General features: G+C 48.2%; 3 protein-coding genes across 8 annotated transcripts in view; 2 read left to right on the plus strand and 1 right to left on the minus strand.

The window, feature by feature from the left end:
* The first annotated feature begins 10,654 nt into the window (after positions 1-10,654).
* Positions 10,655-66,362, plus strand: Cacng4 (calcium voltage-gated channel auxiliary subunit gamma 4). The gene is made up of 4 exons (XM_047547344.1): positions 10,655-11,092; positions 58,115-58,198; positions 62,544-62,684; positions 63,455-66,362. The coding sequence occupies exons 1-4, from the start codon at positions 10,873-10,875 to the stop codon at positions 63,991-63,993; spliced, it is 984 nt and encodes a 327-aa protein (XP_047403300.1). The 5' UTR covers positions 10,655-10,872; the 3' UTR covers positions 63,994-66,362.
* An 11,187-nt stretch (positions 66,363-77,549) lies between these two features.
* On the plus strand, positions 77,550-89,421 carry Cacng1 (calcium voltage-gated channel auxiliary subunit gamma 1). The gene is made up of 4 exons (XM_047546033.1): positions 77,550-77,918; positions 86,319-86,393; positions 88,146-88,283; positions 88,722-89,421. Exons 1-4 carry the CDS (start codon positions 77,684-77,686, stop codon positions 88,946-88,948), a joined length of 675 nt encoding a protein of 224 aa, XP_047401989.1. The 5' UTR covers positions 77,550-77,683; the 3' UTR covers positions 88,949-89,421.
* A 10,845-nt stretch (positions 89,422-100,266) lies between these two features.
* The window catches only part of Helz (helicase with zinc finger), a 151,555-nt gene continuing 108,574 nt past the window's right edge, over positions 100,267-143,247 (minus strand). For all 6 annotated transcript variants that reach the window (XM_047544352.1, XM_047544357.1, XM_047544356.1 and 3 more), the window contains 9 exons: positions 142,253-142,304; positions 141,188-141,378; positions 139,163-139,370; positions 133,820-133,899; positions 130,159-130,729; positions 129,373-129,607; positions 128,066-128,582; positions 109,805-110,057; positions 100,267-106,310 (listed from right to left, as the gene is read on the minus strand). In XM_047544352.1, coding sequence (XP_047400308.1) covers positions 105,976-106,310; positions 109,805-110,057; positions 128,066-128,582; positions 129,373-129,607; positions 130,159-130,729; positions 133,820-133,899; positions 139,163-139,370; positions 141,188-141,378; positions 142,253-142,304 — 2,442 coding nt within the window. In that variant the 3' untranslated portion in view covers positions 100,267-105,975. The remainder of the gene's footprint in view (positions 106,311-109,804; positions 110,058-128,065; positions 128,583-129,372; positions 129,608-130,158; positions 130,730-133,819; positions 133,900-139,162; positions 139,371-141,187; positions 141,379-142,252; positions 142,305-143,247) is intronic.

Here is a 143,247-nt window from a genome sequence, read left to right on the forward strand (position 1 = left end):
GTCGAGAATAAGAGTAGAAGGAAGAACTTTCTAGAAGGAGCCAGACCCACATTGTGACTCCTCTGAGCTGTGAAAGAGCTTGGTAGGTCGAGGAAGGGAAGGTGGCCAGTATCTGTGGGCAGGTGGCTTCTGGGGCAGAGGGAACCTGTGAGGTAGGGTGGCAAGCAGGGGCTGCCCCACCTGGGGCGGCCAGGCGGGCATTGGTATGGATGCTCGGGCCACAGGAAGCTCTGACGTGGTTCTCAGCAGAGAAGTCAAGTAACTGACATTTGCGCAGATCCTCTGGCTGCCTAGGGGAGAATTCATTAGAAAGAATGTAGGTGGCGAGCATGAACCAAAGGATAAATTAGCTAGAGGGGGCTTTCAGTCATCAGGAGGAGAGGCGATGCTGGCCAGGCCAGCAGAAGGCAGCAGACAGAGGGACATAGGCTGGTTCAAAATGCACCTTGGACATGAGACCAGCAGAATTCAATGGGGGCTGATTGTGTGGGGGCGTGTGAAAGGTGACTGTCAGGCTTATGGGCCAATGGCAGAACACACTGGAGAAGGAGAGGCTGGAGATGGAGTAGTTTAGGAGGAGAAAAACAGGTTCCATGGCGCCTGCGTTCTTCCTACAGCCTCATCACACTATCCCTCTTTCCAATCTCGCCCTCTAAACCAGAGTTCCAGAAGCACAGGGGTCACACCTACTCGGTTCACTGCTCTCTTCTGACTGGGGAAGCCGTGTCCAGCACCCAAAGGTGCCCAAATGTCGACTGCATTAGTTCCCCAGCTCTGCCGTGACAAACAACCTCAAATGGAACGTCTTGGAACAACCATCAAATTTTACTTCCTCATTGTTCTGGAAGTCAAAACTCTGAAATGAAGGTGTGGATGGGGCTGGCTCCTCCTGGAAGCTCTGGGAGAACCCCTTTCACATCTGTCCCCGGCTCTGGTGGCCGTGGTTCTCCTTGGCAATCCTCAGCTTGGCGATGCATGGCTCCCGTCTCTGCCTCTGCCTTCCTATCACCTCCCCCTTTGCATCTCCTCCCTCCTCAGGACGATCTCTCTATAATCCTAACTTCATCACATCCACAAAGGCCTTTATCCGAAGGGGGTTCACATTTGCAGGTTCTGGGGGTTCCGACACAAGGCTGGTGTTGGGGGGGATGCAATTCAACCCATCAATTGACAAAATAGGCAAATCACATCTACTTCATAATCACTTGTCAGAGAGACGGGACTAGCCAGGGCCAGGCCCCCGTACACTCCAGATGACCTTACCGGTCAACGGAAGGACGAAGCCTGACTCCAGTGCTTTTTGAAAGCCAACCCTCAGCTTTTCAACCAACTCTCTTAGGGAGCATTTGTGTGCATCCTCAGTTTCTCTAAGTTCATTATTTAGAAATGTGTCCAGAGCACAGCCTCTCAGGTAGAACTGACTCACAGTCGATCAACTGGAAAGACTCAGTCACAGTTAAAAGAAGTTTTAACATGTCAAAGGTGAACTTGGTGCCCTTGTGGTTGGAGCTGATTTTGTGCCTCTTCCTGCCAGGATGGAAAAGGCAAAGGGTACCATCTCTGAGTTGGGGCCTCACAGCACCCACCCCCACCCTGGGCCCTCTCCCCCCTCAGGCCTCCTGCTTGGCCATCTCTTCTCCAATTCCCAACTGGGAAGCAGCAGGTGTGTGAGAAATACTGCTTGAAATGTCTTCATCAAGGTGCCTGGACCTCCCACCCTGTGCTGGGGACAGAGAGCCCTTCACACACACCTTAGTTCCTGGGCAGCCTCCTCTCTACAAAGCCCACCTGTGCTGATGGTCCCCTTCCATCATGAGGCCACTGATTCTGGAAATAAATGCATATGAGCTGCTGCAGAGTGGGAGGGGAGCCTGGGAGCCCACTTTTGGGCAGAGAGGCCTCTGAGCAGAGGGGGGCCTTCTTGGGGTACAAGCTGGTCTTTCCAAGTTACTCTTAGATTCGGGAACCCAACTCCTCCCTACCTGAGACAGTCCTCCCCAGGGTTCTACTTTCTAGAAACCCTGCCCCACCTCAGGCCAGGCCTCCTCCACCAGCCTCACTTCAACACAAAGGGGTTGGTATCCCCTGACTCACGACCAGTAGGGACCAGGTCCCCAGTGAGGCAGAGAACATTGCAGGTAGACAGCAGGGAGGCATGTGAGGGACCCAGAGGTGAACACTCATGGGCGGCGGGGTAGGAGGGGTGCGGCAGCTCAGGGTCTGCATAGGGGTGTGGCTGAAACTGCCATACCACAAGTAAGGCCAAAGTGACTCCGTGGGTGACCAGACCCAAGAAATGTCCCTTTCACTGGGGCTCCCAGCCTCCGAGTGCCCTGTCTCCCCTAACTGAACCCTCCAGGACGGGGTATCCCACACCGCAGACCACCCAGCCTGGGCGTGCTGCTCTTCTAAGCATGTGGCCGCCAGCGCTGTCCTGCTAGCTGCTCCACCCAAGGCCTCTTTCCTCGCCTCCCAGGGGCTCCCCTAAAAGCCACTTCAGTCTGTGCCCACTTGTCACAAAGTCCCAAGACAGCTGGGTTTCAGTGATGCATCATGAATAAAGGGCCCGCTTGGCATCTGCGCCCGCTCTATGGCTCCACGGCGGGTCCTGGGAGGCCTGTCCTCCGCCCAGGGCCCACAGGGCAAACCCAGTCGCCCCTCTGCAGTCCTGAAACTGAGCCCCGGGGTGCCTGGCTGCAGCAGCAGAAAGGCACTCTTGCTGGAATCCCTCGACGAACCGATGAACGGCAGCGACCCGCTTCCTCCATCTGTTAGCAGCCATCGCTAAGATGCTCTGGAACGCTGGGAGTTGGGGGTTAGCCCTTTCCTTTTTCTTTTTGCCTTTTTTCAAATATTTACGAAGAGACTTCCCATGTATCCTGGCACGTCTTCTCCACCGTGGGTGTCAGCTGGGAGGGCTCACACAACAAACTCCAGAAGGTATTTTCCCCAAAGCAGCATCTGGTTCCGTTGGCAAGTGCAGTAGGCCCTTCGCAGGGAATTGGCCGGAGCAGAGCGGGGAGGAGCTGCAGGCTGGCAGCCACACGGCTCCAACCCCCCAACCCAGCTCTGGCTCTGGGATGCCTCAGTGGATGGAGCCGGGACATCCCCAGAGAGCAGGGTACACGTCTGCCACTTGACATCCCACAGCCCAAGGCCCTGTGCGAGCCGGGACCCAGAACCCCACTTGATTCTTGCTGCCCTTCAAGCTCTCTGGTCTGATGCCAAAGCTCCCCCATTCTCCCAAGTAAACCCCTGGGTGGTGACCAGTTCCCTATGGCCCACTCCAAGGGTCTTCTTTGGTGACCATTCCCAGTAAGGAAGATTGGTGAAGAAATGCTAGCTCAGTCCCTGAGTCCCCAAGCTCGCCCTTCCCAGGGGGCCTTTCGGAAGCAGGGCTGGAGCCCTCCCTGTTTCTCCCAGATGGGACTTTCCCACCTGCAGGGTGAGAAGGCAGAAAAATGGTAGATCAGCATGACCCACAGGAGGCATAGAGAGAACCAGTTAGGTAGCAGAGCTAGAGGTGACAAGGACAGTCTTGCAGAATCTCTCAGATCACCTCAGCCTAACAGCCACCTCCCACACTCATCTGGGGGCACATCCAGTCAAGCTGATGCCAGGAGCCCCCAGCCCCTGTTAGTTACCCAGACCCTAAGCCGGGCTGTATCTGTTGGTAAAGATTCAGTTGAAAATCGAACACTTTCCAAGAGAACGTGGGTCCAAAGGCATCACGGCCTTGTGCTCTGGGTTGCCCGTTAGGGATCACTTGACAGCTATAAAACATATTGTCGTCTACCTCAGATGCTTAGAATATCTGGGAGTGGAACATATATTTCAAAATTTCCCAAGCCATTATCAAAGGCACACAGAGTGGAAAACCATTGAACTACAGAAAGAATATATTCCCTGAAGACAGACAGTCCTAGAATGGGATCCTAGCTCTTTTGTTTACAAGCTGTGACCTGGAATAAATAACTTACCTTCTGGAAGCCTCAGCTGCATCATCTATAATGCGAGGCTAACATCACCTTTCTTGTTAAACGAAGCCCAGCACATAGAACCAAATGACAAATTAATCCCATTCCATCACAATTCCATTTTCTGGGACAAGAGATTGTTGATGTTGGGCATGCAGAGCATCCTGCAAGGCAGCCGAGGAGGCTGCTGGGAACAGCCGCACCTGGTTCCGGGGGTGCGTGGAACTGTCACTGCAGACCTGTTGCCTCCCGTACTGCAGAACAGTTACAGGGTACACGCCTGGGTGCAGAGGCTGCCAGAGGGCAGTGCAGTCTCTGAGCAGTATGTCGGCCAGTGACCACTCCCCAGATACAGCACCAGAGAATGTTTCTCCTGAAATTTTAGAGGTCCTAGAACAACTAAAATATCAACTCTAAGAAGTCAATTTGTCTTCCACCTTGTTTGAGTGGAAATGAGTCAATGTCAGCTGATGGATCTGAGAATTCACTCTGCCTGGTGCCGTGGGTCAGGATCGGGGGGAGAAAACATGAGACGCACAGTGGTCATGTCAGGGAGCAGGTGCTTCTGGACAGACACACCTTGACACAGACTTGCCCTCAGTGATTCTGAAGGTCAGCTAAAGAGAACCCCCCCACCCTAGTCCTTGGTGCATGCCTTGGCACTCATAGACGTTACTTCTTACGTTATGTTATATGAATCTACTGGGGACATCTGCTGATGGGTTTGTATCACAAAGGGGGCTTGAGTCTGGTGACGCTGGTAATTGTTGGTAGATTAAAATATCAAATAACTTAAACCTAATTGTCAGGGAGTATTAACAAACAAGATAAAAAAAGCTATCACGTATTTAGCATATACTTAAATAAAATGATAAGCATGGGTGCGAGAGCCAGGCTGCTGAGTCTCAGCACCATGAAACCCTTAGCTTTCTTCACCTCTTTAGTAAAATCAGACTAGTACCTATCTCAAAGAATTTTGGGGAAAAAAAAATCAAATGAGTTCACGTATGGTAAAACATTTAGAATGAAGCCTGGAACATAGGACGTGCTAAATAAAGACTATTAGCCTTTCTGTGTCAATGCTTTCCTTGGGTTTCTTTATTCTGTACCATCACCCACGAGGCAGGTGCTTGGTTGCCCATTTTACCAGGGCCCAGAGTAGTTCAGTTACTAGCTGCAGGTGACAAAGCAGGACTGGAAAGAAAGGTCAGCCTGAATCTGATGACCTTCCATCTTCCAAAGGCCTTGGGGAGAAAAGCAATGAAAACCCAGAACTCTTCAATGACCCAGTGAGCAGGAAGAGCTGACAGAGGAAGCAGAGTGCTCATGTTCAATTGATATCGGTGATTCAGAAAGACACCTGCAGCGTAAAGCAAGCCCTCCCACCCTGCCGCAAGCACAGCGCCAAGGGGGTTGAGCAGCCCACCTTCAGCAGGCAGCTGAGAGCTGTAGGAGGCAGGGGACAAAAAGGACGGCGTGATACCCGGACCTTCCCCAAACCACACCTTGCATTTCGCAACCAGGCACTTGGCAGAAAAGTTGCACACAAAAACACTCGCCCTTTCTTCCGGCTGCAGCACAAGGCTGGTATATTTTAGGAATGAAAAGCTTTGCTTTGGTAAAAGCACAAATGGCACATGTTGGTGAAAGAATGTGCTGTCACTGACCATCTTCCCACCCCCGTTTTCAAAGGTTCCAGCCTCCTGGCCCTGACCATTTCTTCCTTGGAGTCCTCAATGCTTTGAGAGTCGGCTCAGTTTCAGAGGCTGGCTGAGGACAAAGAAACCTCTAGGCCTGTTTGTCCTGTAGAGTGTTTTGAAAAGAATGTTCTCAGAATAACCAGCTAACTCTCAAGCGTGCTGGGCTGGGAGCTCTGGTCAAGCCAGGCTGCCAATATCAATATGCTCATCAATGGAGCTGGTTCCTGAGCAACTTCTAGCTGGGAGCCCGCCCAGCACAGCCGCCCAGCACAGCCCCTAAACTGAGCTGGTCTGAAAGCACACAGGTCTTGAATAAGCCCACGCAGACTTCACGCTCAGTCCCCTGTTTTGTTTGCTATTTAACACTGACAGCAGGGTGCCAGGTTTTCCTCTTATGGACAGTAAACAGAAAACGGCCAGGAAACTGTAGCAGCCAGAAGCCACAGCTGACTCAGAGGAGCCATGGGGCACCTGGGTTAGGGGCTGGGCACCAGGGCAGGAGTTGGGGTAGAAGCCAAGAGGGGAGGGCGAGTTCCTAAGGCCAGTGGCTAGAATTCTGGCACTTGCCATCAGCTTACCCGACCTGCTCGGAAAATGAACGAGCCGCCTAGCTTTGTCTAACCTCTCCACCTCCATGTGACTTTGATAGTCATTTGAACTTGATTTCATCTGGATAAATTAGAGGCAGAGGAGTGCAGGAGGAAGCAGGGCAGGCAGAGGGGCCTTGGCGCCCTCTGAGGGGCAGGCAGTGGGACACAGCACAGTAGTTGACAGAACCCAGCTGCAATCCAGGCAGGGCTGTGTTCAAGTCCCAGCTCCGGTTTTTTCTATTTAGCTGCAAACTCACCATTTACAAAATGTGGGTAAAGGTGTTCACCCTCTAGAAAAGTGGTCATGATGAACGGAAATGAGGCCACAAAGTGACCATCAGCCGGGAGACACTCACTAAATGCTGCTTCCCCTCTCTCTGCATTTCCAGGGGCTGCTCCCCATACTTGTAGAGATGTGCCCCCCTTTTATTGTGGCAGAGCTGAGCAAGAACACTGTGTATCCAGCTCAAAAGGGCTATCAGCGATAAGCAAATGAAATGGAATAAACCTGAACACACAAAGCCAAGGAGCATTTTCTGATCTGTGCTCTCCCTCAAAGGAACCTACTGAAATTGTGAAGGGGAAAAATAAAAAGTCATTCTTGCCCTGTGCATAATCTGATGGAGGGAGAGGCTTTCAGTACCAGGATCACAAGACATTCTTCTAGGATTCGGAGTAGCCTGGATGGGTTGCAGATAAGCTTCTCCCCTGAGCCAAGCCACGGAACCTTCTGAGACTCATCCCCAACCCTAGGCTACAGAAGCCTGAAATCACTCTTTCTATTCACTCAGGATATCTCCCAGTCTCCTCAAATCCCCCCCAGCTAAGCCTCCTGAAATCTCGGGAACCATCTGCTTTGGGCATAGAAATGAGATATTATAAAAAGTTGCCACACAAAGGTCACTTCTGAAGGACAAAAGGGGGAAAACAAAGGCTTTAATAAAGGCGTTCGGAACTGCAGCTCACAGGCTGCGTGCCCCTGGCTGGTAGAGGGCTGCTCCCTGCTCCAGGACTGCAGATGCAGCCAGCTCGGGTGGTTTTGACGTGCACGTTATGCAGCGTGAGCAGCCTAATACTGTATTCCTCTCCCTCAGCTGCCGCCCGCTTCCCCGCTTCACCCTGAACTTGGAATTGCTGAAGGTTCTGAGCTCATTACAGCTCTGTCTTCACAGCCTAAGTAAAGCAAAGAATTGAGATAATTGCATGAATGATCCAGTGAAGGGGGATGAAACCACCTTGTGTTGAAAAAGGTGGTTTGGAAGGGCAAGTCCAAAGGATGGTCAAGCGCCTCAGCGTCACGGCTGTCCAGAGAAGGAATATATGTGAGTACTCATTCCCTCCCCAGCAGTACAATATACACAGGGTGGCTCTCTGGGGGACGATGCCAAGTGTCTGGTCTCTCTGGAGCAAGACCAGTCCCGTGCCTTCTCCTAAGCAAGAGGTGGACTCATCCCTCTCGCTGATCTGGAAGTTGCTCATGGGATGCTGGAAGCTCCAGGGTCCTCAGGCAGCAGTGAAATTCTGCCATTTAGAGTTCTCTAATCCAGCTGAGCAGAAATTTCCAGATTTAAATTGAGCTCACTCAGGCATGATGAATGGTCTCAGACAGTCTTGAGTTTGCTCCAGCTCCCTTTGCTGGCGGTCAAGTCCTTATTTGACTCCACAGTGTTACCCTCCCAACTTCAGGACTAGAATATGGCTGCCAGTCAGGAGTTCAATGACAGAAAGGTAAACTGCCAACTCCCTACCAGAGAGTCCCCTGTCATTAACAGGTAATAACATGGCCAAGCAGTACTTGAAAAGGGCAAGGAGGTTGTTTGATATCCTTGAAATCCTGGCTTTGAAGTCACTCAGACCTGAGCCACCCGCCAGTTCCCAGGTGTGAACTTCAGCAAGTTACTCAACATTGCTGCGCCTCAGATTCCCCAGCTGTCCTGAGCTCCATGATGGTGAGAAGTAACAGAAGCTGTAATACACACCCCAGACAGCATTAGGCTGTCTCCAAAAAAAGGTGCAAAAGGCAGCATTTACTGCTGCTAAGAGAATGCAATGTGACAACAAAAGCTAATCCAACGGTGGACCAGAGCAGTGTCTCTCCCATGTGGGTTTGACATGTCCCGATCACCTGCCAGTTAGTCTGGAGTCAGCCTGACATGGTGATCATTCTGGCTCCTGGTCCAGTGCTCCCTGAGCTCTCCCCACCTTCCTTTGCCGGTGGAGAGTTAGAGATGGACGAAATGGTCGAATATGGTTCTGAAGAAGAGTTCTGTTCCATCTCCCGTTGCACTGATTGATGATCACTTGTTTGGTGGAGGGTCCCACAACCCAGGTGTCACTTCCCCTAACTAACAGGAGTTTGGGGGAAGCAATTCTTCTACAGGCCCTGCAGAGCAGATTCATTTATGACACTTCTATTTGTTTCTGTCAAAGCCCCTGAGAAAGGCTGCAAGCAGGACAGGCTGGAGAGGATGTCCCCGTGTAACCCAGCAGCTGACTCAGATGTCAGTTTTCACACCATGTTTCATGGAACCCTAGGCCCACAGGGGTGTCTGGGGGGACTGCAGTTGTGGGTGGACAGACACAGGGACTCTGGGCTCCTCACTGACCCAGAGCAGTCCCAGCTCTGACCTACAAGGCTAGTGGTAGCAGAACAGGATTAATTATGTTGAGTTTCTGTTTAAGATTTACTTTGAAACAAGGATTTGCTTCTGAAAGAAAAACGCTCAAGATTGACCTTTCTCAGAGTTTCTGGGAACACAGACACTTGACTTCATCTCTGAAAATATTAGGGACAGAGACAGACAGCTCCTATCTTCTGGTCCACTTAGATGCACATTGGTCACATGTGGCCAGAACCCCAGACCAGGTGACAATAAAGTAAAAAGTAAAATAGAGGGGATGACCCTTGTCCTTTGAATATTTGGAAGGCAGAAAAGACATCCCAAAGGTAGAAGAGGCCAAAAAACTGCTAATTAATGCAGTCACTTGGGCCCTTGGGGCTATATTACTTTGTAATGTGTTTTCCCTTTTATTTATATCCCCCTCCCTCCAAAAGATAATTTTCCAGGGGATGAGAAACACCTAGCAGCAAATATTCGCTAAGCACTCGACATATATGCCAAACATGGGAAAGACTCACAGTCTTGTGGGAGGGAGATCAGTGGTTCCAGAATGGGGTAATTAATTTTCTCTGGGGCGTGGCCAGAAAGGTGCCATAAATGAGGCAAAATTTAAGCTTTGTCTTGCAAGAATAGCAGCTCTCCAATATCAGTTTCCTGGGGTCCAGAGCAGCATCGGACAGGAGTATAGGCAGGTGTGTGTAAAGAAACACTGGATGTCCTGGTGTTCATTTCTGAGGCTTCCTGGAGGAAAAAGTTGGAGCAGGATGCTGGAGGAGGAGTAGGAACTGGCTCTAGAGAGAAGGGAGAGTGTCCAGCTTGGGACTAGGCCAGCAGTAAAGGCAATTAAGCGAAACCAGCAGGGCTCGGGGTAAGGCTGCCAATAAAGGGGAGATGAGGGAAAGCCAGTTAAGCTCGAGTAGAGCAAAAGATAGAAATAAAGGTATTAAGAAAGAGCTGCGGAGGAAGCGGGCAACGGCTGGGGGCTGGAATAATTGAATCTCATATAGTTGGATATTGGCTTTAGCCAATAATAAGCCATCAGAAATGTGACCATAGAGAAGGACCCATCCTCACTCCACCCAGAGTCCAGGTCCTCTCAGCCCCTTCCAGGGGATCTGGAGGAACTGGCAAGAGTAGAAGCCACCTGGGTTGGGAAGCGGGGTGACCAGAGCCTGGTCATGAATGTGTCTCCCAGCTCTGAGCACATCTGGGGCTTCTGGAAATCTGACATGAACACTCTCACTCCCACACTCATTCCTCTACCTTCATCGAGAGGTAGAAGCACAAACATGCACATGGAGGAAGTAGTGACAGCAGAAAGAGAAGAGAGGAGAGGAAAGGAGAGGAGAGGAGAGACTCTCACGTATTACAGAGTCCCTACGGCGAGGCAGGGTGTCCTGGGTTGGGTAAACGCGGTGGTTGGAGACGCGGCTTCCCTTCCGTCCTCCTGGGGAACCCTTGCCTCGGCTTCCTGAGCTCTAATAATGTGAATGAACCCTGGGAGAGGAAGAGAGCGCGCGAGGGAGGGGAAGGGAAGGGGCACAGGGACTGGAGCGGAGGGGAGGGAAAAGCCGGGCTGGGGGAGACCGAGCGCAGAGGAGCGCCAAGCCGGGCGGGGCCCGGGCGCGAGGGGCGGTGCCGAGGGGCGTGGGGCGCGGGGCGCGGGCCGGGAGCGCGGCGGCAGGCGGAGGCGCGGAGGCGCGGAGGGCGCGGGGCGGAGGCGCGGGCCGAGAGGGAGGAGCCCCCGGCCACCGCCGCCACCGCCAGCCCGCCCGGCGGCCCGCGCAGTCCGCACTCGCCGCGGCGCCTCGGAGTTTGAGCCCCGCGCGGCCGGAGCGCAGGCACGCCCGGGGCGCGGGGTCGGAGCGCGCAGCGCGGCGCCGCCCCCCGGCCCTCGGCCCCCCAGCCCGGGCGCCCCCGGAGCGGCGCGCGGAGGGAGGAGGGCGGGCGGGGCCGGCGGGCGGCGGACTATGAGGCGCCCACCATGGTGCGATGCGACCGCGGGCTGCAGATGCTGCTGACCACGGCCGGAGCCTTCGCCGCCTTCTCACTCATGGCCATCGCCATCGGCACCGACTACTGGCTCTACTCCAGCGCGCACATCTGCAACGGCACCAACCTGACCATGGACGACGGGCCCCCGCCCCGCCGCGCCCGCGGCGACCTCACCCACTCGGGACTGTGGCGGGTGTGTTGCATCGAAGGTAAGGACCCCTCCCCCCAGTGCGCACACACAGGGCGGACACACACTCGCTGCCTGGGGCACCGGCCGAGGGAGGGGGTGGGCGCGGCGCCCGCTCCGCGCGAGACACAAAGGAACCAGAGCGGGTGGGTGGGTCCCCTCGCGGCCAGCTGTGCACCAGCCCAGGTCCTTCCCGGTTAGGGACCTCCCCAATACACCGATCCCACAAACTCTCCACTCGCACGCGCACACCCCCTCGCACACAGACACAATGAAACACACCGAAACTCGCGCGCGCGCGCGCAACCCAAGACCCGAGTGATCCCCAGGGGCCGCGCCGGCGCCCCCGGGGGAGGTGAAGGCTGGCGTGGGGGCGGGAGGAGACTGGGGTTGGGGGGAGCGGACGCAGGAGGAGGGGGATAGGTTGCTTGGCAACCGGTGTCTGTGCGATTGCTATGGGAACTGGCCATCCTGGGGCGGGGCCGGCTGGGGGCGGGGAGCGCTGGGGCCGCCAGGCTTTCGCTCCTGGCCCCCGCGGGTCGGGGGGGGTGGAGTGGGGGCTGGGTCCCGAGCGGGTCTTGGGGAACCAGATTGACCCTGGCTGACGGCCACTTTCTTTTACACCTGCCCATCCCTCCATGCGCGGTGGGGAGGTGGGGGGAGCCGACACCGAGTGTCTCTCAACTGAGGCAGCGAGCCCTGGTGGCGGCCCCTAGGCAGAGAGACTGCGGGAGACCTCCGTGGGAGGGACATTGGCGTGCGCAGGGCCATCCACGGACCTGAGAGGGGCGTGGCCGCCCGGTTGGGGCGGGACGCTGTGACCCCCAAATGCTCCACGCAGTGGAATAGTAGGTGTGGTGAGATTGGAATGCATCTGGGGGCCGGGATTGGGTCCTCCCGGGACTGTGGGGACAGCTGCCCCCAGGGGAGGGACCGACTGGATGCCTCGGATGCCAAAGGGCGCCTACCGGGCATCCTTAAGCCCAGTTGCGGAACTTGAACTAACAGGTGGCAGTGGAGGGGCTGTCTGGTCCGGGCCAGGTTGGTCTTGGCTGCTTGGTCTTGGCTCTCAGATTGGAGATGGGAGCGGGGAGCTGGTAGAGCGGGGAGTTGGTGGAGCGTCGCTTTGCTATTTCAAAGAACAATTGGACAGAGTTTCTTTTTTGTCACCTTTCCCCGTGTGTTCAGGCCGCCCCTCCAGTTTTTTGGAAGTTCTTCCATCCTCACCACCTTTCCCGCAGCTACATCCCCTGCCTCTAGTTCAACATGTGGGGATGTGGCGGAGGCTGGCAGATAGCATTTTCCCAGCAGCATTTGGAGTCATCTGAAAGGAGGCTCTGTAAAGCTGAGGCTGCTTGGAGAAGTGGAACTTGCTCCTTTTGTCCCCTCCAGACCATGCCTGTTCTCCTCTGGAATCCTGCCCACCTCCCCCTCCACACACATCTAAAAAATGGGGCTGCTCTGCCCTTTGCAGTTTGACACTTAATGCCAGGGCTACCGTGGAGGCTTCAATTAGCAGAATGTGCCGTTAACAGTTCGGAAACAGCCACACAAAGGAGCCACTGGGCCCACGATCACACCCTCCTCTTTTCTTTTGAAAAAACATCATTTTGGGTGTGCAGTTGCTCAGATCAGAACACCTACTCCTCTCATCTGGAGAATGTACCCACGTCACTACCTGCCACAGCACCTGAGTTGGATACAGAGCAGGGGCTGCAGTGCCCCCGTGTTCTATCTCATAGGCTCCACTCTGCGTGGTACAGTAAATCATGTGGCCCGTCGCCCCCCTTCCAAGAAATGGGTGGACTTGGGGCCTTCTAGTTTCCCAGCGGAAACTGGAACTAACTCTTCCACCCCGGCACGCCGGGCCTGCACAGGGACTCCAATGCCTTCTTTATTAATTCCTCATCCTAATTAGGATTGATGCTGCACTTAGCATCTTGCCAGCTGCCTCGAGCCGTTTGCACTCGCTGTTCATCAAGACAGCCCAGAGCTGATCTGGGCAGCTGGCTCCGCTGGCAGAGGGAGCCATCTGGGGGACTTCATGGAAAGAACTGGGTTGCCTCTGTCATTTCCCCAAAGCTCGGGGCTCTGAGGGCCAATCTGGCTATACAGCCCAGGGCCAGAACGTCCTCTTGGGACCCAGGGCTAGGAGAGCTGGTTCAGGATTCCTTGATGTGGCTCGAATCATCATGACAATCCCATAAGTGGGTGGGAACTGCCAGCTTATCTCATAAAAACACATCCTGGAAGCCGACAGCTCCCAGAGCTGCTGACACCACTTACGATGCCTGCCAGCAAGTGGCCAGGGCCGAAACCTAGACAGCACATTAACCCCAGGTCACTTGCTGGGGGCCTGGAGAGAGGTACCTCCATGCTGGCTTTTGTGTGTGAAATGCATTATTTCCACCTGTTCTCTTGCAAAATTCCCCCAAAGCATTACATCCAAACCAAAAAGGGGCGTGGGGGAGGAAAGATCAAATATCTGAGCTGAAACTGAAGAAATACTGCAGCGAGCCACTCATGAAGCTCTGGGTGCAGCCGCAGAACTCTGATGGGTCTGCTGGCAACTCGCGGAACAGCCAGTTCAGTTTCCGATTGTTTCTCATAAATGATGTGGCTGGATTAGGAAAGCCCAGCCCTCTGTGTGCTCAAGGTGTCCACGCAATCTGGCAAGGATAATTGCTGCGCCTAGCGTCACCAGGGCTGCCCTTGTCTCAGCCTCGCTGTGCCCCCAAAGCAGCTAACGTCCCCTCCTCATGTGCCTCCCTGGTGGACCCGTGTCAGAATACTCAGTGTGCAGAGCTGTGCATTATCCCACCAGAGAGGCTCACAACAGCCCAGAGAAGAAGGGATGCTGTCTTTACTCCCACCTGCAAACCAAGGAACAAGCCCAGGGAGGTTCAGGACTTGGCCAGCGGCAGCCAGACCAGATTTGAGGCTCTGTCTCACTACAAAGCTCTTCCTACCATGTCATCCTGCCCTTTCACAAACAGCTTCTGGGTTGCCATTAAAAATAGAACTAAGTACTTGACTACCCAGTGGAGCCCTGCTCTGAGGTTGGGCTGCCAGCAGCAAGAAGCATTTGGAAGCAAGAAGGAACAACTGATACACAAATTGCAAAATTCAGACTTCCCTTCCTTCTCCTTCCTTCACTCTCTATGGCTGGCTGTCTTTCTCTCAGTCTCTTGGTGCCTGTCTCTGTCTCTCTCTGTCTCTGACCTTCTCTCCCCCCCCCCCACTGTGTTCTGGACTAGCCTGTCACCACCATAGTCAGTCATCTGCTCACACCCTCCCTGAGATCCTCGCCTCACTCTTCGTATCTTTGGTGACCCCCAGCCCAGGCCGGGGACGTAGGGAAGGGGGACTAAATTTTCTTCCAATCAGAGGTGTCACCAGCCAACATTAACTCCCTCTCAAATACATTTTGGCATGGGGCAGGGTATAGAATGTGAACAGACATGACGGAGTGTGTGCAGGACAGGAGACCTGGTGTAACCATGGAGGGAGCAGGACACTCTGCCCAGGAGCAGCAGCTCCTGCCAAGGCCCCCAGAGGCACCTTGAACTCCCAGGCATTCAGCAGAGCTGCAAGGCCAGGGCCTGTGAGGAGCCCAGTGTCTGTGCTCCCAGGAGAGCTCTGAGCCCAGAACACATGGTCCTGGCAAAGCTGAGCCTCGGGAGCACCCGTCCCCTCCACGTCCTCCAGGTCCCCCGTGATGAGGCTGCATCCAGCATGCTGTTAGAGCCTTTGCAAGACAGCCTGGACTCCAGGGGTGGCCCCTGTGCCTACTTTGTGCCAGCCCTGGGCTGAGCACTAGTGGGAGCAAGTCCTGTAACCTGATGATCTTCTTCCTCGCCTGGGCGGCATCCCTCACACCATCGTCCCCAACCTGTGTTCACACCACGGCCATCAATCACTCACTGAAGACCTTCGTATGACTCACATTGTGGCATGCGATGGCCAACAGCACTTCCGGGTCAGTATTTGTCATCGGGCTTTCAGAGGTGGAGAAGACGAGACTCCAGATGGCGCAGCTTCTGAGTACCAGGCACGCCTTCTGCCCCCAGATCCCGGCTGAGGGTGGAGCACAGCTCAGGATGGAGGGATGAGCTGGCTGTCCATAGCCAGGGGCTATCCTCCTGTAGACCACCCAGGTCAGGGAAGGAGCAGGGAAGGGGGTTGTTTTCATCAGCTCTGGTTGACCACAGAATAGGACCCAGATAGACTGGGCCCTTTAAAGGACAGGCAGTCCCTTCTCACAGTTTTGGATGCTGAGAAAGCAAGATGGAGAGGCCAGCTGTTGGGCTTCTGGTGAGGTGGCCTGCAGGTGACCAGCTGCTCACAAAATAGGGAGCAGGCTGCTGAGTCTCTATTTCTAAGAGCACTCAATCCAGTGTGAGGACCCTTTCCTCATGTTCTCAGCTAAACCTCATCACCTCCCAAAGTTCCCATCTCCACTTATCCTTGTTCATATTGAGAATTAGGGCTTCAGTATATGAATTCAGAAAGCACACAACAACTAGACCATAATAGGCCTTCCGTTCTGTCCCTGCTACATAGCTGCACCCTGGAGGTCCCTTGTTACATCTGTCTTCCGTTAATTCCTTGCTCTGTCTCTTTTTTTTTTTTTGGCGGTGCTGAGGATTGAACCCAGGGCCTCGTGCTTGTGAGGCAAGTACTTTACCAACTGAGCTATATCCCCAGCCCTTGCTCTGTCTCTTTAACCTCCTCTGTTCTTTACGTCTTTCTTCTTGGGAGGGAACACCAACTCTTTTTCACTGGAGTTAGCTGATTTAGTGAAGACGAGCTGGGGATCTTGGTGGAGCCCAGCCTGAGGACTAGCTTAATGGTCCTATCACAGCTGGCTTTGGAGAAGAGGGTTTCAGAAAGGCTCGGTAGGAAATCCAGCAGGGCTGGAAAATAAATCTTCTGTGTCAGTCTCCCCAGACTGAAAACTTCTAAGACATAGTCACATAGGTACCAAGTAGAAGGGGCCTCAGGTGACTGGACCCAGAATGTCAGAGGTGAGGGAGGCAAGGGACCAACCTCAGTGGTGAAGTGTTGGGGAGAAAGCCTGGTGGACTCTTGTCTCCTTATCTGAAAATGGAGTTTGGTGTATCTGGAACATTCATCCTACCTCAGACTTCCTGCCACACAAGGCCCAGAGGGCTGCACCCCTAGCTTCCAGGTTAAGCCTAGTTCCATGTGGGGTCTCTCCAAGGGCTGGTGCAAGGGGAGGCTTCTCCAGCTGAGAAGCCTGGGCGAGTTCAGTGCTTCTCACACTCCCCTGCAACACTCCATGGGGTACGAGGCACCTGGCTGTCAGGCACACTTCCGTTCCTTCATTCATTCTGCACGTGCTCACTGAACACCTGGGTCATGGCTGAGGGCAGGGCTAAGTCCTGATGGTGACGTCATGGCTGATTTGTGTTCTGGTTAGAGCACAGCAGGGGTGTTCTCAGGAGGCTGGGGAGGACTGAGGTCTGTGGAAGCCAAAACCTGAACCACAAAAGGGATGCAGAAGATGACCTTCCAGGGAAAGGAAGAGACCAGCAGGCTCCCTGAGGCAGGACAGCCCACTCAGGGTGGCCGATAGGCATGAGGAGGGCGGGGCGGGCCGGGGGGGCTCAGGCCAAGGTCAAGCACCTGCCTTATTTCACAAGGGGCCACTGCTACTGGAGGGCTGGGCCAGGGGTGTAGAGGGATCTGCTTTCAGAAAGCCCTCCAGCTGCCTGTGGAGAAGGGAGACTCCAGAAGGCAGGAGGCCTTCAAGAGACCCGTCTGCACCTTGTGGCGGTGACCAGAATAGAGACCTGGGGCCAAGTGGCAGCAGCAGAGATGTGAGAGATGGAGGGCGGGTAGAGAGAAGAGGTGACTACCCAGATCTGGGGCACCCGCAGCTGGCCAGCTGGGGGCACCACATCCAAATGGGGAAGATGGAAGGGTAATTGAGGGAAGAGAGTCGAGGACGTGCCCGGGGGCTCCCAGGAGTTTGACAGTACCACCCTGCACCTGCACAGCGAACGGCAGTGCCGGAAAGTTCCATGGAGCACAACTCAGGAGCCCCTGAAAACTCAACAGGCCCAAGGCAGAGTCCGTGGTCAGCTGCCCCTCTCAGCAGGGCTGGCTTTCTCAAGCTGGGCACTGCTCTTTCTGGGCCCTCATTCTTTGCTGGGGTAGAGCAGGTCTGTCCTGTGGCTTTCTCCAACTTTGACCACCAAACAGCTTTTCCAGTGTTGCTGCACATCCCCCAAGAGGCAAAACTGTCCCTGTGGAGACCACCGGTCTAGGGGAAGCATCCTTTCGGTGGGCAGGGGCAGGGGCGGTGGGGGCAGCCTGACTGCTGGTAGCTGTGGGCACTCGGCTCCTTTCTTCCCTTCAAGGAAGCGCCTGCTAGTGGATGACCTGGTGCCTGCGCTAAGTACCCGGCTCCATTCCTTTATCCATAGCAACACTTACCTGCCGGTCACGCCCCACTGAGGGTCCACCTGGGCTGAGACTGCTGGTGGGCCCAGTCCTCACACTGCACATTCAGGAACTCAAGACTGATGAGGCAGAGTGACTTACCCAAGGTCACGTGGCAGTCGTGAAGGTCATTAACAAGGGAACTGAAGTGGGGGGGGGTGCTGCTGGGGCTCTGTCCCCAGCACAACCTTGCTGTGGCAGGTACTGGGCAAAAGGTTGGCCGTGCAGCAGCCACAATGGCATGGAGTAGCCGCAGTCCGGAAGGACCCAGGCAACCTCTTCTGCCGGGTCCCTGCTGCGGGTCCTCAGTCACCTCCATCACAGGTGACCTTTGTGCCCTCCACACAGCAGGGGGCCCCTCCAACAAGGACCATCTCCCAGGCAGGGCTGGCTCTCCTGGGGACAGCTTCAAAAAGGGAACAGTTTCTATCCTCCAGGGCAAGACAGGTAGGGCCTGCCTAGATTTGTCCCCAAATCCCCACAATTCTTGCTTTTCACCGCCCACCCCGCCATGGCATAGGAGGCTTTCTTTTGGTATAGAGATTGAGCCCAGAGGCACCTTATCACTGAGCCACATCCCCATCCCTTTTTGTTTTCAGTTTTTATTTTGAGACAAGTTCTCACTGAGTTGCTGAGGCTGGCTTTGAACTTACCGTCCTCTTGCCTCAGCCTCCTGAGTCGCTGGGATTACAGGTGTGCACCACCGTGCCCAGCTGGAGACCCTCTCTTCTGAACAGAACATGGTATCAGGCAAAGGACAATTTTTTTTTCCTAGTGTGTCGATTTCTTCCTATGAAAAACTTTTCGAAGCTGTGAAAATTACTTCACACGATTTTACTCTGTTGAGTTCTTCCTCCTCCAACCAATAAAGAAAGGACGAGATAAATAATAAAAGAGGCGAGGGACTGGGATGGATATAAATTGAAAGGAGGAAAATCACATAATGGCTGAGTTCAGTTAGCGCATGCCTTGCCTGCCCCTGGTGGTGGGGCTGCTGGAGATAGACCAGTGTGCCTCTGAGCTTCCTGGGGGCCAGGACAAAGAGAAGAACAAAGTTTCCCGGGGTGCATATAATAAGGGGAGATATTTTGTCAAAGAAGCCCAGTTCTTTCTGATCCAGAGTCTTAGAAGAAATCTACTCCATGGCTCTTTATACAGGGGGCTTTCTGTCACATTACTGTGGACTCTGGTGGAGGCCAGAGGTCAGATTTGGAAGTCAGATGCCTTGAGTTCAAGTCCCAGTTGTGCCAGGTCACCGTGTGGCTTTGGGCGGTCAGCTCACCTCGGTGAGTTGTTCACACGTCTGGAAAATGGGATAATGAGCAGAGACTGGGAAAGCAGCCAGCGCACACCTACGGAGAGGTGCTCCCCGCACAGAGTGCTTGTTAGGACGCGTCTGGGTGGAAACGAAACTGTCCCTGGCCCCTGCATTCCGTGAGGCTTCTGGGTGTGAGCCATATGCGTCTAACGGAATGGAGCCAGGTGAGGGACTCGGCTGCCACCCTCCAGCACCCCCTGGGGACCCCCACAATGCCAAGCTGACAGTACTGCCCGTTAAGACACCAGACTCTTGGCTGGCTCCTGGACAGCACAAGATGACCTTATGCCTAACTGTGCTGACCACTGGTGTCTCCACTTCCCTGGAGCCAGACTAGGGGCAGGGGAGCTGCCACATTGGGATCTGGGAGGTGGAGATGTGCTTGGACCAAAAGAGTTATCCCCTAAAACATCAGGACCATTCTGTCCTGATGTCCACCCCCTGTCTGGACGTCTCCATCCTTCAAGCTGGCATCCTCTGTAAAGCCAACCCTACCCGAAATTTCCTTGGGCTTCTCCAGCATGTACCTGTGTGTCGCCAAGCCACAGACGGCTTTACTGTGCATGGACTCCTAAGGGCTTGGGGTCTTACCTGCCGCTGCTGGTGCCCCTCCCCCACGCATCTCACACACGTGCACAGATGTGTGCACACCTCTCCACGGGCTGCAGACCCACAGCAAGCTCTCTACGGTTGCCACATCCAGTCCCTCGGTGGACACGCTTAGCTAATGCTATTTATTGGTCCCTGCTCCAACCCCCACCGATGCCTCATCTCTGAAAGAGCGTGGAAAGGCTGAGGGGGATTTCTTGACTCAGCTCAGCCTCAGAGTCCAAATATGGTCAGTCTCAGGATGGGGTTGTGGCTCCGTGGTAGAGCACCTGAATAGCACGCATGAGGCACTGGATTCAAGCTTCAGCACCACGTAAAAATAAATACATAAAATAATGGTAGTGTGTCCATCTACACCTAATTTTTTTAAAATGATCACTCTCCCTGGCTCACTGCCACCAACCCTGTCACCTCCTGGCCTTGGGGACAGGGGCAGGGTCTCACCCTTTCCTGCCCCCATGAGTTCATATGGAAGCAGCAGCAGCACACAGCTAGCACTAAGTCACAGGGACCTGGGTTTGAGTCCCAACTGTCCTTTGTCAGTGGTGTGTCTCTAAACAAATTGCCTAACCTCTCTGAACTCCAGTTCCTTTATTTATAATAGGGGCCACATAGAATCAAGCCCCGAGGTCACAGTGAAGGTAGGTGAGCAAACTCGCGTCAGTACCCCTCCTCTTGCCTGGCACCTCGTAGATATTGGAAACATCATTGCTTCTCCCCATTTCCATGCTTCCTTGGAAGTTTTCCCTGAAGAAATAAGATATGCAGATTTCCCTGCCACCTGAGCTGGGCCCCTCCGGGGTCTGCAGATGGAAGAACGGAGCCCCCCACCCCCGCCCCAGGGGAGACCGCGGCACTATTTCATCACCTTGCAGAGGCAGAGCCACCCTGAATGGCTCCCTTGAACCATAAAATCAGCGACTGACACCTTTGATTAGGAGCTGAAAGGGTCTGGTACCAAAGTAGTGCCCAGGCAGAGGTGGCGGGCACCTGGGCACATTCTCCGGGTCACGTATGCTCTTGAGGTGAGTTTGCCAAGTGCCCCGCGGCCTGACCTGAGGAGGAAGAGCCGCGAGCCTCCAGGAACCTCGGGGGCAGGAGCTGAATGGGGCTCTGATGCCCAGAAACAGAAAGCACCCGTGAGGGTGTTGGCCCGACCCGCTCGCCCACCAGCACTCGCCCACCAGCACCCGCCCAGCCGCTGCCACCCGCCAGGAGGGGAGCCACGCTCTGCTCAGGCTCAGCCCAGCCACAGGGCTCTGACTGTGAACTCCCAGTGCCAGGGATGGGCGAAGATAAAGGGTGACAGGGTTTGAGGGAGGCAGGGAGGTCTGTGGCCCTTTCCCAAGGCTGCCTCTAGCCATCTGGACAATCTTTGTCTTGTCCCTCCATCTCCTAGAGCCTTCTAGCCTTTCTCAGCTGGCTCCCTAATTGGGAAACATCCTTTCCTGGATCCTTCCTCCACCCACCCCTTTTCCTTCCCTCTTTCCTACCCCTTGACCCTCCCTCTAACCTCCCTTCCCTCCTCCCTCCTTCCTCCCTCCCTCCCTCTGCCCTTCCTCTGTCTCTAGCCCCACCCCCTGTCCACTGCCCGCCCCCAGAGGCCACAGTTGTGTGAATATTCAAGGAGTAGGCACTTGGGAAAGCTCTGTGAAAAGCAAAGTGGCTTTGCTCCGGCAGAGGCACAGCCAAGGGGACAGTGACTAAAGATGGTTTTCTTGGCACACTGCTGACCTGGCGTTTCTCTCTGACACCTTGGCAAGGAGCAGGCTTGCAGGTGGGAGCATCTCACGTGGGACAAGCTGCGGCTGGGGCACCCCCTCCTCTCCCAGCTGCTCTGTCTTCAGTCCTCCATCCAACAAGCTCTAGGTGTCTGTCTGCCTTGTGCCCAGCACAGTGCTGGCCGCTGCAGAGACAAAGTCCCTTCCCTGCCTTGCCCCAGTCCTGCGGGCTCCCTGGCAGAACACACCCGCAGCTTCTCTGTGCCAGTCTCCGCTTGCTCCCGCTCTGGGCCCTCTGCCTGGACGCTCAGAGCCCTGACCCGTCTCCCTGCTCACTCCACACACAGCCACAGGATCTCGTGGAAATGTCAGGCAGACCGTGTCATTCCCCAGCTCAACACCCTTCAAGGAGACCCCACCCCAATTGTGAAAAATTCAGACCCGGTACACTGCCCGATCTCCCAAGCCCCCTTGACTCCATGAGTCCCGTTCAGTCCCCCAACCTCTCCTACCAGGAGCTTCACTGTGCGGAGGGGCAATAAACGCAGTGCCATCTGAATCCTGTCTGTGTGATGGTTAGTGGTCCCAGAGCCAGCAGGGCAGTCAGAGAGACCTGGGTTGAATCCCACTCTATCCTGTGTTAGCTCTGTGACCTCGGACGGATTCCTTGGCTTCTCTGAACCTTAGTTTTCCTATTGGCAAAATGGGGATGTAATGACAGACACCCCCCACCTCAGAGAGTTGTCACAAAGATGGAATGAGATTGTGCCTGGAAAGCCCTGCAGATGGTCCCTGGCACATGGCAGAGCTGTCACTTGGAGAGCCTGCTGTGCTGAAGGGGCAGTTATTAGTTTGGCAAGGCCAGGGAACCAGGGATCAGCAGAAGATGATGCTGGGGAAGGAGCTGGCCTGGGCCCCAAAAGACCTGCCCTGCCAAGCTTGGAGGTGGCTTGATCCTAACCGCAGCGGGCAGCCATCGAGAGTTTATGCAGAGATTCCTCCCATGGAGCAGATGGGTTGGTTCCAAGAGATCCTCCTGGAGGATACTGAGGTTATCCCCGGATAGAAGTAGTGATGATCTGAGCCAAGATGGCCTGCGGGAGGCCAGTAGCTGTCGGATGTCCAGGAGGAACTGATGGATTGCAAAGACATCAGGAGATTCGACTGACTGGTAGAACGTGGGAGGTGGAGCGTTGGGATCCAGGAAGGAGTCCGGAGCTCAGCCTGGGAAATGGGCGGTGCAGCCATTTTCCAAGACAGGAAGCAAGCGGGGACTGGTTCCAGCACTTGGGCAGACTTGAATGTGCCAGGCTGGGGGACCTCCCTTCTGTACGCAGCTGAGGCAGCACTGACCCCGGAATGTGGATGTGGGAGTCACCTGCTGGGTGGATGGAAGCAACTCCCTCTCCTGATGAGATGCCAGCTTGGAAATGCGAACCCCAGTGCTTCGGGTTCCCTGAGGGGACACATGGCACAGTAGCAGCCTTATTTCCTGAACTAAAACTTTGGATAGAAACTAGATGATGTTGTAGGTATAAGTGGCAATACAGGAAATGCTATTGGGACTCTGGAATGTTGGGTTCAGACTTGAGGGAAAGGGGAGGGATGCGGGGGAGATCCAGGAAATTAGAAATCAAGACCACCCTAAAAAAATTCCAGACTCCAGTCGTAGATCATGCACAAAAGGTATAAGATGACTGATGCCGCCAGGGTTGGAGCCACAGGCTGAGACTTGTGCAGTCACTCAGGGCCCTGCACTCAGAAGGGCCTCTGTTCTGTTTCCTATTCTGCAGTTGCCATCTTGAAATTCTTAATCATTTTTTAACAAGACAGCCTGCTTTATTTTCATTTTTGGGACCTGGCAGATCACGTCACTGGTCCTGGTTGTCCTGTTCCACCCTGAGAAGACATTGGTCGGAAGGGTGGGTGGGGAGCTGACCCTGGAGGGGCTACACAGAAATGGCAGCTGGGGGTGGGGAAGCAAAGATGGGGCGGGAGCCAGACCCCTCTTCTCTCCTGCATTTTCCAAGAGCCAAAGCATGTTACTGAAAACTCTGTCATCATGAAACCTTTATGTAGCACCCGCTGAGTGCCTGGCTTTGAGCTGGGCATTGGGGTACAGAAAGCCTGCGGGCATTTCCTCTCGGGTTCTGGAGAGCCTGGGGCACCAGCAGCAGGAAAGACATCACCGGGTGGGTGTGGCCAGAGCATTGAACACACCTGGAAATTAGGGCTCCTCCTGGTGACCCGTCCCACCCATCCCATGGCATTGTCAGGAGGATCCAGTGAAAAATACTGGCAGGGCCCCGTGTACGTGCCTAGAACTGAACCTGAAATAAACCCCAGTGCGCGTGCTTGGCGACTTCGTGGCAGTCAGGGTACCACCGTGCAGCCCAGACCCAGAGGGGGTCAGGGTTGGAACCCAGGCTCTGCCACCTCCTGACTTCTGAGCCCTAAGCCGGTCCTTGCACCTTCTCTGAGCCTCAGTCGCTTTGTCTGCAGAAGGGGTCATTAGCAATACTTAATGCGCAGATATGCTGCTGGGTGTCAAGATGGGCCAGAGCTTGGCTTGGCTGAAATAAAGTGTCCAGCACCATCGTTTTTGAGTTTGCTAACTAAAAGGTGTCACTACACAGGGCGACAGGGAGAAGGACCCAGGAAGGAGGTCTTGGGCTCTTAGTTCCCAAGCCCCTGCCCACCTCACCCCTAGCCCACACACAAACCACACGTAAGGAAAGAACTCGGATCCCCCAAGACTCCCTGAGGACATCTCAGGACACTGAGGCTCCCTTCCAGGGGCTGGATAGCCCGGCCAAAGCCATGTCACCAGCTCATCATTAGCATGTGGTGGGGGGAGGCTGCCCCGCACTTGCTTCCGGCCCTCGCTCTGAAAAGCCCCGATAACAAGTGCACATTGACGGCCCAGGTTCCCCAGGGCGAGCACGCTGTCCCCAGCTCGCATCTGAGCCCTCGCCTGAGACATTTTCTCGCTTCAGCAGTTTGGCATGTCATACAAAGGGGCTCTGATTTTTCCTGATGTCCAACTCCTCTTGCATGAAAAATGGCTTTTGTTGTCTTTCTGCCCACAGATTCCTGCACTGAGTCAAGGCCAGATGGCTGGTGGGCTGAGAGACCCCATTGGCTTAACTGTTTGGAGGGTCCCCCTTTTCCCACCTCAGCGGCCACCTGTGGCCCATAGCCCGTGGCCCTGAGGGTCTGACTCAGGGGGTTGCCTCCCGGCCTCTCCCTGACCTCCACCCTCATACCAGGTCAGCACCTCTTCGCATGTGGTGGTGGTTTTCATGTGTCCTAGGGGCTCCTCTTTGGGTGGCTGCTATTTCTGTAGCCCCATCATATACCTATCTGGCCAGTCCTTGGGTCCCCCTTTTATAAGCATCAATTTGTTTTCCATTCCCCAGCGCCTCCTTCCCTTCTTGTCTTCTCTCTCCTTTCCTTCTTACTTGTATTTCTAATTATTTCCTCCCCTTTTCCTTTTTGGTCTGCCATATTTAAGTCACGCAAGCCCTCTCCTGCTTCCTGTGCAAGGCAATCTTTTGAAAGTTCTTGAAGCATTTCCTAGATAAAAATGTATCATTTTAACTCTGCGATGATTAGGAGGGTTATTAAACATGGAGAGAATTCTATTAAATAGCAAATTGAGTGAGTCAAAAACCCACAGATGTGGAGCCTTTAAAGATCATCGGGTACGAAATAGATGTGACTGTGGCGATGGCTGTTTTATTAGGCTGGAAAAAAATATTGAAAGGAAATTCACCAAAATGTTAACACGGTGGCCGTGTGAACTAGGAGTGATTTATCTTATCTCCTTCCATCTTTCTCAAATGTTCTGTTATGTTGAGTGGCCAAAAATATAAACCTGATGCTCAAATGGAAAGAACACCAGACCCCCCAATCTCCAGGCAGATGGATGGATGTCTGTGTTCCTTTGTCGCTGATGGTGTTTGATCTCTTTATTCTCAAATGCATCCAGGCATCATGCCCAGGACCTCCTGCCAGGGTTTTATTATTGGCCACCCCTGACTTATAACCAAATTGATCCTTGGATCAAAGCCGTGGAGAGCCAGTGGTAGTTGAGTCTGTCTGTCTTGTAAGTTACCGTTTACACATTGGGCTTCCTTCCCTAGAAATCCATCTCTAACAATAAAACTGTCAAAACTGACCACAAAAGTAAGTGAAGAAAAAATAAAACCTTTATATATGCCCTTACAGACTTTTATCACGTATGTAAAACTGAGTACTTACTAGAAAGTACTGTGTTTGTGAGATGTTCCCAAGGGAGGATTTTTCTGCCTGAGCCAGACTGGTCAAGGTTTCTTAAAATATGAATCTGATGAAATTTAGACAGAAGCTGCTTTTTTTCTATTTTTTTTCCATGGGAAATCTCCCCATGGCAAGTTTAAGCATGCTTCGTTGCACCAAAAATCCTAACTCTTTCAAATAAAAGGTTATTCTGTCTCAAAACATCTCTGTTGCCGATTCCATTTGTGTAAATTCTTTCAGAAATCTTTGCATGGTAAGTTCTGTAGGACAGGCTGTTTCCACTGTGATTTATGATAACTGCTGATAGGACACTTGCTCACAGTATCAGTCAGCTGACCCTTCAGTGCCACTGAAGGGTTCTGGTGGCCAGGTCACAGTGCTGTCTCCAGTTGTTAGTCGGAGTCTTGGTTAAGATTACAGTGGGAGTGAACACAAATGGATGGGAACAGTGAGGTCCCACATCCAGCCGTCTGCTGAGGTTTATAGGACTTGAACTAGAAAGCTATTCCTTGATTCTGATCAGGATCGCTGCTCCGGTTTGGATATGAGATGTCCCCCAAAAGCTCATGTGTGAGACAGTGCAAGAATGTTCAGGGTGAAATGATTAAATTATGAGAGTTGTGACCTAATCGGTGGATTAATCCACTTGAATGGATTAACTGGGTGGAAATTGGAGGCAGATGGGGTGTGGCTGGAGGAAGTAGGTCACTGGGGCTGCCTTTGGGGTTATATTTTGTCCTGGCACCTCCTTCTCTCTCAGCTTCCTGGCTGTCATGAGCTGGGCAGCTTTCTTCCACAGTACCCTTCCGCCATGATGTTCAGCCTCACCTGAGGCCCAGAGCTACGGAGTGGGCTGGCCAAAGACCGAACCTCTGAAACCATGACCCAAAATCAACTTCTTCTCCTCCAAGTTGTTCTTGTCAGGTCTCTTGGTCACAACGACGCAAAAGCTGACTAAAAGAGTCACGGTGCCTCCAACAGGGACATCAGGCCTTTTCTTCTTTGGTCTTTCCTGGAGCTGCAAACAAAGCAACCATCTTCAGCCCTTGCAAGCCCTTGGTATTTCTTGGAAGCAGCTCTTGTTTCTCCTTCAGGCCTCCCAGCTCTGGAGGAAAGGAAAGGAAATTTACCTGGATTTTTGTTTTCCCAGTTTTGTTTTTGTTTTTTCCTAAACCTGGTTGCTTTTCCAGATTGTTTCTGGCTTGAAATCAATAAGCTCTTGCAGAGTGTGCAAGACACCTGCAGGAAGGGAGGCCTCCCCCTGAGCAGAGATGGGGTGCAGAGTGGCCCAGGTTGTCCCTGCACAACCCTGAGGGCACCCATGTCCCCTCCACCCTCCTGCGTCTCCACCCCACACTCAGCTCACCTTTCTGTTTAGGATCCATAATTATGAGGAGCTTAAAAAATAAGTAGTTATCTATTGAGTGCTCACTGCGTATTTTGTGTACACAATGTGTCTTATCTCATATTCCAAGCACCTTTCTTACGTTACTTTATTTTATCCTCCTAACAGTGAGGATTTCACGTGGTTTGATTAATTATTGAATTAGCTATGATTCGGTCAGGAGGAGAGCTAGTGCTTACTGCGACACTTGCTAGGTACCAAGAACTGCTCTGAGCATTTTCCATATAGTAACTTGATTAATCCTCCGCTGAGAGGCAGGTATTGTTACTGCTTCCATTGTCTGGCTAGGGAAACCAAGGTCCAGAGAATTTAAGTAACTTGCCCAAGGCCCCAAAGCCAGCAAGTGGTGATGTCCCGGTTAGCTCCAAATTCCTCCATGGGGGTCAGCTCTAGGGCCTCCCAGTGAACCACCTGGTAGCCTCAACTGGTGGAAAGTCTCATCTAGACAGGTGTTTTGCAGAGTTGGTTTCCTCGCAAGGCAGCATGGGGGACACCTCCCCACCGGAGACTAACCAACTGGTGACACAAGCCAGCATTCGCATCCATTCTGAGGTCTTTCTCAGCCCCCTGCTAAAAACTGTCATGTGCCTGCTGCACATCAGAGAAGAGGAGAGGATGTGGGGTGTCTCTGTGTGCTGTAAATACCCCCAAACAGCCCATGGCAACCCCAGGAACCCAGGGCCACAGCGCAGGCCACTGGTGCTGGAGGAGGGAAGCAGGAATGTGTAGAGGGCCACCACAGTGGTTGCACATGCTGGCTGGGGGCCAGGCGGGCTCCTCGGAGGAGTGGGCACAGCGTCGTGACCGGCACGGAGCATGATGCAGGTCCTGGCTCTGACTCATGCAGCCTGGAGAGGAAGGATTCTGCTGTCAGACCGAGGGCGGCTCCGAGGATGGGGTGCTCTCAGCAGGGAAGGGGAAGCCACTCTGCTCAGACAGCTCTTTTAGCAATCGCTCGCTGCGCACCTCACACCCCCAGGGCCCAGGTTTTGCGGGGATGCCGCCTGCCTGCGTTCCACACCCACAGTCCCACGGCTGGCGTTCACGTGCGCGTCCTGGCTGGCACAGAGCCGGTGGGAAAACGTCTGCGCTTACCTTGCGCTGCTGTTGATGTCGTCCAAACTCGGGCGACACTGATCCAGGGTGACGGAAGTCAGCAGAGTGTCTCCCTTGTGGAGTACTGTCGGAGAGGCAGAGAGAGCCTCCAGGGCTGCAGGGCTGCAGGCACGTCCTGAGTCTCTACCCAGGTGGTAGTTACAACGCGTTCATCCAGCTGCACACCTATGATTGCTGTCTGTTGTCCTGAATTAAAATCACCAACAAATATAGGTCCTGGGGGACAAAGACCCCCAGGTGGTCTGCCATCAGCCCTCCCATGCTCCCATCAGTCCCCAATTGCTGACCTGCATTTTCTTGGGTCCCAGTCCATCCAGCAAATACTCGCTACCAATGTGTGCACCTGGCCTTGAGTTCTGGGGACTCAAGGACTCCTGCTCGCGTGCATTCATTCATTCAGGGACTGTTTTCATACCCAGCCCCTTGGGAAAGCTGTGACTGGAAGAAAAAGATATCCCTGCACTGGGGAGTTCAGTGACTGGGAGCTGTTCGGAATGGCGTGGCCTTGCCCTTGTCATAACTCAGGATCTGTGGCCTCTCATGGAATTCTCACAACTCCACGGGAAGGTGGGTTCTGTCGGCCTCAGAAGGCAAAACAGCGGAGGTGGAGTTCGACTTAAACTCACCTGGGCTGAGCACTCCCCAGGGTTGCCCCTGGTCACAGGCCTGGGCATTTGTGCTGGCAACAAGCTGAGTGACCAGCTCCCTTCACAACTACCTCATCCTCAGGGAAATGCCTCCCTAGGCCAGCACACTGCTGAGCAAAGGCCTGGCCAAGGTGGCAGAGGCCTGACATGTGGGTGAAGAGGGTCTGACTCAAGGGCCTATGCTCTCAGCTTGGGCCACTGTGACTGGGAGAGACCGCATGGTCCCCCCCAGCCTGGGGGCCTCCCAGCACCAACCCTCATTCAGCCCCGTCTGTCCCCAACTCCTCCCAAGTATTCTTTCAATCCATTCACATCCAGCAAATACTGAGAATTAAAAAAAAACAGACGCCAAACCGAGTCCTGGGCACCCGGAGACTCATTCATTCACGCAGCAACTGTGGAGTGAATGAGACAGCAGTTCATTTAATGGTGTCATTATGCAGGGAGACGAGCCATAGGCAAGGAAGGTAAGGGGCGTCAGGGTGGGGCTCGGATGCCAGGCGGCTGGGCAAGGCCTCGCCCGCAGGGTGGTTGGAGTCGACCTGGAGGAGGTGAAGAGCGAGCGCTGGTGAAGTCTCAGGGACCATCATCTCAGCATCATGACTCTGTTCAAGCCTGTCTGTCAGTGGTCAAGGACCAAACAGGAGACCAAAGCCGCTGGAGCAGGAAACTTGATGTGGCTCAGAGGTGACCACTGCCGCTGGCAAAGACTCGGCCTTTCACTCTGAGGAAGAAGCTGCTGGAGGGCTTGGAGCAGAGACCTAACATGCTCACCTAGTTCCAGCAGGATCCCTCTGCCACGGTTAATTGGGGGGGCCTGCCCTCGGGTGGCTCCTAAATTGGACGGGGCTGCTAGGATGCTTGGATAGGAGGAATTCGTCATGGTACTCTCCATTCCATAAAGGTGTGGCATGCAGGGTGTGCTCTGGGTCACCTAAGAAACTCAGTGCCATCGTAGCAGGGAGGCTGATAGGAGAGGAGTCGGGAGGAGGCAGAACCACAGCTGGAGGGCCTCCCTCCCTGTCACACCCGGGGGCCTGCGGCTGGCCCTCCAGGCCGAGGCTGCAGCACGAGCCTACTTGTGTCTCCAGCGCTCCCTGGCTCCACCATGCAGGATGAGGTAGAGTCCAGAGGCAGGGAGACCTGTCGGAAGACGCTGGACGAGTCCACAGCAGGGGCGATGAACCTGACTAAGGACAGTGGGGTGGAGCAGGGGGTGGGTTTGAGACCTCTCTTGGGGATACACTATGTTAGGGTTTGGATGTGAGGTGTCCCTCCAAAACTCCTATGAATGCAGGATTACTCAGAGGTGAAATGATTACATTGTGAGGGTTGTGACCTAAGTAGTCCATACTAGTTTGAACGGACTGACTGGGTGGTAACTGTAGGCAGGTGGGGTGTGGCCGGAGGAGGTGGGTCACTGGGGGGTGTGTACCTGCGGCCCTGACCCCACTATGAGCTGAGCAGCTTTCCCTCTCTGTGTCCTTCTCCATGACATGCTGCCTCACCTTGGACCCAAAGCAATGAAATTGGCCATCTATGAACTGAGACCTCTGAAACCATGAGCCCCAAACACTTTCCTTCTTCTAAGTTGTTCGTGTTGAGGATTTTGGTCACAGAAGCAAAAAGCTAACTAAAACAGACTGGATGCAGGGATGTGGGAGGAGACCCACCATAGGTGGCTGGTGTCACTGAGCAAGGCAGGACAGGTGGGAGGAGAGCGGCCACGGGGTCTGGTAGCAGTTGCAGGCGAGGGGAGCAGGGAGCAGCAGGCCTACCTGTCCTGGTCTGGTTAGACCAGACTGTACAAGGCTCCCGTGACTTACGGGTGTCTTCGCTATTTAACTATCCCTGTTTTACAGATGAGGAAACTGAAGCAAAGCAAGCAGCAGGAGCCCTCCCAAGTGGTAGAGCATTTAAGTGTCAGAACCAGGACTGGGATTCGAACCCAGGCAGCCTGACTCCAAAGGCCACATCGCTAAGCAGCACACTGTACTTGCGTCAGGCAGCCCCAGGGAGACCCCCACCTTCTGGATGCAGGCTGATGGTTGTCCCTCAGGAAGGCATAGGATAATTAGCTCTGCACCCCAGGATCCCACAGCCATGACCTTGAGAGAAGAAATGGATCTCCTCACTGAAGCCTGCTTAGCTGTTCAAGGACTATGTGCTGGTGCCTCTGGACCTGGTTACATCTCCTTCCTGTAGAGCCGTAGAGAGAAACTTGCCCCTATACTGTCTCCAGACCGCTGGCCGTCACACCAACTAGGGCTGTGGAACACAGCGCCACAAACTGGCGGCTTCAACAACAGAAACTTATTGTCTGGGTTCTGGGGCTGGAAGTTCAAGGTCAAAATGTTGGCAGAATCAGTTCCTCCTGAGAACTGAGAGAGATCCCAGCTTCTAGTGGTTGCTGGTAGTCCTTGGTGTTCCTTGATTTGTAGAAGCATCACCTTGACCTCTGCCACCGTCTTCCCATGTCACTATCCTTGTGATGTGTGTCCATACCACAATTTCCCCTTTTTGTAAGGATACCAGTCATATTGGAGGTTGGTCTCATCTCATCTACATCTACTATACTGGGGGTCAGAACCTCAAGCCTATAAATTTGGTGGATGAAGGGGAGGCAATTCAACTCTTAACAGCACATATGGTGTGTTTCCATCTATATGAAATATCCAACATATTCATAGGAACAGAAAGCAGATTAGTGATTGTTGGCGGGGAGGAGACACGGTTATTCTTTGGAGTAGTGAAAATATTCTGGAACTGGGAAGTGGACATAGAAAGATGGGGTTAACTGAGGCTACATAGCTGCTAAGTGGTTAAGCAGGGACTTGTTGCAAAGTCTGTGTTATATCCCTTACTACTGGATTAAAGTGGAGGTTGCTGTTGGGACACGTTCTTTGGGTTCTTCCTGAGCCCCACTTTCCTCACCTACAGAATGGAGTCAGTGTCTCTTCCATCCATGAGGATTCAAGGAGATGAAGCATGTAAGAGTTGTTGGTACATTTTAAGTGCTTAATAAATAGTCATTATTAATATGTCAGACAGGGACCTTCCAGGAAAACAAACTGCTTTGTGTCTTTCAGTCAGAGGGAATTGAATAGAGGGAGTCGATAACAGGAGACGGAAGCTGAGAAACCACATGGGGGAGCCACTGGGCACCCAGATGTGAGCAGCTACAGGATCCCCTCCCACCCTGTATTGGAGAGAAACCAGGAGGAGCCGGCCAGAGGCCAGGCTATCCAGGATCATGGAGGAAACAGGGACCACAGAGACAGGGCTTTCTAGAAGCGCTGAAGCCACAGAGGAGACAGCAGGGACCAGAAACACTGTCCTGGGGATAGGGGAGAGTATCCTGACTTTCCCCTTCCTGCCCCCTCTTTTCCTTCACAGCCTCCCATTGGCCAAACCCGCCCAGAGGTCAACAGCAAGGAATCCCAGGAAGTGCGGTTCTCTGGGACACAAGGAGTGGCTCATGGTGTGCTTGGTGGTTGAGCAGTGTTTCCTGTTGGCCTCTGTGCACGACACTGGCATGTCCCAGATTGGACCTGCCCCTGGTGTGTGCACACCGGGGTTGGCACCGAGAAGGGGCAGCCGAGTGGCAGCACCTCTATGTGTGTATGTGGGTTCAGAGCCGCCACCCTGATAGTACCTGGCAGGGTCACATGACTCCCCTGTACACACCTGGGAGCACGTGAGGCCGTCACCTGGCGTCTGAAGCTGCATCTGCCTTTAGTCCTGTTGCTGTGGTGGAAACATCCAGCTGGAGACAGGTCAGGACTCAGAGCTCTCTCCTCTGCGATGCCCTGTGACCCACAGGTCTGGTCACCCCATCATGCAGATGCATCTGCCTCCTCCAAACTGCTCCCCGTGGGAGAGAGGACAGAAGAGCCCAGAGAGAGCAGAAGGCCCTGGAACCTGCAGCGCCAGCTTTTCTTTGAAGCAAGGAAGCAGCTTTTCTGTTTTTTCTTAGAAATCTGGCTCCAGCACCAGGGATGTTGAGCTTCTCTCTGCCTCTTGGCTTTGCAGGAGGCATCCTGTGGAACCAGCCCTCTCCCTCATCACCTGCCTGTCACCTGCCCCTTGCCTGAGTTGTTCACTTGGTCTTTTTACCCCTTAACCTCCAACAGCACCCAGCAGCCCAGGGTCTCTACTGTTCTTCAGAGACTCTTGGAGGACATGGGACATCCCAGAGCACTTCTCTCTCAAGTCAGAACATTCCAGAAATTTCTTGGCAGAGGCTCCTCATTTCTGGTTCTATCACATGAAAGGCATTGAAGGGACAGGAGCACCAGGTGAGCAGAGAAGAGGAGGCTGCCAAGAGCTATTCAGTCTCGTCGTCGTTAATGTTGGGCAGTGCTGTGGATGAGTTGTGTCCCCCCAAAACATATACTGGAGTCCTGACCTGGGTACTTGCGAATGTGACCTTATTTGGAAATAGGGTTTTTCAGAATGATCAAATTAAGATGAGGTCATTCTCAATAAAGGTAGGCCCTAATCCAATATCCTGGGTCCAAATAAGAAGAGAAGAGAGGCCACGGAGGGGAAGCCATATGGAGGTGGAGGCAGAGGCTGAAAGCAGCTGCAGGCCATGGGCCACCAAGGACTGCCGCAGCCACCAGAAGCTGCGGGAGAGGCACAGAACAGATTCTTCCCTCGATCCTTCAGAGAGAGAGAGAGGCTCTGTCGATCCCTCTATGTTCTCCAGAACCTTGAGAGAATAAAGTTCTAGCGTGTGAAGCCACCCAGTTTGTGGAACTTTGTGATGTCCATCTCCAGAAATGGATGCGTGGAGATCCAGCCGGCCTCCCAAAAGCTTTCCCAGGTCAGGCTCCAAGAGTGGGGGACCTCAAACTCCACACAGTCTTGTTAGCCATCGGGTGTGGACAACTCAATACGGAGATCCGCACGATCTTGTTGAACCCTCCCGCCAACCCCATGCCATGAGGACTGTTGGTATCCCTCTTTGTGGTCCAGGAAACTGAGTCTCAGAGAGGCGAAATGATTTTCTCAAGGCAACCTTTGCATATCTTTGCAAAGAGCCAGTGACTCTTTGCAAGGTCACACTGTGCTCCTGAAGACAGGAAGAACTTGTTCGCAGGAAACACAGGTCCCCTCTCTAGGCTTCTCACCGCAGGACCCAAAGCTTAGTGACTTAAAACAGCACAGACTTACCTCAAGTTTCTGTGGACTGGGTTTTGAGGCAAACTCAGCTGGCTCCTCTTCAGGTGTCCTGGGGTTGTAATCAAGGCGTCCGCCAGCCCTCACGCCCTTCTGGAGTTTGGGGTCCTCTTGCAAGTTTGCTGGTTGTTGGCAGGATACAGGGAGTTACAGCTGAACGGCTGAGGCCTGGTTCCCTTGCTTGCCATCAGCCAGGGACCTCAAAGCTCCTGGGGGCTCTGCCAGGGTTCCCTGCCATGGGACCCCACTGGGCAGTTCATTTTAAGACTGTTTGCTGGCTTCCAGGCCAGTTGGGAACGCATTTCTGGCTCCCCGCCCCCAAGGGAGTCAAATTACATAATCTCATCAGCATATTCCCAGGCTCCGCCCACACTCCAGGGGCGGGCATTACACAGGGGTGCACGGCAGCGGGTGGGTGTCTCAGGCCACCTTGGGATTCTGCCTGCCACAGCGGGAAGGGACTTTGGTGCAAAGAGTGTTTTCATGTCATATGAACATAACTTTGAGTTCTGGCTCTGTCCCTGATTAGGAGAGTAATCATGGGGAATTTTCTTCTGCACTCTTTAAATCTGAGCCTCCTTATTTATAAAAGGGGAACGATAATACCAGACTCACGGGGCTGTTGTAAGGATTAGGTGAGCTCAACCATAAAGCACTGTCAGTCGCTGGATGCTTGGTAAATGGCAGCCCCTCCCCGCCGCCTTTGCAAGCAGATCTTCTCACAGAGAAGTACATGGGTGGGTGGTCTGCGTGGCAGGCACGAGGTCCTGGAGCCTGGGCCTCCCGGCTGCAGCCTGATCTCAGTGGTTTCTGCTGCCCCTTCTCCTCTCGGTGGTGGGAATCACAGCCGCTTTGCCTGGTGGGAGACAAAGATGAGTTGAGATAGGGAGGAGGCCCAGCGCCTTTCTTCCCAGGAGCCAAGAAGCCAGACCCAAAGGAGAAGCCCCTCCCTTCCGGGAGACCTTCACTCCCGTGTGGCCACTGGGTTAGCCCATTCTGCAGCCCTGGTGGGTTTTCTTGGCTGTGCCCATTGGTAGCGTCTTCTGCAGACTGGTGATGCCCCTGCTCACATGGGCAAAGATGCCAACTTCTGAGGGTGTGTTTGGGTTGTTCTGCCCCCGTCCTGAAGGAGGACCTCCACGTGGGGCCAGCCCGCCTACTCGGCACCCGGGTATTAGCCCCAGATGTGACTTGATGATGCCCACCCGCACGCTCAGGATTCTTGAGAACAACTGAGGCCTCTCTCCAGCGGATGCCAGAAACATGGTGCATAACCGGCCCCGCGATTGAACATGCAGAACGCAGCGGGAGGCCGCATGGGTCTGCAGGCGAGTTTACTTCCCCACTTCAGAGGAGAATGGTGGCTTGGCTTCTGCTGTCTGGTCTGCGTGTCCAGCCTCACGACCACCGCGCCTGCTGGAACAGATGCTCCCTGGCAGAGCTGCCCACCCAGCCGAAGCTGTCCATCCGCGCTCACCTCGGAATGACCTTCCCCACAGAGCCTTGGCCATTTCCAGTTTCCTCCCTCCAGTGCACTCCTGGAGCCCTGGATTTGTGCCCAGCGCGATGTGTCACAGGGTACCTGGTTGCCCCATCTCACCCATATCAAGCTCCCAGAGGGCAGAGACAGTTGCCTGCACTGGGGCCCTTGGAACACCCTTGTGGGTGGGCTCAGTAAATGTCTGCAGGCTGGATGGATATGTCCAATCTGTTGGGGAGGAGATGGGGACAGGGACCTCTCCCACTCACTCTTCCTCACTGCAAAGTTGTCCCTCAGCACCAGAGAGGATGGGTTCCAGGACCCCCCTCAGATACCCAAATCCAAGTATGCTCGAATTCCTTAGATAAAGTGGATAGCATTTGCATGTAAAGTATACCCTCCTGTGTACTTTTAATCATCTCTAGATGACTTACAATAATTAATGCAATGCATAGCTGTTTACATAGCGGTTATACTGTATTGTTTAGGGAATCATGATAAGGAAAAAATCTGTATTCATACAGATAAAATTGTTTATATATCTCTATCAGTACTGGGAATTGAAGTTGGGGACACTCTTATCACTGAGCTATATTCCCTGTCTTTTTGTTTTGTTTTGTTTTGTTTTGAGACAGTGTCTTGCTAAGTTGTGGAGGCCGGCCTCAAACTTGGGATCCTCAGCCTCAGCCTCTGGAGTCACTAAAATTACAGGCAGGAGCCGCCACCGTGCCTGGCTCTGTGTATATATTTTTTTCAATCAAGAATTGGTTTAACCCACAGATGTGACACCCTCTAATATGGAAAGCTCTCTATACTTCTCTCTTGGGAACCCCACATTAGGTCAATCCAAGAATCCATATGGAAATTTGTGAAGTTTGAGACAAAAAAGCCTGTTGGGGAGGGGCTCCCACTTACTCTCCATCCATCCATGTATTCTTTCAACCCAACACTGGTTCTCCCAAGCGTACAGCAAATGTCACAGAAGGAAGTTGTTCCCACAGCACCAAAAGGGCCCCGCCCTGCCCGCCACACATCTCCTTTCTCAGGAGATTGTGTTTAGACATCTTGGAGCATTACAGTTGGATTTGGGAGGAGTCAATGGGAACCCTCTATGCAGACCCCAGGAGGCATCTGAGTACCTCAGAGCCCTGACTCAGAGGTCGCCTGGCTGTTGGGGGCTTCCAGAGCAGGTGACAGAGTGGGAGGGGCTGTTGTGTGGTGCTCCTTCTCAGACAAGATCAGGCCTGGCCCTGGGGCCTAGCTTGGCTGGTCTATAGGGAGACTCCCCAGACCCTGCCTAGGCCCTGAGTCTAATCTTGTATCTGCCATTGTGTGTTCTTTTTCTTTAAGAAGGCCCGTCTAATGACAAACTTCAGGCCCAGCACAATCTGTTCTTGTTCTCAGCTGGACCATAGAGAGCAACGTCACTGAACAGGACTTCTCAGGAAGGTGGGGCCCCTCTCTGTGGAAGCACTTTAGGAAAGGAGGTGTGGGGGTCCAGAGTGGGGATGGCCACCTTCCTTCATCAGGTCTCCCTTGAGCAAAAGAGGTGGGCATGGGGGCAGTGGATTTTGGACATAAGCAGGGCAGGTCCTCAGGGTTGGAGTCGGGGACCTTCCTGGTTGGAGTGCCTGCTGGCCCTGCCGCCCCACCACCCCGAGACCAGGTCAGGCTCCCACAGTAAGGGCCATGAGTGCGTTTCCTTTTCTTTCCTCCATTCTCCTCTCCCCAGACTGTCAAATCGTGACCTTTTAGACCCTAGCGACTGTAATCCCTGCCAGCAAGGACAGAGCCCTCCCAACCCAGCTGCTTCTGCGCTTCTGGAGGGAACTCCCACAGGGAGCACCAGCCTGTCCCCAGCTGTCCTCCACGTCAACAGCCAGCCTGCTCCGCCCGCCCAGGTGGGAGCTGACTCTAGAGGACCTCGCCCTGGCCCCCAGCAGGCTGCCCCAGGGTGAGTCTGCTCAACGACCCCACACCCTGGGACTCGAGGACCGCCCTGGCTGCAGCCTGTGGGGCCTGCGGGTCACAGTGGGGGCGGCGTGGCAGAGCCTGGCGTTCGCGAGAGGCTTTTCATCATTTATGAATGAGCGCTGGCAGCAGCCCTGCGAATGAGGGCTCAGTGGGAGACCAGGGCTGAGAGCCTGGGCAGGCAGCGCCCGGCTCCCAGGCAGTGTCACTTTGGTGCTGGAAGATGCCGTGTGCTGCTCTTGCTGCCTGTGGGCCGCACCCCACGAGCTCTTCCCAAGGCAAAGAGCACACGTTTGGAGGCAGAGGCCGCTCCCTACCCCCACTGGGGCCAGGATTGTGGGGCCCCACACTCGCCCACCCACCTCTTCACGGTCGCTGTGCCAGCCAGACTCCCTGGTCACCAGCTCACCCACACAGACACAAGTTGGCCCACCTGTCACTCAAGGGCAGAAGCATTTCCACAGTGGGGCTGAAGTGGACGAAGTACCCTCAGGGGCCCTGTAGTTATCCTGGCTATTATGAGCAGGAAAGTGAGTTACAGAGGGTTTATGCACCTGCTGTGGACAGCGCAGAATGGTCTCAGTCAGACCCAGGTGGACCTCTGAGTGGTCCTGTCCTGCCCACAATGAGGACATGTGCAGGGTGCCGTGGAAGAGTGTGCACTTTGGGGCCAGGTCTAATCGTGTGCCGAACCTGGCTGTCTCCACGTGCTCTTTCTGTTACTTCCTGGAGCCTCGGTTTCCTCTTCTGTGAAATGAGAATAGGGGTCCCCACCTCCTGAACCTTCAGAAGCTTCCTTGGCATAGCACTTCCTATCACTGTGCAGGTACAGAGTTGGCACTCAGCTCCTCCTCTGCCCCTTCTTGGAGGCTGGTGGGAGACAGAGGGTGAGGGAGGGCTATTTCTAGGACGAGGGCAGGGTAGTCCTGGGAGCTCCTGGATCCACCTGCCCCCTGGCAGGGGATTATCTGGAATGCCCAGCCTCGGAATGCCAGTGAAGAGAGCCACCTTGCAAAGGACATTAGACTCCATCAAACATCCTTTTTTTCTTTAACAGATTCCCCCCAGGGCCAATTCCAAATCAAGTTTAATCTGGTGTCTAAAGGTATAAAGGCATAAAGCCCATAACTCGAGAGTCATTAGGTGTAACGCATTAGGGCCTCCCTGGACGTGGCTCTGGCTCCCAGCCATGGCACTTGCACCGCTGACCTGGGTCATGGCACCTTGACAAGCTGCATTTTCCAGATGATACCTGAAGCTGGAAATGAGTGACTGGCTTCCGTCTGACAGGGAGAGGTTCTGCCAGAGAACTGAAGATTGCTGTTCACACGTCTGGATCCGAATTTCAACAAGAGGAAAAATGGCTTAATGAATAATGAAAGCTTTGTCGTCACAAGACGCCTTCTCACGGGGCCTGAGAACCTGCCTCTCCACCCCAGCCCAGGAAAGGGGAAACATTGGCAGGGCAGAGTGGAACCTGGCAGGGTGGGGGTCTCGGGGCCCCCTGAGGTTTGCCAGCATCTTCTCAGAGCAAGGCAGTCTTTTTCTTTCTTTCTATTTTTGTGCCAGGGACTGAACCCAGGATGTTTAACCACTGAGCCACATCCCCAGCCCTTTTAGTGCTTATTTTGAGACAAGGTCTCCCCAAATTGCTTAGGGCCTTGCTAAGTTGCTGAGGCCGGCTTTGAACTTGTGATCCTCCTGCCTCAACCCCGAGTCTCTGGGATTATAGGCCTGCGCCATCATGCCTAGCACGAGCCAGCCTTTCTGCAGAAACCTCACAACATTAGGGACTGAGTTCAGTGTGTGTGGTGTTGAACATGGGATGTATGCAGACCTCCGGGTTTTCTTGTGTTTTGTGCTTGTGGCTATCTGTCCAGCCTGTTCACAGAATGGTGATTTCACTTTAGTTTTAGAATTGGTTAAAAGGGACCTTGTCTGACACCTGGTCACTCTGGATCCCACACTGGTCCTCAGGTATTCAACTCTAGAACATTCATATTTATCATATTACAATCACCTCTGGCTTCCAGGAGTGATTTGTTGACTTCAGAGGACTGATGACAAGTCACTCATTCCACCGGCGTTCGGTGGACAGGGGTGTTGACGTCCTGCCTGGGGCCTTGGCTTCCCAGCCGGCTTTCCTGGGGCATTTCACCCACTGGAGGGGAAGAGGAGGGGAGTTCAGAAGGGATGTTGTTCCACCTTTTCCAAGGAGAGGAGGGGAGAGCAGTGCCTTCTGTGTCCTCAGGCCCACAGGGGTTCTCTTTAGAGAAAGAACAAAAGTGAAGTTCAACCACACGAACTGGGCAGAGATTCCAAGATGAATAAGTGTCAGAGATGCCCTCTGAATCGGGGAGGGAGACATAATTTCAATGCAGCGCATGAGGCCGCAGTGATGGGTATTCAAAGAGCACTGTGAATACAGTGGTCCCTTGGTATCCACGGGGACCGATTTCAAGACCTGTGGACACCAAAGTCCAGGATGCCCAATTCCCTTGTATAAAATGGTGTATAGTATTTGCATATAAGCTACACTTATTCCCCTTGTATGCTTTAAATCATCTCCAGATTACTTACAACACCTAATACAATCTGTGAAAATAACTGTGATGCTGTATTGTCTAAGAAATAACAAGAAAAAGACTGTAGGCGTTCAGTACAGATGCATTTTTTCCTGAATATTTTTGATCCACAGTTGATTGACTCCATGGGTGCAGATCCTGTGGATGCAGAGGACTGGCTATATGCAGAAGAGAGGCTGGGTCAGGTCCAGGAGGCTTCTCGGAAGGGGTGGCACCTGATCAGATGAACTTTGAAAGTTCATAGGAGGACAGGAAGGAGGAAAGCTCCTGGCAAAGGGAACAGCCCAAGTCAGAGCACAGTTTAGAAGAGGTTGGTGAAGAGGAACCCAGCAGAGCTCAGTGTGGTTGGAGGACAGGGACAGTCACTCGGCCCAAGAGCAAGCAGTTCACAAAGGCTGCAGGAGGTTTGGACACACAGTGGCCAGTGTCCCATGTCACCAGATCACCCTGGAAGGTTTTGAGGGAGGCAGCAACAAGAGTGCCGGTTGAAAGTTGTACAAATGAAGACCAGGTACTGAGGATGAAGAAGAGGCGTGGATAAGAGGCATCGTCAGGACGTAAGGCTGCAAGATTGGCTGACACATGAACTCTCCAAGAGGGTGAGGAAGAGGGACAGTCAGGGAACCCTCCAGGGAGGACCCCTCGAAGGGTCAGCAAGGCAATTAGAGAGGGTTGTCAAGGGGACAGGATGGTGGCTTAGTCTGGCATCCCTGTTGAATATCCAGGTGGAGATGTCCCCTGGGCAGCTGGGAGGAATCCATGGACCAGGGAGTCAGTTCAAAGAGAGTGGTCACAACCAGGAGGATGCAGAGGTCACCAGCAGGAGCACAAGGCTGGGAAGGGAGGGCAGAGGAGGTGTGTTGGCTGCCCCTGAAGGGAGACCGTGAAAGACTGAGGACCAGTGAGGAAGAGCTTAGGAGCCTGTAGCGACCAAGGCCTTGGGAGCCAGGGAAGTAGGTCCATGTGAGAAGAACTGAAAAGGTCTAGGGAGTTGGGTGGTTTCCCTTGAAATGGCAGGAACACCAGAGCTGTTCTGCTTTTTTACTGACATCTCATCAGTGTGTGTGTGGGCTCCAACGTGATGCTTCCATACATGAACATAATGTGCAGTGTCGGATCAGAGTAATTGGAGAATCCATCCCTTCAACATGCACCAGGCAGCGGGGGAGAATCCAGCCATGGCACAGATTTGAACCCGAAGGAGATGAGGCAGAGGTCTTCATGACGAGGGCTCAGAACCTCCTAAACCTCAGATCAAAACCTGCTGGTGGAAAGTGCTGACCCGAAGGCAGTTCCACTTTCTTCAGGGGTCATCCAGTGGCCTGCGGGTACCCCACCCTGGGCAGGCAGCTCCTTTTCAGCAGGTGTGTGCAGATGAGCCTCCCTCGGCCAGGTCTAGGGCTGTGGGTATGCCCCTGGGCTCCCATCCAATGCCACATTCTGCCCCTTGCTGGGTCCCCAGACATCCTTCCCCCTCACCCTACCTCTGCCTTCCCCCCAGAGTCCTTCCGGGCACATTTCCCAGGAGACATGTGGATGGCCTGATGAAGGGGAAGCACTCCTGAGATGGTCCAGGGACCTTCTAGAACCTTCCATGACCCTAAGCAACTTAACGAGACTCAAAGTAAAAAATAAAAAGGGCTAGGGATGTGGCTCAGTGGTTATATGCTTCTGGGTTCAATTCCCAGTAGCAAAAAAAAAAAAAGAAAGAAAAAGATTCATAAGGCTCCAAGTTCATGCTGGGCGTCCTCCCAGGAGTAGGGCTTTATTTAAACAAATTAGCAAGAGAGCCAATGCCTCCCTCCCCAAATGCCTCTTAGTGACTCTGGGAAGGGGACAGTGAGTAATAGATTAAGAAGGCACCTGGAGAAATCAGTGATGCTCAGACCTCCATCACCTCCTTAGTCAGCTGACCAGTGTGGCTGCCCAGCGCCCCCCCCTCACCTGCCGGGCACAGCCCTGCTTCCTGGTTGGCCCTGCCTCCGCCGCCAGAACCTCATCTTTTTCTCTCTTTGTGTCATTTGTTTGCCAGCATTTCTCTTGCCTAATGGTGGGGAGCTGGAGTACAGCTTCTCATTAACTTTTATCTGCCCCATAAACGGCCCGTTTAACGCACAATGACAGTCGTTCCGCTCTGTTCCCGGGGGGTTGCTCCGCCGTCTGGCTCCCAGCCAGCGAGCCCCCCTGCCTCCTGACCCACCAGAGCATGCCTGCTCACTGGGCTCGCCAGCGGAGGGAAGGAGCTGGCTTTTACATTTTATTTACTTTTTTCTTTTTCAAGCAGCCAAAGCCCCAGACCTTAGTTCTGGACCTCCTGGAGGAAACCCAGACCGAGGGCACCGGGCCTAGGGACTAGAGTCCCCTAGAAGGACCCTGTTCTGGAATCCATCAGCAGGTATCCTGGGGTGGGAGGGACATGGGAGGACTACTGGCTGAGGCTCCCAGGCCTTGACCATGGACACAGCCAGGAGGAAGTGATGAGCGGTCCAGGGAAGGCCACTCTGGGAAGTCACTAGTGTCCCCAAGCCAGGACTGCTTTCCATGGAACAATGGGTGGTTAGTTGAAGATGGACAGTGTTGGAGGGACACATTAGCCTTGGGGAATCCTCTCTCTGCACCAAGTCAGCAGGTGACCTTGAGTGAATCCCTTGTCCTAGAACTTAGATCCTGACTGGTCTTCCTATTTCCACTCTGTCCCCCACCCTGGAGGACAGAAGGTAAATCTGCTCCTGTCACATTACTGATCTAGTACCGTCCACAGCTTCGTGTGACTCCCAGGCCTCCACAGCCTGCCAGCCCGTCTCCTCCTCCTCGGACCTCCTCAGAGGTGCCAGCCTCTTGCCTCTCAGCCTCCAGGGTGCTGTGTGCTGTGTCTGGATCATCCGTCCATCTTCCCCTCAATGAGCCCCCTCCTTCAGGCTCAGCTCGAACATTGATCCTTGATCCCCCTGGGTGGTCTCCCTGACCTGCTGACAGGCTGCCCAGCCCCTGGTGCCGTCCACCATGGCCCAGCGCCCAGCCTGGCGCCGGGCACGTGGGAGGCTCTGGATATGCAGGTGCTGACTAAATCAGGGTTGGACTGGGCGACTGACAGGCGGCTCTTCTGTACTCCAGGGGCCCTCGTGGGCGAGGTGAAATGGACGTTTCTCTCTGGCTCCGCAGAGAATGAATGAGGTCCAAAAATAGTGCCACTTCCTGGGAAGCCTTCGGGGGACTGGGCACGGGCCGGACATTCGGGTGCATGGGGTCTGGGACAAAGGATGTAGACATCAGGTGTGACTGAGCAGCCCAGGCACACCGAATCTTTGTCCAAGCCTAGGGCCTGGTGGCTCCTCACCACAGGACCCAGAAGCACCAGGGTTCTGGCAGGTGATGGGGAATCATCACCTGGCACTCTGGTCCTCAGGTGCAGCCATCTTGATAACTGGGTCTGGCTTTGGTATCTGGATGCACCAGAAGGGCTGCCCCCAGCCCCTGGGGAACTCAGGGAGCAGATGTGTGCTCTCAGCCCTGCCCGGCTGCCAGGCAGGGCTGCTGGGAGGCGTGCGCTCTGTCCTCTCTGTTATCATGTGGATCTGAGATGTCCATCAAAAGCTCATTTGTTGCAGACCTGGTCCCCACTGCAGTGGTATTCAGAGATGGAGCCTTTCGGAGGTGACTGGTCTCTGGCCTCATCAATGGATTGAGTCATTATAACTTCATGGGCTCTTGGAAGGTGGTGGGAACATCAGGAGGTGGGGTCTAGTTAAAGGAAGTAGGTCACTGAGGACGGACCCTTAATGGGTGTATTTTTTCCCCTGGCCCCTTTCCCTGCTGGCTCACTCCCATGTTTCTTTCTCTCTCTCTCTCTCTCTCTCTCTCTCTCTCTCTCTCTCTCTCTCTCTCTCTCTCTCTCTTTCTCTTTCTATCTCTATCTCTCTCTATCTCTCTGCCTCCCCGCCTCTAGGAGGTGAGCAGTCTTCTGTGCCATATGCTCTCCCTGACATCATCTGCCTCACCGTAGGCCCCAAAGTAAGTGAACCACTCATGGACTGAAAACTCTGAAATCATGAGCCAAAATAAACCTTTCCTCCTTTTAGGTTGTTTGTCTCAGGTATTTTGTCACAGCAACAGAAAGCTGACTATCACACTCTCTTTTCCAACTCTCCAATGGAACAGGAAGGCAGGGCAGCACAGGGGCAAGAGCTCAGTTCTAGAGAATCATGGCTTGTCTTCTTGGGGCTCTGCTACCTTGGGCAAGTTATTTGCCTTTGAGCCTTGGCTTCCTCATCTGTTGGAGGGGTTTATAGGAGCTTCTGCTTCATAAGTAATTTTTGAGGCTTAAGTGAGAAAACGGAAAGAGCTTAGCACAGGGCTTTGCAGGGAGTTTAGTGCTCAACTGAAGCCAGCTTTTATTATCCATTAGTAATGGGGCTGAGGGGAAAACAGGGTCACTTTGCTGGTCCTTCTAAGAGTCAGGGAAACTTTGCTCATTTTGAAAGTCACAATATCATGGACACATGAGGACAAGGAGAAGTCATGTGAGTCCCTGTGGGAGGATAATCCTGGCCTGCTTCTTTCTCATAGGGGTACCAACTGCTTCTTTGGCAGAGCAGGCTGATTGTTATAGCAGCCAACAAGTGTGATGTACTGACCACCAGGCACAGTGACCTCTGAAGGCTTCCTTGTTTTCCCCCAAACAGCCCTCTGATTACCCCATTTTTGAACTCCATTTCACAGGTGGGGGGGTAAATGAGGCACAGCGTGGTTAAGTAGGACCCCAAATCTCACAGCTAGTAGGCAACAATAGAGCCAAGACTCCAACGCTGACAGAATAATCTCTGAGCCTTCCACCTTTATGTCCAGCCGCGGGAGGAGCGGGAGGTATCCTCTGGACTAGTCCCTGGGTGGAGTGCTGTGTTGAGAAGGCTTTGGGCTGATGGGGGAGAAGAGTACTGTGATGGATTAGTAATGTCTGCCCTGGACTTGGAAAGAAGGACTCAGCTCTCTGTAGGCTGTTCTTTGCTGGGGAGTGTGGTGGGGCAGTCTTGCTGGGCATTATAGGCTGTTGAGCAGCATCTCTGGCCTCTGCCCAGAAGCAGCTGGAGGTGACATCACCCCTGGTTCAGACCCCCTGCACTAGATCAGGGAGCACTGAACTGAGAGCCCAGAGACCAGCATTCCAGGCTTGGCTCTGCGGCCAGCGGCCCGTCACCATGGAAATAGCTCCTCACCTCTCCAGGCCTCAGGTTCTCAGTGTATGGAGTGAACAGGATGAAATGGATGGTCCCTGGGGTCCTTTCCAGAAGTTTATGATTCTCCCTCCCCCACCCAGCCCTTCAATTAAAACTCAGGTTATTGGAGCGTAACTTTCCAGAGATCTGGAGAGGCAAACCGACGGAAAAGCCTGGAATCTGTGGAGAGCCGTTTGGCCCCTTAGAGCTCCATTTTTGTTCCTCATTAAAAAAAAAAAAAGGTAGGGGGAAAAAAAAAAACACAAAACCTCGGTAGTGAGGTTTCATCCAAGCAGCAGCTATGCAGCAGACAAGTAGAGAAATCAGAGACGACGGGACACCCACTGCCCTGTGCTGGGGGAGAACACAGAAATTGGTTGGGGAAATCTCCCCGGCTCGGTGCAATTAGGAATCTCGGCAGGAAGCCTGGGAAATCCTGGCTGCTTTGGACAAAGCGTTGGAGGAGGCGTGAGGCCAGCGCCCTGGGGTCTTGAGCATCATGAGGGGCCAGGGTGCGTGAGCAGGGGCTTGGGCCTGGGAGCCATCTCCAGGGTCCCCATGGCAGGTGGGCAGTTCCTGAAAAGGCAGCTCTGAGGCAGGAGGGAACCACCAAGGGCTTGCATCACTGACCGACAGAAAGGCTTTTTGAAATCAGGGTAGAAGAGAAACCATTTCTGCTTCCTATGGCAACCGTCTGAGGTTCATAGGTATCCCCACTTTAGAGATGAAGACGCAGAGGTGCAGCTGGCTGGCCCAGAGACTGTTCTCCAAGTCCCTCAGGTGACTGGAAGACAGGTCACATTCCTGTCCCCTAGTGCTGCGTCTTCCTCTCCCCTGAGTTCTGGGGTCCCTTGGGAACATGCTCTCAGAGTCCCCCTGCCTTGTGGAAGCATAGCACACCTGCCCTGGGGAGCAGGCAGGGCCTGGGCTTCTGACACACAGCTGGGTTGGAATCTCCTTCCTCCGGCCATGAAGGTGCTACTGGTTGAAGGTTAGAGGTCTCTGGGTTACAAGCTCAGAAACTAAATTCTGGATCTGTCTCCAAAGAGGACTTCATTGAAAGGATGTGGCAGGGTTCCAAAGGATGGGAAAAGTTTAAGATCCAAGACTGGGGAAGGGAAGAGCCAGATCTCCAGAGCTGACCTCCTGGGCTACTTGAGAACATTCCTTTTGTGACCTACCTAATATCCCTTGACCCCTGGGTCTACTCTGTCTCTGATCCAAAGTCCAAATTCCTAAGGGAGCAATCTAATTGGTGCAGTCTAGGCCAGAGGTGAGCCCCTCTGTGGTTAGGGGGCAAGGCCGTGGAATACTGCTGGGGGGTGGGTAGTTCTGGGTGAGGGGCTCATTTTCAGGCAAAAGGGGTCCCCATGGGCACACTCCAGAGGAATTGCAGAGCCTCGGGATGGACTTAGTGTCTGCAGAAGGTCCACCTTTCCCCTACCTGCTTCTCCTCTGAATCACTGCCTAGCTGCCTACAGCATAAGAGCTTTAGAGTCTAGGACCTAGAGAGATAGCTCAGTTTACCAAACTAAATCTGGTCTCCAGCTCCAAGTTTATAGCGACAGAATTTGGAGGCAGAAATTAATTCTTCCCAAGAACCCCACTTCCTGAGGGAAGGGGCTGAAACCACAATGGTTTCCAGAAAGACCTTGACTCCTAGCTGACTTCACAACAGTCTAGCCCCATTGAAACAGGTGCTTTATTAATCAATTTCCACTATTATAACAAGGTATCTGAGGCTGGGTTACTTTATAAAGAAGAGAGGCTTACTTAGCTCACAGTTTTGGAGGGTCAAAATTTGAAGAGCATAGTGCCAAATCTAGTACCCCGTTGACCACATCACATCGTCATGGTTGGCCTCATGACAGAAGCAGATGTGTAAGGGAGAAAGAACTTGGTGAGACAGGAAGTCAAAGGGTTGCAAGGGTTCCAGGAAAACTGTTAAATCTCAATGGAGGGCACGCCCCCAGTCACCCAAGGACCGCCTACTAGGCCTCACCTCTTAAAGGGCCCCCACCTCTTAACATCACCCACCACCCTGGAGACCAGCACATGATCCTGTGGGGGACAAACCACATCCAAGCCATGGCAAGTGCCTTCTTCCTGGGCCCAAGTTGCTGTAGGGCCTCTTTTCCGTTGCATCTGAAATGGTGCCGTTTAAGACCTAAAGCACCTCAAGACGGCTCTCTGTGGCTGACAGTCCAAGGAGTCCGTACCGTCCCCTCCCCATCCCCCCCACGTCCCCTCCCCACCCCTCTCTCCTGGCAGCAGTGGGCGCTGAGGCTGCCCTGGGCCCTCTGGCAGCTGCAGGAAGCTGCCAACTGGGAGCCAGGGTTGAATGTGTCCCTCCTTACAAGGGGCTCCAATGTGAGGAGAGCGATGAAGAGAGGGCTTGTTAGTCGTGGGCAGGCAGAGCCGCCGTCTCCCGAGCAGCTGGGCTCCTCCCAGCCTAAGGAAGACACCCAAGGGGCCTGGGGTAGGACTCTCAAACCCTAAAGGGCCAAATGACACCCAGACAGGCTGGGAAGAGCATCAGGGACATCCAGTACCTCCAAGAACTAGAGCCCCCTGCACGGTCACGGTGGAGGTGGCTCTCCTGGGACCAGTCATTCCCTGGCCGCCAGTCTCACCAGGTCACCTCTCGCTCACCGTAGCACCTGGGAGCAGATGGCTTTCATCCAGTCCTCTCAGGGAAACCCAGGCCGCCCCACTGACTGCAGCCACCTCCTTCCCCCGAACTTTTCCTGCCTGCTCTCTCCCGGGAGCCTCCAGGCCTCTCTGCCTGGCGGCCACCTGTCCAGTACTGCTCACTCTGTGGCCCTCACAGCTCTCCCAGGCACCAGCACTTACTGCTTCTGCTTTGGAACCCCACAAACCTGCTCCCTCCCTCGTGGCTCCTTTGGTCTCAGGTCAGATGTCCACTCGCCTCCCCATCTGGGGTTCATGTCCCCCCAGGCAGGACTCCCACAAGGCTTGCTGTCAGTGCATGAGCATAGGTGAATGGATGAACCACACCTATGAAGAAAGGAACCCCCCAGATCACAGTGGGACAGCAAGGCAGGCCCCCCAAGGACACTAAGCTAAGGCTGTCAAACAAGAAAGAGCATGTGTGAGACTTTCCACAGGACCAGAGCCACCATTTGTCCATAGATTTCCAGGCTCTGGATCCAAAGCATTTAGCTGTGGCAAGGACATGCTGGTGCTGTGACAGAAACGTGAAAGAATGTGGAATGTCTTAGCATAATGGCCAATTTCCTGTCACAGTAATAGTCGAAAGCAGGTGGTCCTCTTAGTGGACAGCTTTGCTCTACAGTGGGACTCAGGGACCCAGGCCCCTTCCGTCTTGTGGCTCCACCATCCTTCCCTGGAGCTGGTGGGGGAGGGAGTAGAGACAGAGGGGTACACTCCCTGCTCCAGAGCCTGTCCCAGAAATGGCACATGCCACTTCAGCTCATATCTCATTGCACAATTGGGTCACACAGCACAGGGCCACATCTAACTATGGGGACATGGAAATACCTCGTAGCCCTGTGCCCAATGAAAAGAGGAGAGGAGTCTTGTGAGTATTTACTCCGCTACACCTCTGAGGCCCCTACACCCAAACTAGGGGCTCAATAAACATAAATTGGATGAGGGAACCAAAGGCCATGGTGGCATCACAGGGTCTCGCAGAGTCGCTAATCAGCCCCCAGGCCAGGGCTCCCCCGAGGGGTGTGGCCAGCCCACGCTGCCTCTCCGAGCCTGGAGTTCCTCTGTGGGAGCCGGTGGAGAGGTCTCCCGACAGCCCGCCTCGCTGCAGCTGGAGAGAGGCCAGCCCGCGGGAGACCCGAGTGTGCCAATTGGGAAATCACAGTCATTAGGAGAGTTCTCTGGAGATGGGCGTGCAGTGGAGGGGTTCCAAGGAGGACCTCCGTGGGGGGCTTATGGGGAGCAGGAGGCAGGCAGGGCAGAGCCCGGGGGTGGGAGATGCGTGGAGCCTTGGGTTCTCCTGCATGCCTGACTCGGCTCCTGACCCTGCGCTAGGGGTTAAAGGGTGCTCCTCACACCCCCGAAAATCTTATGCTCAAGTCCTCACCCCACTACTCCAGAATGTGGCCTTATTTGGAAACAGGGTCTTTACAGAGGTTATCAAGTTAAAATAGGGCAGCGGCGTGGCCCCTGTCTAGCGTGAGCAACAGGTGACCTTAGAAATGGGGAGTTGGGGTAGAGATACACACACAGAGAGCCCAAGCACGGGGAAAGCAGAGATCGTGGGGGCGCATCTGTAATCCAAGGAAGGCCGAAGGCGACAGCAGCCACCGGAAGCTGGGAGAGGCTGCTAGGAATCTAGAGGCGGGGGAATCTAGGCAGATTCTCCTGCAGAAGGAACCGGACACTTTGAACTCCTGGATGGAGAGGCGGTGTGTTTCTGATGTTTACCCACCCAGTCTCCGTCTCCTCTGCTGGCCTAGGAGCGGGTGAGGCCTGCCTGTGCCTCCTGTGGTCTTGCTGGGGCACCTTCTCACTGCGTCCTCACACGGTGAGGGGTCAAGGAGGTCTCGGGGATCTCTTCTAGGAAGACACTAATTCCACTCCCGAGGGTCCTGTCCTCGTAATTTATCACCCTCCAAAGACCAGCGTCTCCCGATGTCATCTCCGTGGGGGTTAGGATTTCAGCAGAGGGGTTTGGGGAAGACAGCCTCTCAGACCATAGCACGGCCTGTAGTGGAGACCACAGGCCCGAGTCCGGTCCCCCAAGCCTGTCATGCCCACCCCACCCCATCCTAGCACCCTCTGCTCTATTCCCCTGTTGCTTCTCTCCAGCCATGCCAGACCACCTGTGGCTTTCGACCTGTGCCCTGCACCCCGTCTCCTTCGTTGGCGCCCTCCACCTCCTCTGCACACATGCTGACGGGTGGGGGTCCCACATCGCAGCCCCTCCTGCTTGAACACCACCTTCTGGTACGGGATTCCTCCATCCGGAAGCGTCAGTCCAAAAGTCTCGTGGTATGGTGTTGGACACCCATGCTTGCCCATCCCACTGCAACCAGGGCTCCTGCAACTCTGAGAACACACTGCATCCTTCCACCTCCTGTGTGTGTGTGTGTGTGTGTGTGTGTGTGTGTGTGTGTGTGTTACAAGAACACAGACTCCGAGGCCGCGTGGGCTGGGGTGGAATCCCGGCTACTGCACTCGGCACTAAGCGCGTTAGTACTCCTGTCCACCAGGGGTTAGTATGAAGACCCAGTTCATAGATGCCAAGGGCTTATAATCGTGCCTGGCACACAGTGGGTGCTTAGTAAGTGCTTGCTGCTGCTCTCACCATGAGGGGGCACTTCCGCTCCAGCTCCCCACCCATCTGCCACCTTCTCAGGTCTCCACATTTTTGGAGAAGTCCCAGGTCATTGCCAGCATGATTTGGGCCAACCCACTTCCGCCCTGGCCTCGGTCACTTTGGGGTCGGTCTGTATCTTTCTGGAAGTACGCGGCCTCGGGTCCTGCGGGCTGTGCCCTGGGGAATGGGAACAGGGTGGGATGAGATAGAGGCCAGGCTGGTGGGTGAGTAGCTGAGCACAGGGAGGAGCAGCATCCCCCTGTGGAGAAGGACTTGCTCCGTGTGACCCTCGAGTCACTGGACTTGACCCCATTGCACAGTATCCAGCCATAAAAACTGTGTGGACAGTTAGAAGATAGACACTTTAAATTATCATAAAATCCAAACCAAGAACTATTCAGAAATATATTTTACAGGGCGTCAGGGGTTCCAGGAAGCCAGCGGGATGCTCCCCCAGTATGGCTCTTGCCCTCACCTTGTCCTCAGATCTGGACAGTCTCAGTCTGTGCCCTGCCCCTTCCTGGCCACCAGGCCACATTGGGGTTCTGTTTTGTTTTTATATTAATTTTTTTTAACTCTCCTTTTTTTTTTTTTTTTTTTTTGGTGATGCTGGTTGTTGAACTCAGGGCCTCACACATGCTAGGCAAGCGCTTTACCACTGAGCCATAATTTTTTCTTCATTTTTAATTGACATGCAATAGCATGTATTTCTGGGACATGGTGTGATGTTTTGAAACACATGCACTGTGTGCTGATTAAATTTGAGCAATTAGAATCTCCGTCGGCTCACTTCTTTGTGGTAACGTCTGGGGCTCTTTGTCATTCTTCTCAGGTTGGCTGGGATGATGGAGATGGTAGTCTGAGCAGCCCCTGGAGGGGTTCTGTCCCCAGACAGGGGCCCCACAGCGCACCTCCACCTCAGTTCCGATCGGCCTCAGTGTTAGGACAAGAGTCCACAATCGAAAACCCTCAGACCCCTCCCCTGCCACCCAGTTCGTGTCACCGCCTGAAACGATGCAGATTAGCTGTTTATTTTATCTTCTCGAGTCTCAGCTGGCCAGTTCCGGGAAGCTTACCCGGCACCCTTGTCTGCTGTCTGGTTTCAGTCCCTGGTCTGTCCCAGCCAGCCCACGCTGCCTGCAGAGCCCCTTCTGCTTGGAGAGGCAGCAGAGGGCAGGAGTCAAGAGCTGCACGCAGGGGCTGCCACTGTGCCAGGCACACAGCAGGCAGGCCCTGGGCCTCCCTCTGCTCCTCAGCGAATGGGACTAAGAAGACTGCCGTCCACACCGGGTAGATGCTGATGGCTCCGAGCTGGGCCTCTGCGGTGAGGCCTGGGGAAGCAGGTCTGCTCCCATCTCTAAGCCTCCTTCCTCCGTCTTCAAAGGAGCATTACCATGGAGATGAAGGGGGCTGGCGTGTCAGATCTGCCTCAGCACGTCGGCTTTCATCTTAGCCGGAGCCCTGGGTGTGCACGCAGGTGGTGTATCTCAGGTAGCTGTCCCAGGGACCAGGCGTCGGGGAGGGGACAGGCTGGCAGGAGTGTCCTGAGCTGATTGTCACCTGTTCCTGCTGGGACACCCCAACCCCTCCCCGAAGCAATGCAGGGTGGACCTCAGAACTGTCCACCCAAGGGACGGAGTTTGAGAACATCGATCCACTGGCTCCCGTCCCGTGCCCTCCACTCGCTGCTCAAGGTCGTGGGGTGGGTCTTAAACCCTCCACCTTCCAAGTGCAGGAACCTGCAGCGGCTCCGCCTGGGGCAGCCCACCCAGTGCCAGGAGCAAAAAGCAAAAAATAACTGGTGCAGCTGAATCGCGGTCGGCACAGGTGACGACGCCTGCAGGGAGCTGGCTGCTGCGGCAGTGAGCGGCTGGATAGGCGGCCGAGGACACAGGTGACGTGTCCCCTGCTGTGGGTGCTTGTGGCCGTCAGGTGAGGGAAAGCTTCTGGAAACGCCTTGCAGGTGACAAAGGTGACACCTGTCATCCGCAGCTGGCGTTCTTTCTCCAGGATCCCCTTAATCACGACAGGCTTTGGAGGTTCTTGTTATGGAGGTTACAGCAGATGCCAGGATCCGGAAATGGTTCTTGGGGTGATAACACCTTGGTCTTAGTAATGAAAGTGCCTCGAGTCCCTGGGGTTGGTCACCCGGACTGGAGATGGGGACATAATCCCATGACCTTCGCAGAGGTCATGGAGGGAGAGGGGACAAGGAGCCTCACCCAGAGGCTGATGGCAGCCCACGCGCCATCCTGCCACCACTGCCCACCAGCTGCCGCGGCTCAGGGCAGCTGTGGCCATCTCAGACCCACCCACGCATTTTCACTTAGAACGAGAGAGTCCAGCTTCTTTTGACTTTCTCTGAGTGAGCCCTACTGGTTCCTTTGCAAGAGATTGTGGAAAATTCAAAAAGCACAGAAGAATGTAAAGAGGAGTGGAGTTCACTTCTCAACCATCACCCAGAAAGGAAACACTGGACACAGCCGGGGAAATCTCCTTCCAGACCTCCCCAGGCCCTTCAGGGAAGTGGCTCACTGTGGACGCAGGAGGAAGGACAGGTGCACCTGGCACACCCTCTGTACCTCTTCTGCACACGACGCTCACTTGGGCTTTGTAGCTGAGGACATAACTTGTCTGGGGCCACCGGACTAACGAAGTCTTCTCCCACGAGGGCCACTATCTCTGGGAACACAAGCCAGCCACCTCCGGGCATCTCCATTTGCTCGCAGTGGGGCTAGTCTGGGGTCTCAAAATGAACCACCCTATGTATGAATAGGTAACTCAGCCAGCAGTCCGTTCCTAAGAGAGAACTTTGGGGAACTCAACTGGAAATGGCTCTCTCCTGCTTGCATCAGTCATTAATTTTCTCCCTATCAATGTCCCAGGCCAGTGCTAACAAAACTAAATTCCGCAGGGATAAATGCGAAGTTAGGGCGAAACACCATACTCTGAAAAAATAGGTTTGGGGAGGTGTGACTTGTGAAAAGTTCAGAGGAAACAGATAGTGGTAATGCTAGGTCCCATTAACAGAAGCATGAGGTTCAGAGAAGAGGAGGGGGCTGCCCAGCTGTACTCTGGGCTGTTCAGATCCAGCCTGAGTATTGGGATTGGTGATAGGTGCTGTGTGCTTTAGGGCACTGAGATTCCCAAGAGACACGGAGGGTGAAGAAGGCTTTGGGGATCATCAGAAAAAGAAATAGCTGAAGACATTTGATCTAAGAGGACATTCAGGGAAAATATCTCAAATTCTTGGCTCCAGGGGCAGGGAGGAATCTCTCTCAGTGACCTTGAGGCCAAAGACAACTCCCATTTCACAGCCCTGCCCTTCTTCAGACTAAGATGGGTAAGGTTGATGGTGCTGGGGTCTGGCTTCCTGCCTGTTCGTAGGGGAGGGCCTCCCTAATCCAGTGTGAATTTCACCTTACCCTGGATACATCAGTAAGAACTTTTTCCAAATAGTTTAGATCTGGAATGTCCCTCAAAGGCACATGTATCAAAGGCTTGGTCCCTAGCAACAGGACTGATGGACCATAGACTGAAGCTTCTGAAACTGTGAGCCAAAATAAACCTTTCCTCCTTACAATTGGTTTGTGTCAGGTATTATGTCACAGTTACGGAAAACTGACTAACACAGGCCCTTCCCAGATATTGGGGTTAGTAGTACTGCGTATCTTCTGGGAGGACACTGTTCAACCCCCAAAGATGATTTCTTTCATCTGTGCTGAAGAGAGATCTGTGTAAGGAAGAAGGGAGAAGTAAGGAAGGAAGGAAGGAAGTAGGTTAGCGGACGAGCTATTGCAGAGTACATGCTTTCAGTCTCCCTCTGAGTACAATTCCACACCGAAGGATGCACAGTGTGTGGACAGAGCCCCCCAAAAATGGAAATGACCATTTTTATGTCATAGTTGAATTGATGCTTTCATAACTATGGATAGTTATGCAGCCACTAAAAAGAGTGTATTTAGAAATGAGTTGATAGGGCTGAGGTGTAGCTCAGAGGTAAGGAGCTACCCAGTATGCTCAAGGTTTTGTGTTCCATCCCAGCCCTGAAAAAAAAGAGAAAGAAAAGAATAAAAAGTTAATATGTTGGGTTGAACTGTGTGATTTCTATTTACAATTTCTATCAAATATAAAATAACACCCTAAATGTGGAGTGAAAGCAGCAAAATATATTGAAGGAATGTAGGGAGCAAGTGTTTCTGTCTGCGAGCCAAGCTTCCCCGAACTGAGTTTGGTTTTCCAGTTGAATACATAAATATCCTCTATCCTGATTTCTGCCCCAGCGCATTTTTCTTTAGCATTCTGTGTTGGAGAAAGGTGTATGCTCCCCCGATTCCTGTGCTGTTTCCTTTTAGGATTTTTAGCCACTTTGGAGTTGATATTATTTGTTTAATCAGAAAATAAAAAGTTTTCTAGAAACTCAAATTTTACACTGGAGCAATGTTCGTAATTATCATAAAATGAAAAAAAAAAAAAAAAAAGCAGATTCAAGTGTATGGCATGATTGCATTTTAAAAATAGAGGACTGCGGCCATTCTAGAAACCCGTTTGGCTGTCTCTCATAAAACTGAACACGTCTTTGTCATATGATCCAGCAATTGTCCCCTTGGGCATTTATCCCAGAGATGAAGATTTCCATTCCCACAGAAACCTGTCCCTGGGTGTTCACAGCCCATTGTTATTAATAGCTGGAATTAGCAGGTTTCCTTCAGCGGGTGCAGGATTCAACGATGGTGCATCCACTCATGGGCTGTGCTTGGCAGTCAGAGGAACACACTGCTGACACTCACAACAGCCCAGACAAATCCCGAGAGAGCCCAAGTGAAAACCTCCCGTCCCCGAAGGTGACGCGCTGTATGATTCCCTTGGTAGAACGTTCTCAAAATGACAAAATGTCCAAATGGAGAAGATAGTGATGCTGCCTTGGGTGGAGGAGGGACTGTGGCAGGAGGAGGTGGGCGTGGCCAGGAATGGGCAGCAGGAGGGGCTTTTGTGGGGATGGACCCCTCCAGCATCTTGACTCTATCAGTGCCACTGTCCTGGATGTGACATTGTACTACAGTTAAAACGTAACACATTATCATTGGGGGAAACTTGAGTCAAGGGCACTGGATATTTCCAAATTATTTCTTTAGAAACTGCAAGTCAATCTACCATGATTGAAAAATAGGATCTAATATTTTGTTAATATAGGGCCTGGGGCCTGGCTCAGGGACCTATGCCTGTAATCCCAGTGACTCAGGAGGCTGAGACAGGAGGACTACAAGTTTGAGGTCAGCCTTAGCAACTTAGTGAGGCCCTAAGCAATTTAGCAAGACCCTGTCTCAAAATAAACAATAAAAAGGGGTGGGGATGTGGCTCAGTGGTTAAACACGCCTGGGTCAATCCTAAGTGTAGCTTCGTGGCGGATTGTGCGCTTAGCGTGGGCAAGGCTTTGGGTTCAACCCCCAGCACCCTCCCCAAAAGGGGGAGGAACCACATGTGTGTATGTATGTGGGTGTGCACACAAAGCAAGCCGTGGGAAGATACTCAGCAAACCCAACAGGTTTGCTGCTGGAGAACAAACCTACACGGAGAGATCATCTACTTCTTTTTCAACCTCTTATTTACTTGTTCCAACAAGAAGGGGTGACTTGGTGATTTTGTTTAGACCCATGAAGTGAAAAAAAAAAAGTGTGGGGAGGAGGGAGGCAGAGAGCCCTACCCTGCCCCCAATGCACCACCCATTTCTGTGGAAAGTGCCCGTTCTGGGTCTCCATGAACATTTTCCTATCTGCAGTGTAAGAGGCAGGAGGAGTAAGCGTGACTGGGACTGGCCCACTCGGGCATCCGTGACCCCACCTACCCCTGGCCATCCTGAGACCCAGGCGCTCTGCCCTTGTACACTCCAGCAGAGGACAGAACCTCTGCTCCTGCACCAAAGACTTCCCCTGAGCCATCCATCACCAGGGACTCTGAAGTATCATCCTAAGTGCCTCTGAAATATAATCTCCTGTAATTTTCTAAGGTCCCGAGGACAGAGGAGTGTGGTTATCCCTATGTCCAGATGAGGAGACTGAGGGGGGAACTGTGTTCATGCCAGATCCTGCAGAGTAGGCTGTCAGAGTGTCCGTCACTCAGAGCGTCACCGCGGAGACCCTCACTCTGTCTCCACCAACCCTGGCCCATGAGGCCCAGGAGCCTTCTGGAAGCAGGCTTGCTCCTGAACCTTTCAGCTCTTCAGAGGCCACAGTGGAAAGAGCCTGGTAGGGGAAAGGCTTGAGAGGGACAGCTAGTGACCCACTCATTGGTGTCAGGTGGGAGAACAGTGTGCACCCAGCTTGTTAGGGACAGAGAGACAGATGTGTGTCTGCCACAGACCCTGCTTCTAAGACTGTGCTCCCAACTGGCCGTGAGGTCAGCAGGACACTTGGCAGCAGCCGTGGAAAAAGAGCGGCCCCAGTTGGAAACAGCCCCAGCTCAGGCCCGCAGGCGTCAGGAGGCGCCGCTTGCTCGGCACTCACAGGCATGGCAGGCTGACCAGGGAACAAGGCCTTGGCTGGCACATGCAGGGGCCGGTGGAACCCTGTGTGTCCCCCTCTCACCTGGTGTCCAGTTCTGTGGTGGGCACTCCAGGCTGCAGGGCAGCAGGGGACTAGGAGAGTTGGACAGAAGACTCAGGAAGGTAGGACTTGCCTGTCCTGTGGCAGTTACTAAACCCAGGAGTCCTGCCTTCAACCCCGTGAAGGCCACTTCTCAGAGTGGGGAAGGAGAAGGCCAGGCAGGAGATGGTCTCAGCCCTTCCACAAGTTTCTCAGGCACTATGTTCTCTGTCTCCAGCCTCAGTGAGCAAAGGGATTGGCACTGAACCCTGAACAGATGCAGCTGCATGCTGTGTGACTGGAAGGGAGAGGAGGAGCAGACAGACAGGCTTGCCCCCCACCTGGGCCTCCTCTGCCTGGAAGGCCCTCGCCACCCCATTCCCCAGGAACAGGTTCTCTGCCAATTTTCACGCTATGGTTCTAGAGTGCCCTTGGGTACAGGGATCCCACCTGCTGCCTGCCCAGCACAGTCCCTCGCGGCACCTCCGGTCCCAGCAGTTATGTGAGTCTGTTCACTCTCACCGGGGTCCAGACTTGGACCATAGAGGTTATGGTCACCTTTGGGATTTAGATGTGAGGTCTCACCCAAAAGCTCACATGTGAGACGATGCAAAAAATCAGAGGTGAAATGACTGGTTCCAAGAGCTGTAACCTAATCAGTGCATTAATCCACTTGGATGGATTAACTGGGTGCTCCCTGAGGGCAGGTGGAGGAGGTGGGTCACTGGGGCACGCCTTCGGGGTTTATATTTTGTCCCTGGTGAGCAGAACTCCCCCTGCTTCCTGATTATCATGTCCTGAGCTGCTTTCCGCCTCCCCACGCTCTTCTGCCTCATCTTGGGCCCAGAGCAACAAAGTCTGCTGTTTATGGACTGAGACCTCTAAAACCATGGGCACCAAATAAACTTTTCCTCCTCTAACTGTTCCTGTCGGGTCTTTTGGTCACAGCATTGAAAAGCTGGCTGAAACAGGGCCCCGTCTCAGGGCGGGGTGGTTCTCTGTGCGCAACCGCCGAGGCAGCCCTTTTCTCTCTCTCTCCGTCCACAGGGCCTGCGCCGACCGGGTGCGCACGCAGGAACCGCGTGTGAAGGAAGGGCACGCGAAGCCACAGAACACTCACGGTGTTGTTCTCCTCTCCTTCCCTGCAGGGATCTACAAAGGGCACTGCTTCCGGATCAATCACTTCCCCGAGGACAATGACTATGACCACGACAGCTCGGAGTACCTCCTTCGTGAGTGTCAAGGATCCTTGGCTTCCCCTGTGGCGGGTGGACGCGCGGCCACGGTGTGGGGGTAGGTGGTTGGAGGCGAGGTGGACGCCAGGCAAGGCACCTGGAAACTGGACGCCCCCTTCCATTCCATGGGGACTTCAGAGGACGGAGTTTTGTGCAGCGCGGCCCTGGCGGTCTGGGTATCTCGGTGGAGTGCTTGGCTCCTGGGCCCGGGTCCTTGGGAGACTGAGGCCTGAGCAAAGGGAGGCAGCAACCTGGTGCTGCTGGGCGTGGCCAGCTACAGGGAAGCTGATTGGCTAGAGCCGGGAGGCGGGGACAGGGAAGGTTAAAGAGGCAGGCTCTGCCCAGGGGCTGCCTCGCCAAGGGGTGTGGTGACCTGCCCACCCTTCCCCTGCACACTCCCTAATCTGTTCTTGAAAAATCCAACTAAGCAGCACACTCAAGAGCTTCAGGGGTGCCAGGCAGCCTGAGGGAGGTGAGGAAGGGGGGGTAGCTCTGGAGGAGGTGGGTTCTAAGTCCTTTCTGTGAGCCCCACCTCAGCCCTTGGACTGTCCCCCTCCCAGCCCCCTGCCCCCACTTGGGTCGTGTGGCTGCACAAGGACCACACTGGAGCCCGGTGCCACAATACATGCTGAACCCCTGGGACAAACCTAGTTCAGCACCCTAAATCCAGAGCTCATCCCTGGACCTGTGAATACGTCCTGGAAGAAAGAGGAGCTGCAGCCAGGGAAGGAGCCTGGGAGTGGAATAGCAGCCCCTTTCATGTTGTCCAAGACTGGAAGAGCTGTTCACCGCAGCACCCCTGGGGCTCGGCCCCTTTCGTTAATGGAGAATCGATACCAGTGTCCTCAGAAGGGACATAGTTCACTCTGCACCTGCTTATGGATTTTTTTTTTTTTCCCCCTAAAAGAAGGGATTTGGATTCTGAGTCATCCAGTGACATAGAACAGCAAGCGGTTCCCATGGAGCTGAGGCCATGTCAGGTTGCTCCAGCCAGGCCCAGGACCTGAAAAAATTTGGTCAAAGCTCTGCCCACATTTCTCCTCTCTCATTTTCTCCTCCTCCTCCTCCTGCCTGTCCTCTGATTCTGCTTACTGGAGGCCCATACCAAACTGGGAAGATGAATTCCCATAGGGCTGCCAAGGATAATTGTAGAGGTTGCACACTGCACAACTCAAGGATTGTCATTTGCCTATATATGGTATGAATGACATCCTTCAGACTCTGCAGTGTAGGATGGAGAAGAATGAAGCCAGAGCCTGGGGGGCCTGACAGCTACTAGAGTCCCCAAATTCCCCCAGCAGTGTCCTGCAGAGGGCCCAAGGACTGGGAGTGCCCCAGAGAGACAGGCCCACAGCAACTGAAGCTCACTTGGAAAGAATTGTGCACGATGGGGAGACGAGCCAGGTTGTGTAAAAAGCCGGTGATGGCCATGGAGGGTGGACTTGCAGCCGGTGTTCTCCAACTGCTGGCAGAGCCGGGGTCGGAGGGCAGGACTGGCTTCCCGACAGGGAGGTGTGTGTTTCCATTCAGTGGCCTCAGAGACAGGGACTTTGGCCCTGAAAGCTGGGCTCTGATTGTGCTTTTGATCATCCTCTGCCTCCCCAGTGCAGATGAGCTTGGGGCCAGAGGAAAGCAACCTCCTGAGATAGGCCCCCTGGTTCCCAGTATTCCACCTCTGGCCTCTCTCCAGACCGTGGGTCTCCTGTACAGGCGAGAGGTCTCTGGGGGCTGATGTTGGCAGCAGATGAGGAGGTTTCATGAGAATTCATTTATTCACTCATTAAACAAAAGTCGTGTGGGTCTGCTGTGTGTCCAGCACTGTGTTAACCTCCAGGGACACAGCAGTCAGGAAGCAGAGCCCTGGCCCCCGCTACCAGCATGCAGGGGTCTGGGAGAAGGTGACGAAGATTCCATGGCGGGCTGCCTGCTCAGCTTTCTGGGTGCAGACCCGGGAGGCCCAGGGCCATGCTGCCCACATCCAGTCTTGGACCATTCAGAGGGACGTTGACCCCGAGCTGCCTGTTCTGAAGCCAGGCTTGCATTCGGCTTATGCTGATGTCACGGGGCTCCTGACGGTCCCTGAGCTCGGGCAGCGTCCCTGCTGGTGTGCACATCCACCGCCCAGGATCTGAGGGAGACGACACCCCGCAGCCTTCCACGGGCCCTCCTAGCCTAGCCGAGGGTTCCTCCATCTGGGCCTGGGTCTGGCACCCCTGTCTAGGTTTGGCATTTCCTGTTGGGTGGGCTCCCTGCTCCCCAGCCGCTCTGACCTGTCTGCAGGACAAGGACATGGGGAAAGGTTGGTGGCTCTGATTCTCTGGCCAGCACAGCTCAGAGGCACATTTCAGAAGCACACAGGAAACCTCCCCAGCCTGCAGCGGCTCCAAGAAAGCAAAGAGCGACAGGGAGGAGGGGGCTGGAGAGAAGAGCTTCATTGAGTGCCCCCAGACAATCTCTCGCCTGTGCGGCAGGGGCACACACTGGTGACTATACAAAAAGGAGACAAATGGGGCCTTCAGAGGCTGAAAGACCCCAAGCCTGTCAGCTGGCTCAGGAGGGGCATCTGCCCACATTCCCCCTGCCTCACTGTCCCCTGCTGGGGCCGCCAAGCCCACACCACCAAATTCTACTGGGTTGGGAGACCAGTGTGCTCACGGGGAAGGCTGAGCCCTGGGATCCTCCTCATGTCCCTCCTCCCTTCTTCTGACCCCCTCCCACCCCAGACACTAGGGAGGGTCCTTCGTGTTTTCCCGCATAATCCCCTGGAGTGGTATCCACAAGGAAAGGTCACAAGTTATGTGACTTAAAACAATAGAAAATGACTCTTACCGTGTAGTGTTCAGAAATCCACACTCGAGGGGCTGGTCAGATCCTGCCCCCTCTGCAGACTCTGGAGGGCTCTCTCCTGGCCTCTGCCAGCTTCACGGCCTTCCTTGGCCATGACACTCCACTCTCTGCCTGCCTTCTCTGTGTCCCCTCTATGGATAAGAGCCCCATGTCCCCGCTTCTTAGAAGGACACTTGTCTTTGGACCTGGGACCACCAGATCCACCCAGGATGATGTCATCTTGAGACCCTTAATCACATCTGCAAAGGACTTTCTTCCAAATAAGATCACATGTGCAGTCTGAGGTGGTTAGTTAGGGTGTGGATGTGTTTGGGGGGGCCACGCTTCAACCCCTGCGGGTTGGTCTCCCTTCTATCTCTGGGTTATACGAAAGAGCGTGCTCTCAGGTGGTCACCGAGGTTAGCTGCCCCGGGTGCCCCACTGGTCAGTGGCAGAACCAGTGGAGCAGTTCTGCCACAGGGTCCACAGGCATCTCTCTGCACCCGGGGCCTCTTCTGTGGCCTCAGGCAAGTCATGAACTTCCACAGGGGGAGAGGGTGACAACGGTGACGAAGACAAAGAGTCACCTGGGAAGCACATGAAGTGGCGCTCCCATGCTAAGCTCTGACACCGCAGCTGGGTGCCAGGAGGGCCCTCCTGTGTCCTTGGTTTCACCCTCTGAGGTTTTAGCCACTGCAGTTCAAAAATATGAAAGGGGACATCCCAGAAAATATACAATGCATACGTCGCTTTTATGACAGATTGCGAGAGTTGTTTTATTGTTAATTGTCAATCTCTTCCTGTGCCTAATTTGTACATCAAACTTCATCTCAGGCTTGTATGTCTAGGAAAACCAAGAACAATAAGGTTCGGTACCAACCAGGGGCTTCAAAATGTACCCCCTGTGGATCGGGGGTGGCTGTTTACTGAAACATGTTTCACAGGTGAAGTGATGTGGCCAAAGACACACAGCCACTATGTCACAGAGACCCAGCTAACGTGCCAAAGCCTGTGATCTCCAGTCACCAACCAGGGCTGCTTCTTGTGGACACAGCACCCCAGGCTCCCAGAGGCCCCACGGAGACCGTCCAGGAAAGGGCTCAGTGGGGACTTGTGTCCTCTGGAGGCTTGGTGGCCAAGAGGTGTCACATAAATGTGATGCAGTCCAAGGTTTCAGTGGCTGTTCTGTGGCCTCCCCCTTGTCACTGTGGGACCCTGCTCCCTCCTGGCTGACGGGGGTGTGACCCACACCCAGGGGAGGCCCAGCGGGACATGGGCAGAGGCGACTCTGGGTACCACAGGGTCTGGGAGAGCAGAGTGCAGGCCTAGGGTCCTCTCTTGCCTGGGGTCCAGCTGCCCTGGCCCAGCAGGCCTCCTGACCCACTGAGTCCGGGTCCTGATGGGATCTGCAGATCCTGCAGGATGACCCACCGCTGGGCTCCCGGAGGTGTCCGTGCCCGGGGCCAGCGGGGCGGCTGGTCTCACTGCCCTCTCTGCCTTGACCCCGCTGTCGCAGGCATCGTTCGCGCCTCCAGCGTGTTCCCCATCCTCAGCACCATCCTGCTCCTGCTCGGGGGGCTCTGCATCGGCGCCGGGAGGATCTACAGCCGCAGGAACAGCATCGTGCTCAGCGCCGGCGTCCTCTTTGTGGCCGCAGGTGAGCCCGGCCCCCGCCGCCCCCGCCCTCTGCCAGCACTACGGGGGTGGGGGGAGCTGGGGACAGTCGGGAAGACCCTAAGTGAGCTTTTAAAGCCCAGGTGTGCAGGGGCCGGGGAGCAACGGCTCAACCAGGTCCTGTGAGGGTGACAAAATTGTCTTGGAGCTGGTAGAGGTGACAGTGGCCCCCAGGATACCCAATGCACAGCGCTCTGCCCTCCTGAAGGGTAATTTTACAGGGGTGTGACTTTCACGTCATCTACAAAGAAAGTCAGGTGTGCAACGTGCCACCAAGACAGCGCCAGGTGCTTTACAAGCCTCTAAGGAGTCAGGGGGTCAGGGAAGCACCGGGAAGTCTTGGGAAGCCAAAACCTGAAGGCGTTGGCCAGGTTAAGACAGGACAAGTGCCCAGAATGGACATGAGTGGAACAGCAGCTTATGCAGCGTTGCCCCTGTGTTAGTTAGTGTGGCCAGTGATCTACAGCTGACTGGGCCCAGCGGAGGTGTACCCGGGCTACGTGCATGTTCTAAGCTGTGTAGCAATGAACTTGAACATGTGCAGATTTCCTTATCTTCCGAGGGTCCTGAAATGAACCTCCCATGGAGACCAAGGGCTGGCTGTACTTAGAAGAAAAGTTAGTCACTAGAATAAAGGAGCACTCCCCCCGGGGGAGAATGACCAGCCGCCCCTCCGCCGCCACCTGCAGCCACCCGAGGGTCTGATCTCTGCCTCTCTCCCTTCCCCGGTCCCGGCTCCCGCTTCTCTTCCAGGCCTCAGTAACATCATAGGCATCATCGTCTACATTTCCAGCAACACAGGCGACCCTGGTGACAAACGAGACGAGGACAAGAAGAACCATTACAACTACGGCTGGTCCTTCTACTTCGGAGCGCTGTCCTTCATTGTGGCAGAAACCGTGGGCGTCCTGGCTGTGAACATTTACATTGAGAAAAACAAAGAGTTGAGGTTTAAGACCAGACGGGAATTCCTGAAGGCTTCTTCCTCTTCTCCTTACACCAGGATGCCGAGCTACAGGTACCGGCGACGGCGATCCAGGTCCAGCTCCAGGTCCACAGAGGCCTCGCCCTCCAGGGACGCGTCCCCCATGGGCCTGAAGATCGCCGGGGCCATCCCCATGGGCGAGCTGTCCATGTACACACTGTCCAGGGAGCCCCTCAAGGTGACCACAGCTGCCAGCTACAGCCCCGACCAGGAGGCTGGCTTTCTGCAGGTGCAAGACTTCTTCCAGCAGGACCTGAAGGAGGGCTTCCACGTCAGCATGCTGAGCCGGCGGACCACCCCCGTGTGAGCTGTCCACCCCTCCTCTCCTCTCAGCACCGGCCTCTCCCCGGATCAGCTGCTTGTGTCACACAGGAGGGCACGGGATGCTTCAGATGGATGGACGGACAATGAGCTGAAGCCACACGCAACCCTCCCTGGTCTCCGGAAGGTGTCGGGGGCTGGCGTCCAGCAGGGGAAGCCAGGAGACCAGCGTCAGGGCTGGGTCAGAAGCTGAAGGTGGACTTTGTCCCAGAACGGGTGTTTGGCTGCCCCCAGGGTTCCTGAAATCTCCCAGGAGGCCCAAGAGCCTTCCTGAGCTGCACGGGAAAATACAATTGAGCCATTATCTCCTCTTGGAAACAAATCTTGCCAGAAGAATGGAATTTTAGGTCCTTCCTCCCTGCCTGGGCCCTGGGTCCTGGGCTGCCACAGCCTTCTCGGGCACCATGGGGCCTCTGGACTCTCGTCAGTGGCTTTTGAACCAGAAGTCCTTGTGTCTTTGAACCAGAAACCAGGATGACGAAGCTCCCTCCCTCCCTATCTGTCTCTCCCTCTCTCTGTCTCTCTCTGGCACTCTGTTGTTGAAAAACAGTCATTCTGAAGAGCAAGCTCTACAGCCAACTGGTGCTTCAGCCTCATGCTGTCCTGGGGCCGATTTCCCTCCTCCTGAGGAGACCAAGGCTTGGGGAGGAGGCCTGAGGCAAAGGCCGGGCCTCTTGATGACCTCCCTGCCTGCTTCTGGAAGTTTCTGCCTTGCTCAGAATGGGCGGGACACACTGACTGAACTTGAGGGTCTGGAGGAATCCACAGGTCATAGTGGCCTCCTGCTTGACCCTCCCCACTAGCAGGAGGAGCAGCTCTGTCCTCTGAGCAGCAGAGGGTCCCTGGGGGAAGGTTCGGCACAGACCCTCACCCCCCCTACCCCTGCAACTGGCATTTGGCAACAGAAACCTGAACATCTGTGTAAGAAAGAGAGCCCAGAGGGTGAATAGCAACCAAAAAATAAAAATAAATACGTAAACCAGAGAACAAGCATCCATTTCCTAACTGGTTGCCAATCACAATCTGCTGAATCAGAACCAGGAGAGCAAGTTACATTCATTTCCTCATCTTTAAAAGTAGCAGTGACACGACCCCCAACTCTTGGTATTGTAATTTATTCTGCCACCACTGGAAAGGACCCGGTGCAGGAAGTTTGACTGAAGGCAGACCGAGCTGGGCCTGTCCTCCTCCCTTGGAGAGAGAGAGCTCAGCCCTGTGTCTGAGGAAGAGGGTTCTGTGACTCGCAGTGTTTCCGGCCATTGCTCCCCCATCCTGAAGCAAGCCAAGAAGGTGGGAGGTTCGAAGAACACTCTGGAACGTGGAACTTACCCCCTTTTCTATAAAACACGTGCTTTCTAAGGGTAAATCGTTTCTTACTTTTTGAAACTTCTTTTTGAACAGTCACCTGTGATCCCGGTAGCTGTTGCTCTCAGAAGTGACGAGCAAATTCTTACCTCAGCCACCTGCTCACGGAACCCCTGGGCAACCCCCAGCCCTTGACCCGGGTCCATCGGGCCTGGTGACGACCTGCGTCCTTCCCTGCCGCCCTCGGCCCCCAGGAGAGGACATCACATGCCGCAGCTCTTGTGTGCCGGTGAGCTGAGGCCCGCCAAGGCCCCCTGTGCTTGCTCCAAACCCTTTCCTCCCGGCCAGGTTGGCTCTGTACGGTGACGGTGACGTGTCCAAGCATGCACAGCAGTGAGCACCAGTGTCAGGGGCCACCCCGGCCCTGCCTCCCTCCCCCCACCCAGCCCGCACCTTCCTCCACCTCTTCACCGCCACGCCACCGTCTCGCCAGGCTGAAGGAAGCCCTGTCTCCCAGCAAGACCCCAGGACCTGTCTTCTGTCTCCTCCAAAAGCAAGGTCGCCTTGCTGTTGCTTCCACACGAGCCACCACCCCAACCGCTGCCCCAGAAGTGTCCGTGATGCCACAGAGCTCTGTGCCCCGCTGAATCCTACCTCTTGCCCAGCCCCAGGCAGAGAACACAGGGCCCACACTGGGGACCACGGAAGAGCAGAAAGAAGGGGAGGGAGCAACCAGGAGGGACGCAGGGCAGGGAGCAGAGCGCCCCTAGATGCTCCGGCCGTCACACCTCTCCACCCACGGCCTCCCTCCACCCAGGACCCCGGTCTCTGGCTGTCCTCCTGCTGCTGCAGCTTGGCCGGGGCAGCCTTGGACCTGTGCGGTCCCTGGGGGACGTGTGGCCCGAGCCCGCCTCACCGCCTCCTCCCGCCCCAGCCCTCCTTCCCACGTGTGTTTTGCCAGTTAAGCACCTGCAGCCCCATACCCACCACTGGTTTGGGGTTGTTAGTTCTGTCTTTTTTTTAATTAAATAAAAACATTTTTAAAATGTTCTCTTCTTGATGTGGGGAGGTGTGGGAAGAACTCCCCTGAGTCTTTGTGGGCACTTAGCATCCCAGGTCCTGAAGACAATGGACCCTTCAAGAGAAGTGGGAAGCTGGGGGGTGGCTGGATGCTGCCTGGCCACGGTGCTTTCTCTGGCTGGAATCTGGCCCACTGGCCACCTTCCCCACGACGTTGACGACCTTAGACTTCTGGGTGGCGCCTTTGTGGTAACTTTCCATGGATGAGCAGGAGATGGACAGGCTACCCCGCAGTGTGTGGGGGTATCCAGGTGGCTGAGCAAGCCAGGCCTGTCCTTGGAACCTGCAGGTGGGGACCAGCCAGACCAAGCCAGGCCACCAAGGCCCCACGTTACCTGATGGGGTTTGAGAAAGTCCATTAACCAGACTCCATTCCCCTCCAAATTGCAAAGTGATGATAAAAGAGAGAGATGAGCCCAAGAACGGAAATGTAAGCTCTGAGGCCAGCAAAGCTGGGTCAGAGAAAGTAGCTCTTATGTGAGGCCAAATGGGCTTCCTGCTGCTGTTGCCAGGCCAAGCTACCTGATCCCAGGCCAGGCAGGCAACTGCCACTGTCCCCGGCCACAGGGAGGGATGAGCTGAGGGATGGAGAAAGGGGTCACAGTGACCCCCTGGATCCAGGTGCTACCTGACATACCGCACCAGCCCCAGCACCACCTACTGTAAACCACCAGGTTCACCCCAGGGTGTGCCATGGGTGGATGCCAGACTTCCTCTCCTCAGGGGCATGAGAAAGGGTGGCCTTCCCCAGTTCTGCCCACTGCAGCCCGTGACCTTTACGTCCCATTCCGCCTCCCCTCTTGCCGGTCTGTGACCTTGAGTCTTCTCCCTGAGAGCCACAGCTTGTCTGCTCCTCCTGGAACCTAGAGGACTCAACTCTTGAGCCTCTTTCAAAAGAACTTTGTTCCCATGAAGACCTTTCACACCCTGGTCCCAGGGAAGGGAACCAAGGAGGGAAGCTGAGACCCAGGGTCCGCACACCCCTGCCCTTGGGCCTGCAGAGACCGCTCCCTGCGTTTCCCAGCCTTCTGGACTGGCTTTTTCATCCTCTGCTTTTGCCTGAGGGACCCTTGGGAAAACAGCTGTGCTGAGCCACCAGACCCCCAGGGCCAGGGGAGCTGAGGTCTCTGCCAGGTCCCACCAGCTGACCCCGAAGCTGTAGGCTGATTGTGCCACCAGCCTGGAGCCAGTGCTGTCTGGAGCTGGCACCTCGTGCCAGAACCTCTGTGTGCCCTGTTTATTCTTAGAACTGAGGAAACTCTGGCTCAGCACAAGCCTCACAGCCATCCTGGGTGAACTCCCATGCCAGTCTGCATTTGGTGACTCGCTCCCACCTCCCGAGGTCACGTGGTCACCCGGTCACGCGGTCACGCGTTGAGTGCAGCAGAAATCTCCACTCCTTAACTTGCAGTTAGGCCCCCAAGAACTGAGACATGATAGTTAGTTCCCTAATGAAAATGTCACTCAGAGCCCCCCGCCCACTCAGAAGCCCTCCCTCCACCCCCACTTGTACTGCTTAGACTGGCTGCATCATCGACAGTCCCCAAATGGACACTGGACAATCGAAGTTCATTTCTCACTTTTAGAAAGTCCACTCAGTGGAGCCAGAGAGGTGATCCACTCCACCCCGGCATGCAGAGACTTAGAGGCCATACTGTGAGTGTGGACATCCAGTGGGCAGACGGAGAGCAGCTAGAGTGGGTGACCTCGGGGATGGAGGTACTGTGGAAGGTTCTAATGGACCAGAAGGTGTGGCCCCACCCTCTGTCTATGCAGTCCTGGTCAGAGCTCAATCACACGGTGCAAAGGGAAGTGGGAAAGGCAGCCCAGCCAGCAGGGACAGGAAAACAGTCTGGTGAAGAGCCGGCCGGTCTCACGCCCTCGTGGATATCTTTTGGAACCACCTTCCTTCCCTCCTCACCCCCAAACTGTTGGGGAGTACCCACTTCAAAGCGATATCTTCACCAGGCACAGTGCACATGCTTGGAATCCTAGCAACTCTGGAGACTGAGATAGGATCACAAGTGTGAGACCAGCCTCCACAATTGAGACCCTGTCTCAAAATAAAAAATAAAAAGACTGGGGATGTGGCTCAGTGGCTGAATGCCCCTGGATTTCAATCCTTAGTACCATGAAGAAAAAAAAAAATGATACCTTAATCTGGGACCACGTCACTCTCTGTGTCCTGAGCCCCTCCTTCAGCTCCAACATGACCTTTGGTGCAAGCGACATCTACTGGGTGGAACCTCCAGGTCACCCCCTCAGAATGATGTGTTTCCAAATGTCCACAATGCTAAAGCTAAGTGCCCCACACCAGCCTGATTCTATAGTGAGGAAAACCAAGGCACAGAGAGGGAGGTCACTTGTACTCAGTCACACAGCAGGTTGCTGGTGATTGCATCTAAACTGTGAGCCTGTGGGGGAAACTCATCCATTTTTCCCAGCATTGTTTTTCCCAGCAATGTGTTTAGATTTTTGCCTTTTTCTTCTTCACTTTTGAGCCTCCAGTTTCAGAAATAGAAGTTGGGGGATGGAGAAGAAAACGGGAAGATGACCCATCAGAAGTGAAGGGAACGTTCCTGGAAGCCTTTGTCCCTGGGTTTGGGAACAGAATGCCAATGGAATTCAGCATGCCCGGGAGCCTGGCCCAGCCTGACACAGGGACTCCCGGCTCAGTGGTGTCTTCCCACACCCCAGCAGCTGAGTGAGGTGGCCAAAGGCCAGAAAGACAGAGAGCAAGCCCCAGCTCCTCCTCCCCTGCTCCCAGGGTGGCAGTGGGCAAGTTCCGCAGCCCCTGTTCCTGCCAAGGCACCACCTCCCCCCAGCGGGGTTAGGAAAAGGACTTAAACTTAGAAACGTTCATAAATACCCCTGCTCCATCACTGAGTGAGCGCTCAAGGAGCTTCCCACATTGGATTATTCTAGAACAGCCCATGGAGGGGCTGCCCTGAGAGCCAGCCCCACAGGGTGCCCGCGACCACTGCTCTTTGGTCTGGAGAAACCCACATTCCAACAGCGAGGCTGCGCCTGGGCAGTCTTCCTACCGAGATTCTTCTCTTGCTGATGGCCATTTATTCCTGTCTTTGATGTCTCTGGCTGTTGGGAACTGGCAGCTGAGGTCCTTCGTGGCTGCTGCTTTCTCTGCTGGCCCTGGGAGCCCCCACACCCCGCTGGAGTGTTCTTAGTTTCACAAAGGTGAGGGTGGGCTGTAGGAACCCAGTCCTGACCAGCTCCCAGGGACACTGGGAGGTGTCCCTCCCTGGGTCCCAGGTGTGTAGCCACCTGAGCTGGTTCCCAGAGAGTGAGGGAGAGGGAAGGAGGAAGGCAGGGAGCTCAGAGCACCAAGCCACAGGACCTCAGCTCCCTGCACCAGTGCCCCACAGAGACCTGCTGCCCAGCCCCAGGGATGAGGGGAGGAAAGGGAGAAGGGTGGCTCTGGAACCTCCGAATCCAGAGCGGGGACAGGGCAGGGACTCCTGATACAGATATTTTTAAACTTAGCAGCTCTGACAAAATTACGGAGCAACCGCAAGAACAGAAGTCTCACCGCAGCAGGGGAGGGACTGGTGGACCTCCATCCTGACCTTCGTCCCCCGGTGAGCATTTTAGGGGACACAGTAAGCCTTATGAGGAGCCCCAGGACCCAAATTGTTTATTGCAAATTGAACTGCAGTAGCCAGGTTCCGTTTTTAGAAATAACAATATAAATGCTTTCCTAATCGTAAGATTGGTACGTTTTACACGCCGCCTTCCGAAATCCAGAAAAGCGAAAGCAATGCCGGCCAAAGTTCCACTGCCCAGGAGACAGGGGCAGGCGACGACTCGCAGATTGGAAGCGGGCGCTGTGGCTTCAGACCCTCCGCGGGAGGCTCGGTGGCTGGGGACTGGAATCCGACGAGGACCCATTTACTCACACCTGGCGGAGGATGCGGCAAACTCAGGGCCTCTCTGTGGGCGTGGCCTGAGCCACAGTGGCTGGGTCCAAAGTGTCCTGAGATGAGAGAAAGGTGGCCGCCTCAGAAGTCCAGGGCCCCACTTCTGTACTTGAGCACTTCAGCGGCCCGGGAATGAAAAGTCTGCTCGGGCTCAAGGGGTGACTCCAGTTCGTGGGGAGTGACCAGGCTCTAGAAGGAACCTTGGGAAGGGAAATGCCGCCGCGGTCACCTCACAAGGTGACCGAGGTCTGCCCACAAGCCTCTCCACTGCCCGCCCTGGCTCGGCGCTCCTTCTGCGCCACCTGACCCTCCGTTGCATCCTCCAGCTCTGCTGCCCCTTCTTCCCTGCATCTTCTAGTCTCTCACGCAGGTGTCTCTCCACCTCCTGGGATAAATGATCCCAAGCACCCCTCCAAGGGCGCTGCTTCCCTCCGCCCTCCCTGGAGGAAGTTGCCTGTTCTGCCAAGGCCCTCCCGCAGGCCCCAAGAGAGCACCCCCACCCCCCCACCCCACCCCCCGTCAGGAGTTCCCGGCTAGCAAGGGAGAGGGGGGTCTGAAGGAGCTTAGGGGGTGCCCAGGAAGGCTGGAGCAGATGTGCATGCGATGGATCCTTTGGCACCCCCAGAACTGGCAGCCCAGGCAAGGTACTCATTCTATAATGGAGCTGGCCATGAGCTCTGGTCCCTAGACTTGGACTTGCAGGAGGGCGTTGGTGACTCAGGGAGGAAGGAGTCTTCTCTGGGGGCCTGGTAGACCACCCTGAAGGCTCACCCAGCTCTGGCATCGCTGCCCACCACTTCTTGACCACTTCAGCTTAATTAAACCGCAGCCGTGGGCTCTCGCTGGTATAGAGACATATCCTAGGTTGGAGAAATACAGGGTCTGAACCTGAACCCACCTGCCTTTTAAAGCCACTGGGCTCCTCTAGAGCGTCTCTTCCTTCATAGCCTCCTGTCCACCCAGGCCTCCATGTCTGCCGTCCTCACCTCTTCCTCCCACACTGAGTCTCCCACCAAATCCCTTGGGTCTACCACCGGTGGGTCCTCCACCCAGATCCCTTCCTGCTTAGCTCCCCCCACCAACCCTGCCTTGGTCTGGGTGCTGGTGCCTGCAAAGGCCCCTTGTTATCTCAGCCCACCCCCTTCATCCATCACCTGCTTTCCTGCCGACCCAGGTAGGTGTAGACAGGATGCCCTGGTGTCTTGGGAACCAGGCACACTGTATTTTCAAGGTGTGGTTTATGGAGTTCTGTGAGGTCCAATCCCAGCCTGCTTCCTTCCCAGCTTCATGTCCCCTCTGGCCCCTGTTTCTTGAACCTGCCCAGACGGAACCACATATAAAGAGTCCAGGTCCTCCTCGGCTTCACCCCCACCAGTTCCTCTCTCCTTCTCTACCTTAACCCTGTTCATCTCCATCTCCTCCATGAGCTCCCTCTTGGCCCGTGCCCTCCAGCATGGCCACAGCACGTGGGGTACCCCAGGCCCCAGACCACCCTTAGTAATGCTTTAGAAGGACTCAGAGATGCTGTTATATTCACAGTTCTATCTGCTACAGTGAAAGGACAGGATTAAAATCAGTAAAAGGAAAGGGTGCCCAGGCAGAGTTCAGGAGAGCCAGGGGGAGTTGGCAACTGTCCTTTCCCACAGAGTCCAAGCTTAATTCTCCAAGCAATGATGTGTGACGACACCTGCCAACCAGGGAAACTCATCGGAGCTGAGACTTTGTGTTCAGGGAGTTTTACTGAGAGTCATAACTTAGGAACAGAGTGCCTGTGTGAATGGCCCTGGCTACTCAGTGTCCAGACTCCCATCCCAGAAGTTAAGCTATCTGGCATGGTCCAGGACCTCCCATAAACCCCACTGTTCACATAAACAAACTCTCTGGTGTGGCCCAAGGCCCCAGCTATGGAGAAACACTTGTATCAGGCAGCATCTTCCAAGGGTTAGAAATGATCACCTAGACCAAAAAGAAGAAGAGGAAGAGGATGAAGTTTTTACCGAGAGCTGGTTCTTTCTTGGTAATGTGCAGGGTCTGGACAGCCCAGGCCTGCTGAGTTGACGCTTTAGCGAACACCTTGTCCCTTTGCTGAACACCCGTGTCCCTGTCTGCTTTCTGCTTACCTCTCTCAGAGCCTCTGTCATGGTGGACTCTTGAAGGATTGTGTCCAGTTCTCCCACCTGACTCGGCTCCTCCAGGACAGACCTAGTGTCTTCCTGGGGTTATTAGCCCTAAGTCAGGGTTTGATGAACCAATGACCCCATTCATCAGGGACAATAACGGTCGTATTTCCCTGGTTCCTCCCCTGCCCATTCTTCAGGAGTCTCCACCTATGCACCCCCGTACATGTCTACATTATGGCCTGTAATTCTCACCGTGGTCCACGAGGTTATGTGAGCTCGGTGAGCAAGGACACAGGCTCAGGAAGGCGACTCATCTCTCACGAGGCACGTGGTCAATCCACGGCAAAGCTGGCTTCAGGGCTGCAACGAGCTCTTCCAGAAAGCGCGGCACATTCCCAGCAGCGCTGAGCTCCAAGAATCCGCGGCCCCGTGCACAGGCGTGATTCTTGCCGCCTCGTAGGCATCATCTGTACAATTGTTTACTGCATCTTTTTCTTTCAATTGATGCCTTTTCCCCCCTCTCCCTAAAGAAATGCTGTAAAGACATCATAGGTTTGATACTTGTGATCCACATTGTGATCCACTTGTGTCCTTGTGCTGTCCCTCTCCTCGCCCAGGGGCTTAGGGGATGAACTTTGTGAACAGGCCTCAGGCACAGGCCTCCCAAGGGCTCTGTGGAAGCAGGCGCAATACATAAGCATCACGTGGGCCCCATGTCCTACCTGGAGCTTTGCCCCACTACTCTCTGCTCAGGGAGTTCTGTCTGGGAGGACCCCGTCCCTCCGAGGGTAGGCTTGGTTTGATGACTTTTCAAGAGCCAGGGGTCCTGGTGAGGACCTCACCCATTTGGCTCCGACAGGACTTCAGCCCTGGCCCAGCCCGGCCCCAGGGGCAGAACCATCAGAAAAGACTTCCAGGGAGCATAGAAGCTGGGAGAGGAGAATTGGTGACCCCAGGGGATTGGGACATGAGGACATCTCAGGGTGGTCATGAGCTGGGGAGGAGGAGCCCTCCCCAAACTTCCTGAGTCCAATGACTTCATCCCATTTCCGCTCCGTCAAACACAGGCCCTTGTGTTTTATCGCATACGCATCTTCCCTGCGGCTGCTCCACGTGCCTCTGCCTGCCTCTGCAGCAGGCGCTCTGGGAAGGGAAGGGTGACAGGAAGGTGCAGGTGACACACAGACCTGGGTCTCCCTGGGCAGAGGGTTAGAGGACACAACAGGAAATCTCATTTAAGGTGGTAGAAGGGAGAGGAAGGAGTTGGGCGCTTGGGACCAGCTGGGTGGGGCCTCGCTTGTTGGTAGTATTTTAAGATGAAACGCTCAGGGCCACTCCTCAGCCAAATTAAGCCCAAGCTCAAAACCAGATCAGCACATGACCAAGGAATGTTTATTAGGCCTTTGTCCCAAGCTCTAGAATGAAGCCCACCTCCGAGAGATGAGGCTTTCCCTCTCCTAGTCATGTTCTGCTCCTTCTTGGGCAAAGAGCAGCCCTTTAGGACAAATGAAAACTGACTCATCTTGACGTGAGCGGAGTGTGGCCCAACCATTTGAAGACTGTGGGAAGGTTAGCTCTCAGGAGCAGCTTCCTTTTAAACTTGACCTCACAGAGGATGATTGTGTCCTCCTCAGACATTCCTCACCACCTAAAGACGAAAGGTTCAGGGGGTCCCAGATCAGCCTCTGCTGCCATTTCTTCGGTTCCTGTGACCTTAAACATATGGAAATGTCTTTTGGGTCACCTGGCAGCATATTTGAGCTCCCATCTCCTTCTTTTGGTTCATCTATTGATTCATTCATTCATCCATCTATCCACCCAACAGTCATTCGACAAGCATTTATGAAGATTCTACCCTGGGTTCCAACCTGGACTGAGTCCTTGAAGGGGAGCTAGAACAGGTACATAGCAAATTCTCAGTGTCCTTGCCTTCCAGAAGTGTATCACTCATCAGGAAAAAATCCATCTGTAGTCTATAAATACAATAACCAAAACGGCCTTCCTGGATCAATGGCTTGCTCTCTTTGTCAGCTCAGGCTGCCATAACAAAGCACCAGACCGTGTGGCTTCAGCAACAGAAACGTCTTTTCTCCAGGGCGTGGAGGCTGGGGATCCGAGATCAAGGCACCAGCATGGTCAGGTGGGGCTCCCTTCCCGACTTGCACACAGCCTCCTCCTCACTGGGTGCTCCCATGACAGAGACCAAGGCAGCTCTGCGGTCTCTTCTTAAATTCCATCCTGAGGACTCCCCTTCATGACCTCATCTAAACCTAAATACCTTCCAAAGGCTTCATCTCCAGATACTAACAGGGCGAGGGCCAGGGCTTGGACATGTGGATTTCAAGAGGCACCGTTCGATCCATAGCCTCTCTCTTGGGCTAAGCTGCTAAAACGCCTCATCTCTAATCCTCCCACCAGCTCCCTCCAGGCCCATTGCCCTCATTTTACAGAGGAGGAAAGGGCAGCTTAAAGAGCCTCTGGACCTGCTGGAAGCCACACAGCTGGAGAGCAGCCAGCAGGGTTTGATCCTGGGACTGGCTTCATCCCAGGCAGCTTCTGCCCACTCGCCCGCTGCCTCCCTAAGACTCTCTCCTGCCTGACGCTCTGGAAAGTGGAGCATCTGAGAGGAGCATTAGGGTGTGTCCCCGTCCCGGCTCCAAGCAGATGCTGGTGGCCATGGCCATTGACACCCTTCCTGGTCCAGCAAGGCCTGGGGTGCGGGGGGAGGGCAAGAAGACAGCTTGACAGTGGCCCCTTTGAGCAGCAAATGTCTGCTTGAAGAGATTTAGTAAACAGGGAGGGGAAGGGAGGCCTGCCTGCAATTGCCAGGGCTGCAGGCCGAGCAAGCGGTGCGCGTCACACAAAGACGACTTCAAAGAAAGAGGCCATCAATCTTTAATGCGTCCACTCACGCTGGGCTGGAGGACTTGGCACGCACCTGCCCCCCACGGAGGAAGAGCAGGGCAGTGGCTGCTCCGCGGCTGCCCTGGCCGGCAGGGCTTCTTCGATGAGCCCACGATGTCATGGCAGCCAAGGCAGAGTAAGTGCCGGGGGCCATGCCCCATTCGGGGCGTTTTCCAAGACCTCCAGAGGCAGCACGGGAGAGCAGCGGTGCCCTCTGCAGCAGGAAATGCATTTGCCCTTCTTCAATGGACGCCCCCCACTTACTAACATTAAATAGCTTCTTTCTAGATGTTCTGTCTTAAAACACCGGAAGTTTCTGGTTCCCCAGCTGCAGTTGTGCTGGGGTACGTGGCACGCAGTGGATCTGCCAAGGAGACCAGCACCCCAAGAGCCCCAGCTGCTGAAGTTGGGCCTGGGAGGTGGTGAGAGGGACTCTGAGGCTCAGCCACGTCCCAGCTTCCGGAAGTTCTCCATGAAGAGGAGCCACCTGCGTGGAGACAGAGGTCCCTCTGAGCTGAGCAGGGCGGGGCAGGTGTCAGAGGGTCACTGGACCTTAAGGTGACTGTGATGGACCAGTCCTGCTGGAAACACAGGGTTGGGGCTGGGGGTAAGGGGAGCAAAGAGGGAACATGTTTGAGAGAAGCTCTTAGTGGTCATAATCTGGTGGAAGAGGCTGATTTTGTAAAAGTGAAAATTTAGACTGAACTGCCCAAGTGCCGGCTTGAAAGGAGACTCGAGGGGCAGCTTGAGCCTGGTGCCTGGTCCCCCACAAGTCTTAGCTGATCACACCTTTTCTCTGGACTACGGATTTACCGTTGGTCACAGTGGATCTTGAGGTGTCTCCCAGCTCCAACCTGAGTTCAGAGTTTGGTCTTTGAGTTCTGACACTTGACTGCACCATTTCCTGCCTGTGTGAATTGGGATAAGTTATTTCATGTCTCTGAGCCTCTGTGTCCTTATCTGTATAATGGGGACGATAGCTGTTCTCACCCCGTGAATTAGTGGGAAGGTCAACCGTGACATGTACAGCCTTAGCAGAGCGCCTGGTAGGTAGTAAGCACTCGTTATTGTTAGTGTTCTGTGACTCTAAGGCTGGATTCCAGAATGTTTCTCCATACGTTGGAAGAGTCTTTCTGTAAGTCCTGTCAACCTGAGGCCAAGATTTTGAAGCTTGAGGCCCTGCCCAACTCAGGAGTCTATTCCTGGTCATGCATCGGCCTCTTGGATACACCCAAGAAAGCCTGAGTGGAGACAGAAGAGACAACAGAGCCCAGAGGCACATAGGAGCTCAAGGGCCAACCTGGGGGACAGGAGGTGGGCAGAACCCTTGGACTAGTGTCCCTAATCCTCTTATGTTCTCTGGTGTAAATGTGCACCCACTGGCTACAAATCAACCGACTGCCGTTCTTTTTTAAATAAACACTTACTTTATACTTGAAAGCATAACTGGAAAATCTTTATTTTCCACTTATAGAAAGCAAAGTTAAGAACACAGCACTGGAACAGAGCTGCAGCCTCATGCAGCCAGGCTCCGTGTCTTTGGGCTGGTCACTCTTCACTCCAAAGGACAGTTTGCAAGCTTCAGAAAAAACTTACTCCCAATGGAGCTCTTCTTCTGGACCCAGTAGTGGAAAAGAGGATTGGAAAGGAAATGATGTGTTCGCAGTGGGGTGAGAGTTGGGGAAGGCCAGGCCTGGGAACCAGCCGAATCTTCCTGCAGCGTAGGGGACCAGGTGGGCCTGGGAGGTGGCCTCCAGGTCCCTGGGCCTGGGTCTCTGAGGTGATCCGAGGCAGATTCCTGGGTTCCCCAGACCCCCAGGATGAGGACCCACTCTCTCTGCCTTGGTGTCTGCCCTGCCAATTGAGAGCAGGAAGGCAGGCCTCCTGGGTCTCCCTTTCAGCCCAGAGCTGGCGGATTCCACACACCTGGTGAGCAGCGGCCTGCCCTGCGCCGCTGCCCTGCACCCCTCCCCCGCTCCCCTCCCTGGAGGTCTCGAGCCACCATCTAGAGCCTTCTCTCCTTGCCCCACCCCAGGGTATTTCTGGCTTCCAGAGGGGAAGAGGGCCCTGAAACCTGAGCAGAAACCATCCTCAGTGACACGCCCGGGGAGGAGCATTAATAGAAGCCTCCCTCAGGCCCCTGACACGTCTGGGCAGCTGCTCGGCCCTGTCCCGCGTCCCTCAGCCCCAAGGCCAGCCCACTCTGGCTCGGCCAGGCACACTAAAGTTAGCTCCCACCCCTGGCTTGATAACCACTGCCACCACTCTAGCGGGGCTGCCATTTACCCCAGGAGACACTGCTGCCCCCTGTCCCCGCACCTCGGTGACCACCATGTCCCAGACCAAAAAACTGAAGGTTCGAGTGGCCCTCTTCTGCATCCTGGTGGGCATCGTGCTGGCCATGGTGGCCGTGGTGACTGACCACTGGGCCGTGCTGAGCCCCCATATGGAGCTCCACAATGCCACCTGCGAGGCAGCCCACTTCGGCCTCTGGAGGATTTGCACCAAGCGAGTTCCTGTGGACGACATTAAGGACAAGAACTGCGACACCATCACCCTGCTTGGGGGTAACGTACCCACTCTCCGACCCGCTCTCCCCTCCGGCCCTTCCCAGTCTCCCTGATGAGTCGCCACGGGAAGGAAGGCAGGGTTCTCTGCCTGGGGTCGGAGCAGCCACGGAGCCCTTCCTAAGAAGGTTGGATTTGCCTGGTGGCTAGCGCCAGCTTGTAAAATGAGGGTGTTTGTCTCCAGCTCCTTCCGTCTTGCTGAGGTTTGGGGCTTTTTGCCCAGAGCAGACCACAGGCCAGGTGGCACAAGAGGCACCTGGACAGGTCTACCAGCCCAGGGGCTTCTGACCCCAGCAGCAGTCGCCCATTGGTGTCCCAGCTCCATTCTCTCTTTTCAGTGACAGGCAGGTGGCTCTATGTTCTCAGGCTGGAAGGACCCAGGGACTAGTGGGTTCATTCCTCAGCTTCCAAGCAGGAGTGCAGACAGGACAGCTACGGAATTCCTGGGGCCCCACTCAAAATGAACACCCTGGTGCCTTGTTCCTAATTAGTAGGAATTTCAAGTTGAGCATGAAACCAAGCACCGGCCCTTCTGTGTGCAGAGCCAGGGTGCAGGTCTCTGATGCAGGACGTGGTCGGGCGAGAGGCACTTGCTTTGTCAGAACCTGGGTCCTTCTATACATCTGCCTCCCGTTAGACCATTCAGAATCATGCAGCATTTCCTTATGCTAGAATTTAAGAGTATTCCTCCATTTCCTACCATGTGACCCAGCCACGCTGCAGGTAAATTTCCTGTCAAGAATACCTGGTATTCAGAGGCAGGTACGGTGGTGACATCTGTAATCCCAGCAACTCTGACTTCAGTGGGTGAGGCAGGAGGATCACAAGTTTGGGGCCAGCCTCAGCAACTTAGTGAGACCTGTCTCAAAGTAAAAGCCAAAAAGACTGGGGATGTAGCTCAGTGGCAGAGAACCCCTGGGTTCAATCTCCTGTACTGGGGTGGGGGCGGTGGAGGGAAGACCTGGTATTCACCTGAACGGATCCTTATTCTGTGCACATGGAGTTCTCAGGATTCATAGTGACCAGAGCACTTGTTCGAGGAAAGTGTGCTTCCTGGGAAAGGGGCTTGGGCTCTAACCACCACTGCTCACCTCCTGGGTGAGAATGAGGCCCTTCTCAGCCTCTGCTTCATCCTCCATTAAATACAGGACTTGAGCTCAGCAACATAAGTCCCTTCCGGGGCTTACGAACATGTCTCCAAGGTGACAGTGGACCAGGGTAGGGGTGACATCCCTCCTGATGCTCAGAATTATTCCTTTTGTTACCTGACCAGGTATTCCTGGAAACCCTCCCTTCAAGGGAATTGGTGCTGAGACCCTAGCAGGCTGGGTATGGGACAAAGAGCCCAAACTCCACCTCCCACTCCTGACCTTCTTCTTCCTCCTCCCTGCTTGTTTGAGGGAACCCCAGCCTTGCTCATCTCTGAAGAGCACTCAGAGACTTGTAAATACCCAGCTGTCTTGGAAACACTGAGTCCCAGGGCTGAGGGCTTTGACAGGCGTGGGCATGTGCTCAAAGGGTATCGCATAGCCCAGACGCCCACGCCCCTTGGCCACTGCTGCACACTGGTAAACAGATGCATCCTCTAGCCAACTCCCTGGACAGGGCAGGGCAGGGTGAGGCAGCTTCTCCAGGGACCACACATGCAAACGCATGTTGAGGTCCTGTCCACCTGTCCTCGGAGACAGCTGCCTTTTAAAGTCAGAGCAGACGAGCAAACCAGTGAGTAAGATCCATGCAGGGAAGAGACAAACTGGCTAGAGGGCCAGCCTCAGGGACCAGCAGGCATTGCTTGGCCTTGAGCCTGAGCGGTCCATCTCTTTGCCATGAATCATGTTTCCCACATTTGTGACAATAAGTACTACCTCTCCCAAGAATCTTCCAAAGCGTGTTCCTGCCTTTTCCCCCTTTTTCTCTGCAAATGGAGATTCCTTTATTTTTTCATCTGTTCTTCCTGTGCTCTGGGATCACACTTTTTTGGATGAGAGTTTCTTCATGCATGTTCTCATGTTTATTATGAACAATAATTACAATAATGACACACAAATATAGCACTATGTGCCAAACATAGTTGTAGGTACTTATTAATTTGGGGTGATATTAGGGAGAAAAGTGAGAGAATAATAACCCCCCAATCTTCTTCTCCATAAAAGCAGTAAGAAACACTTTTTTTTTTTTTTTTTTTTTTTTTTTTTTGTGGTGCTGGGGATTTGAATCCATGGCCTTGTGCTTGTGAGGCAAGCACTCTACCAACTGAGCTATATCCCCAGCCCAAGAAACACTTTTTTAAAAAAAAGATCAAATCAACGTTTTCAGAATTGTAGAAATCTACCAAATCTTGTAGTAATCCAAAATTGCTTGTTCAAGAAAAGTGGGTGAATCTGAGGATGAACAGTAAGTTTTGTGGTATTTTTACTTTAACGAGGAATTAAAATAGTATGGTCTGTTAATGGGAGAGGGGGTAGAATATAGTCAATAGATCCTAAGGAAGCCTAGGTATTGGACTTATTGAACAACAATCAGCTATTTAAAATATATTTCCCATTCCCCTTTCCTCATCTCTGTTGTAGGTTTGAAAACAAACATCTCACAATCACAGTAAAAATCAGCAGCCTGATAGCCACTTAAAGGGGACAAGAGGAATTGGATCTCTTTCAAAGTCCTATTACCAGATAACTGTCATTATGTGACCTATCTGGTCATTCCCTAGAAGTCTCTACTTGCAAAGCCATCTTTATTTGACCCAACTCTGAGCTCATTCAGTGCAAATAGTCATTTTCTCAGGGGGCATTTGTTGAAAACAATTAGAGATAATTGTTTAATACCATGGCTACCTGAGGCAGTAGGTAACAGTTGGATCACCCAGTAGGCAAAGCAAAGAGCTGGAGAATGAGATGTTCACAGGTAGCTTTGAAGAACTACAACATAATCCTAATAATCTAGAAGGCCAGGTGCATTGTTATATGTATGCCCAGTACAGCTGCTTAGCTGAATGTTTAAGCCATGCCCCAAATGTGCACAGAGCCCCTCCATAAAGAGAGGGAGATACATTTATTCCAAGCATTTTAGGAAAACTCTGTTGACCAACTACTAAGTTAATGGAACAGAGATTTCAGTAGTCACACATGATAAAAAACACATGCTTCACAAAATTAGTTCAGAACAGTTACTAGACAAACAACAATAAACAGTAACAGAAGCAAACCCTCAAAAGAGAATCTGATTTCCAGAGTTGCCTTATTATAATGTTTAAAAAACAAAGACTTAGTCAGGTGCAGTGGCACACACCTATAATCCCAGCAGCTCCAGAGGCTGAGGCAAGAGTATGGCAAATTCAAAACCAGCCTCAGCAACTTAGGAGGCCCTAAGCAACTTATCTAGACCCTGCTTCAAAATTTTAAAAAGTTTAAAGGACTAGGGAGGTGGTTACACACCTCTAAGTTCAATCCTTGGTACAAAAAAAAAAAAAAAAAAAAAAAAAAAAACACAAGATGCACAAGTAACTAAAATGGTATGGCCTGTTTGTGAGGACGAGAAGCAGGAATGAGTTAACAGATCTCTAAGGAAGCCCAGATATTGGACTTACTAGACAAAGATTTCAAATCAGCTATTTAAATGCACTTAGAGAATTCAAAGACTCCATATCTAAAGAATTAAAAATTAGAATGGTGTCTCATGAAATAGAGAATATCAGTAAAGAGATAAATATTATCTTTTAAAGGGCCAAATAGAAATTCTGGAGTTGAAAAGTATAACAACTGAAATTTTTTTAAAAAATGATAATAGAGGATCAGTAGCAGATCTGAGAAGATAGATGAAAAAAAAATAGTGAACTTGAAAATGGGTCAATTGAGATTAGTAAGGAACAGTTAGGGGAAAAAAAATGAAGGATAATGAACAGAGCTTCAGAGAGTTGTGGCACTCCATCCAGGATACCAACATGTGCATACTGAAAGTTCCAGAAGGAAAGGAAGAGAGAGAAAGGGAATGGAACAGAAAGGATATATGAAATATAATGGCCAACACTCCCCAAATCAAATGAAACATTAATTTACAAATCCATGAAGATCCATGAACCCCAAGAAGGATAAACTCAAAAAATCTATACCTGGTCAGCTCATAATCAGGTTGTTGAAAGATAAAGATAGAATCTTGAAAATAGAAAGAAACAACACATCACATACATGGGATCCTTAATAAGATATACAGCTGACTTTCTCCAAAAGCAGGCAGAGACCAGATGACAATGGAATGACATATACATATTAGCTCTGAATTCTCACAGAAACCTCTCTGAGATCCACCATATTATTGTTATCCCATCTTACGGAGAATGAGGCACACCTAGGTTGAGGAAGTTGACCAAGTTCACTCAATTTCTCAGCAGAGCATCCCATATTCACACCCAGACACTGTCCCTAACATTCATTTACCTTCTTAGTCACCACCTTACACTAAGTCCAACAAACCAGCAAGCAGGTTCTCATTCTGTAGGTGTCCTTCACCCCACAGGGAGGAACACTGAGCCTGAGCCCTTTCCAGCCAAACTGACAGGCTGCAGTTCAACACTCAAGTCTTGAATCCCGGGCCTCCTCCTTCTCCAGACCTCTCCCACATCCTCCACTGAACAAACCCAGCTCCTAAATGCTGCTGACCCAAGCTACCACAAGGAGTCCAGCTTACAACATGGCATGGTTTGGGGGCAGTAAGTCCAGTACAAGGAGATTTCTCCAGGCCCTGTTCAGTCATAGAATGCTGGAGGCTCTGAGGACAGGAGCTATCTGATTTTTCCATGACCTTAAAGAGCCTCAGAGGGACTACTGTGTTCAAGATCAAATCTAAGGTCAATTCAAATGTCTTCATAATGACAACAAAGCCTTCCCGGGTTGTCAGAAGACACTATGTGATTGGAGACCCAAGTGAGTCCCCAGAGAGGCCATCTCTGCCCTTGCTTCTTTCGGGCTCTGCTCCTCTAAGGAAAGGCAGCAGCTGCTCCGGTGCCCCAGTTCCCCCATGGGCCAGCTTCTCCTCCAGTCTCCATGCAGATATTGGGGCTCCATGAAAACACATGTTACTGACCCCCATGAATTCCAGGGGCACCTTCACCATGCCCCTGAGCCCAACTGGAGGCCGAGACTACTACTAGACTTCGTCTGTCAAAGAGCAGTGCTCTGAAACTCCGGACTCGGGTCCTGGGATTTCTCCAGTCTATTTTATAAAATTCTTCAGTGGGGCTGGAAGGAGACACAGCACATAGAAGCCAGCACCAGGAACCCATGGGACCATCCTTTACAAAGACAGCGAAGACAACACCGGCAAGAACTTTCCTCCCAATCCCTGGAGCACTCGGTTTTGCTCAAACCAACCAATCATTTTTAGTAGATTAAAGTCTCCATGAACAGGCACTAGCGGCCTGCGTGCATCCTCAGTGATAATCCAGAGTCATCCTGTCACTCACGCTCACCTTGGCGTTAATGTGCCCTCTGTTCTGGTTCTTTGGAGTTGGCACACCAGCTAGGGTTCCGTACAGCCTGTGACTCCCTGAACCAGGATATGTGGCTAGCCAGCGCCCGCCAGCCCCCAGTCGAGACTGACAACTGAGGTCACTGTATTCTTTAAGCAGTAATCCACTGAGTCTTACAGAAATAGAAATGTTAAAATCACCATAAGCTATTTGTAGAGAGACAGGAGGAACCTCAGAAATCCTAACTCATCCTGGATCCTCCTCTTGGTACTGGGCTCTCTGCCCACTTGGTCAGAAGCACCTGCTTCTGTCGAGGCAAAGCTATGAGGCCCGAGCTTTGCTCGGGGTGATAGGGGTCGAGGTAGGGGTGGAGAGAGACGTCTGCAGACAGCATCTGCAGGTGCACTAGACTGTCCCCGTCCCTTTCCCCCAATCCCTTACCTTGACCCAGCGAGCCACTCACAGCCTGCTTCAAATGTCCTTCCTTTTAAAGGTGTTCTCCATGCTCAGTTTCCCCAATACCACTCACCTGCACAAAGGGGCATAGGTGGGAAAAGCAGGTCATAGCTGGGGCCGCCACCTGACAGAACCCAGGACCCTGCTTGAGTGACATGGGCAGCCACCTGACTTGGTTTGTCCCGAGTGAGGCCTGGGTCTGACATGTCCACTGCACCTCTGGGGGGCCATCAGGGACCACAGAGGGGCCTGCGGTCCCCCACAGGCAGCCACATGGTCTTGCAGCAGATGTTCCTCCCTCCCAGGTCCAGGGCAGAGGACACTGGCCTTCCCCATGTGCCAAGTCCCGGACAGGAGATGGACCATGCCATCCACCCTCGGGCCCACAGTTCAGTCACATCAGAGAGAAGCTGAGGCTTCCAGAAGCCCTGAGAGGGGATCCCACCCACTGGGCGCACTGTCCCCTCCTCCCCCTCTGAGGGTATTTAATGGAGGGGAAGAGGGAGAGGAGCAGAGCCCGCGGCCCACCTGAGGAAGAAATCCACAAAATGCTCGGGTCTGACACCCACCGACAGGCCCAGCCCGACAGCGCGGCTGTTTCCATCCCACAGCGCGTCAACCCGGAGTGGCCCGGGGTTCATCGGGTGGGGTTGACACCTGCTTGCTCCCTAGGAAAGTCACCTCAGCAACCCAGAAGGACCAAACAGCTGCACCCGGCCAGGCTCTTGAGGTGGCTTCAGCTCACCGCCCCGCGCGGAGAGAGTAGTCGGAGGGCAGCTGACTGGGAAACGCACTTCAGACCAGCCCGTCCTGCTCAGAGCGCATTCAGTGACAACTGAAATGGGCTCTTCAAGGACAAAACAGAAAGGTTCCTTTGTCCAGGGGGAGACCCAGGGAGACTAGTGACATAGCACGAGCCATTAGGAAGCAGCAATTCCCAAAGATCTACAGCTTATAATCTGACAAACATAAGAGGTTTGCGTCGTGCTTTAAAATAGCAGCGATGCCTGAGGCAGAAAAGAGCAGCATCAGTTCTGACCATCACCGGCCTCAGGAACCCCAGGTAACTCGGTTCAAAAGGAAAATGGTTCAAATATAGAAGCCGGTGGAGAAGGCTGTTGGCTGCCAGGAACATCTGCTGCTAAGCCAGACCCCTCCACAGGGGTCGTCCCCTTCCTCGACCTCAGGAGAGGTTGCAACCCCGACTTTAGAGGACAGGGAAAGGGCAGGAGGACACGGGATTAGGTGGCAGTAAAGCCATGACTTTGGCAGCTTCTGGGACACATTCCTAGAAGAAATAGCATTTGTCTCCTTGTGAGCAATCCAATGTAGCCTGGAGGGGAAGAAATGAATTCACAAACTAGATATTATTTAAACCAAAAACAGAGATGATGTTCAAAGAAGGGCCTCACACAAATAAAAAGCAACCTAATTAAGTTTTTTTTTTTTTTTTTTTTTTTAAAGAAATAGAAAATAATCCAAAAGCATTCATTTATCTACTTCCTAAATCTGGAGTAAAGGCAAGCAATAGGACTATACTCTGATGTCATGGCATATCTAGTTATGACAGAAAGACCGAAAGAGAAAAATAAAAGTGAAATTATAGTTAAAATCAGAGAGGATTTCTTTGTGTTGAACCCCTCTCCCTGCCTCCCTATCAGACTCAGATTTTGGGTGTCCACAGACCTTTTGTGGCTTTGATGACAATGCTCGTAGACCAAGTAACTTGCCAGAACAGGTCTTGTCTGTTCTGCCACACAAGCACAGTTCCTAAAGGCCTAAGGAAATGACATGAAGGTCACATTCAGCTCTCACATGGAAGCTCCCTGCCTGCGTCCAAGTTCATCCTGACAGTCTCTCAGAAAAGCCCTCTGCAGGGCTTTTTAAAGGCCAGAGCAGAGGTTCCTGACCTGGCTGAGCATCAGAATCTCCTGGAGAGTTTTTGAAAAGGTCATTTGCCAGGTACCCCTGTGACTCTGGGAGGGTCTGGACTCGGATAAGAAACCGGGCCCCAGATTTTGAGTGAATACAAGGTTTCCTGGTTATTGATAGTTTGGGCTGGATAATTCTGTGTTGTGGTGGTCTGTCCTGTGCATTGAAGGATGTCCAGCAGCAGCCCTGGCTTCTAGATGCCAGGAGCCACAGTATCTCCAGGCCTTGCCCAGTGTCCCCAGCGAGAGGCGCTGCCTGGCTGAGGACCACTGGCTGACCACAGGCCCTCTTCCCCTGATGAATGACAGACCCAGGTCTCGGCCTGTTAGATCTCAGCAGCTTATGCTCCCTGACCCGTCCACTCCTTTGGCTGTTGCTTCCCCAGGATCTCCCGGCTGCTTATGCAACCCCACTGTCCTGCTGAGATGGTGATCTAAGGGTCGGGGGAACGTTTTGAACCAGCAGAAGGTGCCACGTTCTCTCAGCCAGGCTTCCAGTCCCGCTTCCGGTCCTTCCCCCCAATTCACAGGCGTCTTCCTCCTTTGCAGAGAAGAACTGTTCCTACTTCAGGCATTTCAACCCCGGTGAGAGCTCGGAGATCTTCGAATTCACCACTCAGAAGGGTGAGGCCTTGGGAGCCGGGGCGGGGAGCAGGGAGGCTATGTCACATGTGCTGAGCCAGGTGGCATTTGGCAGAAAACTGCTGATGAAAAGCAGCCCTGGCCTGGCATGTTTGAGTAGCAGCCTGTCGCCGCCCACGCCAGGGAACTGCAAGTGGCAATGTCCCTATCCAGGGGCCCAAGCACATTCGTCAGGGCTGGGGACAGCCGTGGGGAAAGACATTTCCCGGGAGGCTCTAAGTTGCCACAGGGACACACTTTCCAGATGATCCCATAGCTCTGCTGGGACAGAGTAAGGAAACAGAACAGGTGCCCAGAGTCCAGGGAAGCTCTCTGCAGGTGGGGCGTCCCTGGGACACCCCCTGGCTAAGGGACCCCCCAAGGACTGGAAGAAGGTCAGGCCCTGGATCCACGGAGCTCAGAGGCACATACAGCCGGCCTGCAAGTGTGCCCACACAGACACACGACAGATGCCCACACGTGGGGCACACTCACACACACACTGACAGGTCCTCACATGTGGGGCACACTCACACACACTGACAGAGCCTCACACAAGGTGGGCACGCTCACACACACTGACGGGTCCTCACATGTGGGGCACACTCATACACACACTGACAGGTCCTGACACGTGGTGCACACTCGCACACACACTGACAGGTCCTCACACATGGGGCGCACTTGAATACATGTGACAAGTCCTCACATGTGGGGCACACTCACACACACTGATAAGTCCTCACATGTGGGGCACACTCACATGCACACTGACAGAGCCTCACATGAGGTACACACTCACATGCACACTGACAGGTCCTCACATGTGGGGCACACTCATACACACACTGTCAGGTCCTGACACGTGGTGCACACTCGCACACACACTGACAGGTCCTCACACATGGGGCGCACTTGAATACATGTGACAAGTCCTCACATGTGGGGCACACTCACACACACTGATAAGTCCTCACATGTGGGGCACACTCACATGCACACTGACAGATCCTCACACATGGGGCACATTCACACACACACCAACAGAACCTCACACGTGGGGCACACTCACACGCACACTGACAGGTCCTCACACAAGGTGGGCACGCTCACACACACTGACGGGTCCTCACGTGGGGCACACTCATGCATATGACAAGTCCTCACACAAGGTGGGCACACTCACACACTGACAGAACCTCACACCTGGGGCACACTCACACACACTGACAGAGCCTCACACAAGGTGGGCACACACACACACACACAGGTCCTCACACGTGGGGCACACACACACACTGACAGAGCCTCACATGCGGGTGCACTCACATGCACATGCATAGAGCCTCACACTTGTGACACACCTGTACACTGAGAGACCCACGCTCACCCCTAGGCAGCCCCGCCACACCCTCACACACATGCTAGGCCACCCCCACACTGTCCTGTCAGCCTCCAGGCCACCCAGCTCAGCTCCCTCCGCCTGTCACTCAGAGGAAGTCTCTGCTCTGGCGTCTCTGGTCACTGCCTGCTGGCCCCCTAAGAGGCTCAGTCCAGGGGAACCTGGTAACCAGCGCACTGCTAAGACCCGGGGCCGTCCTGCGGCTGAGGGCGCCGCCCACCTCGGGCCCTGCGGGACTGAGCCAGTCCCTCGGCCAGCGGTGGCTCGCAATGGCCACCGACCTGGCTGCAGGTCGCACCCGCCGGGACGCAGCGCCCGGGCGCGGCCTGGTCCTGAGGGCCTCTGTGTTGCAGAGTACAGCATCTCGGCGGCGGCCATCGCCATCTTCAGCCTCGGCTTCGTCATCGTGGGCTCCATCTGCGCACTTCTGTCCTTCCGGAACAAGCGGGACTACCTGCTGAGGCCGGCGTCCATGTTCTACGCCTTTGCAGGTAGACTGGGCTCCCGCCCTGCCGGGGCGACACAGCGCCCCGCTCGGCGCTCCTGAGGTCCCACTGAGGCTGGGGCAGGGACCTTCCCCAGCTCCCCGGCGGAAGCACCTTGGTGGCGGCCTCCGCGCCCCCAGGAGGGTTGGCAGGAGCAGCTGTTTGCTATTTCATCTATTTTTTCACAATAACACTATCCTCAAGACCCTGAGGGGGCTTCCCAGAGAGCCACCACCACAAGAAGGAAGGAAAGTGGTCATCTGGCCAGCCCCCTGAGGGGCCCGGGACTTGCTGGGTGGAGCGTGGCTGGCGGATGGGTCACTTCTGCAGGTTCCCAGTTAGAACTGTCTTGAGATGGTTTCCTCCCCACCCAGGGCAGGTCACCACCTCCCCCCAACACAGTAGGCTGGGTGGCGACCTGAGAGCCCCTGGCTCTGTCCCCAGGGCTCTGCATCTTGGTCTCGGTGGAGGTCATGCGGCAGTCGGTGAAGCGCATGATTGACAGTGAGGACACCGTCTGGATCGAGTACTACTACTCCTGGTCCTTCGCCTGCGCCTGTGCCGCCTTCGTCCTGCTCTTCCTTGGCGGGCTGACCCTCCTGCTCTTCTCCCTACCTCGAATGCCCCAGAACCCCTGGGAGTCCTGCATGGACGCCGAGCCAGAGCACTAGACCTCAGAACGCTGAGACCCAGCCCAGAACCTTCCCGAGAGGAGGTAGAAGTTTCACATCTGCCCTGTTCCCCTCTGCCGATGACTGTCTCCGGCTGCTCCCCCTCTCGGAACTTCTCTCTGGGCTGTGACAAGCTCCTCTGCAAACAGAGCAAATGGACGTGAGTCCGGCCCTGCCCAGGACCAGAGGGGAGCAGAGCCAGCAGGTGCATGGGTGTTTGGTGGGACCCCACCTTCCACCAAAGATCAAGGTCGTCCCACTGTGCCAGTTGTCTTTAAAAACCCTACAAGGCCACCCTGTGCTCATTTACCAGGTCTGAGAGTCCCTGTGTAAAAAGCCAGTCCCTCTCTCCTTGTGACAAAGTATACCCTTTTCAGTGAACCGAACATGCCTCCTTGGCTTCCCGGAGCCCTGACTGGTAGAATCTGACTGTGGTCTGAAATAAACACTCTCAGAAAACTCGCTTTTTCCTTGCACCTTGCATAGCAGTTACTTGGATTCCCAGTCACAGCCAAGGGTCCCGGACCCTGGAGAAGAAAGGATGTTGGGGACACTTGGGAGGAGGGTGGGGAGGAGGGGAAGCCAACCTGATCTGGAGGTTCTGAGTACCACCTTGTCCCTCTGGACTCTGGAATTGCTTGGGAGAAACTGGAAACCCTCTGACTGAGCGAGGGTGTTAAAAATAGGTGGGGTTATTTCTAGAGTCAGGCCTGCCAAGCAGCCAGGGCCACCGTTGGGCTGAAGCAGCACAGTCACAGGCTCTGGTTTTGGATGCCAGATTTTTGTTGCAAAGAACATCAGGAAGCAGGGCTTAGCAGTCGGACACTTAAGGCCACCCGGGGTGCCACCGTTTGCAATCCTCCACCTTCCAAACCCCACTGTACTCACCCAAAAGCTTCAGAAACAGACATCAGACGCGCCTGGCAGACGAGATCTTCCCATGCCTGGCCGGGATCACCAGGGTCCCGTTTGGGCTTGTTCTTCTGTGACCCGGGTTGGCAGACCCCAGCCTGTGGGGCAAACCTGGCTCCCTGTCTCTCGTGTGGTCTGCAAGTTACCAGCAGTTTTTACAGCTTTAGATGACAGAAGAAGGAGGAGGAAGAAGAGGAGGAAGAGGAGGAGGAGGAGAAATCCTAAATATCAACTGTCTCATGACATGTGAAAATTATATGAAATTCAAATTCGTGTCCATAAGTAAAATCGTACACCTGATCCTATGGGCGGGCAACGTGGCTGCTTCTGCACCACAGCAGCCTTGAGTAGGTTCATCAGAGCCGTTTTCCTGCACAACTAAAAATACCTTTATGGGAAATGCTGACCCTTGTTCTGGAGTCACCGTGAACTCCTTAGACCCATCATTGACCCCTCACTGTTCACATCTACAAAAGACACTTGTTGATTCTTTCACTGCACCTCGACCTAGAACAATCTAGAAGGAAGGAACGTGAGTCTGGAAGGCCCCTGGGTGGTGGCCACAGTGGGGCTTACGAAGAGGCCTCTCTGATGCCTCAGGGCCGGGGCGGAGCTTGGAGGGGTGGCCAGGAGCCTGAGGTGGACTGCGGCAGCCCCCCTACTTCAGAGTCAGGGACAGAGCAGAAAGTCTGACCCACAGTTAGGAAATCCGAAAATGTCATCGAAAACTTGGGGCTGCACCGTGCCACGCCAAGAGTCAAAGCCGCGGGCAGGCGGAGGCCACAGCCCCAGCTCTGTCCCACAGCCGACAGCAGGAGACTGCCCCCAAAATGCAAAGATGGTCCAGGTAGAAGAGAAGAACAGGGAAGCGGAAGTCCTGGCCACCCAGGGAGCGGGACACGTGCATGAGCCAGAGGCTAGGCGGCCCACCAAGCGGTTTGGAAGGCCCGTGGTTCTGTTTTAGTCTTATTTTTACTTTTAGCCCAGTCGGACTGGTGTGCTTTTTATATTTCCACGCGGATGCTTGTGGTTCTGACTTCTGAATGGGACATCCACAGAATGGAGACCATCTGGTGCCCAGAGCTTGGCTCCTCTGACAGCGGCTTCTGGGCAACGGAACCACGATGCGGCTGAAGGGCTGGAGGGCAGCTGCCAGCCAGCCAGGCACGGTGGCGCCCGCACCAGCCTCCGTGGGGAAAAAGACAACGCGGCAGCAACTAACCAACCAACCAAACCAGGGAGGGAAGCGCCCCCCACTGCCCAGCACTGCTCGCCAGGGGCATCTGCAGTGGGCAGGTAGCTGGTCTCGGGTCTGGTTAACTGAAGGCCCAGCCAGGCCCCGCTCTGAGGGGCCACGGACAGAACAGAGCAGCAGCTCCAGCACCTGCCGAGCCTCGGAAATCGCCGCCCTCGTTTCTCAGTGGGCGCGTGTGAGCTTAACAGCCACCGAACTTGCTATTCCCTCTCCCTGTCTCAGCATTCCAGCTCCACCATCTTCCTTCCATGAAGTACAGAAGGCAAATGAGCCAAAATGAGCTAGTCAGTCATAGGTGATAAGGGCTATTTTTTTTTTTAATTTCAGATTTTTAAAATTCAATTACAAATTAAATTTTTAAAAATTTTAACAAAATTACTATCTTGACCATTTTTAAGTGTAGGATTCAGTGAAGACCACTCACTTTTTTGTAAAACCATTACCACTATCCATCTTTCCATCTTCCCAAACTAAAACTCTGTACCTGTTAAGCAAGACTTCACCATGCCTGCTCCTCTGGCTCCTGTCACCCACCATCTACACTCCGCCTCTAGGACTTTTCTAGGAATCAGACTATAACTGTCCTTCTGTGTGTCTGGCTTATTTCATTGGGCACAACACGTTCAAGGTTCTACTTGTAGCGTGTGTCAGAATTTCCTTCCTTTTTAGGACTGAATAATATTTCTCTGTGAATCCATATCACATTTTGTTTGTGTGTCCTCCCAACGACGGAGACTCGGGTTGTTTCCAACTTTTAACGATTGTAAATAATACTGCAAAGAGCATGAAAACACCTCTTTGAATCCTCACTTTCCATTCTTTGAGATATACACCAAGGTGACTGATATCTTCCTTTTGTGTCTCACTCCTATGGCTTAGCATGGTCCCAGAAGGCTATTATCCCCATTGTACAGAGGGACACTGAGGATCAGAGAAGGCTTGCTTACTGCCACCAACTGCCAAACAGAAATTAGAACCAACGCTGCAGCATCCCACCTGTCTGAGGACCCCTTACCAATGCTCAGTGGGCCTTTGCCCAGATACTGGGGGTAGGAAAGGGACAGAAGGTGTCTTACTGTCTTTGGCTAACAAATGGTAGGTCCTGCCCAAGTGGCTGGGCTTGAAATTTCAAGGATCTCTGTACCTTTGATTTCAGTTTTTAGCTGCTCCGTCAAGGAGGGTAAAAAACCACCTCTCATTGTGGTATTTCCCTGCCCACGCCACTCATCCGTGTTGACCAGATATTTGATTTACAAATTCATCTCTAATTTATACCCTGCCCGCTTTCAGAACCAGTTAATCCCCACACGGGCCACTGATCCTGCTCCCCCCAGAAAGTTAATTAAGGTAATTGCCATTGTGAGGAACAACACTTTCTGTTCCCTCGACTTTGTCCCCAACGAGAATTTGTGCCTGAGTGTGAAAGAGCTGACGTGTTGGGCGTCTTCATTTTGGGCTCAGGCTTGTCGCTCTCAGCTCACAAAGTGGCCCTGGGTGGGAAATTTGCCTGCACAGCCACCACCTGAGAGCTCTTGCCCAAGCACCGAAGGAGCTCAGAAGCCACGTCGCCGAGTCCCCAACTCGGATTCACAGCACAAATGGGGACCATGAAAACAGGGACACGGCTCACCTGGAAGCGTCCCAGAGGCAGAGACGTGACAACGTGCAACCCTCCCTCGCAGAGCAGGGAGGAGGAAAGGCACCCCGGATCTGAGGCCTGTGCCGTCCACTGGAGGCAGCAGGATGGAGGCCACGGGCACCTGGTCCCTCTGCCATGGAGTTGAGCGTGGGCAGAAGCCAGGGCCCTGCCCCGCCCCCCAGCTCCAGGGCTGTCCTCTGAGCGGAGCCATCTGTGGTCCAGGACCCCAGAGCTGCGGTTCTGCAGGTCCCACGGAAGTGGCCTGCAGCAGAGGGTGTGTCAGGTCTGGTTGAGGGAAGCGCCCACTCCCCAGACCGACTCCGAACAGTAGAAGACACCTTGGGACCAGAAACGGCGCCTTGTGTAGGGCATGAAGGCCCAGCTCTGACCTCAGCTCAGGTCCTGCCTGCTCTCCACAGCACAGGCCCTTGGCACTCTCGTCCTGTGGTGGGTCATTTGCCCTCAGGGTCTGAAGGAAGCAGAGTTTGGGGAGCAGAGGCCACAAGCGGATGCACTGTTGAACCCTGGGGCCAGGCCAGGTGCCATGGGAAACTAAGAGGAAGAAAGGGAAGGAGAGAGGGAAGGAGGAAGAGTAAACCGCTATCAGGGAAGACAGGAGGACTATGAGTCCGGCCCAGGACAACTGGCCACCAGTCTGACATCCCATGAAATCCCTGCGGGCAGGGATCCACAGAAGGCTGCCCCTCAACCACCCACCAGGTCCTGCAGCTGTGGGTGAGGCCTGGTGGTGTAGTGGGCAGCTGTGGAAGGTCTGTGGGCCTCTGTCTCTCACCTGTCAACATGAAACCAGTTCACATGAGACCAGAGCGTGGGTCAGAATGGCTCCCCCAGTTCTGTTCTCCTGATCTTTTTTTGTTTTGTTTTGGTGCTGGGGATTGAACCCAGGGGCACTCGACCACTGAGCCACACCCCAGCCCTATTTTGTGTTTTATTTAGAGACAGGGTCTCACTGAATTGCGTAGTGCCTTGCTTTTGCAAAGGTTGGCTTTGAACTTACGATCCTCCTGCCTCAGCCTCCCGAGCCGCTGGGATTACAGGTGTGTGCCACCGTGCAGGGCTGTTCTCGTGATCTTAACACAAGGAAATACACGCTCTGGCCCTGGGTTTGGGAAACACGACTTTCATAGTTTAAATAAATCACCACACAATCCACTTGCAGGAGTGATAAAGATGACATTGAACCAGAGCCAAGCCCCGGGCAGAGCTCTGGACTTCCTCTCTTCCATCTCACAAGGGCCCTGCATGTTGGTACTCTTATCATCCCCAACTTACAGATGAAGAAACTGAGGTTCACACAGCAAGGGAGGGACCAAGCTAAGAATCAGAATCAGGTTCTTTTCTGCTTCCAGACTGAGCTGTCTGTTCCTCTACTGAGTATTTTGAGTTCAATCTCATTGGATCCCACTTTTCTGGAGACCCCTTTTTCCAAAGTTCCCTTGTGAACTGTGCGATAACTGGGTTCCAGTTTATTGTAAGAAGCACTTACATGTGTTATGTACACCATTTCAGTACTTTAGAGACCTCCAAAGAGCTAAAACTGTACTGGAACTTTCTTTTAAGGAGACCTTTGTGCAGTGCTGGGGATTTGAACCCAGGGCCTTGTGCTTGTGAGGTAAGCACTCTACCAACTGAGCTATAACCCCAGCCCCTAAGGGGACCTTAAAAACAAGTTTCTAGAGTCATTTTCTCTGTGTACATCTCAACTTCTTGTATGTGTTTCATGAATTAGGATTTTAGTTCTGCATCAGGTCTTTGTAAGCTTCAGGCCCAGGCATGTCTGCTCAGATAAAATGGTGCAAGCAATTTATTTTTATGAATCACAGTGCGTTCTTATATTGCCCAACCAAAATAAAGTAAGGTCTGATTCTGATATCAGACGGTATCTATAGTTGCAGTCCATAAATTCCAATGTGAAATGTTTCTGTTGTTGAAAATATCATCATTGCTCTAATGAACTGATTTTTTGCAAATGTAGGTATACTAAATAACAGGTAAGTACAATAGCTGCCTTATACATTTAGGTTCTAACCTAAGACTTTGTTAGCGGAAAAGGATCCTCTTAACATTTGTGGAAGCCATTGAGAATCATCTGAAGTCCTTGGATCCTAGCAACTAGAATCTTCCCCATCCCAATCCTTTTTCCAAGTCCTCCACACAGTGTCCAGCACAGAGTGTCCTTAGGACATTCTGGTATGTTGAATAAGCACATAAACTAGAAAGCTGTTCAAGGGAGAGTGGGCCGGAGGAATTCCAAGGAAGAACGGGAAAGCACATCAAAAGGCCTTTGGAAGCAAGAAAGAATCCATTCCTGATCCATTTCCCAGGCCTCAGGTGTCTGCAGCCAGAATGATTTGTCCCCGCTCATGCCTCAAGTCAGGTTAATGAGATCAAGCCTGCTGCATTTGCTACAGGCCAGCCGGTGGCTGTGTAGCTCTGAAATGAGATGACATTTTAAGCTAGGGCATATCAGATGATGGTCTTAAGTACAGAGAGATTTCTAGAAGGGCTTGACTGGAAAGTACAAAGTCACTTTTAATGACACTAGATCACAACTTCTTTTCTTCTTCTTCAAAACAGTTTATCTTCCACTCTCAACTGAACCAGCTCAGCAGGAACTGCTGTGGTACCAGATGGCATAAAGGGTCACTGTAAAAAATACCTGAGATAAATCAGCTTATCAAGAAGAAAGGTTTATTTTGGCACACAATTTTGAACGTTTCAGTCCACGACTGGTTCTCCCCACACTTTGGGCCTGTGGTAGCACAGCAGCACGTCATGGCAGGAGCACAAGGCAGAGGAAGCCATTCCCTCTTTGCAAGGAAGTAAAAAGAGAAGAAGAGTCTGGTGTGCAACAATCCCCTTCAAAGCCATGTCCCCAATACCTGAAGAGCTGCCAGGAGTTCCCACTTTTCAAGGTCCCACCACCTCCCAATCACACCACAGACTGCAGAACAAACCTTGCCTAACACATGGGTTGTCAGGGTACACTCATCTAAACTCTAGCACCCGGAGAACAAGTTTTGATTCCTTGAGCTTACCCACCTTCTGATCCCCTGCTAATTTTGCCCCAGATTATGGAATTTGCTTTAAACCTGGTCACAAAGCTAAGAAGATGGAATCTGCAAGTATTTCTCTTTGAAAAGACCTCAGCCTAGAGACCCACTTGTGCAAAATAGCAGGTAGATGTGAGAGCCAGGGACAAAGACTAAGCCCACTACTCTGGTGACTTCGAGATTTTTGCATGTAAAGAAACGAAACTCTGAGGACTGATTGGAACATTCTCAAATTTCCTTTGCAAGGTCTCCGACATGTTCAGGCATTCCACCTACGTCCAGGCAGCCTGTCACTCCTGTTTCTGTTCAATTAAGAAGGACAACCATCAAAACTACCTTCTTCTCTGGCTCCCTCTGAGTGGCCAGCCGGCCACGCCCTCCTTCCAGGGTCCAGCGCGGGCTGCTTTGAATCAGCCAAGCACTACCACTCTGTTTTCAGGGATTAGCAGCACAAGTTTCTTGAAACAAGGGTTTAAATCAATTTGCAGAGCATCCGTTTTAATGAGCTAAGAGTGGGATAATACCACATAGGTTTTGCAAGCTGCAGCTTCTATTCAATTTAATTACCTCCCTCTGAGGATTTAACATCAACCAGAGCCTTAGACAAAGGGGGATTTCATCACATTTGCAGAGCTCTGCGTGGTAGGTATATGCCTCACAGACCAGCCTGTGCTAAAGGAGGCAGCATCCATCAGAATTGACATAACCATGGTGAAGCTGTCAAACAAAAGGTTCTAACAGGGGTACCACGGTCACTGTTGAGAGAGTGGGGGGAGGAGGGCAGGCCATGGCTTACCGCTGCTGCCAAGGGCAGCTGCCCCAAGCATGGAAGGCTGTTTTCTGGTGCTAAAGGTTTAGAGATCTGAGGACATGACCCCTGCCACCCAGAAGTTCACAAACTCTTCATTATAATACAAAAACTGTGACAAGGCTTAATTGCAGGCGGAGAGTTGCAGGTTCCCCGGTGAGCACAGGGAGGTGAAGTTTAGTCTTGATTAATAAGTAAAACTCCAGGAAGTACAGCTGGGGCTGGGTTTGAGGGCCAAAGAGCCTGAGCCAAGCAAAATGGAGCAGCAAGACAGTCAAGGCCCTGCGCAGGCAGAATGGGGACTGGTCTGCCACAGCCTGCGACAGCAGTGCTCAGGAAGGAGGCTTGGGATGCCTCCAGTCCCACTAAGAAACTTAGGACGTGGTACAGAGCCACTGATGACCCTCCAGAAGAGTGGCCCAATCAGACCAGCTTCCAGAGAGGTGCCTGGCTGCAGTTGATAGGATGAACAGGAAGTGAGTCACAAGGAGGATTTCCTCTCTTCAGGAACTGACTGGTCAGGACAGAACCCTAACTCAAGCAGCAAGAGTCAGTTTCTGACCCAGAGTTCCTCAGCTACTTAAAACCAACCACAGGACAGGCACCATGGCACAGGCCTGTGGTCCCAGCAGCTCGGGAGGCTGAGGCAGGAGGATCGAAAATTCAAACCCAGTCTCAGGAATTTAGCGAGGCCCTAAGCAAAAAAAAAAAAAAAAAAAAAAATAGAAAAAGGGTTGGGGATGTGACTCAGTGGTTAAGCGCCCCGGGGTTCAATCTCTGGTACCAAAAAATAAAAATAAATCTAAAAAATCAACCATAGGGGCATTTCAGTGTTCCAGATTAACCCAATTTAGGGCAGACCACTTGCCATCCCACCTCCCTCCCACCACTAGCTTCCATCCCCAGGCGTGCCTGCCACACAGATTTCCCACCTTGCAGTTTTGATGGAAGGCAGGGCTTGGTTTTCCTATTGTTTCATGCTTTCACATTAATACCAAAGGACACCCAGGAGGGAGTCATTGGCACTTTTCTGCTGACAATGACTTTGGGTTACTTGTCAGGAGGGGAGAGCAGTACAAGGAGACTTCCAAAGCCATTGGACTTCATATGTAAAGAATTGTTTTTCTTTCCAAAATCCAAAGATTTATGCCATATCAATTTAACTCAAAAGAAAATAAAAGATAACTAGCCTAAAAATGGATTCACTGGGGCAAAGCAGCTCAATGGTAGAGCCCTTGCCTAGCATGTGCAAGGCCCTGGGTTCAATTCCCAGCATGCAACAATGACAAAAAAAAGATTCACTGCAATGATGTGGATTTTAAGCTGTTCTTGTGAAAGGCTAACCATCCTATCTACTTCCATTTATAAACCTTAAGGTATATTCAAGCTAGATTTACAGTGCCACATTAATAGGATGTTAAAAATAAAATAGGCCACACAAAGCATTCCGTGACCTGCTAACGCTTCCTAAAAACCACATCATGGCCAATGCAAACAATTATTTCCAAACAAAAACAAGAAACAAGACCCTGACTCAGGGCAATTTTCTGCACAGACAGCAATTTTTTTTTGACAGATGAATTAACACTTGCCACAAACCAGTGAAGTGCATTATACCTACATATATATTGATGTACATTAGGCTTATGAGTTCTCAAATTCAGGGAACACAAGCCACAGTTAACAACTAAGTGATTTGTTAAGAGTAATTCATGACATTTTTAAACAATTCAGATCTGTATTGAATGACAATTAGAAAAGAGATGATTTTCTCACTGACCACTGGTGATCTCTAAACTTTCAGGTAACACTTTAAAGCCTTATGCTTAGGGATTTAAGTAAAGTCACAAATTTCTGGAAACTAGATTTACAACCTCACAAACTGACAGGGAGTTCTCCATTCCATTAGTTTTACCATTTGAGATGATTAAACTGAACTACTTCATTTCTGGGAGATCTTTGAAATTAGAAGTAAAAGGAAGCAGAGAATTATAGTTCACACACATAAGAACTGAATCTCCGAATTATTAAAAAGGCATTTTATTATAAATACATTTTAGTTGTAGCAGTAAAATACATTTTGTGTTACCATGAATCTTTTAAAACAAAAGAACTTCACTGAGACAATGACCACACTGTAGGAACTGTAGACCCCAAGTTGAAAATTTGTTCCAAGGAACCGAAGTAGCTAAAGTAATTCCAAAAAACTAGGTTAGAAAAGAAGAGACATAGACAAGGAAAGAGGAAAATAAAAACCCTAGAGAGTAGCTTTGGGGTTATTTTATGGTACAAAGTCATTTTTACTTTAAAGAATAAACTCTTCAGGTATCAGAGCCTCTTAGATGAGGTATCATTTACTGCAAAGAAAAATAATAATTTTGCCATAAATTATGCTCAATTCAGTGGCTGTACAACTGGCACTTCAAAGAGATGGAAACTGACCAGTTCAATTTTATATCGCCTTCTTCAGGAAAGCTTTCCAATAAGAACCAGTATGAATTTGCTAAGTTATTGATCCTACAAAGTTAGCTGAACAAGTTAGAGAACTGTATTTTTGAAGCATTAAAAAAAATCCTGTGTCACTGATAACAGGTCCCTTTAATAAAATGCAAAACCCATTACCTTTATAATTTAGAGAAGTATTTTAATCACCATATTTACCTAGGATACAACTACTACATATAACCAGTACCTTCATGGGCTTCAAAGAATCAGGTCAGATGACTGGCACAGAAATCAGATACAGTACATGATGTACATAATGTCATATACATGGATTTATAGGAGCAGGTGTGGTCTGGATAGGAGAAAATCCAGGACCATTCCTCTTAGTGAGAGGTGGGGGTTGCTGAGAAACATCCTCAGGTGTAAGTGACACTTTGGAAAGTTAGCCTGGACAAAAGTGCCCTCTGACCTACTGAAAGATATGAAGAGGTCTTCGCATACAAGGGGTCATGCAAGGCCAAGTGTAAATAAACCAAAGCTCCCCACGAGCTGGGACTGCATAGAGGAACCTGTGCCGAACAGACCACCAACCCTCACCAGAGCTCATCAAGCCTTTCCACTAGGAAGTACTGCTTTAAGAATGCCACAGCCGTGCCTTCCAGAAGATGGTCTTCGTGTACTTCTAGGCCTAAGTCATTCTATACTCTATTACCTTAAAAATAGATTTTATTTTCTTGCTAGTATCTCAGTAAATTCAAAGCCAAACTAAAATCCAGAAGCAGAGCCCAATACCCCCATGGTGCAGTCCAGGGTGGATATTAAAACAACACCACACAAATGTAAAAATATCCAAAGACCTGTCAGATTTATTATGTGACAGGCAGTTTCTTTCTCAAAAATAACTTGCTCATACATGTATATTTATGAATAACTCATGCTGTGTAGGTGGTAGATTCCCCTAAACTGATTTGCAAACAGATTTTTTTAAAGGTAGCAAAGGAATCAGAAACAATTATTTATTTTCTGCCATATACAACACCTCAGGCTCTCCCTAACACCTGCTGGCATGGCAGAGAATCTAAAATAACTTTGTTAACCTGAGAAACACACAATTTGAAAAGCAAATCCTTTGCCCTCACCCTCCCCCCACCCCCCAAAAAAAAAAAAAAAAAAAAAAAACCATAAAAACTACAGAATACATTATTTGGGTATTATCTATCATTTTCAATGCTCCACGTCACTGCCATCTCAGGACAGGGACTCCTGTACTTAGCGCCTCGACAAATGCAAAGTGCATTCTCGTGACATGCTGATGGCTTCTTTCCATAATTCTCGTCTCCACGTGCAGGGATCATCAAGATCAACTCGACTCTAAGCACATCAAACACACACACAGCTTCCAGACCGAAGACCAGGCAGCCGTGTACACAAAACCAACTCACCCCGGAAGTGAAAGAGCTCCTTCACCCTAATGAGGAAGAGCAGCACAGACCCCACTGGGAAGGAGAGAGGGGTGGCGGCCAATCCAAAGGCAGAGTCTTTCTCCATGAATGTGCCACTCATGGCATCAGAATTGTAAAAATGACTCAAAAGATGAGTTTTTTATACTAAGTAAATAAATGTATGGCTGGAAAGACTTTCTCTAGACCAGTGATTCTCAAAGTGTGGTCCCTGGACTGGCAGCATGCGGGGAACTTGTTGCGAAAGCCAGTCAGTGATCAGGCTCCAGCCTACTAGAATCAGACACTCTGGGGTGGGTCCGGCAACCTGTGCTTCAACTAAACCTTGAGGTAAGTCTGATGCTGGCTAAAGTTTGAGAACCACTTCCCCCCCCCCCCATTTATCCTGCCACAATTCTAAAATCTTAAACAGGACAGGGTTGTATATAGATACTACTCTGTTGAAACCTATGTCATTTGCCACCCTTTCCCCCTTATTTCTCAAACGTTAAAGTATTAATGAAAACAATTATTTTGTAAAATCAAAAATTTCTTAAAAGATAATAATATTGATTTCCCCTCCTATATATAGTTCTAAGGCAGGCAATCACATGCTAATATGCAAAATAAAATACAGAAGAGACCTCATACATGAGGTAGAAATAGCTAAAAAGACTCCCCAAGAACATAATGAAAATTTCATAATATTGTTTAATGAACTCATAGAATTATATAAAACTTACTATGCTTTATGCTTAATATTTGTATCAAAATAAAATCTCTCTGTTGAACAAATTCCAAATAAAGTCTGGTCTAAAACTCTGATTACTGAAACTATATGAACATCTCTGGGTTTTCCTAACACTCCAGTTTTAGAAGGTCTAGAACACCACTGTATAACTGGGTCTGGGATTTAACCACAGTTCACATTTGTAAGTCTAGATTCTTCTCTTAGGTACCTCCCTTCAAACAAAATTAGGAGTTCTAATAGCTGTTTCCTTAAAGATCATTCCAAAGTTGATATTTTCAGTAAGTTCAAAATTTTTAAATGTTACATTAAAATTATTTTTTAACCTGTTTAATTCAATATTCTAGTTTAATGTAATAACATAATGCCATTTTCTGAATGTGTTTTATAAGAATGTGAAACGTTTATAAGACTCCATACAGCAACGGTCTTGAGATTGCTAATTAAACAGGGGTGAAAGTGGTAAGTGTAAATTTAGCAGCTTCACAGTAAAGTTTCAGCAAGTAAATGTCCATTCTCAAGTACATGGACAACTCAAGAAGCCTATCCTGCTGGGCACTTTGAAGACTGAGGTGCCACTTACTCTGGCACCTTTACGAAGTGTGACCACCACCACCAGGTGACACTTTGAACAAGGTATTACAGAACATCATCCACGGTTTTCTAGCTTCTAGGCTGTCTGAACATGGATCATGTGATAGAAGAGAAGAGACAATGAGACCCATGACGACATTTGCCTGGGGATTCAGGAAGACGCAGGGGGTGATGGTAGAAACTGAGAACTTTCTTATGTTAAGGAGACTGTTAGTCAGAAATAAGGTCTGGGAGATCAGAAAAGACAAATAACGCCCTCTGAGGAGCTGGAAAGAGGAAAAGGAGATGGCTAGCCTAAATAATAGTCTAAAGCAGCAATTTATCTTTTGATATATTTAAAGTTTTTAACATTGTCTTTTTGTAAATTTTTCTGGGATTCCTTCTTTAAAAAACAACTTCACAGTGGACCAATATGACCACAAGTGTTTCTTTTTAAACGGCTATCTCAGGAAATCTAATTTTCTTAATAACAATTTATCTGGAAATTGTTTTTTACACCCTTTTTGCCAAGATGGCTAGAGATACATTCTTTTATGTGTATAGCTCTGTTCTCGAGGTGAAAAATATTGAAAACATATAAAATCCAACTACACTAGAGCCACACAATACTATATATTAATGATCTCAAAGTTAGCAAATTCAGTTAGCTTCCTCAGCAACTTCAACACCTTCATAAACAAGGAAACTATTTTCATAAATAGGTCTTAGAGGTTGCTGTGTTTAAGTAGGTAATGCTTAGTCAGTGGGAATTCTACTTATTTTACTTATTCTGCAATTCTTTGAACTGAAAAGACCAGTTGATGTTTACACCAAACCTGAACTTCCTCTAGAATCTCTGATGAAAAAAACATCCTGCCAGCAGTATGGTATTTCACATACACAAGATGACCTGGACAAAAAGCAAAGCTGCGTGAAGAAAGGAAAACTGGGGTTATGTTAGTTTAGGTGGTCAATAATTAACTACTGGCTAGTCAAAAACAAAACTCTGCTCTAACAATTTGACAAAGCAAATGCTAAAGAAACAAACAAAACACCAGAAAATATCCATATTATGGCAAATAAGGCTCTTCAAATCTTAACAAAAATGCATTTTTAGATCAGGAAAAAAATATGCATGAATTACTCTACACACAATCACCTAAAAGAATTTAAGATTAAAAAGAAAGAAAATCTCAAGTTGCATTGAAATTAAAAAGTGAAATGAATAAAAAATAGTTCTGGCAAGAACAAGGAAACTTCAGAGCGATACAAAGAACAAAGAAGTAGAAAGAAATCATGTGAACAATTAACCTCTTAGAAGAAATCTGTTCTGGAAGAAAAGGAAGTTGGTAATTGGTATTATTCCACAGTTATCATCAAGTTTTCTTTAAAGTGTCAGGGTGTGTGTGTGTTTTCTTTCTGAGCTCTAAGGTTGAACTTAGGATATGAAATAAGAAAACAAGTTATTTTTATTGTGTGACTTTTGGGTACTTGCAAATCGTACCCAAATGCTGTTAAAGAGCACAGAAGCTAGGCCTCATTTCAATGGAAACTTGCAATGATTCCTGTAGCAAGACTTGCTCAAAACTATTACAAGACACTGTGCACGAAAAAGAGTCTTTAAAGCACAGTTGGAAAGAGTGCATTAAGTAAAGCTGAGAAAGAGGAAGCTTGTTAGGGTTAAAGTGAACACTTGATCCCGAATGTCAAGAGTGTGGGATGGAAGCATTCAAATCCTTGGCTAGCAGTAGAAGAGGCGACAAGGAGTGCCTGGACATTTAGGGCAGTGGACTAACAAATGGCGACGGCTGTTCATTTTAGAAATAACTGCTCAGAAAGAGAGTGGCAAAGCCACTTACCAGCTTCCTTAACCCTCTTCCCTCATCAATATATTCATATGAGGTGGTGTGCACATGACCTCCTTAACTAAACATACATATAAATAATTTAAAACTGATAAGATTCAAGTATGGAAAACAGACAATGAGGCAATAACCTCATGACAAGGGGTCAGCTGAAAGCCCCGACAGCACGATTCTGTCTTCATATCATCAAAATGCTTTGGAACGTTCATCCAGCGTGGGTTGTCCTGCATACTGCATGGGCGCGAGGGGAAATCACCACTGATGGGACAACTATCTTTCACAGACATCTCACACTGGGGTGACCTAATTTCCAATAGAGCTATGCCTTGAGCTTTGAATAGAGTTGGAAATACACAGCAACATCACACAGTTCTTCCTTCCTTTGGCTGAAGTAGGCTAAGCAAAGCTGACACAGCTAAACGTGCGGATGTGGCATCGAACACATAAAGCCAGTGCTGTCGCTCGTTGGCTGCTTTCCACCTGTGATTGACATGTCTGCAGTCTCCAGGTCTACCTCTGCCACCCTGACTGAGACCTGCAGCCCACACCACGAAGCCACCACAGATGAACCACACTCTGGGCAGAAAAGTAGAACTGGCCCGAGGCACGCCTCATTTGTCCTGCAGCTTGCTGTCCTTTAACCAAAGGCACTCTTTCATCCCAAACAGGAGCTGTAGCTGGCCAACAGGAATCAACCTCTTGTCACCTAAGAGATATAAGTAGCTTTCCTTTACCCTTGTCACTTTCAACCCGGTTTTAAAAATGTATTGTGACTACAGGATGGTCTATCAAAAGTAGTCTTCCAAAAAACTATTTTTGAATGGATCATCAGGAAGGTTCAGTCCATATGAAATGTTCCCGGCCTTATCTTATTAAAAAAAAAAAGTTATACTGTAGTTTCAAGAGATCTCTGAAATATAAAAGTATCACTACTAGGTCAAGAAAATGATCAGGACATGCATTGCTTCAAATGTGTAATAGGACCACAAGTTTTAAGAGGGTAAACATTTTCCTTTGAATTTTACCAAAGTTCATTCAAAACAATTGTCAGACTGTAGAATATTTAAGATAGTTATTCAAATTTTATACTTTTATATAAGTTCAATAGGGATATTTTTGAAGAATTGAAAGACATAAAAACAAGAGTAATTTTCTGCCCCAAATTCTGAGGAATTTTGATCAGTTTTTGACAAACATTATACTTTTTCTTTAATAATGTTCCTCAAACAAAACAACTAGCAAAATATTTGAATTGCCATGTATAATGTCACATTTTAATGTAAACATCAAATAAGGTACCAAAATTTTTTTACTGGAGGGGGAAAAAAACCCAAACCTTAAAGCGGCACGATTCTTTTTACCACTGGAGATGGGGAAGCCAGGTTACAGACATGTACACATGCATAGTGAGAAAAAAAGGGTTTTACTAAATTCACGCATTTTTAAAATAGTTATCAAGTCTACTAAGCACCAACAATCCTAAAAATTTTTCAGCTTCATGATTTGTTTAAAAAAAAACACACACTATCAAATTAACATTAAAAACAAGCTTGATGTGTAGCTTGTCCAAAAAAATAACTAAGTATGCCAATGTTTTCCACATTTCAAAAAACAGTGGCACACAAAATACACCTGCAAAGAATGCCTTTAACTCTATCCTACGGTGGATGGAGATTACAACAGCACATCACACATAGTCTAAAACTATAAAAGTTTCAGAATGCAGCATCCTGTCACAAAAAAAAAAAAAAGTTGATAAAACTTAAAAGTATTTAGAAGATGCTGCCCCTTTATTAAAAAAATTTTAAATGAATTTGAGCAAAAATAACATACATTTGTACATCAACTGGCCATTTCTGGTACAGAAACCCAGCATATGGTAATATTATTGAATAAATGTAAATGCTACTTACAATTTTTTTTCTTTTTAAATACATTTTAGACAAACTTTTTTTTTCTTTTTTTTTATAGTTGCACAATTAACCTCTTAGCTGCTAGCTTGATGCAAACATATGTAACAATACACAAATTTAAAAATATCTTTTATTCTACATAAAAGCTGTCAAAATTCTGACTCACATCAAAAATGCAAAATAATGGAATATACTTTTAAAAAATTAGTTGCAAGTCTAGCAGCAAAGCAATTAAGTGAGAACATATTTAATATTAAAACAAAGGGAACTGTGCATCTATAGATGAAGTCCAACTACCTTAATTCTATTGATACAAACAGAAATTAAAACATTCTCCCTTGAGGAAAAAAAAGTGATTATTTAAAATAGGAGTAAAAGCCATTGCTGCCCGAGGAGCTCCCCAAGCTGAGCTCCTGGAACAGAGACAGGGGGTCGCTGCTCTTCTTGGCCTGCTCAGGTGGGGGCCGGGGCTTGGGGGGCGCCCGCAGCGCGCTGGCGTAGGACATGGCTGGCTTGCTGCCTGCCGAGCTCTGCTGGCTGCTGCTGTTGGCCGACTCTGCAATCTGCTTGTTGGGCATGAGGGGCGGGAACTGGCCGAGATGCTGCAGCATGTTATAGTTGAAGGAACTGGACACCTCCAGGTTTTCAGACTTCAGCGGATCCTCGGGGGCTTTGACAGTCTTAGGTGGAGCTAAAAGTAGAGAACAACAACACTGGATTAAGGGCCCGCCAGTGGTGTGCACGCATGTCCCCAGCTCAGAGACTCCGAGCTGGGACTCACCTCCAGGAATGTGGGGAGGAACAGTGAAGCATAAGGTCAGACCTCTGGCACAGAATGCTACAATCACAACACATCTAACCAAACTCTTCTACCTCATGAAAACACAAAACCACCACGTGGACTGGCATAGCTAACCTGTAAACACTAAAGGTCAAATGTGAAGGCTTGCTGAGGAATAAAAAACTAATTTGTACAATTGTATTTTTATATTTATCATACTAGCTGCTCACAGATTGTAAATATGAGTATGTTTCTGTCTAAATAAAAATGAGCTGCATATGCAAACTTCAGATCAAAATAGCTCAGAATACTATCCTAACTAATTAGTGGCATGAATTCCAATTGTTCACAGTGCCACGCTTTCCTGTAATATATATCAGTAAACATGGAATAGGTGCTTAAAAAAAAAAAAAAAAAAAAAAAAGGCAGTTATAAGCTGTCACATTTCCTATCATCTGCCTCACTCTCAAGATCTTCTCTGATTCCATCATTTCTAACCTGTGCTGTTGTCCACAAAACCACAGCTTTTGTTTTTATTCTTTATCAAAATTTAGATAGATAGATAGATACAGACCTATAAGCTCGGTTATGTGGAGCCCACTCAAAGCTACTTAAACACACATGGAGAAGCAGAGCAATCTGAAGACTGATCCACAAAGAAGGGCAGAAGAAAGGAGTAGGTATACAGAGGAAGCCACGGCGCTTGCCCAGGGAGGTCAGGATCATCACATCCAGTATCTGAGTTTTTACTAGAGGCCGGGTACCCTGTGCTGTGTACTTTACATAAATTATGTACATCTCTCAGAAAACCATCCAGGTCTTCTCATGAATCCAGTTGGTCTTCCTGTACCTTAATGCCAATCAAAATCTTTGTACTTGAGCTAGGCCAAGTTGGTTTATTTCCTGAGGATGTAGCTCAACACAATTGCCAAAAGAGGGAGAATGGGTATTTCCCTCTCTGGATCTACAGGTCTACAGATATTTAACAAGGCTGCTCTACCCTTGAATTCAAAATAAGTTCATTAAAAAAAAAGGAAATGAAAAAAGAAACCTCGTTGCCCGGAGTGGTAGCCCTATAGTTCCAACTACCGGGGAGGCTGAGCCAGGAGGATCACTGGAGCACAGGAGTTCAGGGCCAGCCTGGCCACATAGTGAGACCCTCTCAAAACCAACCAACCAATCCTACTAAGACTGTTTTACATATACATACATACATACATATATATATATATATATATATATTTTTTTTTTTTTTAATCAATGGACCTTTATCTATTTATTTATTTATATGTGGTACTGAGATTCAAACCCAGTGCCTCACACATGCTAGGCTTTACCACTGAGCCACAACACAGCCTAAGATTTCTTTTTCAAACCCACGCTACAGGGTTCATTTTTTTCCTGAAACACTAGTAATACTTGATGGACACTACTTCACACCCAACATAACAAAGTTTTAAAAGCATTTTAACATCAGAAACAGTTGCCTGATATAAAACTAGAATTTGGAGTTAAGGTAAACATAATTCATTTTAGTATTTCATTTAGTCAATATACTAACTTAACAGTACTATTTAAAACTTTAAAATTAAAAAAAAAACTGTTCAAGATTATTTTTAAAGGATTTAATATTTTCCTAGAACAGTGATCTCTTTTTAATTTAAAAGCAACATAATATAACTTTCTTCCAGTCCAAGAAACAAATCTCAAAACTCTTATGCGGTGAACATTTTCTGTCCAATGTACCACTACTACATTTCTCTAAAACGAACAAACAAAAAAACCCAAAAAACAAATGAACAAAAACTAATCAACAAAAAGTTGTGCTTCAGAATACTAGCGATTTTGAATTAATTTTTTTCATCTTTAAGTATTACTTTCAGCTAAGAAATATTAAATTTATCTCCCAGTAATAAAAAAAGAAATCATTCTACATTTGCAGAAAAGACACAATAAATAACATGGGTTTCAAGCATCTGTTCAGGAACTTTCTACCCTATCAGCTCAGGTCAAATTTTTAAATGATTTTGGCTAAAAGCTAACCTAAAACTTAGGTGAAAAAAAGAAATGATGTTATTTTTAAATTCGTTATAATAAACAATACAATGAAAAAGTAACAAATTATCATCACTGATTTGTAACATATTTCTAGAAAATTCAAATATACTAACATGAGTGTTATTTATATTGCACCTTAAGAATGACTAAGCAACCCCAGGCGAAATACAGCCGCTTACACATAGAAAGTATTGATGAATGTTGAAAGATTAAGATTAAAATGACAATGTCTCCTGCCAGGAAACAAAAGTAAAATCTTTTACATTTTTGCCCTACCATGACCATTGTTCTAAAAATATGCTTGTATTGCACAAACTCAAAAATGGGTCAGTTACAGAAACAATGGATTCACATTCTAAAGACAAATGAAATTAATTTTGAATACAAAGCTTGATGCTACCAGAGCAGAAATTCACTACACAAAGATCTCAGACTTGTTCACAAAGATCAGTGTCTGCGGCCTACAAAGACAACACTGGAGAACTCGGGTAACAGTGTCTTTATGTTCAATATAATTAAAGGGGGCGGGGACAGGACAGAGGAAAGACGGAACAGCAGTCCTGTTCCAAAGTCAAAGAGGAAGGCTTCAGACCTTCCAGGCAGGGTTCCAGTAGTCAGAACCTTCTCCACTCCGGGCCTCCTGCGTGGATGTGTGGCTCACACACAGGATTTCTAAACCCAGCTGTGGCTACAGCACACTCGCCACACCTTGCTGACAACCAACCCTTAAAACTGCTATCCACCTAGCTGACTGCCACCCTTACACCTGATGGAACAAAACAAAACAAAACTCCCAAAACAGAAAACAGACTTTTCCCAAGCAAAGGTAGTTCTAACTATTCAGAATTACATTTTAAGTTCCTTTGATTCTTTTATTCAATAGCAGGTCAAAATAATTAGTTTCTAAACAAGGTTATATCTGCTAACCTTCCAGACTATAAAAAAAAATGGAATCAATCTATTCCTAAATTAATGTGCATGCCCAGGGCACAAGCTCTGAGCGCTGAGCACTGAATACTGTTCAAAGATAATAATGCACATGGGGTGTGGGTCCCTTCCAGACTCATCTCCTGTGCCTTCATAACTCCTCAGCTTATTTCTCCTTAGACCTGGTAGCAAGCTGTGATTCCTCCTGTGCAGCACAAACCCTCCTAACTGGACCTCACTGCCTTTCTTCTAGTCAATCCACTGGCAGAGAATACAAATTGCTTTCCTCAAAATACTCTTTGTATGTTTGAAACCAGATTGATTTATTAATTTTCTTCTAAGAAAGCAAGCCTTGTAATTACCCAGGCACTGAGGAGTTAAAACCACTGCACTTTGGTGCCCCACCCATTCCACCTTACCTATCAACTCTCTGGGTTGAGCTGTCCTGCTGGATCCATTGCACGGAATGTTCTGGTAGGGGGCTGATGAGGTGGCATTCGCCCAGGACTCCGGGGCTGAGAAGCTGAAAGAAGGTGGGTCGCCGTGGTCCTGCAGCTCTTTACACGGCGCCAGGCTGTCTGGGGGAGCACTTACTTCTTCAGAACAAGGCTGGACTGAGCTAGATGAGATTCTTCTTTGGTACAAGGGCCGACCAGGTCCTCTGGGTTCATACTACTCAAAGAAAAAGGACATTTCATAAGTCAGCACACCTCATTTCACACCCCCTTCCTGTTTCAGGCCCACAGCAACCTTGCTTTAAGCAGAAAGTCTCAAGAATGTTCGCTTCTTGACCAAAAAAAAGGGGAGTCTGAATGCTGGACATGGTGTCAGCAGACCTGGGTTCAAAACTCAGCTCTGTCCTGTGAGGCAGTCCTGTGACGATACACGCCTGACTTCTGATTCTGTTCTTATCTGTAAAACACAGGAGCTGAACTAGTTGTCTCCAGTTCTAAAAGTCTATTCTAGGTATCAGCAGAGTAAGAGCGTGATGAAGAAGCACAGCTGTTCAAGATGAAATGGGTGAAGTCGCCACAGATCAGCTGAAACGCAGCTTCTGGAACAGAGTCATCTGCTCCAGACTCATCTCCTGGGCCTTCACAACTCCCCAGCTTATCTCCCCTCAGACCCAGTGGCAGCATGATTCCTCTGTCCAGCATAAGCACTTCTGACCGGACTTCACTGCATTTCTTCTGCTCATCGGTTGACAGAGAATATCATTGCTCAAAATATTATTTACACGTCTGAAACCAGATTAACTTACATATATATTCTGCTCTAAACTTCCTGAACTTGCACAACCCCAAATCCCTTACTCTGCAGACAGCTATTTTCCAGCCACCCTGAGGTTTCTGTAGTTACCTAAGCACTCTCGTTTGTTATTGCCTGGCTCTGGTGGCCCTACGGGGTGTCAGCCCGAACAGCAAGATTGTGAGGAATAGGGTGAGGCAGCAACCTCCACCTGGAGCCAGGCCAGCTGCCCAGGACTTCAGGTCCTTTGTGCAGTGTCACCCTGGGCAACGGACCTAACCTCTTGGGGACTTCCATCTGTAAAACCAATTACCCCCGGTTCCCACCTCTTGGGACTGTTGAGAGAATTAAATGAGTTAAGCATGCGTAGCGTTTAGACTCACTCCTGGCACGTGAGCAGGGCTCCTGTTTTACTGTAACATAAAGATTACATGATCCATCTTAAATGACAGGATGAGAGCGGTTTGTGAGTCCCTCCCAATGATAATAAATTTCTCTTCGGCTTGTGGTCAGTTTTGATTTGAGGAATCAATCTTTCACCATTTTTGCAGGTGGAGGTGGGATTAAAGAGAAGAGAGATGATAGGGCACAGTGATGGCAGGATGCTTTTTGGCAGGTAGACACCCTCAGGCCAATCAAATGGGGGAAACTGTGGGTAGAAGCACTGAGAGTCTAAGCGCAAGACCCACAAAACCACTAGGTAAAAGTTGGGGAAGGGAGCGGGTGTGAAGTGAAGGGCAGCAGAGAGCAATGCTGTCACGTGGAAGCCTGAGTGGCCAGGTCACCACATTTGCAGAGTCAGCCACCGAATGAGGAAGGCGAGGGGTACCCCTGCCACCTAGATCATTCCTTTCCTCATGCTTTTTTTTTGTTGCTGTTGTTCTTCTATCTTTTACTAGAACATCTAAATCCATCTTTTTTTCTTTTTCTTTTTTTAAAATCCATCTTTGATTTTACTCTTTCTGAAAGGAAATGTTTTCACTGGTCAAAATCGTTGTGAATTTGATCCTCGTTTTTGAGAATATTAACAATCCTAATTAGTTTAGATAAATCAACTGTGAATGTGATCAGCACATCTGAATTCCATGATCTAGGTCATTAAATTAAGGTATGGGTAGAAAAGTCACCCCAGACTGCAATAGCTCCCAGTGTCTTTTTTATCAAGCTTTGTGATAAATTATGTTTTAAAATCACAAAGAAATATTTTTATTACTCTGCAGGGGGTTTAGCCCCATCACAATCTGCAGGGAATCATTCTCAAGTCTTTATGTGCATATATTAAAGTACAAAACTAATGCTGATATGGCAGGTTATAATAGTCTACTGGTGATAGACTAAATATCGAATACTAACTACTTTCATGATTTCACCTATGAATTTTATAAATCCCTTTTCTTTAAATAACATACATAAACCAGCAGTATAAACAATGGATGGGTATATGAACCATTTCCTCATTTCTTAAATGAGGAAAATTAAAACTCAGAAAGAAACAGAGGCTGATATAAGACAATATTCAATTAAACATTGTGGAAAATGTGTATCATTTATATCTGCCAAACCAAGAACCCCAAATCACTCCGTTGAAATGTACAGCGGGATCTGAAAACAAACTGTATGACATTATCTGCAATGGTTCCAAAGCAGCTATGACAGAGATGAATGTCTAGGTGAAATACGAAATTCAATTCCAAATCACATTATGAATATAACTGATCCTTTATATGAGAAAGAGAGAGCTGAAACTTGAACTTTTAGTGTCTTTTAAATTAGATAAATATAGTGAATATATACGCACACACGTGTGCGCGCGCACGTGCATGCATGCATGAATGAAGGTCTACCAGTGTTGTCTATTTTATACAATATAAAGTAAATCCATGAAAAAGTTGATTTGCTATAATGGAATCTGTCCTTGAGGTTAAGATGAGTACAGGTAAGGAAATTTTGATGGCAAATGAATAAAATGGTTTATATATCAAATAAATGACATTTGGTAGTTTAGTAGTTGTTTAAACATACAGGTCCCTACAGACTTTTGTCAGATTCACGCCTCAGTATTTGAGTGTTCTCTGAGTCATTTGCAGGTGGGCTTTTGTATTTTGGTTTCCAATTGCATGCTGCCAATACATAGAAATAAGATTGATTTTGGGGTGATCTTGTTAAACTCAGATTAATTGTGGGATTTTTTTGTTTGTTTGTTTTTGTTTTTTGGAAGATTCCTTGGGTTTTTTTCTGTAGTGACATTCATGTCATCTGTGATTAGGGATAGTTTTATTTCTTCCTTCCCAATCCCTATGCCTTTATTTCCCTGCCTGATTGCACTGGCTATGATTTCCAGCAGAATATTGTAGAAATGTTGAGAGCAGATACCTTGCCTTCTTTTTTTGGTTTTTAACTTTTTTTTTGGGGGGGGGGGGGTAACTAGGGATTGAACCCAGGGGTGCTCCACAACCAAACTACATCCCCAGCCCTTTTTATTTTATTTTGAGACAGGGTTGTGCTAAGTTGATGAGGCTGGCCTTGAACTTGTGATCTTCCTGACTGTCTCCCTAGTAGCTGGGATTATAGGTGTACGCCACTATACCTGGCTTTGCTTGGTAATTTCTCATTAACATATGATATCTTTTCATGTCATGAAAACACTTTTATAGCACTGTATTTAATGGCTGCTATTTTCTTCAGTTACTTAAATGTATCTATTTAATTTTCCCAAGATTTGAAGAAGAAATTCTTGACCATATAACACTCTCTGGACCTATTATTTCAGTTTGAATCCCCATAATAGTATCATTTTATGTTTAACATGCTACAGTTTAGTGCAGGAGTACAGAGAAACCTCAAGGAAAAAACCAGGATGGAAGGAGAGGGATATCATAAATTTGAAAAACAATCCAAATTACAAGCCAGATGATGTGATACATAAGCTGTAGTTTGCAACAGTAACATCTATGGGTTTATGTAATACACTCTGTTAAAAAGCATCAATAACTTATAAAAAATATTTTTTAAAAAGCATGATTCTGAGTTAAAAGTGGAGAGTGGGCCAAGACTCCACTAAAATAATAAAAGATATACAACAATCAAGATCCTGAGAATGGCCATCGACAGAGGACATACTTTTGGAACCAGGGAGACTCAAAGGAAGAACAGCACCTATGGAAGAATAGTGCTACCACTACAACTCAAGAAGGGAATCTGCATGCCCTGCACAATTCCATAAAGTCGCAGGCCTCAGAAACACCAGCCACAGTGGAAGTAAGATCAGGTGATTGACTGGAAGTCTGTATAGCTGGTCTCACATTACACTCCTCACAGAGACCACAGTGGAACACAGGCAGTCAGGTACAAACAATACAGACAGCAAGTAAGGAGACAGATAAACCAAAATCCAAGAGTGAAAGGCTTCAGAGAGAGTCAAACACCAAAAAGTGCTCAGGGAAAGACCTGTCTGTTAAAGTCTTGTGACAGACACAAACTTCCAAGTTGCTTTCCAGTAAGGCTTTTTGGTGACATGGATAATCAAGGGCTACCAGACACTGAAGGGTGTCTCTAGCACAAAAGATGGTCCCAGATAAATAGGAAAAAAGGGAGGCCCAGTAAGAAGTAATAATGATGCTCAAAAAAATTGTTATTTCCAAAATATTGTTTTAGTTTTACTAAAAATATAGAACAACAACAAACCCTCTAACTGGTATTCACAGAAAAGGCACTGCATTCATAAAACATAAACACAATGTTATAAAAAAGGAAAAATCTAAGAATAAAAGAACACGTGAAATCTTTCATTTGAGGGTACAAATATAAAATGAAAGAGAAGGGCTTAAAATCTAGGAAATCTTTCCCCCAAGAAGTAGGAAAAATTACAAGGATATCAAAATATGATAGGCCAAAAAAAGGGGGAGAGACTTGGAAAATCCAGGAGGTCCAAAATTTTATCATCAGAAGTGTGAGAAAGTCAGAAACAAAAGAAATGGTTAAAAAGAATTATCAAAGGAACTACAATTTCACGTAGCTGAAGGGAAGCAGTTGTTCTCTACAGCAATGCTGTTCAAAGACCTTTCTGCAACAATGGAGATATTCCTTCTCTGGTACTGTTCAATAAGGCAGCGCCTGGCCAGGGGCCATGGGGCAACAGAAATGAGCCTGGTGGGCCTGAGGAAGTCTAAGTATAGAACTGAAATGCTAATTTTAAAAGTCATTTAACATAAGTCTAAATAAGAATATAATTACCAAATTTATATCAAATCTTATTTCATTTCCAGTAATATCTAATCTAACAGGAATTCCTTCTAGGTTCTACCCACAAAGTAAATCCTGCATTTATTTGCTTCTCATCATTTCCACTGTTCACCATGACCCAGGCCCATGCCACCATTACCTGGTGCCTAGGTAACTATGACATTTTTCACTATTTCTTTTACATTTTTTAAATTATTATTTTTACAATAAATTGCATTATCTTAACAGAATTTTAAAAGCAACTTTAATGTCACATTAGGTTCATAAAATATAAAAACAAATTCTTACCTTAAAATTTCTAAAGCTACAGCACTTTTTTTTCCTTAAAAGAAAACATACTGAAAAAAATGTGACTTAGCAGTAAAGTGCACTAAAATCAATAGTTCTAAATAAAGATGATGTGAAGCATCTCACAGGCAAGGCACTTATAATTTGCAAATAGTATTTTCCTATCAGGCAATATTATTTTCCCACATCCAAATACAAGGTAATAGAAGAGATACTAAAACAAAGGCAAAGTTATATTTAAGAGAATTTATCGGATTCACTGCTGTGACATTTTGAACTACCTTGAATCTATCTGGTTCTTGTTTACTCTTCTTGAATATAAAACAATCCAAATATCAATTACAGAGCAAGACATCTCTTACAATGAGAAACTGCCAGTTTGGGTAGGAAATAAAATAGTTCACAGTGAAAGTTTACCCTCCTACTCCTATGTGCTTTCTCCTGAAGGATCATAATTACCATAATTAAATAACATTTTCAACTTTTGAAAAAAATATAATACCAGAAAATTTTTTGTTTTATTCTTTTTTTTTTTTTTTTTTTTTTTTAGAGACTGCATTTTGATTCATTGTACACAAATGGGGTACAACTTTTCATTTCTATGATTATACACCCTGGAGATTCACACCATTTGTGTAATCATACATGTACATAAGGTAGATATATTTGTCTAATTCCACTCTCTTTTCTTCCCCCACCCCCCTCACCTCCTCTCTTTTCCCTCTACACAATTCAATGCTCCTCCATTCTTCCCTTACACCCTCCCCCGTTTTATTCTTAAAGAATATTGCATAATTGTTTATGGTCAATTTTCTGATATTTGAGAGCTCAAAATTCATCTGAGCAGTCAAACATTAATAGTTAGAAATGGATATATTTCAGATATATTTCAAAGATTAAGAATACTAGAATGAACCCTGTTCTCCCTCTTCCCTCAAGAGGGAAAGTTTATGCAGCTGAAGATGTCATTCTTAGCTCCCAAGAACACTGGCTCTCCCCTAACATCTTCTGTGTAACTGTAATCCTTCCTCATTTTCCAGGAATAAACCCTGCTTATTCATGTAAAAATGTGAAGAGCAGGATAATGCTCCAGAAAGAGAATGGCACTGAAGTCAGGGGTCTCCACTCTAGGGTAATCAATTAACATGTGAGTCCTTGGCCATCTTTGCATCCTCATCTCCTTTTAAAAACAGAGAGCTAAAATAAAATGATCTTCAAGGCCCCAACTAGTTCCAAAGTTCCAAGATTTATTTTAAAGTCCTCAAGAAATCAAAATCTTTGTCAATGAAAATATATTTTAACTTTCTATTATTAAAATCTCCAAACATGATCTATCATCAACTTGAATAACCATCAATTTGGGCTGGGAATGCAGCTCAGGGGTAGATCGCTTGCCTAGCACGCTCAGGCCCTGGGTTTAACCCCCAGCACTGAAAAAAAAATTTTTTTCTAATAAAAATAAATAAATAAAATGATGTGTTGTGTATGCTAAAATAATCCTAGTGTAGCAAATAATCCAAGCCTATTTAAGTGATTTAAATTCATAGAGCATGCTAACCAACTGAAATAGAGGGCATTGTGGGCGCTGAGCTTCAAGTTTCGAATCCTTCCCTCAAGAGGGAAATCTAGCATGTTGAAAGACAAGGGTTCCCAAATGAAACTGTAGGAAAAGATCTCTAAGATGGCAAGAAAAACACTCCTGAGAGAGAAGACACTTTAATATCTCCATCAAGGCTTCAGTCCTGTGAGTCCCTAACCTGTTCAAATATATAAGCTACACTTTTCTTCCCTTTTCTTATTTCTTGACCTTTATCTTTTTTCTTGTTGCTTTTGCCCAGTTCTAAGTTTTTTCATGAAACGTCTATTTCTTCTATAAACATCACCCATCCATCAGACAGTTCCTTTAATATGAGCTGGTAACCCTACTGGTAACTGAGGCTCAGGTTTCATTTTAGAGTCCTTAGGTCTCATATGATTTCTTTTTTTTTTTTTTTTTTGCGGTACTGGGGATCGAACTCAGGGCCTTGTGCTTGTGAGGCAAGCACTCTACCAGCTGAGCTATCTCCCTAGCCCTCATATGATTTCTTACAGGCTTATCCTACTTCATGAGAAGTGCTCAGTTCTGGGTTCAGTAGCAACTCCATATATGTTTGTATGTTTATAAAAATCCTTTGTGTTGAATTGTGAAATCATTATGTTATTAAACATATGATCAATATTTCTAATACTTCTTTCTAAGTATAGAACTGAAATGCTAATTTTAAAAGTCATTTAACATAAGTCTAAATAAGAACATAATTACCAAATTTATGTATAAATTTCTATTGCTAAAGATAATTGCCAGTTAAAGTAAAAATTCCCAATTTGCTTAACACTCTAAGACATATGCATGAGTTTAGCAAGTCATTTCATATGTACGTAGATAAATAAATAACTGAGGGAAAGGTCAGCATATTAATTCAGGCTCTATTTATAATTATGCCATCAAAGCTAATCACCAAGGAAGAGCTAAACACTCTAGTAGAAATTCCAAGTCACATTAACTATGGTGCCAGAAACTTTAATTAGAATAGAACAACTCATTTAAATGATTAGCTTTGATAGCTTAAGCAAGCGCAGAGGTCTAATTTATTTATTGGTCAATCACTGTCTGTTATATGTATTCGATGGCTCATCAGACACCACACATTAATGATCTCTCTGAGAAGGCAGCAGTACCTGGCTATATAATTCAAGTCACAAGCTATCAGTGTCCCCTGATAATCAGCCAAGATTATGATCTTCAAACTATATTTGTGTAATACTTTACTCCATAATAAGGAACTTGGAGGAGTAGGGATGATTAGACAATAGTAGTGAAATCAAAACTTATCAACTAACTTCAAAAACAGAGTTGTTTGAAGGGAAAAATGAAAATTGAATAGATGGTTCAAAAGTGTCCTTACTCAAAAGCCAAGGCCTGAAATAAGAAATACATCACAGAGGCATATGCGGTTGTAAGTAAATGATGACTTACTGAAAGCTAATCAAAATGAGTAACTTTTAAGTGTGTCCCCATTTTTTGCAGTGCTGGCTGCTGAACCCAGAACCTCACTCATGCTAGGCAAGCACTCTACCACTGAGCCAATCCTAGCCCACAGTCTATTTTTCTTCTAAGGCCATTACAATAATACCAACACTGCAACACAAAAATGTACAGCCTAGTAAGCTAACTTGACTGTTACAGTAACACTTTTAAAAAGAATTTTCCTATGGGAGAGCATGGTGAGGGGGTGCTGAGAATTGAACTAAGGGCCTTGAAAATTCCAGGCAAGAGCTCTAGCACTGAGTTACACCCCCAGCCTCCATTTGCTGCTTTTAGTCAAACTATTTCATAGTGAAGCATAGTTCTTTTTATTTTTATATATTTGATGTATTTTTTGTGATGCTAGGATTGAATCCAGCACTTTGTGCATGCCAGAAAAGTGCATCTACTATTGAGTTATACCCCTAGCCTGTTTGTTTTTATTTCATTTTGAGACAGGGTCTTGCTAAATTGCCCAACCTGGCCCCAAACTTGCGATTCTTCTGCCTCAGCCTCTCAAGCAGCTAGGAGGCATAATTAAATGGCATAAATTTTACTTTGTGCCAATTACCAACACTGTTGATTCTTATTAAATAAAAGTTTGTTGTTGTTTTTTTTTAATTTGGCAAACTATGTCCACTTAAGAAAAAAAATGATATGTCTCTCAAGATAAAATCACTGAAAAGTATAATGGAAAAATGGTCCCATTCATAACAATCAACAAAAAACAAAACACAAAAATCACCCTAAGAGTATCAGAAAGACTCAAGACTTAAATAAAGATGGTACAGATTTTATTAAGAGAAGCTTTCAAAAAATGAAGAAGCGAGAGAGGAAGGGAGAAAGAAAAAACACTGAAGATTGTACCATTTCCTAAATAAAAAATTTTAAATATTTGTAAAGATAAAATCTCCACGAATTTAAGTTGCACATTTAATGTAATTCAAGTAACACCTAAGGGTTTATAGGTGGGAAAGGAGAAGGAAGAGTTCATAAAGATATTCTAAATTTTTCTCTAGTAGAAAAACCAAAGAAAGACTTTCCTCCCCAGCCACTCTCCCATATAAACTGGAAAGAAAAACAGGTAGCCAGGCAGACTTTACCCTATCCCTTGGTTTGTAGTGTCCATTAGAACACTATGAAGTCTCAAAAAGTAAGAGTGTAAATCTGGGCTGGGGTTGTAGCTCAGTGGTAGAGCGCTTGCCTAGCATATATGAGGCTCTGGGTTCGATTCTCAGCACCACATACAAATAAATAAATAAAGGCTCATCAACAACTAATAAAAATATTTTTTAAAAAAAGAGTGTAAATATTATACTGAAACATACAGATAGACGAAGAATAACAAAGCGGAAACTGAGCTCAGTACAGTATGTGATAACACATTCAGCTTACTCCACGGTTACTATGCAAAGTCAAAGAGCTCATATACAAAAACTACCCTTGAAAAATCCTTAATCGTGGCAAAATTACTAAAAATTGAGTCTCTAAGGAAACTCAGAAGCTAAAATTGACTTCTACTGTTTCTCTGAATTTTGCCTTTTCTTTCACTGCCCCATCAACAGCGATTAGTTGAAAGGCAAGTATGGTAGGGGCTATTATAAAGAATATGGTGTTTGATAAGAAAGCTACTTCTATTTAGTGATAATGTTGTAATTTAATAAAGGTTTGAGGACAACTGGGTAAATATTTGGAGATGAATAAAATCATAACCCCACACTTAAACTAGCACTTGAAATCAAATTGTAGCACTTTGTTAATCCACTGCCAATCTAGAATGCTCTGCAGTGTGCCCCAAAGTTGCCCAAGTAGCCAAGGCTGCGGCCTTCATTGCATTTAGAGTAAGGAAGGAAACCCATGAAGTTAACCCTTAATCATCAGAATGAGAATACTCTAAAAACTGAAAGTAACATAGCAAAAAATGCTATAGAACAGGACCAGGATGCCCTTCAGGGGGCCCTGACTTAGTGGAAAGATGTGATGGGGTGGTGTTTAAAAAAAAAATTCTTTCAAACTCCCCCAAGTAGTTCCCTTCCATTAAGTGATCACATGTTCATATCTATGAATGCTAGGAAAGGCTAAATGTTATGGCAGCTTTTTATAGTGAAATTTAATAATTTTTCTAAAGTCTACATTTTGCTTGCTGACCATGTATTTCATTTATCAAAAGAAAATCAAAATTAATATATTAAAAAAAACTAATGAAACAAAATATGAAGAAAACCATCTCCATTCAAGTTAACCATTAAGCTAACCTCTAGATATTTTTATCCCATATGTGATTAATCTACCAAGGTTTCTGGCAATAAGAATTCATAGTTGGGAGGGAAGTAAGACAGTTCTCTGTATTGCTAATGTTAAAGAAATTATCAAAATGAGTAACATTTTGTTATATGGTGTTTGTGAGAACAAAAACCATTCATTCTGTGAAATGATTCATGCAAAATCATTTTAAACACACACAAGTTATCCTAACACACCAAAAATGTCAAAATCTGCAATGTGGTAAAAAAATATTTTCCTCGTAAAATAATATTTTCAGAGTTCATGTTAGTCATCATTTGTGAATCTTGTGCATCAAAATAAAGGTAATCAAATGTTTTTCCAGAGTAAAAGAACTCCATGACAATTGAAGATACTTATTTATATACTCATAGCAACATGAAAATACCAAATATTGAGAGCACCAGGGTACAAAGAACTTAAATTCCAAAAATAAGGAATTTTAAAGATCAATAAGTAGATTATTTAGTATAAAGTATTATACAGTAAAGTACAAAATTTTATAAAAAATTTGGCACATGGTTCCACCTATGTGTTATGGAGCTCACTTAGCAGGTTAAGTCAAGACATTACAGTGTCAACAAAGATGGTAGAGTAAGGAACTCCAAAGTCTATGCTTCCATAAATGCAATGATAATCCTGGCAGAGGTATCAAACAATCTGTGGGGACTACAGGAAACTAAAAGCTTGCAGTGACGAATGAAACGGTTAATGAAGATAAAAAAGGGAATTTAGTAAGAGTAGCAAGACTTGTGGGAATTTAATTTTTCTAGTCCTGTCCCCTGCTTTCCATCTCAGAGGCAGCCTTGAAAATAAGACCCTGCATGAGTTCCAGAGGGAGCAAAATGGGTCTCATTCTAGACTTGTATCATGGCTCTCTAGAAGCCAAGAGCAAAAGGTCTGCCTCATCTTGTCTAACTCGAAACTCCATCAGTGCTGAAAGGGCCATATTAAACACCATTACAGTGGGTAAATATTTTAGTTGCTGCTGTAATGAACTGGATTACAGTTGGATTAAAAAAAAAAGTTTGGAAGAAAGTCTGGGGAATGAGATGTTTAGGGAACAAGATCTTTAAAAGCTCTGACGTGCTCCTGGGAATCTAGACGGTTACACAGATGCTGGGCATATGCTCAGGAAAGGCCTGAAAGAGTCACTAATTCTCACCTCTGGCTGATGTTGAAGTTCCTGGAAACAAGAGGTGAAGGCTAAGGCAGAGGTATAAGCTGATTAGCTGAGTGTTGAAAGTGTGCTCAAACACACACACACACACACACACACACAAATACCTGTGCAGAACCTGAAAGGTGTTTTTGGTTCACTTAAGAAAATCTCTATGCAACAATTAGCTGACCATCAAGCTAACAGAATAAAGACTTCAGAGACCACACATGACAAACAGACTTCACAAAATTAAATCAGAACAATCAATGAACAACAACAACAACAACAACAACAAAAATCACAATTGTAACAAACCCTGGGGAGGGAGAGTATACTTTTCAGAGTCACCATATTATATAAAATGTCCAGTTATCAACGGAAAGCTATGGGGCATGCAAACAAAGAAGAAAGTGTGGCTAAAGGGGCAAATAATTGCTCAAAAGCAAGAATGCAATCAGATACTGACCTTGAGGAAGTCCTGATATTGGACTTACTACATAATACTCTCAATTAGCTATTTTAAATATGTTCAAAGGATTAAAGAAACCACATGTATGAAACTAAAGGAGGGCTGGGGATGTAGCTCAATGGTAGAGCACTTGCCTAACAGAGGCAAAGCCCTGGGTTGGAGCCCTGGCATCATCAAAAACCAAAGACAAAAACAATTAAAGGAAGCTATGAGAATGATGTCGCACTAAAAAGAGAATACCATTAAAGGACAGGAATTAAAATAAGCAATCAAACCGAAACCGTGGAGTTGAAAAAGTACAACTGAAGTGAAAAATTTACCAAAGGGGTTCAACAGCAGATTTAAACAGGAAGAAAAAAGAATCAGCACACTGAAAGACAGGTCAATTGACACTGACTAACCTGAGAAATAGAAAAGGAAGGAAACAACATGAAGAGAGCTGAGACCTGTGAGACACCATCAAGCAAACCAACATTCAATAATGAGAAGCCCAGAAGGAGAGAAATTATCAGAAAGAGTATCAAAACATACCCATCCAGATAAAAGACATTAATACATCTACTTACATCTAAGAAGGTCAGTGAACTCCAAGTAGAACACATATAAGGATTCATAGTGACATATCATAAACCGTTGAAAGTTAAAGAGATCTTCTTGAAAGCAATAAGAAGCAGCTACTTACGTACAAGGAATCACCAGTAAGATGAACAGCTGATTTCTCATCAGAAACCAGCAAGACAAGAAGGCAGTGGGTCAATCTATTCAAAGCACTAAATAAATTGTCCATCAATTCTATATCTAACAAAACTATCCTTCAAATATGGAAGTGAAGCTAGAACATTCTCAGATAAATAAAAATTCAGAGTTCTTTACTAATAGACCTACCCATCAAGAAATGGTAAGACATTTATAATGCCTTCAGGCTGAAATGAAAGGCCATTAGACAGCACTTAAATCCACACAAAAATATAAAAGGCAATGGAAAAGGTAACTACAAAGGTTAAATATAAAAGTCAATATATTTTTGGCTTGTAATTCCTCTTTTTTTCCTATGTAATTTGAAACACTAATGCGTAAACAATAATTACAAATCTACATTGATGGGGACCACTGTATAAATAATAATTTATGACAATAATAGCATAAAGAGGAAGAGAACAGAGGTATACAGGAATAAAGTTTTGTTTACTATTAAAATTAAGTTGGTACTAAGGGCAGAGGGCTTAGTTCTACAGTAGGGTGAATGTTTAGTGTGTATAAGACCTGGGGTTCAATTATCAGTGCATAAGCACACACACACACACACACACCCCTAGGGTTCAATTATCAGTGCGTAAGCACACACACACACCTGGGGTTCAATTATCAGTGCGCAAGCACACACACACACACAAATTGGTATTAATTGGAACTAGTTTGTTACAAATGAAAATATTTACCCCAAGTCAACTACTAATATTATAAAAACACACACTACAGGAAAAGAGAAGAGTGTTACAATGGTACAATAGAATATATTTAACACAAAAGAGAGTTATGAAGGAAATGCAGAACAAAAAGATGTTAAGGCATATAGAAAATAAATATAAAAATGGCAGGAGTCCTTTTTATCAATAATTACATTAAATGTAAATGATCAAATTCTAAAATTTAAAGACAGAAATTGGTAGAATGGGGAAAAAAATACACAATCCACCCAAATGCTATTTATAACACATTCACTTATGATTCAATCACATAAATAGGCTGAAAGTAAAAAGATGGGAAAAAACATTCTATGCAAACAATAACCAAAAGACAGCAGGGGTCGCTATACTAGTATCAGAAAAGAGTATACTTGAAGACAAAAACTGTTGAAAGAGAAAGGATATTGGAAAATCATAAAGTCAATTCATCAAGAAGATAAAAACAACTATAACCAGAGAGGCCCCAAAATACATTAAGAATAAATAGAATTAAGGGGAAAATAAGAGAGATCAACAATAATACTTAGAAGTTTTTAATACTGTACTACAGGAAATAAAAATTCTGAACCCACTACAGACCAAATGGGCCTCATGTATCTATGAATATGCCACCCAACAAGAGCAAAATGACATTCTAAAGTACACCTGAGACATTCTCCAAGAAAGAGGACCACATGTTAGGCAACAAAAAAGACTCAATAAATTTTTAAAAAAACTGAAATTATACAGAGAGCGTTCTCAAACCACAATCAAATGAAACTGGAAATCAACAACTGGAGGAAATTTGGAATGCTCACTCTAGATATTCTTGCTTTTCTCTAATTTTCCCAGGCTGAAATGAAAAATAAAAAGAAATAATTGTACTGGAGAGGTTGTATGTAGCCAGGGCAATTAGGTAAAAACAAGAAAGTTATGAGAGTGACTCTTAAGAGTTCAGGAACATTATAGAGATGTAATCAATACAAATCAAACGTACTCATTAACACAAATAAACAATCAAAAAATAAGATTAAGAAAACAATTAAATTTATAATATGAAAAAGTATAAAATACTTAGGAATAAATTTAATAAAAGAAGTCAAAGATTTATACTTAGAAAAATCAGAAACCACTGCTGAAGGAAATTTTTAAAAGATCTAAATAAATGGGAGGATGTCCCATGTTCAGATCCTAGAAAACCTAATGTTGCTAAGAGGGCAATATCTAAAACTCATATGAAAAAAGAACCCAGAGTAAGTAAAACAAACTTCTCATTATAAAACTTAGAACAACGTTACAGTACAAAAGACAGTGTAAAATGCTAAGGTATAAAAGACTGGTATAGGCTGTGGCCAGGGCTCAGTGGTAAAGAGCTTGTCTGGACCTGGGAGGCACTGGGTTCAATTCTCAGCACCACATAAAAACAAGTAAGTAAAGATCATGTCCATCTACAACTAATATTTAAAAAAATAAAAGACTGGCACAGGAACGGACAACAGATCAATTTCATATAGAACCGAAAGCCCAGAAATATACTCGCTATCTATGGTCCACTGATTTTTTTGTAATGGCCCACTGATTTTGATAATGTTGCCAAGATCACTCAATAGGAAAAGGGAAGTCTTTTTAACAAATGGTGCTGAGGAAACTGGATAACAACATGCAAAAGAATAAATTTAACATCTGCATAACACAACATGCAAAAATTAACTCAAAATGAATCAAAGAACTAAGCATATAAAAGCTAAAACTACAAAACTCTGAGAAGAAAATGTAGAATTAAATCTTTGTGATACTGGCCTAGACAATTTCTTAGATATGATATCAAAAGCACAAACAACCACAGAAAACATCAATTTATCTATGTCCAAATTAAAAATTTTTGTTCATCAAAGGACACTATAAAAAGTGAAAAGATAAACTACAGAGCAGGACAAATAACTGCAGAGTAGGATAAATAACTACAAATCATATGTGAGTTAATTTAGGATCTAATATCCAGAATATATGAAAAACTATTACAACTGAATAACAAAAATATAACCATTTACTAAAATGGCTGAAGGATTTCAATGTACATTTCTCCAAAGAAAATATACAGATGACCAATAAGTACACAAAAAGAGGTTCCACATCATTAGTCATTATGAAACTCTGAATCAAAACTACAATGAGAAACCACTTCACACTCACCAGGGTGGCTGTAACAGTAATTTTTTAGAAGTATGCACACCAGACACAGTAGCACATGCCTGTAATCCCAGTGGCTTGGGAGGCTGAGGCAGGAAGATTGAAAATTCAAAGCCAGCCTCAGCAACTAGTGAGACCCTGTCTCAAAATACAAAATAAAAAGGGCTGGGGACATGGCTCACTGGTTAGGTGCCACTGGGTTTAATTCCTAGTATCAAAAAGGTATAAGTATATGGAGCGGAGAAATGAGAATCCCCACACATTGCTGGTGAGAACATAAAATGGTGCAAAGAACTGTGAAAAAGTTTAGCAGTTCCTCAAAAAATTAAACATAAAGCTATCATATGACCCAGGAATTATATTCTCAGATACACACTCAAGCAGTTCCTACTAGACACACGCCTACACACCCAAGACAACTGAAAATATGCTTTCACACAAAAATTTGTTCACAAATGGTCTTAGTGGCATTATTCATAATAGCCAAAAAATGGAAACAATCCAAATGTCCACCGACCGATGAAAAAATTGTGGCAAAGCCATAGAATGGAAAATTATTCATCCATAAAAAGGAATGAAATAGCGATACATTCAAAATGCATGAATGCATTTTGAAAACCAGACACAAAATGTTACAGATTATATGATTCCATTGATATGAAATGTCTCCATGGAGACAAAGTGAATTAGTGGTTGTAGGGAATGGGAGAGAAGAGAATGGAATGTGCTACTTTAATGGGTACAGGATTTCTTTCAGGGGCAATGAAATACTCTGGAATTGGATAGTGGTAATGGTCATGCAATACTATAAATATGGTAAAAACCCACTAAATTGTATGCTTTATGATGTTTAAAATGGTTTAAGTTATATGAATTTCATCATAGATAAATATAACATCACTAACTGAAAATTATAAACTGCCCAGTTATAATGCCATTCCATTTTCATTTGAAATAATGCCAGATATGTGTTAAATTTTTGTAAAGTATGGCTCCAAAATATTTTCACAATAAATACATATGCATCTTTAGTATGCTACAACTTACTTCTGAAGCCAAATATACAATTAAATTGCTTGTTTGTTTTTGGCACTGAGGACTGAACCCAAGGGTGCTTTACCACTGAGCTACACCCCCAGTCCTCATTATTATTTTTTTATTTTGAGGCAGGGCCTCACAACGTTGCTGAGGTTGGTCTCAAACTTGTGGTCCTCCTGTTTCAGCCTGTGGAATTGCTGGGATCACAGGCATGTGCCACCATGACTGGCACAATTAAGTTATTTTAATGACAGTTACTACACAGAATAAGTAGATCAATATTAGAACAATCTGAACCAATTACTTGCCAAATCCTACAAAGATACAGAACTTTCCCTATGAAACTTGACTTTTTAATCAGCATCTATAGCAGAGAATTTATAAAATGTTTATCAATTATTTGAAATGGCTTTCAAAATCAGTCAAGAACTGCCAAAATGAAGCTGATTTTTTTTCATCTATCAATATTAGAAATGTTTGTCCTGTTTTAAGTAGGTATCTATGATTGGTAATAACCACAATCAGCTTTACACATTCTTTTCTTTAATCAATGCAAGGTTATTGGGAAGAACTAGACAAAATTTTTATAGTCTACACCATGTAGTATCATTTTGGAAGTTTTATAATCTAAATTACTAAATTTTTTTCATATCAGTAAAGGTCCATAAAGATGTTATTTTGAAATGTGTAGGTATTTTAAGATAAAAATTCAGTTTACCCAAAATGCTTAGTATGTTAAACACCTGCAAATTCCCACATTTGGGAATCAGTCTCTCATTGGGCATCTACCACTTCGGTTTAATCCAAATCACCAGGACATGTGACAGGAAAAAGAGAACTGTTACTTGGAACTGGCCACTGGCTGAAAAGTCAACATCTTTGGGAAACACTAATTAACAGAGCTAACTTAAAAAGTTAAATTAAAAAAAAAAAAAAAGAATCACTAAAAACAACTTCCTCAGGTTAAAAAGGACAAAGCAACTTGAATATTAGAGTGCTCAGATGTCAAATGTCCCAAAACAGTAATAAAAGATTCTCAAGAGGCTTCATGTTTCAACAACAGTAATCACTACAGAATTTGAAATATCACAAGAGGGTAGAAATTAAAATAATTTTCAAGAAAGAATTATCTTTAAAAGACTTAAATTCAACAAGATCTGGCCATTTCTATTATCGTATCAATATGTTGGTATTATTCACAATCAAGTAATCCCAACATGAAAAAAGTAAAAGAAGAAGAAAGACATTTACCTCTTCTAAGCTCGGGAGCGAAGAAGATGATACTGTTCGAGATGACAATGGGTGAAATGGCTCTTGACCGACAGCATGTTGGTGATTCTGTATTTGTACAAAAGGGTTCTGCGGTGGCCTGTGAGGCAATGGAGGTAGGCCATAGGGAAAGCCTGGCCCTATTAAGTGATTCTGTTGCAAGTTAGCAAAAGTCCATGCTCCATCAGGTGCCAGGTATTTCAAGGGAGGAGGGGCAAGGTGTTCAGATGGCAACGAGAAGGGTGAGCTGAATATCTGGGGAGGAAGGCGCTGCGGAAATGCTGGGTTGTTGGCTACTTCAATGTCTCTGCTGTTGTCGTTAAAGTTAGAAAAGTGGCTACTGTGGTCTGTACTGGATGGGGGAGATGGGACTGCTGGTGGGCTTCTAGCCTGAACTTGTCTATATTGCAAAAGTCTTGATTGAGGTGGTGGCATTTCAGCTAGTTCTCGAGTTTCACTTTGATCACGATGAGACAGCTCTCTGATTAAGTCTTGAAACCTATATGAAGATGATGAAACATGAGTAGCAAACAAAGGACAGGTTCCATTAAGAAAAGCTTAGTCAACTACATGGATAATTTTACAAATCAAATCATAATACTTCATTAGAACCAGCACTAAGTAATCTCAAATATAAGCATTAACACTCAGAAGACACTAACTATGCCCAAGAACCTGGCTGGTAATTAATTCCTTTCCCCTTTGTATTAAAAGTATCAGTTCCTTGTCTCCACTTTATAACTGGAAGTTATAAAAGATGGTGGATGTCACTCAGAAGGGATTAGCCAACACTCCATAACATTCACATGATGCTGGCTATAGAACAAGTTTAGTGCTTGGATTATTCACAGTACCTGTGGTTAAAAGAAGGCTGAAGTCTGTGCTAACAGAAAGAAAAATTAATGAATTTATAATCTACTTGAGTCCTTATTACTACTGAATACAAAAAAAAAAGAAAGAAAAGAAAAAGAAAAGAAAGAAAGAAAGAAAGAAAGAAAGAAAGAAAGAAAGAAAGAAAGAAAAGAAACCTTCAAAAAGACATCCTCAGCAATGGTACATTTCTCTTGCAGAAGAGACCAAAGCAAGGGACCAAATTAATCTGTAACCTAGAGTAGGCCATCCACATCCAAATCTGTACAAGAGTTACTTCTAAATGAATTCTCCATATTTTTAGAGTCAATCAAGGGACTTTTGTAGCATGTGCCAAGAAGGCCAGCATTCGGTGTCCTGAGACAATATTCCAGTGTAAAACTGAATCACAAGAGAATAGAGGGGACCTGCTAGAGTACCTGGAGAATGTCGTTTCTGCTTCATCTTCGGTACTGCTGGTGAGCTTCCAGTCTGCCCTCACTGGTGGCTGATGGAGTCCGATGGGTGGCTGAGGAAGGTGCTGGAGGTGAGGGTGGTGGTGGTGCGGGTATGCAATGCCGCCCTGACTCAGGTAGGCGTGGTGCTCATTCCATTGCTGTAGTCGTGCCTGCTGCTGCCTTAATGTTTCTAGAGCTACATTCCCATGTATACGATCTGCAGAAACGTTTGCGAAAACACTGGGTTGTTATGCATTTAGGGTTTTAAGTTAATTTTATCAAGAGGTTGTATTTTGTTTGTTTGTTTGCTTGTTTGTTTAGCTGTAGATGTATACAATACTTTATTTTACTTATTTACTTCTATGTGGGGCTGAGGATCAAACCCAGTGCCTCACACGTGCTAGGCAAGTGCTCTACCACTGAGACATAGCCCCAACTCTTACAGAGAGTTTTTACAACCAAGTTCTCCAGAAAGGCAAAGAAATAAATACAGTTTGATTGTGGTAGAAAATCAATGCTTTCTAAATTTGCCAGAAACCAGTTATGATGATTTTTTCCCTCACTTGCTTTATGATGTAAGTTGACATCAACTGATACTAAGTATTATAAACAGCACTTGGAACTGGATTCTGATTATCCCACAAAGTGGTTGGTTTTTGCTGGCACTAAAGAAATGACTCAATCCTGACCTAGATTAACATTATATAGTACAGGTCATTTTAAAGACTCTCTGAACTTTTCACATCTAGTAGCAATATGGAAACTTACCTAAAGCCTCTCCTGTAGGTAATCCTGGGGGATTCTCGTCAATGAAGTTATTTAGATGTGAAGGAAGGATGGGGCCAGGCTGTGCAATGGCTCTCAGAGGACTGTGGCCTTCCTGTAGCATGGGAGGGGGCTGCTGCTCAGAGATCACAGCCTCTGCAGGAGGAGACTGTGGTCGATGAGAAACTGCATTATTAAAAAAAGCACTGTTGGGTCCTGGCTGATATGCAGGAGAAAGCTGAGGAGGTGGCTGCTGGGCCTGCGGAGTCAACTGACTTGGCTGCTGGACCACCTGATTTGGTTGGGGTGGCATTTGATTTGGTTGTTCAGACAAATTATTCTGTTGCTGATTTAACAAAGTGTGCTGCTGTGGAATTGGAAATGGTGGTCTTGGTAGCTGGGGAAGGGGATGAAAATGGCGATTAGGGATTGCATACTGTGCGTGTGGAGCAGGAAGAGGAAGATTTATGTGTCTTGGGTTGAGATTATCTTTGCGAGGAAATTTGGTATTGGGATAAACAACACCAGGACGTGATTCGGGACTTCTGTTCTGTGGATTTGATTCCAAATCAACCTAGAAAAAAATAAGAAGCCTTTAGGCTGCAGAAAATCCAAGTTCAGTGGCTCTCCTTTTCCCAAACCTAACACTTTTAATGGATATGATTTACTCTCAGCAGTGAAAGCAGAAGTGGTGGGTACTGAATCAATCATTTTCTGACAATGAAATAAGAAATACTTTTTAAATTAAAAAAGCAACACAGGGAAAAAAGCATATTAAATTTTAGTCATAAGAAAAGATACTGCCATTTTATTAGCATATCCACTTTAATTTCTTCAAGAACATTATCTTTAATTTCACACTTTCTTCCTTAGAAAGATAATTACTTACTTCTAAAATATATCAATAAAATGTGTTCTTGCCTTCTGATTTTATTGTTTACACACACATACACACACACAATCTACTTCCTCACATACAGCAATATTAATTAAAAACCTTATCTCAACTTAAACAACTTTGAAAAGGACAATCAGGTACTACATCACTATCACATAACTGATTTGGCTGACCAGTTTTGCCACTGAATAGTATTGACATTCTTTTCATTAACAAATATTTATTTAGGGTCTACCAAGTGCATTTATTTATTTAGGGTCTCCTGGTGCAGGAGATTTAAAAAGCAACAATAAGACTTAGCCTATCCCCTCAAGAGTTTAGAGCAGGGGCCTTTTAAACTACAGCTCTAACCACACCATTTCCACTCCACTGGATTTTTGTAAATAAATACTGTGTTGTTGGGACATAGCCACTTACTCACTTACATATTTTCTTTAGCTGCTTTTACACTATGGTGACACAGTTGAGCAGGTGCAAAATAAACTATATGGCCCACGAAGTCCAAGATTTACTATCTGGTCTAGCCCCTGGTTTAGAGTCCAGTAGAGGATTACCAGCAGGTAAATGTATAATTAAAGATACTAAGGGAGGACATGATATGAGAGCCTATGGTCCAAGGCAGAAAATAAAGAGGACTTCACAGAGGTAAGGAGGTTTGAGTTGAAAGTACAAAAAACTGGAATATTCCAGGAAGGGAAGGACATTCTAGCTAAAGGCAACAGCTTATGCAAGGCTAAGTGAGTATAAAGAGCATGGCAGATTTAGGGGCATGAGAAGTCTATGTACACAAAGCTAAAACTTCACTTGTTTACATGTCAGCTTCCCCTTTTGGCAATTGCAAGAATTCAATTACACAAGATCCTGAATGATTCAATACCTGAGTATAAATACTTTTTTCAAGCCCATTAAGCTATGGTAAACTAAGGTTTTTAAGGGAGAGAATGGTGGGTTCCTCTTAAAATACGAGTAAGCTCACAAGTGGTGACAACATGGAAAAAAATGTAAGGTGGAAAGAGGCAATTTTCCTTTTCCAGTTCTGTTAAACCACTCAACAGATTGCTTTGGCAAATCAATGTTCTTACAAGTTTTGATGCCGAATACTCACTGAGGATTGCAGAGCACTTGCTTCAGCAGAGGCTCTGACAGCACCTGACAAGATTTTGTGGCTGCTTCTGACCACATTTGCTGCTGCTGCACGATCAACTTGATCTCTCTCTGTGCCCTTCCCACGTGGGCCATATTTACTTGCAGTGCAGATCGCCTCTGTTGGGGGGTTTCCCCTGGCTGCCTACAATATGTAGCAGCTCCTCCTACAATATGGAGTCCCTCCATCTCTGACCTGTTAGCCAGACATGCTTTGGGGAATATAAGCACCTGAATACAAAGGATAGATGCTTAATGCTAGGCTGAATCGGAAGGTATAGGTTTGGAAGTCATCGTGAAGCAGGCACTTAACATCACGAACTGGACTTGTTTATAGCAAGCAATCAGAGAACGCAAGAGAAGCAGAATAGTGACAGAACTCCAGGAAAGATCAACTTAAAGACTAGGTACATATAGGAAGTGGTAAACAAGAGCTTATAAAAGAAACAGAAGGTCACATTAGAGAGAGTTGTGAAAAATAGCAATACTGTGCCAAAGAAACCAAAAGAAATAAAATGATCAAAGACAGCAGTGGAAAATAGTGCCAAATGCCAAACAAAACCCCAGGAAGACTAGAACTGAAGTGTGTTCATAAGATGTGGTTATTTGGAGCTGGATGGTCTCCGTGAAATGCTGACACCTTTACTAGACTGTGTGAGTTACAGAGCAAATAAGAGATGAGGTGAAATGGAGAAATTAGGCACTGGCTACAAAGGAAATGAAGATCAAAGAAAGTGCCTTTTAAATAGAAGTCAGTGATGTACTCTCTTTAGGCTAGAAGACAAGTACCCACATTGCACAGGAGAAGAAGAATCAGTAGCTGAAGAGAATGTGAAGAAAACAGAGGAGTAGTGGCAAGTTCTGTAAGGTGACTGGAAGAGGAGAGACTCGCCCCAACAGAACTCCTCCTCCAAGACTAGTAATAAGGAAGGAAAGAAGTTTAAGAACAAAGAAAAAGCGAGATATGTAACGCTATAAATTGACAGGGTGAAATCCTGATGAGGTTAAGTCTAAAGCAAAGTCAACTCCTGACAATAAGGATAGAGAAGGTGGAAGGTTCTCTATCCTTGAAAAGAGCCGCGTGAGAACACTGAGCAAGGCAGCTGGGTACATGCAAAAGAAAGGTGAGGGAGCCCACAGGGTCCACTGAGATTAGAAAACACGCCTTTCCAGTGGCACTGATTCAATCAACAGCACAATTCTCTAACTGGTTCCCAAGCACAGAAGAAGGGAAAGTAGATGGATAGCCAGACAGAGTTAAGGAATCAGGCAAAGGGTGTGATGCGAGAGCGAGCCGAACTGGAGACACGGCTCTTCCCATGCTGCGGTCAGGTCAGTGACACATTGTCTCTGTCTTCACATACCACCCTACCATGCAAAGTCTTTAAATTCAATCCACCACTGAATAACAGAATCTGAGAAAAATACACAGGTAAACAAAATAACAGCCCAAGACAAAGTGGCAGGTGAAGGTGCAACATGACCCATTCGATCCCTGTGAAACAATAAATGTAAGATATGCATAAAAACAGAGAGACTTTTCTTTAAATCATCAAGACTCAAAGATGACCAAACAGACTAAATCCCTTAGAACGACATATTCACGAAATGCAAGGAGCATACCTGTTTTGGTTCTGCAGGCTTTTTCTCTGGTGTTCGAATCTTATTAATTTCAGGTCCAGCATTATTTGTATCACTTTTACCTAAGAAAATATTTTAAAATCCTCATAAATTTTCTCCAGCGAATGTGACATTTCCATTGACTATCCAATATTAGAAAAAATCAGCAGAACATTTAAAACTTTTTTCACTCATTATTATCAATTTCTATTACAACTTGGGTTTTGTTCTTAAGTTTTCAAAGTTGCAGTTTCTCTGCAAGAAAGAAAATTTATAAATGAAGCAAACCTCAATGACCACGCAAAAGCTTAATAAAGGAATAAGCTTAAAACATAAAATAATTCCAGAAGAAACTGTCCAATCTCCAGGAATTTACAGCCTCATTTTCTTAACTATACATTTAAAGGGCCTTGGCATTGCTGCCTACTTACAAAGTCCAATACTTTGTTCATTTACAAATGCAATTAATCAAAAATCCAAACAATGTGTCAATCTAATTTAGTAATGGTTTGGATCTTAAACGTTCCCCCAAAGTATATGCTAACAGCTTGGTCCCCAGTTCATGAGGTCATAGGTAGGTACTAAACCTTGAAGGCATGTCCTTGAAGGGGATATTGGAGCCCTGGCCCCGTCCCCCTCTCTCTTTTTGCTTCCTGGCTGTCATGAGGTGAACAGATCTTCTCTGTCTTTTGCTCCTACCATGATGTATTGTACCACCAAAGGCCCAAACGATGGGGCCAATTAGCCATGGACTGAAACCTTTGGAACCATGAGCCAAAATAAATCTTTTCTTCTTCTCAGTTGTTTTTCTCAGGTATTTTGTCACAGTGATAGAAAGCTGACTAATATACCAAATAAAGATATTCTAAAAGATATTCTGTAAAAGTAATAGTAAACTAAATATAAATGCAGGATAAATGAATAGTAAGGGGTAATAAATAGTAGAGGAAGCAAGATTAATGTTTAAAAAAGTATAATTAGAAGTTAGGGATATAGTTCAGTGCTAGAGCACTTTGCTGGCAAGTGCATGCAAGGCCCTGGGTTTGATCCCCAGCAGCAAACAAAACGAAAAGAAACAAAACCAAACCAGCATAATTATGATAGAGGTGAATAATTTCACATGTGAATAGTTTTTAGTCTACAAGAATTAATTGCTAAGTATTCTGAAATTCCTTGAAGGAATGCTTGATTTGGGTTCTTCAAAAACACTCTTTTGGGGTTGGGGAGATAGCTCAGTTGGTAGAAGGCTTGCTTGTCAAGTACAAGGCCCTGGGTTCAATCCCCAGCACTGCAAAAAAAAAAAAAAAGAAAAATTCTTTTTGGACTGCCGCTAGAATTTTGTAAAATGAATTATCAAGCCACAATAGCAAGATAACAGAACCAAACCTAACTAAAAGGCAGAGACTGTCACATTGAATTAAAAACAAAAATCAGGCACCAACTACATGCTATGGAACAGAAGTATACTTTCTCCCTTTTTAATCATGTTCTAGGATGGAACCAAGGGCGTTATGCATGCAGAGCACTTGCCTTACTATTGATGCATCCCCAGCCTGGGGAAAGTACTCAAACACCAAGACACAAATGGATTAAAAGTAAAAGACCTGCCATGCTATCACTAGTCCTCCCAAAAGCTAAAGTTGGCTACAATGATATAAAGCAAAGAGCTCCGAGCAAAGAACAGTAGCAGGTACAAGAAGGCCAGCCATTCCATAATGATAAATGAGTTAATTAATCAGAGGACAACATCTTAAATATTTATCACCTAATACCAGAACTTCAAACTTCACCAAGAACTGATAACACATAAAGAAAAATAGACAAGAATTACATTTAGAGTTTTCAATTCCCTTCTTCAGTAATTGACAGAAAAAAGAGACAAAACCTGCAAGGATATAGTGAACAACCCTACGGAACAATTTAACGTGATTAACATCTGAAAAGTATTCTAAGCTTTACAAGTGGAACATTTACAAAGACAAACCATTGTATCAGTCAGTTTTTCACTACTGTGATTAAAATACCTGTCAAGAATCTCACACACCTATAATTCCAGCGGCTAGGGAGGCTGAGGCAGGAGGATCAGGAGTTTGAGGCCAACTTCAGCAATTTAGTGAGGCTCTAAGCCACTTAGCAAGACCCTGTCTCTAAATAAAATATAAAAAGGGCTGGGGAGAGGGGTGGCTCAGTTAAGCTCCCTTGGGTTTAATCCCCAGTGCCAAAACAAACAAACAAACACCCCCACCCTCACTCCCATCAAGAGCAACTTAGAGAAGTAAAGGTTTATTTTGGCTCATGGTTTCAGTCCATGGTCAGATAGCTCCATTGCTTTGGGTCTGAGGTGAGGCAAAAAGGCATGGTGGAGCTCAGGCAGCCAGGAAGCAGAGAGTGAGAGGAAGGGGATGGGGACAAGATATAGTACCCAAAGCCACGTCCCCAGGGACCTACTTCCTCCAACCATCCCCCCTCCCCTCCACAGTTTTCACCTCTTCCCAGTAATTCAGTCAAATTATTAATCCATTAAATGGATTAATCCACTGGTAAGAGTACAGTGCCCGTGAGTCAATCATCTCCCCCAAAGTCCCACCCTTGGACACTGCTGCTTGAGCTTTTGGGGACATTACAGATCCAAACCACAATGACTATATTCTGTGCTGTAAAACAAATCTTGATAAATTAAAAGGATTTCTATGATACAAAATGTTCTCTTATCGCAATGAAATTAAATCAATAACAGAAAAATTCTTAGAAAATCTTCAGTAATGGAAAACTAAAACTCATCATTCTATACAATTCATGAATCTAATTTAAGAGAATTATAGAGCATACCGAACTAAATAAAAATGAACATATCAGAATTTTTAGAACATACATACAATTGAAGAAAAAATATTATAAACTAAATATCTATATTAATCAAGCTTTCACCTTAGTAAAATAGTGAAAAGTCATACATAAAAACATTTTTTAAAGAATTAAAGACCTTTAAAAAAAAAAAGATATATATATATGCCCCGTTCACAGATTAAAAAACTAAATATTGTTAAGATGTCAATCATCCAAAATTGATCTAAAGGCTTAACACATCCCAATCAAAATCTTTTCTGATAGAAACTGAAAAGCTGATTCTAAAATGTATAAAGGAAAATACCTGGAAAAGGCAATTTTGAAAAAGAAGGATCAAGTCAGAGGACTTATACTACCTGCTTTCCTGACTTTTATAAAGTCATAGCAATTAAGACAGCATATTTGTCATGAACACAAACATATGCATTAACAGAAGAAAAAAAAGAGTCCAAGTATATGACCAATTAATTTTCAAGAGGGGCACCAAGGCAGTTCAACGAGGAAAGGACAGAATTTTCAACAAATGATGCTGGAACAACTGAACATGAACCAAAACAAAACCAAAACAAAAGAACTACCAAAAAAAAAAAAAAAAAAAAAAAAAAATCAAGCCTTACCTCACATGAAATACAAAATGTAACTCAAAATGGACCTAAAGTAAGAGTTAAATGTCTAAGACTTCTAGAAGAAAATAAGAGAAGATCTGGTGACCTTGGGTTAGACAAAGATTTTTTTTTTTTTTTAGATACAATACTAAAACATAATTCACAGAAGAATAAATAGATAAACTGGACTTCATCAAAAATAAAAACTTCTCTTTGAAAGATACTCTTAAGAAAATAAAAGGAAAGTCAAAAGCCATGTTCTGGGAGAAAATATTTTCAAAACATAAATCTAATTAAAGTTTTGTATCTAGAATATTAAAAAAAAACTCAAAACTTGGTAAGACAAACAACCCAATAAAAAAGTTAGCAAAAGATATGAATAGACTTTTCATCAGAGAAGATACAACTGTGGCAAATAAGCGCAAAGAAAAGATACTCAGTTTCATTAGTCTTTAGGGACAAGCAAATTAATGCCACAGCAACGTGCCATCAGATACTCACTAGCAAGGGTAAAATAATAGTCTGACAATTCCAAATGTTGGTGAGAATGTGGAACAAAGGGAAATCTCACACATTATTGGTAGAAATGAAAAACATTTCAGTAACTTTGGAAAGTAATATGCCAGTTTCTTTAAAGTTAAAAATGTATTTATAATATGCACAGCAATCTCCCTTTTAGGTATTTACCCAGGAGAAATTAAAAACATGTTCACATGTATGTTCATAGCAGCTTTATTCATGAGAATCAAAAACTAGAAAACTAATGTATCCATCAACTATGGGTGAATAAACACATCATGGTGCACCCATACAACAGAATACTAATCAAGAGTAGGACTGGGGATATAGCTCAGTTGGTAGAGTGCCTGCCCCGCAAGCGCAAGGCCCTGGGTTCAATCCCCAGCACCGCAAAAAAAAAAAAAAAAAAAGAAAACAAACAAAAAGAGTAAAAAGTAGGGCTGGGGTTGTGGCTCAGTGGTAGAACACTTGCCTAGTATGTGTGAGGCACTGGGTTTGATCCTCAGCACCACATATAAATAAATAAATAAAAATAAAGGCATTGTGTAGATTTACAACTAAAAAATTATTTTTTAAAAAATGTACTTAAAAAAAAAAAGTAAAAAGGAGCAAACAACTGACACATACTACCTGATGAAAGATCAAAAGCAGTCAACACAAACAAACATAAACATCTATATACCCTACAATTCCATTAACATGACATACTAAAAATGAAATACAGGTACAGGGTATTGGTTGCCCAGGGTTGGGCTAAGGGGATAGGAAAGACTGCAAAGGGGCATCAGAAAGCTTTTGGAGGTGGTGTAAATATCCTGTACCTTGATTTTAATGGTAGTTAACAACTCTGTGTATTTACTAAAACTCATCAAACCATACATTTTTAAAGGGTAAATCTTACTGCATATAAAGTATATTTTCATAAACTTAACTAAGAAAAACAACAGGTAATTATTTTCTTATCTATAAATCTGGTAGATTTGCATAAGAAATACGTATTTTATATCAATTATCCCACAATAACATTAATGCTTAGTATATTACAAGAATATTTTGGGTTAACAAAATTGGAGAGGACTTTTCTTTACAATTTTAAATGACACTCACTTATGGCACTCAAAATATAAAAATTTAATATATTTCAGGAAATTAGTGAAACCAATCATAAGAGATAGGGTTTAACCTAAGGAACCCTCTGCAATTACATGCAAAGTTGTACCTGTGTACATATTTATGTCATCTGAAGAGAGGGTCCATGGTTGTTATAACAGATTCTCTCTCTCAAAGATTTCAGTAATCTGTGGTTACCAATAATACCGTGGACAGAACTCTGCATGCCATCAGTTCAGGAACATGTGTATAGCATAGAACCTACCATTTCGATTTTGTTCATTCTGATCCTTCTCCAGATGCTGATTCTGTGGCTGCCCTATGCTGACAGGTGGATGATGTCCAAGGCCATAAGGTATAGGAGATCCCCGTCCATGTGTGTGTAATAGATTCATATTGTAGGCCATTGCTGCCTGATGTGTAATAATTCGAGGATCAACTGCAAACCTACCCTGGTATCCTGTCCATGGTACCTAGGTGATTATAAGAAATAAAATAATTGCATTAAGTATATTTTGGAATGCAAACTGCTATAGTACTTTGATTAGAAAAAAGTGTACACCAACACAAAGGATAACTTTATCAAAATGAGCATTTACAAAGGCAGTGCTACTTAATGGTAACAATTGGTAGAATCAAATTGGTATGTCTTGGTGAACAAAAGAAGGCTCCCTGAATCTTTAGTGTATAAGAAAAAAATGGGTCACTTTTCAGATTAGGAATAAATTGAGGACTTTATTCCTTGAGCCATTAAATCATTTTACATTCTTGAATCATTTCCCCTCAATATGAATTGTATGCATGTCACAGATTAGCATGAAAATTATCTTAAACCATAACTGCATGGTTACATAGTTTAATAGACTTAATTAGAGAACAGGAGGAAAAGTGAAGGAAGAATTTAATCTAAGGTGTCTCAATTCAAAAAGTCTATCATTTAATGTATATACGTATTTAATTATTTCATTTATAGCATTTAAAGTTCACTTATTCATTAATTCGAATAGGTCATTACTTCCATTAGTGTTTTTGATTAATTCAAATCTACTTTAAAATACAGAAACAGAAAAGTTGCTTAGGTGTGTCTAGACATATGAGCTCTGTATATTAACATAAAAGGAATAAATAGAACACCTGAACTACTGCTCCTATTATTTTATTACAATATAACTATTACATGCAGACTCTTAGGAATCTTATATAATAAAAGCCTCTCTGCCCTAGTGAAGTGAATTTTAAAACCTGAGAGACTTACTATTTATAGCTGATGATGTATAATGTTGCCAGGCTGGGAAGAAATAACTTTGCTAAACTCTGAAGTCCATGGGGAGTGGGCATGAATTACCTATTTCTTACTGACAATCACTCTCCATGGCTGCCATGCCTGTGAACTACCACAGTCAACATGGTTACAGCATGTTTGCAGTTGAGTATTGTCCCCTTTTCTGTGGTGTGGGTGGGGGTGCCAAAGATCTTTAGCAATGATTACTTCTACCTGAAATTACAGTTCTTAACTTAAATGAAAGAAATTACTTCCTAGGCCCAAACTGCTGAATTTGGAACTATTCATACACACCTCATCGCCACCCCCACACCCCCACACACACACTCACACAAACTAACATAATATTTTAAAACCCTAAAGGAAATAAAAAATGGGTTTATGATATAGTATGGAAGCTGTCTGAAAGCCCGTATCCTTAGAAAGGATTCAGAAATGTTTTTAAGTAGCAGAAAAGTTTCATAAGGACTGGAATTTCTCAAATTCAGATCTAAGAGAACAAGACTACCCAACCCTCTCTGCCTCCTCCAGTGAATTCTACTTCTCAGGAAGATTTTGAGACTTATGTAAAAATAAAAAACAAAAGACAAAAGTATTATTTTTCAAAACAAGAGATCAAGTTACTAGCTCTGTTAACTTTAGGTTCAATTTCCTCAGAAAAATATTTTAAAAGAACATAAAACCTTCTAAATCGAAACATCCAACTTACAGATTTACTATATTTCTCTAGGAGTATAGTAACAAATTATAAGCCACAATGACACATTTGTTTGGTTGTTTCAAAATTCAACAGTTAAAGATAAGTTACCTTAAAAGGTTAAAAAAAAGAAAAAGGAGGTTGGAACTGGAGACAACTCAATCATAGAACACTTGCCTAGAATGCTGGAGGACCTGGTTTCCATCCCTAGAACCACCAAAAATATAAGGTTGGTGGAACACTGAGATTATCACTAAATTTAGTAAAACTTATTTACTTTATATTCAATCATATTTCAAACATCTACTTACAGGTAAAGGCACCGACATAACTACATTTCCTCCATAGACAGCAGGTACATAAAGAATACTTGTCCCAGTGTGAGGATCTATTCTTTGAACAGGGCTCGGAGATTTTCCCAAATTTGGGTGAGGTCCAAGAGGGGGTGGAGGAGTATATGCTCTAATAGGATTGCCAATCAGTACAGAAGGATTGGGAGGAACTGAAAAATAAACAGAAAAAGGATGCACTCAAGAGCTGTACATATTTGCCTAGACAAAAATAGTTTAAGCACCCAACAGCAAAAGGTATTTCTGAGATATGCCATAAAATAGCTTAGAATCAAAGAATTATCAGTGTGGAGGAGTAAAACATGTTAAAAAAACAACCATTTTACAAAATGTTCTCTAAAATCAGCTCAGGCCAGAGAGATGCCTTTCAAGAAAGAAATTCGTGTGTATATACACTCCTAGTAAATAGTTCTCTGGGACCAGGAAAACATATGATTCTTCAGAATAAAGTTTTGACTTGCAATATAATATGGTCACATACAAAATGAAGATTAATTATTATTTTAAAAGCATAACTCTGCAACATTTAAAATTATTTAAATAAATTTTATCTTCTAATCTAAATGATCTGACATTTGTTTGACAGAAATAAGTCCTGAAAATTTATGCTGCATAAAGGATTTAAATGGTTTTTCTCAAAACTCCTGGATTCATATGCTGATGCCTATAAAATGATCCCTTTTCAAAAATGACACATCAATGTATTGACATAAAAAATAAAAGATTAACTAAGGTTCCAAAGTGACTGTCCATGTTTATGATTTCTCAAGAAAGAAAAAGGAAGAGAGATGTTGAGGGATCCTCTTTCACACAGTGAAATCTAGAGTAAATCTCATATATCATAAAAGCAAGTTTTCGGGACTGGGGTGTGGCTCAGTGGTAGAGTGCTCATCTAGCGTGCGGGAGGCCCTGGATTCTATCCTCAGCACCATATAAAAATAAAATAAAAGTATTATGTCCACCTACAACTAAATAAATAAATAAATAAATAAAAGCAAGTTTTCACAGGAAAATTCTTCCACTTACCAATTCCATCATTTTGGAAATGATCATTCTGGGTATGGTGGAGGCTTTTTCCCTTTAAAGGAAAAAAAAAAAAAAAACACACAAATGTATGATAATTTGAACATGTTTAGTATTAGAGAACAAGAACCCTTTTCCTAATTATATACAAATTAAATGTAAATGGTAACAATTAAAAGTAAAAACTGTGAGTCTATAATCAGTAACTATTAGATTGCTTTGAGTCAATGTTTTTTACAAATATTAGGACATGGCTATTTCAAATACCACTGCTAGGCCCCCAGTTTCCTTTTTCAAATGAAGGCTATCTAAAATTCTTTTTTCAATGAATTTTAATTAAAAAAAAATGCAACCTACATGATTGAAACATAAACTTTATTCCTTTGTAGCTTCTCTATAAATATTCCAATTAAATGACAAAACATAAAAATTGTTTTTCAAAGGAAAAATTTCAAGTATTCTATTTTTGGGGATGACAATCTTTAAAATAGTAACAGGATTATAAACATGGTTTGGGATTTATGGCATTTTGAGTATGATTCATAGTATCTGAAAGTACAAAATTTTCTAAAGGAACAGGAAAAGAGGCTCTACAATTATTTGCTTGAGAGAGAACCTAGCTAATTGCTAGACAGAAATTTGGCAATATATATTAGAAGCATCAAAAATGATATACAGTTTAATCCTGTAATTGCTCTTCTAGGAATTTATCCAAATGAAATAATCATGGATTGGGGCACAGATGTTCATCATGGCACAGTTTATATGTGTGACAAATGTTAACAATCCAAATGTCCATCAGTGGAGGATTTATTAGATAAAGCAATGGCAGATTACTATACTGATATGTTTTTCTACCATTAAAAATTATAACATTTGAGCAGAAACAATATTTGAGAGACAGTGCTCTGAAGTTCTGGACAGTTTTAAGTCTCTTCTTAATGAAAAAATGTAACTAACACATGCTAAGTTGGCTGAAGGAAAAGTGGCACATTATG

The sequence above is a fragment of the Sciurus carolinensis genome, chromosome 3 (assembly GCF_902686445.1).
Source record: "Sciurus carolinensis chromosome 3, mSciCar1.2, whole genome shotgun sequence".
NCBI classification, from domain to species: domain Eukaryota; kingdom Metazoa; phylum Chordata; class Mammalia; order Rodentia; family Sciuridae; genus Sciurus; species Sciurus carolinensis.

Bases quoted from the DNA above. Each gene is read 5' to 3' on its own strand.
- Cacng4 (XM_047547344.1), top strand. From the start codon at position 10,873: ATGGTGCGATGCGACCGCGGGCTGCAGATGCTGCTGACCACGGCCGGA. The intron at 11,093-58,114 runs GTAAGGACCCCT...CCTTCCCTGCAG, and splicing joins GCGGGTGTGTTGCATCGAAG to GGATCTACAAAGGGCACTGC. The intron at 58,199-62,543 runs GTGAGTGTCAAG...CCGCTGTCGCAG, and splicing joins CAGCTCGGAGTACCTCCTTC to GCATCGTTCGCGCCTCCAGC.
- Cacng1 (XM_047546033.1), top strand. From the start codon at position 77,684: ATGTCCCAGACCAAAAAACTGAAGGTTCGAGTGGCCCTCTTCTGCATC. The intron at 77,919-86,318 runs GTAACGTACCCA...CCTCCTTTGCAG, and splicing joins CACCATCACCCTGCTTGGGG to AGAAGAACTGTTCCTACTTC. The intron at 88,284-88,721 runs GTAGACTGGGCT...CTCTGTCCCCAG, and splicing joins CATGTTCTACGCCTTTGCAG to GGCTCTGCATCTTGGTCTCG.